At 30.5% G+C, this 144,179-nt stretch overlaps 9 protein-coding genes and 1 long non-coding RNA gene across 21 annotated transcripts; 4 read left to right on the top strand and 6 right to left on the bottom strand.

Moving 5' to 3' along the window:
* Positions 1-7,125: 7,125 nt before the first annotated feature.
* On the bottom strand, positions 7,126-12,321 carry LOC145950078 (uncharacterized). Its single transcript, XM_083061006.1, has one exon. The coding sequence runs from the start codon at positions 12,319-12,321 to the stop codon at positions 7,126-7,128; it is 5,196 nt and encodes a 1,731-aa protein (XP_082917132.1).
* Positions 12,322-14,081: 1,760 nt separating this feature from the next.
* LOC109793070 (uncharacterized) lies at positions 14,082-15,204 on the bottom strand. The gene is made up of 3 exons (XM_020352540.3): positions 15,044-15,204; positions 14,627-14,953; positions 14,082-14,538 (listed from the first exon to the last, which is right to left on the bottom strand). Exons 1-3 carry the CDS (start codon positions 15,117-15,119, stop codon positions 14,354-14,356), a joined length of 588 nt encoding a protein of 195 aa, XP_020208129.1. The 5' UTR covers positions 15,120-15,204; the 3' UTR covers positions 14,082-14,353.
* A 15,775-nt stretch (positions 15,205-30,979) lies between these two features.
* LOC109805408 (uncharacterized) lies at positions 30,980-38,478 on the top strand. Of its 3 annotated transcripts, none has more exons than XM_020367477.3 (14): positions 30,980-31,221; positions 31,300-31,447; positions 31,802-31,917; positions 31,999-32,080; positions 32,660-32,808; positions 33,423-33,576; positions 33,731-33,789; positions 34,659-34,770; positions 35,661-35,801; positions 35,958-35,995; positions 36,088-36,180; positions 37,419-37,502; positions 37,596-37,751; positions 38,172-38,478. In XM_020367477.3, exons 1-14 carry the CDS (start codon positions 31,153-31,155, stop codon positions 38,310-38,312), a joined length of 1,542 nt encoding a protein of 513 aa, XP_020223066.1. In that variant the 5' UTR covers positions 30,980-31,152; the 3' UTR covers positions 38,313-38,478. The 3 variants fall into 3 exon arrangements, with proteins under 3 accessions (XP_020223066.1, XP_082916205.1, XP_020223057.1); XM_083060079.1 differs by having other exon boundaries at positions 33,728-33,789; positions 35,691-35,801; XM_020367468.3 differs by having other exon boundaries at positions 30,982-31,221; positions 33,728-33,789.
* A 4,630-nt stretch (positions 38,479-43,108) lies between these two features.
* Positions 43,109-45,485, top strand: LOC109793596 (cytokinin hydroxylase). The gene is made up of 4 exons (XM_020353072.3): positions 43,109-43,432; positions 43,703-43,932; positions 44,095-44,703; positions 44,835-45,485. The coding sequence occupies exons 1-4, from the start codon at positions 43,156-43,158 to the stop codon at positions 45,258-45,260; spliced, it is 1,542 nt and encodes a 513-aa protein (XP_020208661.1). The 5' UTR covers positions 43,109-43,155; the 3' UTR covers positions 45,261-45,485.
* A 19,258-nt stretch (positions 45,486-64,743) lies between these two features.
* LOC109795215 (cytokinin hydroxylase) lies at positions 64,744-68,218 on the top strand. The gene is made up of 4 exons (XM_020354654.3): positions 64,744-65,122; positions 65,409-65,638; positions 66,056-66,670; positions 67,525-68,218. Exons 1-4 carry the CDS (start codon positions 64,846-64,848, stop codon positions 67,948-67,950), a joined length of 1,548 nt encoding a protein of 515 aa, XP_020210243.1. The 5' UTR covers positions 64,744-64,845; the 3' UTR covers positions 67,951-68,218.
* Positions 68,219-80,009: 11,791 nt separating this feature from the next.
* Positions 80,010-101,113, bottom strand: LOC109819233 (tripeptidyl-peptidase 2). Of its 8 annotated transcripts, XM_020384879.3 has the most exons (34): positions 100,647-101,107; positions 99,620-99,698; positions 99,458-99,531; positions 98,733-98,842; positions 98,555-98,635; positions 97,853-97,939; positions 95,980-96,122; positions 94,421-94,571; positions 94,220-94,342; positions 93,966-94,049; positions 93,679-93,866; positions 93,386-93,560; positions 93,170-93,291; positions 92,987-93,066; positions 92,586-92,644; positions 91,371-91,525; positions 90,473-90,651; positions 90,109-90,221; positions 89,869-90,039; positions 88,336-88,464; positions 88,142-88,242; positions 87,943-88,060; positions 86,985-87,064; positions 86,614-86,686; positions 86,008-86,093; positions 85,882-85,933; positions 85,660-85,794; positions 85,406-85,477; positions 83,924-84,016; positions 83,700-83,795; positions 82,984-83,082; positions 82,523-82,615; positions 81,304-81,522; positions 80,010-80,316 (listed from the first exon to the last, which is right to left on the bottom strand). In XM_020384879.3, exons 1-34 carry the CDS (start codon positions 100,996-100,998, stop codon positions 80,158-80,160), a joined length of 4,131 nt encoding a protein of 1,376 aa, XP_020240468.1. In that variant the 5' UTR covers positions 100,999-101,107; the 3' UTR covers positions 80,010-80,157. The 8 variants fall into 8 exon arrangements, 6 of the variants coding, with proteins under 6 accessions (XP_020240468.1, XP_020240475.1, XP_020240483.1 ...); XM_020384886.3 differs by lacking the exon at positions 89,869-90,039; XM_020384894.3 differs by lacking the exons at positions 80,010-80,316; positions 81,304-81,522; positions 82,523-82,615 and having other exon boundaries at positions 83,920-84,016; positions 100,647-101,111.
* On the bottom strand, positions 97,059-97,845 carry LOC145949610 (uncharacterized). The gene is made up of 2 exons (XR_014427985.1): positions 97,411-97,845; positions 97,059-97,292 (listed from the first exon to the last, which is right to left on the bottom strand). It is a non-coding gene; the product is annotated as an uncharacterized LOC145949610 (long non-coding RNA).
* A 3,654-nt stretch (positions 101,114-104,767) lies between the features above and the next one.
* On the bottom strand, positions 104,768-117,129 carry LOC109819254 (pectin acetylesterase 9). 2 transcript variants are annotated; one of them, XM_029270575.2, is made up of 13 exons: positions 116,740-117,129; positions 116,523-116,605; positions 113,564-113,693; positions 108,774-108,853; positions 107,828-107,914; positions 107,562-107,686; positions 107,391-107,451; positions 106,297-106,353; positions 106,141-106,218; positions 105,934-106,039; positions 105,584-105,732; positions 105,132-105,242; positions 104,768-105,031 (listed from the first exon to the last, which is right to left on the bottom strand). In XM_029270575.2, the coding sequence occupies exons 1-12, from the start codon at positions 116,864-116,866 to the stop codon at positions 105,138-105,140; spliced, it is 1,188 nt and encodes a 395-aa protein (XP_029126408.1). In that variant the 5' UTR covers positions 116,867-117,129; the 3' UTR covers positions 104,768-105,031; positions 105,132-105,137. The 2 variants fall into 2 exon arrangements, with proteins under 2 accessions (XP_029126408.1, XP_020240514.1); XM_020384925.3 differs by having other exon boundaries at positions 104,768-105,036; positions 116,740-117,114.
* A 3,562-nt stretch (positions 117,130-120,691) lies between these two features.
* On the bottom strand, positions 120,692-132,709 carry LOC109795014 (pectin acetylesterase 9). Its single transcript, XM_020354420.3, has 13 exons — positions 132,485-132,709; positions 132,318-132,400; positions 124,034-124,163; positions 123,766-123,845; positions 122,754-122,840; positions 122,510-122,634; positions 122,345-122,405; positions 122,185-122,241; positions 122,028-122,105; positions 121,829-121,934; positions 121,502-121,650; positions 121,050-121,160; positions 120,692-120,963 (listed from the first exon to the last, which is right to left on the bottom strand). The coding sequence occupies exons 1-12, from the start codon at positions 132,696-132,698 to the stop codon at positions 121,056-121,058; spliced, it is 1,275 nt and encodes a 424-aa protein (XP_020210009.2). The 5' UTR covers positions 132,699-132,709; the 3' UTR covers positions 120,692-120,963; positions 121,050-121,055.
* A 4,794-nt stretch (positions 132,710-137,503) lies between these two features.
* Positions 137,504-140,941, top strand: SPPL1 (SIGNAL PEPTIDE PEPTIDASE-LIKE 1). 2 transcript variants are annotated; one of them, XM_020353553.3, is made up of 4 exons: positions 137,504-137,650; positions 138,086-139,011; positions 139,714-139,914; positions 140,714-140,941. In XM_020353553.3, exons 2-4 carry the CDS (start codon positions 138,214-138,216, stop codon positions 140,828-140,830), a joined length of 1,116 nt encoding a protein of 371 aa, XP_020209142.1. In that variant the 5' UTR covers positions 137,504-137,650; positions 138,086-138,213; the 3' UTR covers positions 140,831-140,941. The 2 variants fall into 2 exon arrangements, with proteins under 2 accessions (XP_020209142.1, XP_082916203.1); XM_083060077.1 differs by lacking the exons at positions 139,714-139,914; positions 140,714-140,941 and adding an exon at positions 139,313-139,467.
* Positions 140,942-144,179: the final 3,238 nt, after the last annotated feature.

Here is a 144,179-nt window from a genome sequence, read left to right as displayed (position 1 = left end):
TGAAGGAAATAATTTCTACTCGAACGAAAGTTTCAAAACCCCAATTTGTATTTGAATGTTTTGAAAACATAATTGAATAAAATTTAATTTATTCAAATAAATAATAAAAAATTCCGTGTGAGTAAGTAACATGTTATTCGATTGTGTGTAACATTTATTTGAATACTGATAGTTTTTAAGCTTGTATTGTTCATTTCCGTGATGATTTGCGAAAAAATAAGAGTATCATGCTTTTTAATTTTTTCGTTGACATATTTTGCATCATCCAAACAACTTTCGACTTATATATTTTTTTTTCCTAATTCACACCCCTCTTCTTTATTTTATTTTATTTTTGGTAATTTTACTGTACCGATCGAACACGGTGTAAAGATTGACGAATACCGGCAGACTCGAGAACGAGAACAAAATTGTTGGTATCAATGCTTTCTCGTCACCATTTACAAGAAAACTTTCGGTGCATGATCTTTTCTCTCCATTTTGCTTTGATATGCAAAATCATGGATAGAAAAATAAATAAAATCCATCTAATTGTTTCAATAAATATCTATAACAATATATAAAAAATAATACACTCTTTTTTATTCACTTTTATTAAGATATTTATACTCTTCATAAAAAATTAACTATTTTCTTTAAATATAATAACCACCAATTAAAATCATATAAAAGTTTAAATTAAATAGACACGATCTCATATAAAATTAAAATCAATCATAAACTTTTTGATGATTTATAATGTGTTTTTTTTAACTATGTGATGTGTCACATAATTTTTTTTTTCCTACTAGTTACCAATAATAACAATTAGAAGTGTAAGGGGATTGAGTTGGATTGGGTTTAGATAAATCTGTTATATGATCCAATCAAAATTTAACAGATTGGGTTGGATCGGATTTGTGTAATTTTTCTTAAAAACCTAATTCAACTTAACTCAATCATGAATGTATTAGGTTATGTTGGGTTAATATGGTCAACATAATTATATATGATCAAGTTAAAAATATAAAATCCATTATTCAATCCATACAATTAGGGGTGTCTAAATTGCTAAATTTAATTAAACTAAAAGAAAACTAAACTAAACTATAATAAATAGTTCACAAAACTAAATTGAACTAAAATAAATATTGATTAAACTAAACTAAACTAAACTATTATCTAGTTTAGTGCACTATAGTTTTAGGAGTTTGAACTAAACTATAATATCAACTAAATTAAATTATTATTAACTATAAACTAATTACATTGAACTACATTAAAAAAAAATTAAAATAAATATTTTTAAATTGGGCTACCAAATCATTGATATTAATTATGAATTAAATTGAAAATAGTTTGAAATGTAAAACAATAAAATTGATAAAAGTTCACATGATAGATTTTTCATTCATATTTTTTGAAAATCAATCAAATCTTATTAATTTTTAATCAATTTACTGATATTATTAATTATTAAATAAAAAAATTTGGGTGGGGAGGAGTTGGGATAGTTAGAAGCATGAGGACCTAGGTTCAATCCTCACTACAACCATCTTTGTAATCTTTCCTATCTTTACCAATAAATAAAAGAGTTTAAAAATAATATCTAAATATTACATGTGACTATCTTTTTAAGTTAATACGTTCTTTACAAAATAGTATGAGTTTTAAAAAATATTATAAAAATGTATAGCGTTATTTTTATAATGTTGTAAACTCAATTGTTAAACTCAATTAATTAATATTATAATTTTTTTTATTAAAATAATATTTTTTAGCATCAAAAATAAAATTACTTGGATAACAAAGAGAGAAGTTTGTACATACATATATGTTCCGGTCACGGGATGCGCTAGGGTTTTTCCTAGATCAAGCCGCAAAGCCAGAGCATTCGAAAAGTGTAATCTGCCCTCTCAACTCTAGGGTTTAGGGTTTTATGGTACGTCGTTCATGGGCCGCCTGGGTCCCGAGGATCAAGGGATTTTCTTAACCGTCCTATTGGGGGAATATTTTCTCGTATAAGATGGGATTTTTTCCCTGATATCGAAACAACCTTATGGAAGAGGAAAGTCGGATTTTGGCCGAGTATCCCCTGCCGAGCCAACAGGTCGAATTCTAACCGAGTGAGTTCAGCTAAGTCGGCCCACGACCGATTAGCTCTTTAGCGAGAAGTTAGATCGGTAATATGCCGATCCCCCTCTGGACGGAGGGAATGGTGCCGGGCATGCCAGTAATCAGGTTTGGACCGAGTATCCCTGCCCTTAGGCGAAGGATTTGAATTAAAGGGAGGTAATGGGTAGCGATCGCCATACCGCTAACACAAGGTCTAGTCGGTTATTCACCGAGACGTCACACTTGCCTTCCAGCCTCAAGCATGTAAGGCGAAGAGGCTCAATGTCTGGCCATTTAGTCGGTTATTTACCGAGACGTCACACTTGCCTTCCAGCCTCAAGCATGTAAGGCGAAGAGGCTCAATGTCTGGCCATTTGGTCGGTTATTTACCGAGATGGCTCCTTAGCCGGCAAGGTAAAGATGTTATCGGTATTATTCCGATAGAATCGCAAGCATTGCGACTTTCTAGAAGTTGATGGGACGCGTCTGTTCTACTGCTAACGAAGAGACATGCATTTATTACAAAGGCTGCGCCCCAGATCATTAATGCTTTTGAATTTATGATGGTGCCACGTGGCATCCCTCGTGGCTTATGATTGTAAAAGTGGGTCCCCTTCGTAAAGAGGAGTCACAACGTCTCACGCGCGTTGTGACCTTTGGGTACTTCCTCTCACACGCGGCCTTTCACCTCTATAAATAGAGGGGGGGCAAACCCTTTTTTGAGGTTGCTTGCCCTTCTTTTCTTCGCGCGTTTTTCTCTCCGGTGGTGGTTCTTCTTCTCCGTTCTGGATTTACGGCGGTTGACGGTGGTTTTATCCCTGTTTTAGTGGGTGAAGTGGTGTGAGCCTTAGGTACGCGTATTTATCCATTATTCTTAGTGATTTTTCTTGCAAACCTTTTGCCTTAGGTTAATCTAAGTTCATATTTGTTATGGCTGTTGTGGGATATGGGGAGTTGTACAAATGGGTTAAAGATGATGCCTTAAAAAGTGAGTCTTTGATAAATTCGTGGGAAGCTATGGATAGTTTTTGCCGGGACCATGTAGTTTGTAGTGACGGGGAGGAGGTAGTTGTGTGTGAACCTTGCGTTGATAGGGAGCCGGTGTGTCTTAGGTCGTCCTCAACAGAGAAATTCACCTTTTGCTATTCTACCCTCATTTCTAAGATTAGGGTGAGATGGCCCCTTACCGAGTGTGAAAAGGGAGTACTTCAGTCCTTAGGTGTCGCTCCGACCCAATTGCACCCCAATAGCTGGGCCTTTGTGCGAGGTTTCGAAATCTTGTGTTCTGGTCTCGGAATAATCCCGACCTCAGACAAGTTTTTCTATTTCTTTGAAAGTAGGGTTAGTAAACGTACTAGCTGGGTATCCGTTAGTGGGGTTTCGGGTCGTGGTTTGTTGTCCTTATTTCAGTCGTCTTATAAGGATTTCAAAAAATCATATTTCCGAGTACGTAGCTTACCGGGTCACGAAGATGTGTTAGAGGGATTTCCTTTGTATTGGAACCAAAAAACGATAGCATTCGGTGGTCTAGATCCCGAGAAGCTATCCGAGAGCGATCGGGTCGACGTTAAGAAAATTGAAGATTTGAAAACATTTTTCAATACGGGGAAACTCCTAGACCTAGAGAGTAGGCCTCAGGAATTGAAAATTCACATAGGTATACTTGTTATTTTAAGGTTGAATATTCCTTTCTTTGCTTGACATTTTATTCGTATTATGATTTGTTTGTTGATTGGTTATTGCAGCAAAAATGGCTAGTATGAGCAATCGGGAGATGATGAAACTGTGGAAACAGCAACAAGCTTCCAAGGCTGCAGGGAAGGGTGAGTCGGTAACCGAGAAGGTGATGGAAACCGACAGCCCAGTAGGGAAATCGAGAACTGCTGGCGAGAACCCGCAAAAACGTCGCCGCGAAACCGATAAGCCCGTATCGGTAGTTAACTTAGAAACAATTGTGGCCACGGAGACGGATAAGGGCGACACGGAAGTTCAGTCTACTGAGAGGACCGTGAGTGCCTGTCTTGGCGAGAATTGGGAGCCGGTCGACCATGGTGCCGGTCGTAGCCCCTTGCCTTCGTTCTGGGATGAGAAATTCAACCACAGCGCGCACCTGCGCAACACCGACTGGTTGGAGGGTGACCGAGGCGATTTGGAGAAGATGAGCGCCTTTACCATCGCCAAGGGAGTCGAGTCACTCACAAATCGTCTCTCTGCTCTTTCGTTGATCAACGAGGACAAAATTCGCGGCTTAGCGAGGGAGACTAAGTTGCAGGGTAAAAAGATCACCTCCTTGGAGGATGATTTGAACAAGAGCAAAGCCGAGTGCAAGTGGGTGTCTACTGAACGAGACAGGTTATTGGAAGGTCGCCGTGCTTTTGAAGATGAGAAGCAGGCTTGGATCGCCGAGAAGGTAGCACTGGAGAACGAGTTATCCGAGATGCGCCTTGCCCGAGACAAATCAGTCGAAGCCGCGACTGTCTTTGAGAACGACTTATCATTGGCGAAGCTGGAGGTCGAAAGGCTCGAAAATGACCTTGAAGCCTCTAAGGTGGATTCTACGAAGAAATTTGTTCAAGGCTTCGACGCAGCGACTTCCCAAATAAAGTTTTTGTATGCCGATCTCGACATTGGGGGCATGGGCTACTTCAAAGAGGTCATTGATGGGCAACTCGTGGATCCTCCCGAAGACGATTAAGTCTATGTCGCAACTTCCTTGCTTACTTTTCTTTTTTGCACTTATCTTTTTGAACTTGTTTAAATTTGTGTTTGCGTGACTATTCTGACTTTGGAATTCTAAGAATTTGCTTCGTTTCCTATATAATGTTTACGTTTTCCAGGTTAAAAATAGAATTCTCAGTCTAATCGCCAAAAAACCAATTTAGGAAAATGCTGAGATTTGTTCTAAGCTAAAGTGGGTATCAATGAACTTAATCGTCCAAAAACCGAGTAAAAATTTCCTAATTTTCCGTCTATCTGTCAACAAACCGACTAGGGAAAATAGAATCTCCCATCTAATCGCCAAAAGACCGACTCGGAAAAATAGAAGTATTTTTCTAAGTTAAAAAATGAATCTCCCATCTAATCGCCAAAAGACCGACTCGGAAAAATAGAAATATTTTTCTAAGTTAAAAAATGAATCTCCCATCTAATCGCCAAAAAACCGACTAGGAAAAATAGAAGTATTTTTCTAAGTTAAAAAATGAATCTCCCATCTAATCGCCAAAAGACCGACTAGGAAAATACAAATATTTTTCTAAGTTAAAAAATGAATCTCCCATCTAATCGCCAAAAGACCGACTAGGAAATATAGAAGTATTTTTCTAAGTTAAAAAATGAATCTCCCATCTAATCGCCAAAAGCCCGATTCGGAAAAATAGAAATATTTTTCTAAGTTAAAAAATGAATCTCCCATCTAATCGCCAAAAGACCGACTCGGAAAAATAGAAATATTTTTCTAAGTTAAAAAATGAATCTCCCATCTAATCGCCAAAAAACCGACTAGGAAAAATAGAAGTATTTTTCTAAGTTAAAAAATGAATCTCCCATCTAATCGCCAAAAGACCGACTAGGAAAATAGAAGTATTTTTCTAAGTTAAAAAATGAATCTCCCATCTAATCGCCAAAAGACCGACTAGGAAAATACAAATATTTTTCTAAGTTAAAAAATGAATCTCCCATCTAATCGCCAAAAGACCGACTAGGAAATATAGAAGTATTTTTCTAAGTTAAAAAATGAATCTCCCATCTAATCGCCAAAAGCCCGATTCGGAAAAATAGAAATATTTTTCTAAGTTAAAAAATGAATCTCCCATCTAATCGCCAAAAGACCGACTCGGAAAAATAGAAATATTTTTCTAAGTTAAAAAATGAATCTCCCATCTAATCGCCAAAAAACCGACTAGGAAAAATAGAAGTATTTTTCTAAGTTAAAAAATGAATCTCCCATCTAATCGCCAAAAGACCGACTAGGAAAAAGGCCAGTATTTGTTTTAATTTATCAACAAACTCAATCGTCTGAATACCGAGTAGGAAATCCTCAAAAACCATTTTGAGTTTGAATCATTTAAAAACCGAGTAAGAATTGAGTTATCCGCAAGCCGCGAGTTCTTCGAAAATGTCGCCTCCTAGAATCAGTGGCATGGCGTTCAAAAGGTAAAAAGTAAGAATTGGTGTTCAAAATGTCGACTTTTTGCTGATTGAAATAATATGAGTACTTTCTGTTAAAACAAAATGGGTGGAAGAGTCGTCTAATTGCCGACCGAAGGAGACAACTTGAAAGCTAGTCGCACCAGCGCTCGCGCCAGTCGGATTTTTACCGATCAGTGACGAGTCTTTGCTTTTTTATACTCGCGCCAGTCGGATTTTTACCGATCAGTGACGAGTCTTTGCTTTTTTATACTCGCGCCAGTCGGATTTGTACCGATCAGTGACGAGTCTTTGCTTTTTTATACTCGCGCCAGTCGGATTTGTACCGATCGGTGACGAGTCTTTGCTTTTTTATACTCGCGCCAGTCGGATTCGTACCGATCAGTGACGAGTCTTTGTTTTTTTATACTCGCGCCAGTCGGATTTTTACCGATCAGTGACGAGTCTTTGCTTTTTTATACTCGCGCCAGTCGGATTTGTACCGATCGGTGACGAGTCTTTGCTTTTTTATACTCGCGCCAGTCGGATTTGTACCGATCAGTGACGAGTCTTTGCTTTTTTATACTCGCGCCAGTCGGATTTGTACCGATCGGTGACGAGTCTTTGCTTTTTTATACTCGCGCCAGTCGGATTTGTACCGATCAGTGACGAGTCTTTGCTTTTTTATACTCGCGCCAGTCGGATTTTTACCGATTAGTGACGAGTCTTTGCTTCATCAAAATAACAAAGGTTAAGGAGCCATTAATAGCGAAAAAATGACATGACATGTATTATTGAAATTGAAAGAGTGATGCCTCGTTAAAAACCTTCTCAGCAAAAAACCCCTCAAATTTTTACGGGGACAAAATACTGAGTTAGGAAAAGAGTGCACCTAATACAAAAAGATCAGCTATAATAAAAACGCAAACTCGCCGCGTTCCATGTTCTCGGTATTATTCCTCCGTCCAAGGTCCTCAGCCTATACGCGCCTTTGCCGACCACATCGTCCACTTTGTAAGGACCCACCCACTTTGCTGACAGCTTGTTCTTCATTTGCATTGGTTGGGCACGCCTCAACACTAGGTCGCCTACGATGAAGTCTCTCGGATTCACCTTTGTGTTGTACTTGAAGGCTGCTCTTCTTTGGGCCGCTATTTGGTTTATTCTTGCTTTTTCTCTAACCTCTTGGATTAAATCCAAATCAACTCGCCTGCCCTGGTCAGACTCCTCCGCCGAAAAGGCCGTAGTGCGGACTGATGGTTCTACGATCTCAATTGGGATCATGGCGTCGGTTCCGTATACCAGATTGAAAGGAGTATCTTGAGTCGTCGAGTGGACGGTGGTGTGGTATGACCATAGTACTCGGGGAAGTTCCTCAACCCATGACGCGCCTGACTCTTGTACACGTTTCTTCAGACCCGAGAGGATTACCTTATTGGCCGACTCTGCCTGGCCATTGGATTGTGGATGTTCGACCGACGTGAACGCCATTCGGATACCGACCTCTTTGCAGAAATCACGAACCCTTGTGCTTGCAAACTGGGTTCCATTATCGGAAACAAGCATTTGAGGGACTCCGTACCTACACACCACATTCTTCCAGAGGAAAGCTCTTACTTTTTCTGCCGAGATGGTCGCCACTGGTTCCGCCTCGATCCATTTACTGAAGTAGTCGACCGCCACTATCAAGAATTTCAGTTGTCTTATTGCAATCGGAAATGGCCCGAGGATATCAATCCCCCACTTGTGGAAGGGCCATGGGGACAGAATTGAATGCAGTCGTTCAGCTGGGGAATGGAGCAAAGGGGCGTGTCTTTGGCATCCGTCGCACTTCTGGACCCAGTTGACGCAGTCGTTTTTTAGGGATGGCCAGAAGTATCCTGCTCGGGCGACTTTATACACTAGAGCTCGGCCTCCGATATGGCTTCCGCACATTCCACTGTGAATCTCATCCATCACTCTCTTTGCTTGTGGCATGGTGAGACACCTTAGGAGGGGAGAGCTGTAACCTCTTCGGTAAAGTCTCTCACTAATAACCACAAACCTGGCCGACTCTCTTTGTATCAGCGATGCTTGCCTTTTATCTTCTGGCAATTCCCCCCGAGTCAGGTACGCAATGTAAGGTGCCATCCACGAGTTGAGTTCCTCCTGGATGCAAAGAACACTCCCCTGTGGCTCATTTATACTCGGCTGAGCTAAAGTTTCTTGGATGACCGATCGAGTGGCTCCCGGCTTCTTCGTGCTAGCTAACTTGGATAGGAGGTCTGCTCTCAAATTTTGCTCTCGCGGCACGTGGCTAAGTGTGAATGCTCGGAAACTTTCTGATAAGAGTTTTACCCTCTCCAAGTACTTGGCCAGTTGAGGATCCTTGGCTTGGAAGGTTCCCGCCACTTGTCCGGTGATCAATTGGGAATCACTTCTGGCTGACAAACTCGTCGCACCCATCTCCTTGGCTAAACTCATTCCTGCCAATAACGCCTCGTACTCGGCTTGGTTGTTGCTTGCCCTGAACTCAAACCGTAGTGACTGTTCTAGTAGGATTCCACCCGGGCCCTCCAAGACGATTCCAGCTCCGCTTCCTCCTATATTTGACGCACCGTCAACTGATAAAATCCATTGGGTTTCACCGACCGTGTCTTCCTTGGCTGGAGAGGTCAACTCCATCAGGAAGTCGGCCAACACCTGGGCTTTGATTGCTCCTCTTGGCTCATACTTGATGGAGAATTCAGAGAGCTCGACTGACCATTTCATCATTCTACCGGCCAGGTCGGGTTTTTGCAAGACTTGTCGAATCGGATGATCAGTACGAATTATCACCTCGTAACTCTGGAAGTAATGCCTCAATTTCCTCGCAGTGACCAGTATAGCGAGGGCTAGTTTTTCGATTCTTTGATATCTTGTCTCTGCTCCCTGCAAAACCCTGCTTACAAAGTAAATAGGAACTTGGGAAGCTTCACGCTCTTGAACCAGAACTGAACTGACCGCACGGTCGGACGCCGAGATGTATACCAACAAAGGCATGTCTAGTCGTGGTTTTGTTAAAATCGGCGGGGATGCTAACGACTTCTTGAGCTCGGAGAAGGCTTCTTCACACTCGGTTGTCCAAACGAACCGGTCATTCTTCCTCAGACATTGAAAAAGAGGCAGGGCTTTGTCAGCCGCTCTTGATATAAATCGGGAAAGAGAGGCCATCCTCCCCGTTAATTGTTGTACCTCCTTTACTGTAGAAGGGCTTCTCATGTCGATGATCGCCGAGCACTTATCCGGGTTCGCTTCAATGCCGCGGTGAGTTAACAGGAACCCGAGGAACTTTCCCGCCTGGACGCCGAAAGAGCACTTCTCCGGGTTCAGTTTCAGCTGGAACTGGCCGATGGTATCGAACAATTCCTGCAAGTCGCCAAAGTGCCGACTGACGCTTTCCGACTTCACCACCATGTCGTCTACATAAGCTTCCACATTCCGACCAAGCTGATTCACAAGGATTTTGTCCATCAGTCGCTGATAAGTCGCCCCTGCGTTCTTCAGACCGAACGGCATGACTCTGTAGCAGAAATTGGCCTGATCCGCTATGAAGGCGGTCTTGTCCTCATCTGCGGGATGCATTCGGATCTGATTGTACCCCGAGTATGCATCCATGAAGCTTAGTAACTCGTATCCCGACGCACCATCCACCAAGCAGTCTATATTCGGCAGCGGGTACGAATCTTTTGGGCAAGCCTTATTAAGGTCGGTGAAGTCCGTACACATTCGCCATTTCCCACTGCTCTTGCGCACCATGACTACGTTTGCCAACCAGGTCGGGTATTGGATTTCCCGAATGTGTCCTGCCATCAGTAGTTTCTGCGTCTCTTCCGCGATAGCCCTTCGCTTCTCCTCGCCGACTTTCCTTCTCTTCTGAATTACTGCCTTTGCACTAGGGTCTATGGCCAACTTGTGACACAAAAAGTTTGGATCAATTCCAGGCATGTCGCTGGAATGCCATGCGAATGCCAAGACATTATCCTTCAAGACCCTCACTAATTTCTCCTCATCTTCTGGAGTCAAAGAGGTGCCTATCTTTACGTTTCTCCCTTCCATTACCTCCACTTCCTTGACGTCTTCTGCTGGGGCTGGTCGGTGGTCAAACTGACCCATTCTGGGATCTAGCTCGACGGAATGGACCCCCCTCTGTACCTGCTTAGTGTACAGTCGTCTTCGTGTCTTCAAACTGTCCCCATAGCATTTTCGAGCGACCTCCTGGTCCACCCTGAGGACCCCCACAGTACCATTTGGCAACGGGTACTTTAGCTTCAGATGGGGGGTAGACACGACCGCTCCCAGCTTGTTCAAAGTCGGCCTGCCGATCAGTATACTATACGACGACTGAGCATCAACAACCAAGTACCGAACAACCACCGTCTTCATCTGAGCTCCTTGGCCGAAGGTCGTCTCCAAATCGGCGTATCCCCTTGCGATGACTTGGTCCCCTGCAAAACCCACTAGAGTCCCTGCATAAGGAATTAGTCGGTCGTTAGGAATTTTCATTCCCTCAAAAGTTTCCCAGAATAAAATATCCGCGGAACTTCCCTGGTCAATCAACACGCGCTTCACATTGTACCCCATGACGATCGCCGACACGACGATGGGGTCATCTTCATGAGGCGCTACTCCTTCGTAATCCGAATCCGAGAATGAAATCTCAGGCTGAGACGGTCGCCTGAATTCCGAAATTGTCAGTACCGACCGAGTGTACCTCTTTCGGGCAGCAGAAGTAGACCCCCCCCCGGCGAAACCTCCTGCTATGGTGTTGAAATCCCCATGAATGGGCTGCTGATGAGCTTCCGAGACCTTTGCAGTGGAGTCTCTGGGAGGAGATCTCTCTCTACGTCTATCCCTCCTTGCGTCGTCCTGTGTGCGTTTAGACCGTCTGTCGGACGACCCTTCTTCTTGTTTTCTCGCTACAAACTCCCTCAATCGTCCCTCCTTGATCAGGCGTTCGATTTGTCTCCCTAAGACGAAGCAGTTTTCTGTGGAATGCCCGTGAGCCCTATGGAACTCACACCAATCGGTTTTCGAGGGCCCCAGCTGACGCTCCGTCGCCTCTGGAAACTCAAAAAACGATGCATTGTTGACATCGTGAAGTATTTGTCGCCTAGGAACAGTAAGTGGAGTGAACTTTTCTTCCTCATTGTTGCGCCTCCATTCGCCCCTTGCCCGACTACCCTGTTCGGTCTGCCTGTAATTACTTTCCTTCCTGCTGTATTGGTCATGTCGTTTACTCCAGTCTGAGCGCGGTCGAAGATGCTTGTTTCCCTCCTTATTGCTGCTCCCTGCTTCTCGGTTCTCGGCCGCCCTTTTAATGATCTGATTCTCCTCCGTTTTGATGTGGCTCAGAGCGAAAGCCCTCACCTCCGACATCGTTTGACAGTTCGCTCTTTCGAGCGCGATGTCGAAAGCTCCCGATCTCAAACCTTTCTGAAATGCAATGACCGCCATCTTCTCGTCCAACGATGCCACCCTCATCGCGGTCTCGTTGAACCTTCGCAGGAAATCCTTCAGTGACTCCTCGCGTTGCTGCCTTAGGTCGAACAAGTCCGACGTGATCGGTGGCTTCTTCTTGTTAGCGGCGAATTGCGCCATGAAGAGCCGACTAAACACGTCAAAGTCGGTGATTGACCTGTCCGGGAGTCCGCTGAACCAGTCCAGCGCTGCCTTCTTGAGCGTGCCCATGAATAACTTGCACCGCGCTTCCATGCTTCCTCCACAGATCAGCATTTGAGCTCGGAAGTCCATCAAATGCTGATCGGGGTCCTGGGTCCCGTCAAAGGGCTCCACTTGGGGTGTGCGAAGATCCCTGGGAATGATCTCGGCCTCTATGGCTTCCGAAAAAGGTCGAAAATCCCTAGGGACTTCCATCATGACATCCTCCTCTACCGTCCTGACACCAGCTTCCAACCTGGCCTCCATCCCATCCGCTCGTCTCCTGAGCTCCTCATTCTCACGTTGAATAGCCTCCTCTCTCTCCCTGGAGCGCGCGTTCTCTTCTCTTAAGCCGTTGATCATGGCCATCATCTCCTCCATTGTAGGAGGTTGTGCATTGTTGTGGTTGCCGCCTCTTACCATGGTAGTCCGTTGGTTCTTCTCTGTGATTCGGGGCGTAGGAGCAGTTTTACCGTAGCCCCACGGTGGGCGCCAAAATGTTCCGGTCACGGGATGCGCTAGGGTTTTTCCTAGATCAAGCCGCAAAGCCAGAGCATTCGAAAAGTGTAATCTGCCCTCTCAACTCTAGGGTTTAGGGTTTTATGGTACGTCGTTCATGGGCCGCCTGGGTCCCGAGGATCAAGGGATTTTCTTAACCGTCCTATTGGGGGAATATTTTCTCGTATAAGATGGGATTTTTTCCCTGATATCGAAACAACCTTATGGAAGAGGAAAGTCGGATTTTGGCCGAGTATCCCCTGCCGAGCCAACAGGTCGAATTCTAACCGAGTGAGTTCAGCTAAGTCGGCCCACGACCGATTAGCTCTTTAGCGAGAAGTTAGATCGGTAATATGCCGATCCCCCTCTGGACGGAGGGAATGGTGCCGGGCATGCCAGTAATCAGGTTTGGACCGAGTATCCCTGCCCTTAGGCGAAGGATTTGAATTAAAGGGAGGTAATGGGTAGCGATCGCCATACCGCTAACACAAGGTCTAGTCGGTTATTCACCGAGACGTCACACTTGCCTTCCAGCCTCAAGCATGTAAGGCGAAGAGGCTCAATGTCTGGCCATTTAGTCGGTTATTTACCGAGACGTCACAATATATAATACATTTTTTTTAATTTTTATAATAATTATGTTAAAAATATTGAAAGAGTAATAATTACGAGAGGTATATAAATTTTTATTCAATTAATAAATGAAAATTAATTTTTTATTTTATTTCTGTAAATGAATAAAAAAATGTAGTTGTGCATAATAACACTAAACTACTAGTATACTGACTCAAAAGTGGACAATAAGCAAAATTGAAAAGTTACGAGAAAGGTATTAATAATAAGAATTCAGTTTTATTAATAGTTTGTTTTAACAAACTACTATTTAGAAAATAATTTTAAATTTATAAAACTGAACATAAAATTCATTTTAGTTCAATTTTTATAAAAATAATTTAGTTTTTTATATTTTAATTCAATTTAATTATTTATTAGTTTAGTTCTAATTAATTATTTAGAACATTTTCTAATTATAAGTTTTTTTTAATAGTTAAAGTGCACTAAACTACTTTTTATAATAGTTTAGTTTTTAAAACTAAAGTTTAGTTTAATTTTTATAAAAATTAATTTAGTTTTTTTATAGTTTAGTTTAGTTTTTACAATAGTTTAGTTTAATATGGTTTTTTGAACATCCCTACATACAATACTAAAATTTGATCGAGTGGGTTGAATTTGATGTGAATTCATTAAGTTGATTTGACAACATGATAACTAATAACAACATGATACCTAAAAACTTCTCACACAATAAACACTTCATACGCTCCCGTAAATTATCCATAACAGTTTACACCCCTAATAACAACATGATAAGTAAAAAGAAAAGATTGCTAACATTTTCTAGAATAAATTTTCTATCTTCCCATTTTCATAGTTGGAGGGAGTGCTTAACGAAAAACGAGAGTTGACTTGGAATTAGCATTTGTTGGCCGTTGAAGTCTTCCCACGAATTAGCGCCACTGCCGCAACACAAGGATAGAAGTTCACATCTATTTTCTTTATTCACCCTTTCCCTCTTTTTCTTCAATTACGATTAAGCTTATATATTATTTATTTACTGAATTTACAGTGAGAAGTGGTTAGTGGCTATTGTTCTAAATTTGATATATATATATATAAAAGCATAATTAACAAGCAAATTTTTATGTATAGTTTAATTATTATAATATAGTGAAAGGAAGTTATACCTTATTAATGTGGAGACCACATATTGTACAAGAAACTATATAGCGCGATCTTACATTAATCGGAAAACTCCAACATATATATATTTAGGTGCAACTCCATTATTATTTCAAATATAACATAGTAAGGCACTCTCGATTCCTATAATATATTTTAAGTTGTGTAACACGCTACTCTGATGAATTTCCTTTGTGTGTTCCAAAAAAGCTAGAGTCTAGTTTGGTGGGAGTGAGGGAGGCTCAATTGTGAACGCCACAGGGATGCTTGGACTTGGAGGAGTAGCTGTGAACTGCACAGAGTTGACAGGTCCAGGTGCCACAATTCCAGAGCTTCTCAGTTCAGCCATTCCTCTACGAGCATTCACACCTTGCACTTCACACAGGTTGGGAAGAAACACTCCTACACACACACACAAAAAAAAGAGAAAAAGGTTTAAGGTTAGACATTATAAATATTGGAGATCCCACATGGAATAATATGTGTGTACCTTCGCCAGCTGCGAGATTGAAGTAGAGGTCAACAACGTTTGGGCAGCACTGGTAGCAGTGAGGGGAGCAGAGTTTTTGCGTGAAGCGAGATTCGAGGAGAGAGTCTGAGGAGATTCCGAGGGATTTTCTGTCCAAACCGCAAGCCTTGATGCATTGGTCAGTTTCGATGTGGTCCTTGAGTTTATCAGCTTCAATCTCTGATGTTCTGCATGTGTACGCCTCTTCGCCACTCCTTTTGACGCGCTTCTCCAGCACACATCGTTTGCCACCCGATGACACGGCGAATGAGCACGTGTCATGGCTCAGTTGCTCACACTCTATTCCTCCTGCATGCACCCCGGCCCCATTCAAATATTAATTCATTCAAACTAGCCAATACAAATATCTTAAGGTTTTGGATATGTAGTGCTACTTACCAAGAGTGCCTTGCAGAGCGAGAAAAAATGCAAGGCCAAAGATCATCCAAATTCTCATGCTCAAGTTAGAGGCCATGGCTTGGAGTAGCAGCTAGAACAAGTGTGGCCAAAACTAACTATCTCGGAATTTGATAATGTGGTTGGAGGAATGTTACCAGACTTGGTACCTAGTGCATTTATAGAGGATTTTTCTACGGACCAATTAATGGAATTTGACAAAAAGAACGGAGAATGTGGAATTTTCAACGGGGATGATGAAAAGAAGACTAGTTTAAAAGTTACCGGACTAACCACTTACGGACTAATGCACGTTTTCTCCATTCAAATCAAATATGCTTTACATCATTTTTTCTCCTCTTCTCTTTAATTACTTTAATAATTATAATTAGATAGAGACATTTATATGAATTTAATTAAAACCTAATAATATTTAAATTTCCTAGCATGTAACAAAACATTACAAAAATCACAACAAAGTTTTAACCTAACTAATACATTTTGCATATTAATTCAATTTTTATTATTAGGTCAATCTTCAATTTTTATAATTAGGTCAATTTTAATGGTTTATGTATTAATATTTTTTTATAAATATTTTTATTTTTTTATTGGGTTTGTGATAATTTTTAATAATTATTTTAATTAATTGAATTAATAAAAAATTACAGTGATAACTCATTAAAAATCAAACTCGTCATATATCAATTTATTACTAAGATTAAAATAATATACATAAAATTTTAGATTTGAATCTTAATTATTATTATTATTATAATTTTTATAAATATAAATAAAACTCACACATACACACACATATATATGTATATATACTTTTTCTTTTCTACAAATCAGAGGTATCACGTGCATATAAACATAATCATATACTCGAGTTAACAAAATTACTGTGAATAACAAATTTTAATCGAAACTATTAATTAAATTAAAATAATTTTTCACTAATTAATTTACGTATTCGATGGCGTATATATTAATATTTAAATGACAATGCTTTTGTTTTCAGTTGCTAATTAATTATTTTGCATGTTATTATTTGGATTAGAGAAAGGGAGAAAACAAACACAATAGGAGACCAATTGTCTTAAAAGTTAAAAACAAGTTTCATATGAAGGGATTCCTAATAATGTAAAGTTGAAAACTCATTAAACTTGGTGCTCACGACTAGTGATTGGGATTGAGCAAGAATAGCTCCTCATCCAAAAAGTGCGATAACACGTCTTAATCTTATAAAAAGAAAATTAGTCCTGAATTTCTTGCGATACACATGCGATGGAATGAACGAAGTAAGTTTGAATAAGAGTCAACTAATAGCGCCATTAGTGGCGGACCTTCCACCACCCCTCCACTTGTCACATCACCGCTATATTAACTAACTTTGTTTTTCTTTCTTCCCTTATCAATGCCATCGTCATCACACGGACAATTATTCACACGTGGTAATGTCTTTTTTGCTAATTTTCGTTGATTTTGTAATTTAAAAAGTTATGAAAGAGAATAATTAAAGATTTAAATTTCTTACCGATGTCTGCGGGAGAAATTTTGTGTTATGGCATAGTCTACGGAACTGATTGTGTCTTGACCATGGCAAAAGAATTGGTGTGCATGAATCCCACAATTAGGGAGATGATCTTGGACCCTTTTGCCTCTTGTTTCATACCCACCAAACCTTTTTGGAAACTTGAGCGTGCGAGTGTTTCAAATTTTATTTGAGTAATGCTACCTTAGCAAAAAAATTTGTATAATAATTTGTTTGTTAAATTATATTTTTGTCTCTATTTGTTTTTTTTATTTTTAAATAAATTAATTTGGTTTTTAATTTTTTTTATAAATATATTCAATATAATTCTTTCATTCAAATTAGCACTCTCATTATTAATAAAATCAAACGTAATGACAATATTGAATATCATTTAAAAATTAAATAATCAAAATAAATTATTTAAAAATAGTGAGATTAAATTGAATTTTTTTAACAAAATTTTACTTAAATGACTTAATTCTTTTGACACTTGTTTAATTAGTTTTGAAAGAATTTTTTGTTTTATAAAATTCAAAATAATTGTGTAAATTAATTAGTTAATTTATAAAAAGTTGAATATCATGGGTTATCCTCTTATGCTCTGTAGTATTATGGTGAAAAAACCTTTGATGGGAATAAGAGGCAATTATAATCAACCGTAACACTTCGTAAAATCGTGATAAACATCTCTTTATTAATGGTGATTTAGAGGATCACTATTTATGGATGATTCATTCCATAATTCTTGGACTATTTTGTATTAATAAGGAGGAAGAAGAGATTGATGCTCATGCATGTAGAATTAAGAGCATGCATTACATTAATTTTTTTTTTAGTAATTAAATTAAATTGTATGAGTCATTGATTATTGAGGATGAATGAATATGCGGTAGTAATTAACACCATGGTTAGCATTATGAAATAACATACTCGACGATTGAATCGATAAAAAAAATAAACAGTCGAAAAATAAATTTTCCTATGGTTGGATTTGACCTCGCACGGCATAAGAAAACAAAATAGAGAAATGACATCTGAAATTGTACAAATTAAAGGACAGGAAAAAAGAAGAAGAAAGATAAGGTGGATTTTCACGTATACTGCACACACAGTCCTTTGCCAATGACGATGCACTTTCTAATTTTTTTTTTACCACCTACATGGTTGAAATATGGAAAATAATAAAAGCATAAGAAAAATAGGGAGGGGGGGGGGGGGGCGCAAAAGAATGCGACGGAAGAAATTAAATAAAAAGAGATGAAAAACAAATATTTGTCATTACTCTTATTCTAAACCTTTCTTATAATTCTAGTAATGTGTCATTGGTATTTTGTCAACAATAATGCTTGATTCACATTCTCTATGTGGAAGAGATTCATCATTCAAGAGACAAACAAAAGAAAGAAAAAAAAAATTGTAATGAACAATATGCATGTGATAGATAATGTGATTTTAGATGTGAGAAAAGAAAAAAAAAACTTGAAAAAAAGATATAATTTCAAGTTACTCAATTAGGATTTTGTTCGGCATACTAATTGCAGAAATGAATTAGAAACTACTAAGAATTTAAAAGTAAAACACTGAAAATTAATAAGTTAAACGATTGCATTAAAAGTGTTTAAATAATATAGTTAATTATTAATAATAAAAAAAGACTTATTTATTTGATTCTTTTAATTTAAATGATTTTAAAAAATTACTTGATTTTTTCCTTTTATCTCTCCTATTTTTATTTTTTTTTATAGATTACTTCTCACATTTGATGAAAGATTAATCTTGTTTGATAGGCCTGATATTGAGTGGGTTGGATGAGGTTGATTTGCAAAACTAATATTTTATTTATATTTGTTAATATTATTTATTATGCGATAAACTTTTTTCTTCTTAATATTTTTTTTCTTCTAGCTTTGTCCTTGATGCAAGTTATTTTTTTTAGAGTTAATCATCCATATATTGTTAGTGTAAATTTATTTACACTAACAATCAATTATATCTTTTAAATTATTTTATTTTATTTTTATTTTATTAAATGAGCAACTGACATGATTCTATTAAAAAATATGATTGGTTATCAGTGTTAAAAAACTTAATTTATACTGACAGTGTATAGGTGATTAATTTTTTTATTTATAATAAATTTGGTATAATGGATTTGAGTGAAATAGGAGAATATGTGGTAGGATCCAAACTTTTTTTAATACTTTAATATTAGAGGATTAGAAGTGATCAAAGTTATTTTTTTTTTACTTGTTTGCCCTTCTATAAATTTTTTTTTCACTTTTCATAATATATAAAAGGCATTGTGTATTCAAAAACATCATAAAAAAAATAGTTAGTATTTTAAATTATGGAATATTGAATTAATGGAATAAGTATTAAGTGGCAACAGTACACGTGCGTGGTAAGGTATGTTTGAAAGGTACAGGTACAAAGTGGAGACATTGTACATAATGAAGCATGAAGAGACCCGTGCGAACAAAAATTTGATTAACCGACATGTTTGATTGATGGGTCTGTTTTTGTCAGCTGGGGCATTCGTGTTTAAGGTTGATGTGATGACAATGATCTCATGCAACTCTTATCTCATACACTTACTGTAATTCCTTTCCTTACTCACTTATCAAAATCTATCATGAGTAAGGTAGTGTTTGTTTCTGCATATTTATTATTCAGACGAATGAAAGGCGAGAAAATTACACGTTTGTTTTTACTGATTTACGAAAAAAGAAAGGTGAAGAAAAGTGAGAGAAGGGGCGTTGGCGTCTTCGCATTTTTGCGAAGAAAAGAGATGAAAGTCACGTAAGATTTGAGAAAACTCGATAATACTCATATCCCATGCATGCAGAAACTGTGTCATTGTAGATAAACTTCAGTTTTTTTTATACATGAGAGAAGGTAGAAATGAAACATAATCGATTATGCATGTCATATAATCAATTATGGGCTGACATAATCAATTATGCTGAAGCATAATCGATTATGACAACCCATAATCGATTATGGAACATACATAATCGATTATAGTAGCACATAATCGATTATGGGCCAACATAATCGATTATGCATGTCACATAATCGATTATGTGTCATACATAATCAATTATGTAGTATATTTTCGCTTTCAGGCGAAAACAAGAGTAATTTAGTAGCCTATAATGAGTCGTTCCTAAACTGGAACGGGCCGTTCCAAACTAGTAAATTGGTTTAAAAACCCTAGTTGAGAATGTGTCGTTCCAAATTGGCATAAAATGCAATCCCAAATTTGTAATTTAAAAAGTTTCTTAATTTTTTAATTGGTAAAAATTAATTTGTACAATTAACAAATGTATCTTCATTTCATTCTAATTTATGTCAATGATTTATCAATTTTTTAATTTATTAATTAATTTTCAAAAATTTTATTATACATTTTTTTATATTAAGAAAATTTTATTATTTAAATATTGACATCAAAAAGTAGAAATATAAAAAAAATAAAGTAATACATGTTTATAAAATTAAAATAATAACACTTTCATAAACATTAATAAAATAATGTTAGAAAATATAATTATTATAATATATTTTATTATTATTATTTATTATTATAAATATTATTATTATTATTATTTATTATAATAATTATTATTATTTATTATAATTCTTATTATTTTTCTAATATTTATTATTATTATTATCATTATTTATTATTTTTTTAAATAAATTATACCTATTAATATAATTTTATTGTAATTATTATTATTTACAATAAATAATATTATACTCATTTTTAATCCAAGGGTAAAAATGTAAATTACATATTCATCTATTAAAATTTAATCTATCATTAAATTTAAAGCAAATATTTAAATTAAATTATTTTTAAATTAAGATTTTATATTTATTTTTAGCTAAAATTTTTATATTTTCTTTTAATTATAATAATTATAAACTTTTTTTAACATAAGGACAAAATAGTAATCTTACAAAATCATCAATTAAAAATTTATTTTTATCTATCACATCAATCAATTCACTCACAAACTTTCACAAACTTTCTCTACACTTTCCCTTAATCCAAAAAACTTCACTTTTCACTCACTTTCCCTTCAAATCCCTCCTTTTCTACTCTCCCTTTTCCATCCTCAAATCCAAACAAAGCCTAAGAGATTTCCACAATTACTAATGGTTTAATTGTGCTATTTGAGAAGTAAAAAAAATGAACTATACTCTCTATTTGATTAAATTTGACAAGGTGGTCGTATTATATACGTGTCTAAATAAAACATAAATCACATAATAGAAAATATAAAAAAAAAAGAAACATAAAATATACTAGTATTACACGAGTTATTCGATTCATACTCCTTGTTCGTGCCTTAGAACATGCTTGTGTACCCGTTGAATTAGTTTTATGACTTATTAGAAAGAGAATCAAGGAAATTTTCATTTTTTTTAAATAATTGTTTTTAACTAAATATTCTAAAAAATAGGTTCTTAAATCGTAAAATGTCAATAGTGAACACTGTACATCTTTCACAATACTATTTCTAAGAAACTATTTTAGGAAAAATATTTTTAAAAACAAATAATATAATTCTTGAAACAAACACGACTCTAAATACATGAAAAAGAAGATTAAACCAAGAAAATAATGTGATTACATTTTTTTGTTTATAAAAATTTTAAGGGATAAAATTGTAATGTTAAAGAAAGGGACGGAGATCTAAGAAATTTGGTTTCACATTTCACTTGCAACTTTCCACGCCTCAAATGTGATTTTTAGAAACCGATAATTTGAAACATGATTCATTTGCTATCAATTAGTTTTTTTAACACGCTAGAATATGAATTGCTCTTTATTGTCCATCCCATTTTTTGAAGTGAGATTTACATCCTTCTCCCTCTCGAAATATATATCCTGTTTGGTAGGAAAAAATAGAATGAAAAATAAGTAAGACTGAAAAAAAAAAAGTTAGAAAGAAAGGATTTTTTGAGTTGCTTAATTTAGAAGAAATAATGTTGTGAAGTTATTTGGTTAAGATTAAAAGAGAGAAGAAAGGAGAGTGAATAAATGTATTTCACTTTAACCGCTAAACATAATTCATTGAACAACGACTTGTTTCAATGTGATGTATGAGCATTAAAATAATTTAATACATTATTTATAAATTTTAACCAATTAAAATATAGATCAAAATGTTCCACTTAATTATTTTATTGATCCAATCAATTAAAATCACAAATTCATAGTTCCTGATAGGGATGACAATGGGGCCCATGAGGGCGGGTGATAGTAAACCCGCTCCCGCCCCGCTAAATAAAAACTGGTCCCATACCCACTCCATATCCGAGCGGGTATCCATGAATTTCTTGAATACTCACGGATATCCACGGATATCCTTGGATATTTATAAAATTTTTAAGAAATTAAAAAAATTAATTACAAATAATTTTAAGTTTATATTTTAATGTTATTGAAATATATTAAAAATAAAAATTCAATGTTAATTTTGATATTTTATTTAACGTTAATTTTGTTGAAATAATAATAAAAATTAAAGATAATCAATAACATAAAATACATCAATCTCATAAGTAAGTTAAAATCTCATCATAAAGCTACAATAATTCAATCTCATAATTCCAAATGAAAGTAAACAAACAACTTAAAATACATAAATCTTTTTGGTCCAATCAAAGCTAGAAAATTAATCAAATTACATCCAACATAATTTTATAACATGCTTAACACATGTCGGTAACTTCATCAACCTCACTTTTGTAAGAAAATAAGATGAGAGAGTGTAGTTTTAGGGTTATGTAGTACAAGGATAATTAAGATATTTAAGAAATGATATTAAACGGGTACCCACGGGTATGAATATCATTATACCCGCCCCCGCCCCATTTATAAACGGTAAAAAATTATCCGTCCTCATTATCTGCGGGTACCCAATTAGCCTATTCATTTATTATCCATAGCGGATTTTATCCACAGATAACCGCGAGTGCGTGTATTTTTGCCATCCCTAATTCCCGAATTAAATTATTTAATCAATTATTTTGTAATTTTAATCGATTAACATGAAACATAATAAATACACATTCAAATGATTCGATCGATGAAATGAAAAGTAATAAATGATAAATACAGTTATGTACTTTAGTTATTTACTTAGGATTTTCAATCAATTGAAATGATAAATTAGTTAACAAGAATACATTCAATACACACTCCAAAACTTTAATCAATTAATTATCAATCTCAATTGATTGAAATCCTGAAATAGGGGGTATTTTTGTCAACATATATAAAAATGTAACTTACTTTGTAGTATTTTTTACGCATTGGTAATGAAAAAATACGTGGAATCCACTAATTCATCAATTATTTTCTCTCTCTAGCACTTCTACTAAACTACCATTATTTTAAAAATCATCGTCATTCCATTCCTCCCTTCTCTTTTCTTTACATTTCAATGCCTCCAAATAGAGTGATAAAGAAGGCATGGAAAATGAAAAGGTAAATAATCGATGTATTTATTCATTTATTATGAACCAGCCTAGAAAAGAAAGAGAAAACTAAGTGAACTTGATTTATGACATGTTTTATTTGACACCTCTATGTATAATGATAAATGATATGAGTCCAACGAACATCCTGTATCAACATATACAACAAATCAAGATCCATCTTATTGGAAAAAATCAAAGTCCCACATTGACTAGAGATTAGGCAATTAAATAGTATATAAGTGAAAAATAATCCTCACCTTACAAGTCAGTTTTATAGGGTTAAGTTAGACTTAAATCCATTATTCTAAGACACCTATCTTATCCGAAAATTAAAAAGTTACATTTACAAACTTTTCATTTTCTTTATTGAAATATATATTTTTCTATTGAAAGTGATTTTAGATCGACACGAAAATCTACACTATATTTTACTTATTTTTTAAGCCTACCCTATGGATGGTGCTGATTATGTGACCACCTACCTTATGGATGGTGCTAGCTGATTACGTGACTGTTAGCCACTCTTGCCTATTTACACTATAGTTGCACTCCCTTTATAGATATGAAATGGAGTTTTCTCTCTTAATTCCAAGTTATTGTTTAAATTTCTTAGTCTAGCTATTATGTTGTTCACTTTTCTGTTTTTCAGCCTTATAAATCGGTGCTTTCGTTAGTTTATCTTATGGCTCACAAACCTTCATTAAAAAAATATTGGGGTCACTGCAATCCATCACCTCCAAAACCACATTGAAAGCCAACAACAAATCCATGACAACCGCCACTCTAACTTAGAACAACAAATCGACCATCGCCATGAATCCCTCACAATCATTATGGTTGGAATGCTGGAACAATCATCGTTCTTTTCTGGACAATCTTCGACCATTCCCCCACCACCTACCTCTACCTCATATATGCCACCCAACTAAGTCACCATTCACCCCACTTTCCACTACATAATTTCACTGCATTTGCTTAAAAATTCCCCTTATCATTTAACGAATTTTATGAGGAGAGCATATTTTAAAAACATATATACATTAATCTTCAATTTTATAAAACTTGTTCACGCTAATCATTTTTGTACAAGTTAAATAATAGTAAAAATAATGAAAAAAAAATTAAAATAAATAATTTAGTGGCGTCAAAAGAGAATTTCATTAAATAAAAAGACGAAATCTATGACGACGGTTATAATTTTTGACCAACAATTGAAAAAAGTGAAAGAAAAATATTTGAAGAGAGTGTTGCAAATATTCTTCTTTTAACAAGAATGATAGTAGTAATTGAATCATAATCAATAGTATACACATAAATAATACGACACTTCTTTAATGTTGTTTGTTGGATCAGGATAGTTGACTTGATGTTTAATTTTAAAAAATAAAAATTGATTTACATTATATTAAAATAATATTTAATTAATGAAAGTCATTTTTCACATACATAAATCATTAACTTAATTTTTTATGTATCAAAATAAAAATGCACGTATATAAAATGAAACGAAGGGGCATTGAAAATTAAAAGCTATATATATAGCTACTACCTTTGAAGACAAGAGGATAAATTTGCAAATGATGGCGAAGGAGGAGAAGATTAATTACCTCGATGGAGTAGTTTCACTGAGGAGTGAGGAAGAGATGCATGCTTATGGATGGTGAGAAAATTTAAAGGCGATGGAAAATTCCGAAGGGATCGCATGATCCAAGTCGATATGAGTGAACTGGTTAAGAACCAGAACTGCATTTTCCATGCAGGAAGAGGAAGAATTAGATCAATGCGATCCCTTTGGAACTTTCCAGCAACAATAAGGTTGTTCATCAAAACCTGTTGGACCAGAACAAAGCTACTATATTAATTTGGACGATGTAGCCGGTTGTATATATGGTGCTCCACAACGTAAGTCTGGGTTTATGAGGGAAAATGAAAAAGTAAAATAAATTAAGGTGGGGCTTTCGTGCCTTCCATCGTGTAGTTTGTTTCAATTCTCACATGCACTTGGACTGACCCCAAATGTTGGTGCCAAAGTGAGTGCTTGCTTTCTGAAATTACCCAACTACCTTCCATAATTCTTTATATATATCACAAACATTCTCCTATACCTACTACTTTTCTAACTTATTTAAAGTTACATAATTACATTTTAATATATCAAACTAAGACTTTAATTCTCATTCACTATTTATATAAAATCTACACTAATAACCAATTAAAAATGATTTTAAGTACATCTTCCATAATACTCTCTCTAGATTTATGTATGAGAAAAAAATTATAATTATTTAAACTCAAATATAATTTTTTTTAATTAAATCAACTTTATTTAATGTTTTTAATTCAAAAATACTTCTAAAACTATATTCAATTAATATGATTAAAAATATTTTAATACATCTAACAAACATTTTTAGATGATACCATAAAAATTAAATATATTTAATTACTTTTCTTAATCTATATAAAATTAATTTTCTTTATTTTATATACATACATATACATATACATATATATATATATCCGGAAAGAATAACTTATCATAAAAATCAACCAACTTACTATGCATAATAGTATGTGATGAGATGATATATATTATAAAAACTTTTACACATGCAATGTATTTTATTAATTTCTAAAAGTAAGCATTGTTATTTATTTATGTATATTTTATATCTTTACCAATATTTATTTTTTAGTTTAATTTTAATATAATTTTGTTTCAAATATTTATATACGGTTAACTAATTAAAAAAAACTTATAAATAACTTTTTAAAGATAATTATTGCAGAAGTTAATTATTTTCAATTATATATGTTATTTCATTAAAAACCTTTATATTTTATATTTTAATTAAATTGTTTTTATTTTTCACCTATTAAACTAAGCATCATTTCATGAAAATGTTTCTTTTCCAGCAAATGTAATTATGACTTCCAAACTTCAATTTCAAGCGTTGATTTTTCCTTTTTTTTTAATTCTTATGCGAATCTTTATTATTAAAGAGATTAATCATGATATTAAAGAGATCAATAGTTAATTAAGGTTAAAGATTTGTTTAATTAATTAGCAGATGTTCAAAAGGCATATGTTTCTTATGGAACAAGTACCAGTGAAAAAAAGATTTTTGAGATTGATTATTTTTTGCTTTTAAGATCAATTAAAGAATCGATCTTAAAAGCTAAACTCGTAAGGAGGGCTAGACCAATAATGAAATGAATAAAACTATTATTTTAAGATTTTTCAAAAAAATATTTTACATTAATATTTATGTAATTATTTTTAGTTTATAATTTAAAAGTCACTTTCTTTCGTTCATTTTAAAAAGATATGTAAATATAATTATTTTTTTAATGTTCATTTCTAAAGTATTTTTTTATCAAAATTATTATTATTAATTTTAAAAAATTCATCACTTTAAGATTTGTTTTCAACTTAACAATGTGTTGAGTTTATCCTGCTTATGAGCAGCTAAATTATTTAATATTATGCTTTTGTCTAAAGATTTATTATAATTTCATTTAATTCATTATTGAGTAAGTTGTTTGAATTATAGTAAAATGTTAAATTTGTTTAATAAAACAAAAGAATCAATAATTTAGCCCCGTTGAATTGAATAACTGACATTTTAATCATTAATAAAAAAATTAATCAATGATATTACATGTATAACTTAGAATTGTTAAAAGTGATCTAATGAGTCGTGTTGAACTCTAAACAAAGTGACCTAAAAGAATTAGGTCGAATGTGTCAAGTTGAATCAATATTTAAACAAAATTTATTGAATTTATTTTATTTGATATTACTTTATTCTTTTAATATAATTAAAAAAATAAAATAAATGAGACTAATTTCAATAAATTTACCTAAAAAATAAGTAGTCCATAAAAAAATTCAAGACAAACTAATCCGTTTTACAAACATTAAACAACTGACTTATTTAACACTCTTAATATGTGCATAACAAATCATGCATATATTTAAATATTAATAATTGTTTTTTCATTAATAATTAAAATTATTTATTTAATTATTGTTTATATTAGACAAATCAAATTCTAAAAAAAGAAGAATTACTGAATAACTTAATAATGGATGGTTCAGGCAATATGTATAATATCTTAAATTTTAATTTTATTATTACTATCATAAAATAAAAAAATAAAAAAGAGTATATACTTAATTAATAGATGAAGAAAATAAAAAGAAAATATTGTTCATTTTAAAATATGTTAAATAAAAGAGAGAAGTAAATACCCTTTTCCCTCTTTCCATTGTCAATAATGGTAAATTAATGTGCTTGTCTTCTCATGTCCTCCATTCCGACTCATCTAATAATTTAATATTTTTCAACTCTTATGGTTGAACATCACAATATGTTTGGAGAATACATGCCTCTTTTCAGGTCCATGACCTTCTCTGAACTTTATGTGACTTAAAAGAAAAACTATTGACAAACAGATTAAGTATGCCGTATATATATACACGTTTATGCACAACCAGTGAGTCCATTTAATCAGCAGTGAATTGTGTTAATAATTACGGGACCGACAATATAATGCAAGATTATTTGGCTTTTAAGGCTGGTGAAGGTTGCAATCAAACAGCTAATGTTGTTGGGGAGAACCAAGGCATAGTTTTTCTTTGATAATGACACATATTGCTCCTAGCATTAAAATATATTTTCCCTTCATTTTATATGTTTTTGCTTTTCAGTTTTTGTGTATTTTATGTTTCATCCAAAACCAAACAGAATATTTAATTAATACTATACATCCATTGTCTTCATCTCTCTGGTTTTCTTTCTATCAGTAAAAAAATTATATAGCTAGTAATAGGGATTTAACCTAAATGTTTATATATCTACCTATTCCAACTATGAAGCTGATCCTAAGAGTATTTTATTTTTCTGGTTTTTGAGGGTTGGAAGTTGTCCAATTTTGTTTATTCATTTGCAAGGATATAACTACAGATCAATATCATCACAATAAAAAAGCAAATGTAAAAAGATTTAAGACCCATCTGGTGTAAAAGACTAAATTAAGGTTTTATTGAATAAGTGTTTATTGTGTACAAGTTATTTTTACAATTGAAGGAAAATATAGGGTTAAATTTGACTATCTTTATATAAGTTGTAATTAAGGTTTAGAGTTTATGATTATTTTGACTACCTTTGTTTAGGGTTTAGGGTTAAATTAAGGTTCTTTAGAATGCTGTGTCCATAATTTCAATAACAAATACACTTAATTATCAAGAAACTAAAAAGTTTCTGCTGATCAAAGCCTAATCACTTAATTTGAAACCCTTAAGCACCGCTTTGTAGGTAACGTAACAGAGGTGCAGGTCTTAAAAGAGTGGATACAAGAGTTACAAAGTGGCATTGGAAGATTCATATCCATTGCTGATCTCACCATACTATCTTGGCATCTTTACCCAAGGGTAAAGGTTAATAATCAAACAAAAATATCACTTCAGTTCTGGTTTATTTAACAATTCCATTTCCTCCACTGCATGGAAACATTGAATCAACCCTGTACTTATAAGTTATTACCTAAAAAGAAAGAACTGCACCATATTCCATATAGCAGCCTGCTTTTGAAAGTATATATGGTCAAGATCAGGAATTCCTAGAGATCATGAGCATAAAGAAATAGGTTCATACTACTACTGAAGGAAACATGATTGTCCCTATCCTAATAAATTAAAGGATTTTTAGACTCCTTGCACTTGTTTCCTTTTGAAAATAGGCATCTTTGACTTTAAATTCATCCTAATTGACCCTCAAATTGCAGGAATTGTTTTAATAAATCCTTCTGCACCGGGGGTTTAAATGAGTAATGGTGAAATGATCATGACTGTTGATAGTTTAAACTTTCTAATTTAATATTTTTCATTTTTACATAACTTTTCTTCTTTCCTAAATCAGAAGTGGTGAATTGAAACAGTGATTTTAAAAAAATAAGTAAAGATGATTTTAAAGAAATATAAACAACTAACATTTAACCCAATAAATTATCATGATCATTTCATTATTAGTAAGTCTTTCTCTTTATTAGAGCAATACCTATAATTTAAAAAATTGAATAAGACAAATTACAAGTTTGAGTGTCTATTTAAACAAAAAAAAAAAAGTTTAGGATGAGAGTGTCCTCTTTTCCTTAAATTATAATAAGCAATCCTGAGGTCTATTTTCTACCCAGACAGGTCCAGCACCAACTCAACCCAGACTTTTTGCCATGACCCACTTAACCTACCCTTGGCGCAATTCCGGAGATTTCCCTTAACCTACTCTTTCCCTACAAAAGTTGCCTGTCTGCTACACATTAGACACTACTAATAGCCTACCAACAATGTCTTTCAATTGTTCGAGATTTCATATCGATCATCAATATAATCTATATCTTATGAATCGGTTTAATAATGTTGAGCTAGACATTAATCTCTTTTTCTAAAACATATTATTTGGTGTCTTTGAAACTAAGGAGATAGAAAGAAATTATCAATCAACAATTTGGAAATTCTCAGGAGTGTCCTCAAACAAGGATTTGGGAGACTTTGGGCATCCACGTTTTTGAAGAATTAAAATTTAGGCAAATAGTTATTAGGAACCCAGTAACAAGCATAGCCTTTAGCAGACTTGGGTTATGCAAGAAATGTGCATGAATCTGTCACATCTTACTTTTGTACACGATAGCAAACTAAAATAAACCCAAATCCTTTGACCAACCAAACCTTGATTAATCTTAATTCCTAGCGATCCTCTACCTTCTGGATGGACGACATCAACATTGATGGGATAGGAAAGAAGAGTGTTCAAAGAATGGAACATTGCTGCAGCTTTCTACCAAATCTAGCAAAAGCATCATGCATGGCATAGAACAAGGCTTTACAATAAGGCCTTAATAATAGTAAGAAAGATATATTGAGCTGCAAAAGCATCATGCATGGCATAGAACAAGGCTTTACAATAAGGCCTTAATAATAGTAAGAAAGATATATTGAGCTGGTTATTGAAACTGTCTCACAAGTCACAAACTCTTTATGACAATTATATACATCTAGACCCCTCAACAAGCTCCAAGCCAGCAGGTACCAATGGTTCAAGGAGGGTCTTCTTACTTGGAGTCTTGGATATAAGTTGGCTTATTTTTTTGGCTATCAAGATGAAGTGGAACATCCATCATAAACTTAACCTTGAATTTTTTCTTGGTTTTGTTTTTCTTTCTCCCTTAACTTTAGGCTAAGGGAAGGGTGGGGTCTTGCAGGTCCATATGACTTCTAAATAACATTATAGAATAAACACTAATTAATATTATTTTTTTATATAGAGATATCCTAAGGAAAATAAAAACTAAAACATATTCACAGATTACATGTCAAAGTAAAAATTTAGAGAATTATCCTATATCAATAAATAATGAGTTAGAGCATCTCTAGTGGGGGTTGCTTATAAGCAATCCCTGTGCCACATCATTGTCACGTCAGCTTTGGTCCATTTTATGGGTTGTTTAAATTTTAGTCCATTTAAATTTTATGTGTAATCTATGGCACAGAGGTTGCTTATAAACAACCTCCACTGCAGATGCTCTTAGTAAACAAACCTCTAGTTTTGCAAATGAATTTTCTTCCATCGTGTTTATAATGTATATTTTTTTGAGGACTCGTGTTTAGCATATTTAAAAACAATGAAAAAATTAAATTAAATTATATTTGAGGAGAATAATAATGATTTGAATTGATTTGTAAATCAAACTGCAAAATGCAAGTATACAAACGATATTTAAAAAAAAAGAAGAAATAATTTAATTTAAATTAAAAAGTAAAAAAATAAAAAGCAAAAATTAAGCATGCAGAGCAGATTCGAACCATGGTCCCCCGGAATAAAGCACAGAAACTTAACTACAGAGCTATAGAAAGCACATAAAATACATGTATCTCTTTATGCTAATTATGATGATGATGATAGAATAGAGACTAGTAGCGAACTCAAAATCCCTAAGCCCCATTCTTCCCGCGTCTTTCTCCTTCACATTACTCTCTTCTCTTGGCTTCTTCGCCGTTTTCTCTCTGAAGAAAATGGCTACACAGTACGGCATCAAATTCGCCGTTCACCTCATCACCAATCACTTCGGCACTCTCGTCGCTGTAACTCTCGCTTTCTCTTTCTCTCTCTCTCATTTAACGGATTTAATTGGCACTGATTCTGAATTTTTGGTTGTGCAGAAAGTATGCGAAAACCTATTTAAGCATGGACCCCTCGCTTTGGACCAGTTGATTCACTACACGGAGCTTACCAAGGAACAAGTCAAAAACTCCTTACTTGTCTTAGTTCAGCACAATTGTGCCCAAGCATTTGTTCCTGCACCTGAAGGTATTATTATTATTATTATTATTTTGTGTTATCCCTTTCTTGTATTCTTTTTATTTTATTATTACTATCTAGTATCTACTTCCAATAAGTATGTTGGAGTTATGGCCCATCGCCGCTCGTTTCTTCTTCGGATTTGGTTAGGTTTCGGTTGAATTGGTAGTGGGCGGGTCGCTTAGTCTTGCTTGCCTAGCCCTGGTTGAGTAAAAAAATAAAAAAGAACTTCCTAGCTGTGGTGGTTTTGATGCCATGTATTAGTTTGATAGATTAATTTGGTGTTTGCAATGAAATACTTATACTGCTCCATTGGTGAGTAAATTCACCTGATGATGATGTTCTGAATAATTATAAATGCAGATGATGTAGGCAGATTGAGAGTTAGAACTGAGTACATGGCATTGTTTGATAACATAATCCACCGATTGAGATTTCCCAAATTCTTGGAGATTGTGTCGCGGAAGCTTGATGAAGAGGTCTGCTTGATCACTATGTTTCTTTCAAGTTTTTCACTTTACGGCTTAAGATGTTGAAATTATTTTCCACTTGTTTTGCAGTGTGTGGAGCTTCTCGACGGATTGCTTCGTGATGGTAGGCTTACCCTGAAACAAATGGTTGATAGAGCAAGTCAAGGAAAAGGCAAGTGTTTTATGATGCCATGTGATATGTTGACTACTGTTTTGCTTATATTAATTGATTTTATTCTAAAAAAAGGATGTTTTACACAAATTGTCAAATAATATTTTTAGGAGCTGTGTGACCTATCAACCAAATCATATGTGGTTTAATCATATTTCCTCTTTGTGAATCAGGTGAGGAAACTGTAGATGACTTTTAAAACTATAAAAAAACAAAGAGTATGTTTGGAGTGGGTCAATGTACATGTGATAGTTGTGTGGCTTGTTTTGGGTTGGGTTATAGGAATGGTACACCATATGCAACTTAGCTAAATTTGTGGTGTACATAAGGAGAGGACTCAGTTAGTTTGCAATTGGAGGTAATGATACAGTCAACGAATTATGTGAATCTTTGTAATTTATGTTATAGGGAGATATATTGCCGGACCTATAATTTAACAGTATATGCAATTTAAGAAATCATATACTTGGATCTCAATAATATGTTGAAAGTACTGTATTTAAAACATAGTTGAGCTTACCTATATCACAAAATCATGAATTCCTTCAAATTAGTCTATTTAAATTATTGTACTTTCAGAAAATGCTGTGGCTACAAATACTGTACGAGAGATACTCTGTAAACTTTTGGCGGCACGATTTGTTGAACGCTGCCCTGCTCCTGAGCCTGTTGTTTCTACCTCATTTAAAGAAAGTACTACTAAGAAGCGGGGTGCTAAGTCTGCCAAGGTAATTAATTGTTCACTTGGGTCAATTTCTTTTGGTTGTTTATCTTTGACTAATGATTTTGGGTAATAACCTTTTGATGTCTATTTGGTGCAAAGCACAAGCTTTTTAATGTGGTTTCACTAATATGAAGCTTTGTTCCTCTGATTATCTCTTTTTTTCCTTCTTCCATTTTTGGTTTTGTTTTGTTCTTTTGTTTCGAAGGATTCCTTATCCTCCTTTTCTTTTGTAATTTTTCACTTATTATATTTCTCCGTCATTATTATTGCTATTATTATTTAAATTGAGCTTATCTCAGCCTTTTGCTTATTTTTTCTTGACTTAAGAACAAAGCTTTGTTGATGCTTATTATCCAAATTTGAGATCAATTTGATGGTAAAGTCAGGTTAAGATAATGTCATCTGTGAGATCCATTTTCTAGTTAATTATTGAATTTTGTATACACAAATGACCATTCATTTATCACTTCCTATTTAGGATGCTTACAATTAAGTTACTCAAATTGATGAGCATTCAATGTCGTCATTTTTATTAAAATTACAACAACAAAGTATTCACTCTTGTAACCTAGATATGAATTTAATCAACACTTTCTTTTGATAATATGTGCCATATAGATATTTGAAGCACCAGAAACATTAGAACAACGTGTTATAGAAGCAGCAGTGCCTGGGGATGGAATCAGATTTTCACTGACTCCAGATACAGGAAGTAATGTTGACGGAGAAACAAATTCAGATGATGCCCAAATGAGTGTTGAAGAAAATGTTGGTAAGATAATTGTCATCTCATGTGATCAGATCACGCAAGTATTATTTTTTGAAGTTTTAGATCAGATCAATGGTCAACTTAGAAGTTTTCATGTAACAAAATCTTTCATGTTGGTATAATTTTTTGAAGTTGAATACAAAATTTGGTGCAGAAGAGGATCAAATTCTTTGGCGTGCAAATTTTGAGGAGTTTATACGTCATCTGAGGCATAAGGTTGATTTTGCAATAAATTTCCTATCTGAACATTGTGCTATTACTACCCAGTCTACTTTTCTTTTTCCTTTGAATTTTTACCTCTTTTTTTTAGTTCAAATTCCTGTTGATTTACCTAATTGAGAAAGGGAATTGAACTTCAGAGTTGTAAAAGCATACTGCATGGCAAATGATAGTTAAATGTTTTGAATAAAAATACAAATATTTTACGCACAGAGAAGCTATATTCTAGGGTTATGTAAATGATGAAAGTTAAATTTGGAATTCTTGTCTTTCAAAGGGAAGCAATTCTATCAAATGAATACTAGTTATAATAAATGTCAATTTGGATACACATGGCGTGAAATCACACAGGTTACTTATTGATTGAAACCCTACATTAACATTGGGTGGTTCAATTTTAAATTGACAACGTTTTTGGAGCTATGTTCAGTTGCCATCTTTGACTAAGGCTAGCATTGATCTGGTTCACATGTTACCCTTTATACTGTACTAACTTATGAATTTAAAAATGTTTTAAGGAATCAGCTAGAGTAAGAAACTCAAGGTTTGGTGGGGGGCTATATTTACATCACTGGATAGGATCATTGTGTAGTGCTTCCTATAAAGCAGCTTGGCATTTACTTGCTTTCCCTTGTTGATGTTACTACATTTTTTCTTGCTTGTGTGATAAATGTGGAAACTAGGATTGTACTATTGTTTCTGTGCTCTGGGGTTTTCTTTTTAATCAAATTAGTAAAAGATTGTAAAATTTTCATGGATGTCCCACTTATAAGCTAATGTGATTATAGTATTGAGATGACCTTTTCCGTCTTTTGTCTGGATATTTTTATTGAAAGCTTACATTTAATATTCTATGCATATTCTAGGTATTGATTGAGAATGTAAGAACTCAGCATGATGATGGAACTGCTACTGTCTTAAATGCAGTATTGGAGGCAACAAGAACTGGAGAGAGAAAAGTGAAAATGGATAATTCAGGTTAATCAGATTCCTTACTTTATGAATTTGGAACACTTGGAGATTTTAGAATATGAAATATTATTTATATTTAAGATGACATACACGAGTTAGATTTATACACCCACGACCTTAACAAAAAAGGAAAGAACTAGAGTTGAATTTCAGATATCTGGGAGTGACTACTAAAGTAAAAATTACAAATTAAACGGCCTATATCTAGGGATACATCAGTTTAAATATTTCATAAAATTACTAAAGCAGTTTTTCGACACTCGCCCTCAAGTGGTGACTAGGAATTTTCCCTTCCTGACTCGAATAAAATATTTTAAAATTCTGTAATGCTAGACCCTTTGGTAAGTATATCATATCTGCAAGCTGACTTGGTTAGTGTTTAGACACATGTATAAATTAATTCTCTCTCCATTTTTTCTTTGATAAAGTGTTTGTCAACCTCAATGTGCTTTGTTTGATCGTCTTTTATTCTGAGCTCATGCTGATTGCAGACTTGTGATAAAGTCTCATTGTTCCATTCCACTTGATCTTCAAGGATGAATGTGGATTGTTAGACAGAGAGAGACGTGTAGACATATAGATAGATAGACAGAGACATAGATAGATAGATAGATAGATAGATAGATAGATAGATAGATAGATAGAGAGAGAGAGAGAGAGAGATAGAGAGAGAGAGATAGGACCTTTTAAAGGGGTTTCCCTACTAGCTATGTTGGGCTGTGCCGATTTTTCCATTGATTCTCTCTCTAGTTCTCTGTTTTGTTCTTTTTCTAAGGATTCCGTATGCTCTTCTCTTTTGTAATTTTTTCTGTTGTATGAATTTCTCCTTTCATCACGGCACCACTTTTCTCTTGGTTCTCTCTAGATACTTTATACTATATTATCCTATGTTTCAGTTCCCTTGTCTCTGGATGCAATTATTACAGAGGTGATGAAGACTGATACTGGTCGAACTATGACCATAGATCGTATAAGAGCTTCTCTTGGCCAGTTGGGTTGTTCACAGAGGATGATTGTAGATGATTCATATAGTATTGGTAAAACTGATATCTATTTTCCTCATGGTATTTCTTGTGATATAAAACGTCCACCATTTTATTTTGTTATTTGTAAATGTTAAAGAAATCTTTCATAGTTATAGTTTGTGATTTCTTTAATAGTTTGTAATTCAGAACTCTTTTTTTCCTTTCCAGATTTGAAGAAAATTATTGAAAGGGCTCGAAATGAAGAGGTTATAATATCTTTATGTTCTTTACAAATTACATACATTATATATGTACACTGTTCATGTAGAACTGTCTCCTTTTGTGTTCTATGTTGCAGGTTGATTCAATTGTTTTGAAAAGATATGGAAGGGATGCCTACAGAATGTTCAGGCTACTGTCAAAGGATGGTGAATTTCGTGACACAGATCAGGTGATTTGTTCTTGTTAATTAAGTAGTCAAAAAATATTTTTGCTAATAAACAAAATGGATTCTATCATTCTTCCTTCATTGATAATTTGATATTGGCATTTTGAGATTCTAGTCCAATTTAACTTGATGCTTGAGGGTTATTGTTCACTCCAGTAACCCCCATGTGGGTTTTGAAGTATGAACTATCTGAGTAATGAGTAATTACATTTAGTGTATTGTTCGATAAAAGTGAAAGTATAGGCAATGAAAATTTGCTAATGTATTTTCATTTTTGAAAATTTAAGCTATGAATGTCATTTGTACCAAGATTTTTATTTCTATTACTAAAAATATGAAGTAAAATCGAGTCCTCAATGTTCCTTAAATGGTTCTATTGGCATTCAATAAAATGCATTAGTAGCATACTGAAATTGCGTTAATATGCTTTTCAATCCAGTTTTCTTTAATAAAAAAACAAACAATTTTATAAACATTAATTATAAATGTCTTATATTTAGGATAAATTTGCTTTTTGGAGACATCAGGGATATTAAGCTCATGTATGTCCTGTTAATATAGTATATATAGAGTGAGTTACTGCTAGAAACAGTCAGTGACCTTTGATCTTCATCTGTTTCACGCTGAAATATATTTGTAGTTGGGTGTTAACAAGAAACACCCAAATTCTAAATCATTTTGACAGCAGAAGTTTTTTTTTTTTTTTTTTTCTTTTCTTTTTCGGCACTGAATTGAGTTATCAAACTAGTTGTCAGTCTTGATGAAGCATAATTCTGTATTATGATAAAGTTTAGCTTCCGTCTAATTATACTGTTATTTCTTTGTTTGCCTGTTCAAATGTTTATTGTTGTTCACGTTAACACTAGAGTCTAAAGGTGCAAACATTTGGGTAGGAGAGGGAAAAGGTATATGGTGGAGGATTCTAATGTATGTGTACGTCATTTTGTAAAGCGTAACTTTACAAATTATCTGGTACGTGCTAAAAAAGATGTTCAAACAACGAATTATTTCATATGCAAAAGCTGTTGGATTAGGATGTCTAATAACTTCATCTACGTTGACAGTCCTCCTTGATCCTTCACATGTGCCAAAATCCAATAAAGGAGATTGCTAAATTGATATTATATGTCAATGATTACATATTCCTCCGTTTTTCAGGAAATAAGAAGAATAAAGGAATTCAATGGACTCAAATTCTATATTAATGTTATGACCTTGTAGTGCTTCTCTTTCGTTTATAGATAGCAGCGTCTACTCTGGTTGAGAAAAAGGAAGCTCCAAAGTTGCTATACAAGTTATGGGATGACAACTACTTATATATGGAGGTGATCAATCTTTTCAATATTTACACTCTTTAGAAGCCATTAGATATTTGTGTCTCAATATTTAATTTTTCCACGACTTAATCGTCCTTGCAGAAAATACCTGTGTCGGGAGCCAAGATACCAAATACTTTTATTTTGATGTGGAAAGTTAATAAACCTCTACTTTGGGAATATGTACTGGACGAAATGTACCATGCTGCCTTAAATTTGAACCTAAGAATGGCTTTTGAACAGGAAAAGGATGAAGAGGTTAGTAACTTCAAAATTGTTTATAAATTTATCTCCGTTGAATAAAAATATTCTTACAAGATTAACTTATAATATCTTAAGCATGTGTTAGTTGTTGTGCAAACCTCAATGTGGCAAGGGCGAGAAGGAAGGATATATCTTTCATTTTTTTTTAATATAGCTGATATTTATATTGATTTGCATCTTCATTGTATTTTTGTTGGTCTTTAATGTCTTGCAAAAAATATTGTAAAAGCATAATCATAGCTAAACCAATATAATGTTATATTCAAGTAACGATTGTGATTCTATTATCTGGAGAAAAAAAAAAAATACAGTAAGACCGGTTGAACATAAGACCGCCTATTTTAAAGTATATGCATACATTAGAGTTTGCAACACGTAATGTTCGTACTAAAATGTTATTGCTACTTGTTTCAGCTTTTAAATGTTCCTAAAGACAAGCTTAAGGAGCCAGGACCACTGCAGAAGAAATACAAAAGGCTGCAAAATGTGTGGTTACTACTAGGATCATCATTGATGAAACTCGATGATGCTCTGATGCTTTTCCATGACTTTTGAATATAAATTTTGGGACAGTTATGATTTTTTCATTATAGTAATGACAAATTTGATAAGGAATTCGATCTAGTAGGAGTATAAATTTGAACTGAGCATAACATGATTTGATGTGCTATTTGTAGGTTCTTTTTACTAAATTAGTGTAATTTGTTTTAAAAATTAACAAGCTAATGTAGTTTTTACATTTTAGAAAAATAATCAATACGGTGTGAGTCATACTTTTTAAATATGAATTCTTTTGATGTTATACACATTTTTTTTCTTCTGGCGATCTATGATATAGTTTCTGGCTATTTGGGTCACACTTAAATTACTGTTAACAAATAGCCAGAAATGTACTCGCTAAAAAGTTAAAGGAAATCACACGCATGAATTGGTATTCCCCCCCCCCCCCCCCCCTTCAAAGTAACACTAGTTTGATAAATTTAGAACCAGATTATATTAATTTGGTAAAGAGAAAACATACAAATTTCAACAAGATCTTTGCAGCGAAATTCCATGAATATGGACGCTTCAAATATAATCAGTATATATCGATCGCGGGAATAAGATTATAGCTTGAAGTTTTAATCTTAATTTTACTATAATTGAAATTAGTTCAAAACCATAATTTTATATAAGCTGTGAAAAGAAATATAAAATAGGATAAAATTTTTATATATAAGTTTAATTTCATTGTTTATTAATAAGATTTATAATTTCAAAATAATAAAATTATCAATTTCAAATTTATTTTATATTCTATATTTAAGTATTTTAATCATTATATACAATATTAATGATTTATAATTTTAAAATATTAATGAATTTAATAAGTTAGAAACATGGGATAGTTAGAAATATAGGAATTTAAGTTCAATTCTCATTAAGACTATTTTTGTAATCTTTTCTATTTTTACCAAAAAAAATAAGTCATGCTTTACAATAAATTTTAACAATCCAACCATTAATTTAAATTTTTTAATGTTTATATAAAATTTGCAAAGTTTTAAAAAATTTGAAAACTATTTGACATTTCGTCTAATTATTTTAAATCAACGTATAAAATACTTTTATGATTATTTGTCAATTTCAATTAATAAAATGGAATATCAAATAATTTTTAATTTTTTAAAATTTACCAAATTTGATCTATACATTAAGAACTTTTAATTTAATGGTTAAATTGTTGAAATTTGATGTAAAACATAAATTATTAAGTAGAATAAGTTTAAGTAAATTTACTTTTGGAGTAAATGGATCGTTGTGTGTATGGAAGGATCCATTTACTCTAAATATAATTCTTAGTAGACTTACTACGTTTAATAACTTATTTTATACATCAAATTACAATGATATCAATTTCAAAACATGCATTTCAATGCAAAAGGAAAAAAACAAAAACTTGTGGGTGTAACTTGTTTTTCAATCCTAGTTGAGTCAATTATTTCCAAACACACTTCTAACGTTATATTAATTTTTTTTAATGTATAGATCAAATTTATATATTTTTTTAAATTTGAAAACCTTATAATACTTTATTAATGTATAAAATATTTTTATGATTATATTTTGATTTGAATTAATGAAAAAGAATATTAAATAATTTTCAAATGTTTTAAAATTTTGTAGACTTAATCTATGTATTAAAAAATTTTAATTTAATGGTTGAATTGTTGAAATCTGATGTAAAATAAAAGTTATTAAATAGAATAAGTCTACCAAGACTTATCTTTAGAATAAGTGGATTACTCTTCAGTCACACATATGTATGTGTGTATATGTATATGTATATGTATATGCATATGTGTGAAGAGAGATCCACTTATTCCATGATTAAGTCTTAAATTTACTTTAGTCAATAACCTATGTTCTACATCAAATTATAACGATTTAATCGGTAAATCAATAGTTCTTAATATAAAGATTAAGTTTACAAAATTTTAAATAAATTAAAAATCATATGATACTTCGTTATATAGATTCAAATCAATGTATAAAATATTTTTAATATATATTATTTGTCAATTTAAATTAATGAGTAAATCTTGATAAACTTATTTAATGAGTAAGTCTTGGCAAAGTTACTTCACTCAATAACTCACATTCTGCATCAAATTCTAGTGATTTAATCATTAAATCAAATAGTATTCAAATTTCTTAAAAAATTATAAACTTGATTATGTAGTAAAAAGTTTTAATCTAATAGTTGGATTGTTAAAATTTGATGTAAAATATGAATTATTGAGTGAAATAAGAGTTTGTTTGGATATAAACTTAAAAGTGTTTTTAAGAGCTTCTCTTTTAAAAATAATTCTTTATTTTCAGTATTTTAAAAATTTGAAAACTATTTAATACTTTGTTTTATTAATTTAAATTGAAAGATAATCATAAAAATATTTTACACGTTAATTTGAATTAATCAAATAAAGTATCAAATAATTTTTATTTTTTGCAGACTTGATTTATAAATTAATTCTTTTTTATTAATTTGATGTAAAATATGAATTATTAAATGAAGTAAATTTAAGTAAACTTACTTTTTAAATAAATGAATCCTTTCTCGTGTATATATATATAATCTTATTGAATTTATTTTTTTCACCCTTTTCCAAGCAAACTAACACGAGTTTCTCTTTCTCGTCTTCTCAACTTGCCTAACATGTTTTTAAATTCATCAATCTCTTTGAATGTATCCTTTTGCACTTTCCATTCACCCCTCTCTTTCTGTTTCATCTACTAACAAAATTGTGTATATACATAAAAAATAGATACTATGATATATAATGGATTTAAAGACGTATAAAAGAGATAAAATTAAATGATTGAAATATTTTATAGATTGTAATTAAATTATAATTATATTTATTTTTAATTTAATTTAATTTAATTTATTAAAATATAATGATGACATTTATATGATCATTCTTAATAACTATTAGTTTATAGATATGTATTCCTTAAACATTTAGAAATATCAACGAAAAATATGAATGTTAACTTTATGGGCCTGTATATGATTGAGTGGGTCCATGACTAGAATCAACCAGTTAAAACGTTTAAATTCTCATATTCTTTATACATCTGTATGTAAACTCGAATGCGAGTAGTGTTTGCATCTTATACTCTTTCTTCGTTTACTCAACAGTTATGGTTGTAATTGTATACTTGAAGAAACACAATCATGCGCTAAGGCCACGAGGCTTATAGTTATATATAACTATTTTCATGCAAGTATTATTACCTTTGCCTAAATCATAAAATATCCTGTCAACAAAAGCTAACTTTGAAACTTAATTAGCTATACGGAGAAGAGGGAATACTTTCCTTCACATAGATTTCAACTCTTAAGGGATATAAAAGCTTTGAAGAATAAAGTTGGTAAGGAGTAACGGTTATGATAAAGTAATAAAAAAGATGATTTGATAATATATGAGCACTTGTATAGTAAATTGCATATATGTGATAATTTACTATCATAGATTTTCATAATGGACTGTAATTTTGCACTTTGTTTTTACTAAGATTCACATTTACTATAGTATTAAATTAATCCCAATTAAAAATTTGAAGACATTGAAGAAGAATTGGGTGTAGGGTAGAAATTAAGGTAAGGTGTGAGAGTGGGGCAGATTAAAATTAATACAGTTTTAGGCTTTCGAGAATGAGGTAAATCAAATTATGGCAGGATTGGAGAGAGAGGGTGCATGTTTGGGATAATATAAGGGAGACAAGATCAAAGATTCTTGAGAATTTTAGGAGGTTGGAAGTAAGTAAATGGCTACAAAAATGTGGAGTGAAGTGGGAGACAAAAAATACAAATTATTTCCATAAAGTTAGTGCTGCCACTGCCTCGGAAAGATTGTGGGTTGTATTTTTGTGGCCAGTAAGTTAGTGGATTGCTTTAAGGAAAGGAGAGGTGGTGCTTTGTGTTCTAAAATTGGATTTGTTGAGATCCTACAATGTGCATTCACCATACTTAATAGCCCCTTACAAATCATTTAATTGATATTTATTTGTTCACTTTCATAAATTTATATAAAAAAAATTATAGGCAATTATAAATAAAATAAAGTGTGATATCTTTAGTAGTTCGTATCTGAATAATAAATTTATTTTGGGTGCTTAATGCACATTTTACGGATCTCTCAATGCCATTTGTTTTAAGATTTTTTTAATTTTAATAAAATAACTTAAATTCTTAATTCACTTTTGTATAAATTTTAAAATAGATTTATTGTCTACCTTTTTTTTAGTACAAGAACCTGCAGTAAACCAAGTCAGTGAACTACTCCACTAGATAAAAAACATACGAATCAGTTTTCACTTTTTTTTTTTTTTTAATTTTAAAAAAGTGCAATTTTTTTCTACTTAATCGATGGTGTAGAAATACATGGTACGTAAGTACAGAACTAAATATCATAAGAAGCTCTGGTCGGAGATGACGTGTTCTTAACCGCGGATTCACAATATGCAGCACGTTGTAGTACGTTTAGTTCCATTTAAAGGCAAACAAACACGTTGACGGTGGACCCTTGCATATCGCGTTGACTGAACAAACATTTTCCTCTCGCCCACAATTCGCCACTTCCAAACAAAATTAAGTTCTATGCAAAATTACGAATTCCAAACCAAAATCAAAAACCGACCATAACATTTGAAACACAAACAAAAGGAAAGTTGGACCCAAATGGGAAAATATTCAAACAACGCCAAGGGTCAACCTGGGATTAAAAAGTTTCATTTCACAGTCAAAAGGCTCACACTTTCCCATTCCATATATACCTTCTTGTTATAAATACCCAACATATATGCACTCCATAATTGCACAACCAAATTATAAGACACACAAGAGAGAGATCCAATGGGGTTTTTACTACTATCAGGGCTTCTTGTTGCCTTCTTGTCACTACTTTGCCTCTTCTTGCTCTTGATACTAACATTTTCTTGGTGGCTTTTCCCTAACCAAACACTTAAGAAGCTTAAGAAATGTGGGTTGGGAGGGCCAACCCCAAGTTTTCCCCTCGGAAACATCAAAGAAATGAAAAAAGACATTCAATCTTCGGTTGTTTCCTCAAACCTACCACATGATATACACTCTTACGTTTTCCCCTACTTTTCTAGCTGGCAAAAATCACACGGTAAGCCTCCTATATATGTCATGTATCCATGCATTTCTTTTCTTTTCCCACACATATCATCTTTAGAATACAATCATGCATATTTAACATGTTGTCAAGTACTATATATAAATCCTTCTCTTGTTAAGAATTTGAACCTTGTTTGTCACGCTGTGAGAGACTAACCCCATATGATGATAAACTCAACTTTTGTCAGTATATATATCCATACATATTAAAAGAAAAACATAATAACATGCACTAATTATTGGTATTTGCTTGTTTGTGTAGGTAAGGTGTTCGTGTACTGGTTGGGGACAGAGCCATTTCTGTACGTTTCAGAGCCAGAGTTTTTGAAGAAAATGTCAACAGTGGTGATGGCACAGAAATGGGGAAAACCAAGTGTGTTTAGAAATGACAGAGACCCCATGTTTGGGAGTGGTTTGGTCATGGTTGAGGGCAATGATTGGGTTCGTCACAGGCACATTGTTGCCCCAGCATTCAATCCCATTAACTTGAAGGTTTCTCTCTCTTTCTCTCTAAAAAGTTGCATTTGTACATCATAAACCTCATCAACCATGAAATGTATTCATATCCCTTCATTCATTTTGATGCATGTTTTAGCGATAAGCCGATAAGCATACTCTCTAATCAGTTTTTCATTACCTTTTGCAATGTGATAGGCCATGGCAAACATGATGGTTGAATCCACGAACCAAATGATAGATAGATGGTCTACCCAAATAAACATGGGCAACCCCGAAATCGACGTGGAGAAAGAGATTATAGCAACCGCTGGTGAGATCATAGCAAGAACAAGTTTTGGCATGAAAGACAACAATGCAAGAGACGCCATCAATAAATTACGTGCCTTGCAAATGACTCTCTTCAAGACCAATCGCTACGTAGGGGTTCCCTTTGGCAAGTATTTTAACGTCAAGAAAACCTTAGAGGCCAAGAAACTCGGAAAGCAAATCGATGAACTCTTGTTGTCCATCATAGAGGCTCGCAGGAATTCATCCACGAAGAATTCTCAACAAGATTTGTTAGGTTTATTGCTTCAAAATAATGAAGTTGATGGCCGGTTTGGAAAGACATTAACATCAAGAGAAGTGGTTGATGAATGCAAGACCTTCTTCTTCGGTGGCCATGAAACCACAGCACTTGCTATCACGTGGACTTTGTTGCTTCTAGCCATGCACGAAGATTGGCAAAATCAGTTGAGAGATGAGATAAGACAAGTGGTGGGTAGTGAGAAACTTGATATCACCTTGCTTTCTGGTTTAAAGAAGGTACGTTGTTGTATATTATCTCTGACCATGCATCCACTTTTTTTTTATATTTTTTTTTAATTATAGCATTTAATAATAACATAATTCCCACTAGCAGATCTGACATGTTAAAATTCCTATCACACATGCAGATGAAATGGGTTATGAATGAAGTTCTAAGACTATACCCACCAGCACCCAATGTGCAAAGGCAAGCAAGGGAAGACATAAAAGTTGATGATATAACAGTGCCTAATGGAACCAACATGTGGATAGACGTGGTAGCGATGCACCATGACCCTGAATTATGGGGAAAGGATGCGAACGAGTTCAGACCAGAAAGGTTCATGGATGATGTGAATGGTGGATGCAAGCACAAGATGGGGTACTTGCCTTTTGGGTTTGGAGGGAGAATGTGTGTTGGTAGGAATTTGACCTTTATGGAGTACAAGATTGTATTAACCCTTCTTCTCTCTAGGTTTACTTTTAAGCTATCACCAGGTTACAATCATTCACCATCTATTATGCTTTCCCTAAGGCCAAGTTATGGACTTCCACTCATAGTTCAGCCCCTTTAGAATAAACTAAATTTTTCGAACAACATGTGTAGACTCTCATAGAATTCAGACCCTTCATGGTTACAACTCAGTTGTAGATAGTAAAAGTCCAGTATTATGATCGTATAACTCAATTTTACTCAGTCGTAGATAGTATATATATAAAAGTTTAGTAGTAAAAGTCCAGTATTATGTCACAGCAGGAAAATACTGTTAGAAACCTGATCGAATTACTATCGACCAAAAGTTACGTGTTTTTTGTAAAAACAGTTAAAATTAAGGACGCATTGATCTACATTAATTAATCTAGGCGTCACTATTGAGAAAATTGTGACAATATAAGTTATCAATGGCTAATTGTTATTTATAAAAGTATAGGCAACCCAATGGCAGCATGCAGCAGTCTTTTTATGCAGACTCAAATAATTTAAGCAAATTACTTTAAATATTAAGAAAATATACTAGTATATAACTCTTACCTCTTGCTAGCAAAAATGATGATTAATTCGATGACCATCTTTAGTCATATGAATCTTTGACTTGATCCTGTTGATCATTTTTGTGAGTAAAAAAAGCATTATCAAGATGGTGATGGTCTTATATATATATATAGTAATGAGGTGGTGTTGGTGGACTAGATTCAACAGCGATCGTGGGTCTAGCTCTAATACTTATAGCTATAATTGGGATAAATAGGGATGGATCCCTTAAACGTATGATATATATATATATATATATATATATATATATATATATAGTTAATCAATGTAAAAAAAATTTATACTAGCAATTAATTATATTTTTTAATTGTGTCATATCACTGTAAACACATTTATTTTTAATAGTGACATGACACAATTAAAAGATATAATTGGTTTTCAGTGTAAAAAAACTTTATACTGACAATATATAAGTGATTAATTATATATATATATATATAAAGAGTTAATCACCTATACATTGTCAGTGTAAAGTTTTTTTATACTGACAATCAATTATATTCTTTAATTATGTCATATCGATGTAAACACATTTACTTTTGACAGTGACATGACACAATTAAACACCTTCGCCTTCCCCTTCACTTTATCATAATCACAATGGGGATCTTGTTCTCTTAATAATGCCATGATACACGTACACACATAATGTCAAAATATTATTATAATAAGTGTTTTAATGCCAAATATTGTTACTATTTATTGTATTGTATTTTCGGGTTCCATAAGGTGGTGGATCTGTTATGATGTAAATTTTTTTCCTTATTTATTTATTTATTTATTATGTTTGACACGCATTTAAGACACCAGTCATTAAAAAAGTTCAAAATCTTTTAAAAAAGTCCAATAATCCTGGTCTATTTGTGTTAACGCATTGTGTTTTTTTTTAAAAGTAATGTATGTTGAATTATTAATAAATATATGTAATAAATTTAAGTAAATCGATGAATTAATGTAATAGTTATACATTAAATGCTTACTCAGTGTGAAAACGATTTATTCAGTGTGAATTTTTTTGTATTTTATATTCTTCATAAAAACTTGCATTGAAGATGAGATACATGATCCATAACCTCACTTAAAATTTTTAAAGAAGTTAATAGTTGATTCTACATTGCATAAGGTTGTATCCTACTCCAATCTAAACATTTAATTACCCAAAAAACCAAATATATGAAATTGTATTGGAAATAATTTTAAATATTATATATTTTTCTAATTAATTTTTGATAAATATTCTAATAAAAATTTCGCATGTATTAAATTAATATTGAATAAAACACTTATATTAAATTATAAAAGAGTTAGTTATTTTATAAAATTACATAAAGATTGATTGTACATAAAAATAGTAAATAAATTCAATGAAAATCATCTGTTATATTTTCTTTTATTAAGAAATTAAATTTATGTTGTAAAATATCGAATAATTTTTAAATTTTAGAAAAATCGTAAACTTTTTTTTTTTGAGGTGAAAAAAAAAAATCGTAAACTTGATCGATTCAATACATTTTTTTTAATTGACGGTTTCATCGGTGAAATTTTATATTTATCGTAAGTTATTGAAGAATTACTTTGTCAAAATGAATATTAACTGACCTATAAAGGATTTAATCCTGTAGGTGCCTCTGGGAGTTTCACATGGGAATCAAAAGTCCTGATTATATTAGTTAAAAGAAAAGAATATTAAGGAAAAAAAATAATAATTTCAAATGTGAAGAGATACAAATAAAAAATATTTTATAAAATTAAAATCAAAATTAACTCATTTAATAAAAATGATAAACAATGTTATTAAATTAATCTTTTTATAGAAATCAACATCAAAAGTTATTTACCACTTTCATCCTTATTATAATACTTAATTTTTAAATTGGTTTGATTTTTTTTTTATAAGACTTAAACTCGTTATGTATCAAACACTTTTTTTACTTAAACAAGTGAAATTCATTTAATTTATATTTTTTAAAATATAAATAATTTCATTTTTTTAAATATAAAATCTTTGATAACATACATTAAATGTTTCATTAATTTAGAGATAGTTTTGAAAAGAAATAGAAATTTAAGATATTTTTTGATCTTAACCACAAAACAAACTTTTTTTAATATAGGTAAATTTGTTATTTAAATTCTATAATAAGAACCAGATAGTATTTTATAGGATTAAAAATATATATTTGTTTTTTTCTTAATCTTATCCTTTTTTTTCCCTCTTTTTTATTTTGTTTTAAACTTATTTTATAAAAAGAAAAGGTAGTAAAACCTTGAGATCGAAAATTTAAAAACTGAAGCCCATTGCAACAACTTTGGCGGCCGGGTGGAGAAGAAGAAATAAATGGTAAGGTGCTTTTGTCTTGTTTTGGGTTTGGACTTTGGAGAAGATTCATGATATGCTGTCTCGTGAAAGTAGAAATGGGGTTCCTATTTACACCCACGATTTGCTATTTAAACTCCTTTGCTATTGAAAATATTCTTCATGATGGAAACTTCATACAACACAAAAACCATAAGTTTATGATGGTGCCTTGAGAAGCTTCTTAATTAATTATAAGGGAATGGAAAATCTTTTTATGATGCTTGAGAATGGATGGGAAAAAATCCATGCCCACAAATAACTAGGTAAAGTTGTCGTAGATGGAAAATTTATGGTTAAATTGATATATCTTATTAGAGCATCTATAATTCAATTAGATTTCTTATACACATTACTTATTTTATTTTTCTTAGTACAATAATTTCAAATACAAAATATTTATAATAGTGGTAATTCTTCAAAGTTGTTTATAATGAGTCTCACAAAGTTGATCTATTATTTTTTAGTATCGATATGCATTCCAAAACATTTTTTAGTATAAATATATGTTTTAAATTTTTTTAGTTTTATTTTACTTTTCACTTTTGTATAAATTTTATATTTTACAAATATTTATAGATAATGTAAAGTTTGTAAATACCCACCAAGTGAATATATATACTATATGGAGTAGGTGTTAAGGGGTTACTATTGGTCCTATTATCATTCCTATGCATGATTATGTTAGTACTTTAAAGACTTAAATGATTAGAGTTGTTGATGTGAAAGATTTTTGTTGAGGATTAGAGGTGTTAATGTTAGTCAATTCATTCCTACTTAATTCATTGTTTGGTTGAATCAGTAAAAAAAATGGGTCCATTTTTTTTTTGTTTTAAAATGAGTTTATTCACTTAATATATGAGTGAAAGTAGGTTGAATGATTGACTTACTTAATCCAATTATTTTTAAAATCAATTAATTAAACTATTTTTTTAAAAAAATTATTAAGGACGTTGGAGTTGATAAATGATTTATAATATTGGATTTATCAATAGTAATTTTCTATTTTTCTTCTGACTTTTCTCCAATTTTGTAATTTATTTTAAATTTAAGTGTGTCAAACCATTTGATACACTAATCTTTAATCAATAATGAATATAGTTGAATTATTTTTTGGTTCATTATAATAGTATGCTAAGTTAAGTTGATTTTTTTTCTCAATTTGTGTGACACATTAATTTGAGTAAGTTAGATTGAGTCAGATTGACAGCTACGGGAGATCATCAAACCACAATTTTTATGACCTACAACTACTTATATATGCAATTATTTTGTTAATGGTGAGAATTGGCTTAACATTTTTCTTATGCTTAATACTTTTACAACCATAGAGACCAAGACTAGGCCACACAACTAATAAAGGTTGTGTCCTCTAAAAAAAAAATTCTTATGCACCATTGCAATGAGGACACACTATAAGGAAAGTGCCATGTAATTAAGGATATTTTACTTTTACATACATAATGTTTGTATGTAAAACAAAAAATTATTTCTTCCTACAAATATTTAGTATAGGTAAAAATTAAATATTGGTACTTACAATATTGTAAGTAAAACTTATAAAGTCGTTGCTATATAATTCATAATAGACAAATAATTTGTTTGTGGATAAATTTTAAAAAAGATATTTACCCATAAATTTATTACTTTTAGTGACAATTTATGTCCATCACTACAAATCAATTTTCTAATAGTGACAGATTAAATCTTGACACTTGAAATTCTCTCTTAGGAAAGAACAAGTTCATCACCTAGTAGTTTAAAATTTTGAGAATTTAAAAGTAAAACATGAGTTTTAATTCCTTTTAGATACAAGCATGCCATTACCTGTATACACCACTTTTGTGGAGATGAGAACTAAAATAGAGATTTCAAAGCCTATATGCAAGTTTTCAACAGGTGATGATAAGATATCAAATTAAAATCTATTACTATACAATTAAATCATCAATTACTCAAATCCACATGCTCATATCGATTTTTTCATACAACACCAAAACATAGTTTCATTAGGGTTCCCACAGAATCCTATAGGTAATACACGATTCACAAGATTAATTTATTTAGTGAAATTAAGCATACTTACATATCAACGTCAATTAGAGCAATGAAAAAATCATAAGGAGAGCAAAAACACAAGTCATAATTCATGATTTCTCCCTCTTATGATGCATACTATAGAGAAGAAATTGAGGTCAATCTCACTACTCAACATACATCTCATGCCTAAAGTGAGATTCATTCACCCTTACCTTAGTGAATGTTAGACAAAAGATGTCGATTTTCGGGGTAATCTCCAACAAACTCTAGTTCTATAAGTTTTTTAGAGTACGAAACATAAAAGAAAATAGTGAGAACGTAAAATGTAAACTGACCCTCCATTCTTAAAATCTTTCTTTTAAAAACTTAACTTTCTTCTCTTTTAATTAAAACAAATATAAAATAAAATAATACATAATACATAAAAACAAAATACATAGTCTTATAACTTACTTCATACTTTTTCAATAATATATATATATATATATATATATATCAAAATATCATAAATACACATATTTCTCCGATAAATATTATATAAAATAATTTCAAATATTTATTATTTAACTAAAACATTCATAATTATTAAAATTCTTTAAAATATTTATAAAATTCATTTGATTAATTAGAACATTCTTTTAATTAATGATTTTAGAAGGTTGAAGTGTTACATATTGAGCCACAAAATTGTCTCTTCAACAAGGAAATTGGCCTACCATCGGTAAGTATTCAATTTTATTATAGCCATAAAAAAAATACTTTCAATATGGTGATAATTTAAATATATGATTTTTTAGGTCTCATAACAATTATGGTATTTTGATCATGAAAAACGCGAGCTATTTCTATATTACTCTACAAATTAAATCCATTTGATTAAGATGGCCCACTTAGCAAAGAAAAGATTTTGTTTAAAGGGTTTCTTTCATAACAAACAATTATTTTAATCAACACGACCAACAGTGATCGATTACAAATATTAACCACTAGACATTAGAGCAAGTTTCATTTGCTTTATTTTTATTTTATTTTACTAATAAAATCATAATATCATGTAATTAATGTTAATTTTATTTTAAAAATTATACCAAAAATTATAAGAACGCTAAAATGTTGCTTTAAAGACTTGTTTTTATATGAATAAATAAAAAAGGTAATATTTTTATAAGTATTAAAATAATATATTTTAATAATTAATTTTAAATATTTTTTTTGGAGTTCTCATTTCAAAACAGTCTGATGAGAGATTTAATATATTATATTATTATTATTATAAAAAAATGAAAATTTCTTAAATGAGTGGCGTCTTTAATAATTTGCACTCCATTCTTTTTGTTCTCGTTATAAAATTCATATTGAGATTGGGCATGAGATTTAACTAATAAATCTAATGGTCTAACTAAAAAAAATTATTATAGTGAAATATATTTTATAATGACACACATTTCTTAATAATAATTATTTTTATTTATAATTATACCCTCATAATCGTTAAAAGGAATAAACAAGTTATATTGACACACAATATATATTGTTTAATTTCATATTTAAAATCAACATTAAAATTATGTAAAAATATATGTCAAATAGATTTATATCTACATATATTATATCTATCGATACTTTTTGTATATTATTATACGTAATTTTTTTATACAATGTGTAGATTAATTAAATTTTAAAAAAATTAATTTGAATTAGTTTATATGTCCATTTTTAAAAGGATGATAGCTTAATATTTTTTTCTTCTATCATGGGTATATCTTCAATATACTATATTTAATATTTTTATATAAAAAGAGACTTAATTAATAAACAAAATATTATTGAGAGTCAAGTGATACAAAAGTATAGCATGATTGGATTGTGTATATGGGTCGGTGCGAATGATTACACATGTTAGTAAAAAAAAAAAAAAACGCATGTTTGATTTCTTTTAATATTGAATTTGAATCTATGTGAATGTTTTTTATTTGAACAAAAATTGTCTCTCACTAAAGTTAAATACGCTGTAATTAAAAATAAAATCTTACATTCACATGCCAAAGATATTATCAGCTAAACTAGTCTTTCTTTTATAAACACATTAAAACGCAAATGATTTCGTTTTTGAAATATACTTACATAACATTAAAAAAAAAAAAACTGAGTAAAATTTAACTCTAGTTAATTGTTTTTATGCGGCTAGTATTCTACAAAAGGTTGTGAAATATAATATTTAAAGTATATGATGGTATACATCGAATAAAATCTAAAAATATAATTAAAGATAATAGCGGGGAAATAATTAGAATAAAAATAAGGTAGCATCGGTGAGGCAATAAAAAATGAGGGTTTGATTTTGTCTAAAAGATATATAACGTGTGAAGATTGAAGAAGCACGTTTGTAATGTTTTGTAATAGAATAGGCATTGGCCGACCGCATTATGAGTTTCTCATTTTTGTACGTATAACCTATTTATAGCTAATTATCAAACCTTCTTCTCCCTCATTTGCAATACTACTCACATATATAAACACTAATATTTCTATTTTCTTTTTAATCTCTGTGAATTAAGATTCTATTAATTATTACTTTATTCATTGCTGGATGATGAGAGTAAATGATGAGTTCAATTACAAAGTCTTTTGACATGTGATGAAGATGACAGAGACTATTTCAAAGTCTTGATTCGACATGTGATGAAAAACTAGATAGATAAAAAGTGTAAATTATAATGCGAACGTGAAATAAGAGTATACTGTGAACCAATTGATAGATAGTTATCTCCGTTTAATAAGTAATTTTAAATAGTTATATTAAATATTGATAAGAGGAAAATTTGTCGTCTATTATGGTCATATATATTAACGTGAAGAAGATGTCTCTAATTAAGAAAATATGTGGTATATATAACAACTTATGCATATTGATTAATAAACTAAATTAAACTTTCTTAATAATTAATAATTAATTAAATTTGAAACTATTTTATTTAAATTTGTCAAATGGGTTAATTTGACCAACTTCTTAAACTACAACTCGACTCAACTTAAATTTTACGTATGTTATTTTTTTTATCTGATCTAATTTTGTTCACTCGTCATATATATGTTTAGATTGAATCAATTAACCATTTTAATTTTATCTATTTACTTATGAAAATAATTAACATTTGAAAATTTCATTTACCATAACAGTGAAATTTTATTTTAGTTTTTATATATTAGCTATTCATGCAAGACATGGTATATAGTAATATAATTAATGTTGTTTTCTTTATAACTGATTTTAAAAATTTTATTATACCCTTTATTTATTTAACACTTATACATATTTATCCTGAATAATATGTGTATGCATGAGTAGTTTTTTTTGTTGAAAAATAGGAGGCTAATTTTATTAATATACAAGAGCAAATACAAAATATTGGTGCCGAGTACCTCTAGTGATTTTATACTAATACAACACACTCACTTTCTTACACACTCTTCACAATACTATTTTTATTTTGGTGACACACACACACTCAATATATATTTCTCACTTCTCACAAATACATTACTCTCACTCACTACTTATTGGGTTTCTTTTTCACTACTCACATAAGCATGATCTCCCTCCTATATATAGTCTCCCTATGGAAGCTTGCTAGAAGCTCTAGATATTTCTTCACAATTAATGTCTCTAGATATTTCTAACCTTGCTAGATGCTCTAGATATTTCTTTAATTAATATCTCTAGATATTTCTAAAGCTTACTAGAAGCTCTAGATATTTTTTCACAATTAATGACTCTAGATATTTCTAAAGCTTTCTAGAAGCTCTAGATATTTTTTTTTAGTTGTTTCCATATGAAGGAATAATCTAGAATAATAATTGATATTTTAACACTCCCCCTCAATTATTATTTTCTCTTATTGCGGACCTAGTTGTCATGCCAAGCTGTTTTATGAAATTTTCAAATTTCCCAGCACTAAGTCCTTTTGTGAATATATCTGCAACTTGGCCTTCGATATTGATATACTTCATCTCAATGTCTCCTTGCAATACCTTTTCTCGAATACAATGATAGTGTACCTCCACATGCTTGGTCCTAGCATGAAACACTGGATTTTCTGCCAATCGTATTGCCGACTGATTGTCACAATGTAGTGTAACTGGATAGTCAATATGTTGATGTAAGTCTTGTAATAGCTGCATAAGCCACGAACATTCTTGAGCTGCCATAGCTAATGCTCTATACTCTGCTTCCGTGCTAGAAAGAGATACCGTTGATTGTCTCTTACTGCACCAAGATATAGCTCCAGATCCCATAGTAAACATGTATCCAGTCGTTGAACGTCGAGTGTCATGGTCACCAGCATAGTCAGCATCGCAATATCCTGTAACTTCACATGGTGCTCCTTTCTTGTAGAAGATTCCATAGTCAATGGTATTCTTGACATACTTTAATATTCGTCGTGCAGCTTCCAATTGTGGCTTCTTTGGGTTCTGCATGAATCGACTTACTACTCCTACCGCATAAGCTATGTCAGGTCGTGTCAATGTCAAGTAGATCAAACTTCCTACTACTTGCCTGTACATTGTATCATCCTTCAAATCTTGTCCTTCTGCTGAGCAAAGCTTATCATTAACTTCTGTTGGTGTGGAGGTTGGCTTGCAATCGAGCATACCATATCTCTTCAACAATTCTTGGGCATATTTTTGTTGACATAGAAATATTCCGTCTTTTGTCCTTTCAACTTCAAGTCCCAAAAAATGCTTTAATTCCCCAAGCTCTTTCATCTGGAAGCGTACTGTTAGATTACTCTTTATTTGATGAACCTCTTTTTCATCATCTCCAGTGATAATGAGATCATCCACGTACACTAGCACTATGGCCAGCTTACCCTTTTGTTCTTTCACGAATAAACTTGAATCTGCTGGTGCGATGACGTATCCATTCTGCACCAAGAATTCAGCAATCTTCCCATACCATGCTCTAGGGGCTTGCTTTAAACCATATAAAGCTTTCTTTAGTTTGCACACATAAGTTGGATGACCTGTGCTCTCAAATCCCCTTGGTTGCTCCATGTATATCTCTCGGTCTAGTTCTCCATGCAGAAACGCATTTTTGACATCCATTTGCCAAAGCTTCCATGATTTGCTTGCTGCTAGTGCTAACAATACACGTACTGTAGTTATCTTGACAACTGGGCTGAACGTCTCATCATAGTCTAGTCCATACTTTTGTGAAAAACCTCGAGCCACCAGTCGAGCCTTGTATCTCTCTATCGTCCCATCTGGACGGGTCTTCACCTTGTATACCCATTTACATGAAATGGGTTGCACACTGGATGGTCTTGGCACTAACTCCCATGTTTCATTTTGTTTCAACGCCTTGATCTCTTCTTCCATTGCATATCTCCACTCTTTATGTTGAGATGTCTCCTCATAGTTGTTTGGTTCCTTAATTTCATTGTCTTCTACTAATGTTGCATTCGCATATTTTGGATTTGGCTTTTGAGTCCTTGTTGATCTCCTTTGCTGAGGTTGAGGAACCTCCTCCTCTAATTCTTCCATCTGACTAGGTCTCTCGTCCTCTGTAAACCTAGTGTAAATACCTGTCTTCCAAGGGCTTTTCTCTTTCTCTGGAGATCTTGCTCTAGTTTGTCCAGGCAAATATTCGATGTCATCTACTATTTCTTTATCTTCGCGTTGCACCTCCTTTTGCTTTTGCACTTGTTCTTCAATTTCCTTTGTATCTGGTAGCGATACTGCTTGTGAAGACCACCACGATGATGCTTCATCAAACACCACATTCCTGGATATGTAGCACCTTCCGGTCGTTGGATTGCAACACCTCCATCCCTTTCGTTGGCTGTCATATCCAACGAATATACACCGGATTGCTTTCTTCTCGAACTTGCTGCGTTCGTGGCATGGCACAAAAACGTAGCACACACATCCAAACACTCGGAAGTAACTTACCGAAGGTTTTGTGTTCCACAACTTCTCATATGGTGAAACGAAGCCTAGTTTTGCCTGGGGTAATCTGTTGATGACGTAAGCAGCGGTCTTCATGCACTCCGCCCAAAATCTTGGTGGTACATTTTTACTGTGTAACATGCTCCTGCATGTCTCTGCTAGGTGCCTATTCTTTCTCTCCGCGATTCCGTTTTGTTGTGGGGTGTTCGGGCATGTCAACTGCCTCCTTATGCCACATTTTTGTAAGTACTGGTTGAACTCCTTTGATGTATATTCTCCCCCATTGTCCGTACGCAAGCACCGTATCATTCGTCCAACCTCTTTCTCAATCTTTTCTTTGAACTCTATAAACTTCTTTAGTGCTTCAGATTTTTCCTTCATAAAGTCTACCCACACGTACCTGGAATAGTCATCGATAAATGTGATCATATATTTATTCCTGCTGATCGATAGCTGCTTCACCGGTCCAAACACATCAGAGTGCACCAGTTCCAATGGTGCCTTAGCTTTGTATTTTGACTCTTCATATGGAAGCTCGTGAGCTTTCCCATATTGACATCCAGCGCAAACGACATTATCTCGCATCTCCAAGTTTGGTAAGCCTTTTAGCATGGACTGTTTCATCATTGCTTTTAATCGATTATAGCTCACGTGTCCAAGTCTCGCGCGCCATAGATCTGCTGTCTCATTCTTCCTTGCCTTGTTCACATATGCCTCTTGTGCTGACATTACATAGACAGACTCTAATCGCCTTCCTTTCATAATTGCAGGACATATAGGCTTGAACCTTCGATATACTCCTACATCTTTTGGCCCAAACACCACATAATTGCCTGAAGCTGTCAATTGTGAAACTGATAATAAATTCTTCTTTATCCCAGGTACATGGTAGACATTGTCGACCTCTACTTGATGTGGACTAAAGCGGGGGACTATAGCGGCCTTTCCGATGTGAGAGATTGGCATCTTAGAGTTGTTTGCGGTTATAACAACTCTTTCTCCCTTATATTCTGACATACTTAGAAACTTTCCTTTGTCTCCAGTCATATGATTCGAGTAACCAGAATCAACAATCCAATCATTATCATAATTGATTGCTTCACTTACCGTGACTAATGCTGATTCTTCTACTGACTCATCCATGCATGATGCCGCAACCTCTACACCTTCATCCCTCCGAGATTCCTCTACTGCATACGATGCTAGGACATCCCATTCTTCTTCGTTCTCGTCCTGCTTAAGTGTGACTGTGTTGCCTTCTTCTTTCCTGGCCCAGCAATCTCGTGCATAGTGGCCCTTTTTACCACAGTTGTAACATCGTCCGTCCTTGCGCCGATATCTCTTTTGTTCTTCGTAGTCTCTGAATCGGGATTGCGTAGCTCCCCTTTGCTCTGGACCCTTCTTATGATGGCCTTTCTGCCAACCTTGTCTTCTTTGTGGGCCTTTACTTTCGCTATCTGAATTTGCAGTTGCCTTAGCCTCCTTTCGGCCTCCCTTTTTACTAAAAAAAGCCTTGTCTTCCTCATTAATTGATACTTTAGACATTTGATTGTCTAAAGCTTCTTGATTTGCCAAAATACTTTCTAACTCTGTCAAGGTGGGTTCTGTGGCCCAACCTCTAATGGCGGTAATAATCCCATTATATTTTGGATTTAATCCAAAAATTATTATTCTCCTCATCATCGTCTCAGAAATTGCATTCTGAGGATCTAATTTTGCAATCTCGTTGCAAATTGATTTAACCTTAGTAAAATACTGACTTACCGCCATGTCACCTTGTCTCAGTGACATCAACTCGTTTTCTAGCAGCTGCAACTTAGCATCATTCTTCTTTGTGAAGAGTGTTTCTAATGTATCCCATGCCTCCTTCGGTGTCGTTAGGTCCTTGATCCGCTGCAAGAACTCATCCTCCACGGAGATCGACAACACGTACAAAGCTTTTCCACATCGAACCTTCCATTTCTTTAGATTTTCTTCATCAGTTGGTGGAGTCGTCTCCGCACCACGAACAATGCTCCATAGATCTTGCCCGAGCAAATAATATTTCATCCGAACGCTCCACGTGTCATAATTGCTGTTGTTGAGCCTCTCTAGTGAGCTAGTTGAGGATGCGAGATCTGCCATGATGATTGGTTAGCGCCCAACACTCAACCAATTTACTGTACAGTCCCAGACTGTATTCCTGCAGAATCTCTTTCACACAATCCTTAATCACAGTTTTCACCAACGTACTAGCTCGAGCAAACTGGTTTCTGGTCCCGACCGAACCAGCTCTGATGCCAAATGTTGAAAAATAGGAGGCTAATTTTATTAATATACAAGAGCAAATACAAAATATTGGTGCCCAGCACCTCTAGTGATTTTATACTAATACAACACACTCACTTTCTTACACACTCTTCACAATACTATTTTTATTTTGGTGACACACACACACACTCAATATATATTTCTCACTTCTCACAAATACATTACTCTCACTCACTACTTATTGAGTTTCTTTTTCACTACTCACATAAGCATGATCTCCCTCCTATATATAGTCTCCCAATGGAAGCTTGCTAGAAGCTCTAGATATTTCTTCACAATTAATGTCTCTAGATATTTCTAACCTTGCTAGATGCTCTAGATATTTCTTTAATTAATATCTCTAGATATTTCTAAAGCTTACTAGAAGCTCTAGATATTTTTTCACAATTAATGACTCTAGATATTTCTAAAACTTTCTAGAAGCTCTAGATATTTTTTTTTTAGTTGTTTCCATATGAAGGAATAATCTAGAATAATAATTGATATTTTAACATTTTTCTATCTGAATGCATGAGTAGTTTTATTACTTGACAGAAACTAAATAACATATGTAGGATATAATTTATTGAAAAAATATAATTAGTGTGATCTTAAATTTCTAAATATAAAAATTTGTTTTTCTTATTAAACATATAACAAGAAATATATCAGGGAATATACTTTTTTATTTATATTATACCCTTTATTTATTTGACACTTACTCATATTTGTCCTCAATAATAAATGCATGCATGAGTAATTTTTTTTTTCTTTCTGAATGAGTAGTTTTATTACTCGACAGAAACTAAGTAATATATAGGATATACTTGAAAAATTATAATTAGTGTGCTCTTAAATTTCTAAATATAAAATTACTTTCTCTTATTATTAGTGAAATATCTTGATAATTAAAAAAATATATATTTAATTAATGGAATATATAAAATATATTCCATTAATTACCAAGATATTCACACTAATATTTATTAAATATATAACAAGAAATATATTAGGGAATTTACTTTCTTATTTATATTGGTTTTTCTCTCCATCGTTAATGTATCAATAAATATAAAGTTTTATTAGAAATTATGAATAAAACACTTTGATAACATTATGAGTTGTTTAGATGGCTAAAAATAAGAAAAATAAATAATATTATACTTATTTAAATATACTAGAAGATAAAAATAAATTACATAGAAATTAAACAATTATAAAAAAAATAAGGAACTTATTCTTCTCTTATTGCACTCCACTATATTTTCTTCCTTCTTATTTTTATCCAATCAAATAAAGTGTACACATTATATTTTAAATAATTTTTTACTTAGCATGTCCATCGCACAACTATATTTATTATATATAACTAAAATTTATAATAAATTATATATAAAAATAAATATTTTGTTTGAATATATAAATTATATTTAAAATTTGAATAAAAATATATTATAAATTATATAGATTATATTTTAAATTAATGATAATAGTTTATATTATAATACAAAATAATTTTTATTTATTAATAATTTATTTAAAAATATTAATATTTAATTTATAAATAATTATGATAAATAAAACTTGAATTAGATAAAATGTTAAAAGAATCTTTATAAATCTTCTCATAAAAAACGTCTCTAAAAATATTTTTACTCAAAATAATTATTTATATTTAATATATAAGTATTGATTGACTTTATTCCTTTAATATTACGCTAAAGTTAATAATTATCATCTTATCATAGTGTTTATATAAAGATGTGAACAAAGTACTCGTGAATTTTTTTTTAATAAAAAGTATTAAATAATTATTATTTTAATAATATTTATTAGATTAAAAATATAAAACTTTTATTCCATTGTTCATAATATTTTTCAATTTAAAATTAATCGTTAAATTAAAAGTATTAGTCCTGTAATTTTCAATTAATTAATTATGCAAGGGGGATCAATTAATTAGATTAACCAAAACCATGATTGTAAGGGTGCGAGTTGCTCCTCTTCTCTCTAACTAAAAGTAGAATTTGAAGTCTAATTAAGATCTGGACCAAGAAAACAATGAACGGAGGGGGGGGATAATTATAAAAGGGATTCCAATATTATTTAACTCAGTAATGCTCCTATTAATTAATTAAATAAGAGTTTTCTATTCCTGAAAATATTAATTACTTGCTCTTGTTTCATAGGCTCGTCTCTTGTGCTCTTTGTCAGTTTGTCCTTGTAATTAACGAAACGCAATTTACACGCGGTTTAAGTGAAATAGTTCAAATCCCTTATTTTTTTATTTTTATTTTCAGCTCATATATTAAATGTGAATCACATTTTATTTTAGTAGAGATTTTTTTTTATAAAAAAAATGGTATAGATATGAGATATCTACTACCGGAAGGAAGTGGTAACAAATCTCTGTTTGAGATCATCATCACACACGGAGGATAGGTATTCTCCTATTAATGTAGTTTATTTTATATTTAATGTTAGAATTTAAATTTTAGATAATTTGATTAAAAGATATAAATCGTTACGTATCACTTGTGTCGACTAATATTGTTACTTTAACTCTCTAGGTTCATACATTAACTCACTATAGGTTGTGAATAAGGGTGACAATAAACCAAACTAACTTGAAATTAGTTCGAAACCTGATTTGATAATTAACTCATTTAACTTAGTTTATATATAAATCAAATGAGCTGAACTTGAGTTACGTGTAGTTTAACTCATTTGATTCATGAATCAGCTCGACATATAAATATATAATTTATATAATTAATTTTTTATTTAATTTCAACTTATTAAAATTGGAAAGAACTTTTAAAACTTAATTATATGCATAATAATAATAAAAGAAGTGAACACTCTAAAAATTCATGATTAAGAATTGTTTTTCTATTATTTTATGCAAAGTGGAGTAATTTTAATTTTTACCGACTTTAGTTGTAATTATATTTCTTTAGAGTCATACCTTGTAATCTTGCAAATCTAATAAAATAAGTTATATATGTTTTGTCTTTTAAAAATGAATTAAACAAACATATATAAAATTTATTATTAAATTAAAAATTTTGAAATGTATAAGATTTTTAGAAGATGAGCCTTAATTCATATAATTCGATCTAACGAGCTAAATTGAGCAACTAATGATCTTAAAACGAGTCGAGTTTGAGCTAAAAAAAAGATTCATGTCAAAGTTGAGTCGAATTGTAAGTTGAACCAAATGTTATTAAGCCGAGCCAAACTAGCTAGCTAAATTAAACTCAATTCAACTTGACTCATTTTCAGTCTTTGTTGTGAGATGAACTCATTATCTTCTATTATACATAATCTTGGTTGATATATAGTATATGTGTATAAATTTTGCTTAAGGCACCAAGTTCATTATCAAACCAACAATTTGTTGATATTTTGAGTGATATTTAAAAAGATGTTAATATATTTATTGAATTAAATAATAAAAAATATATTTTTGAATTAACTTAATTTTTATCAAAAAAGATATTTTTACTTATAATTAGATTTGTTGACTTCGTCTTTTATTCTAAGTCTCATTATTTTTTTAATTAATTTTACTTATCCTCTTGACCAATTATAACCTAGTCTTAGGTGGTCTGAGAAATTATTTTTCTTATGATATATATTATATTAAAGGAGGTTTATAGAGTGTTCTTTCTACATATTTTTTTCTTTACCACTTTATTTATTTTTAAGTTTTTAGGGTATTTTTATTAGAAATTTGTCATTCTATTACTTCAATCACCATTAAAAATGATTTATTATATTTTGGAAGACTCACCACACAGATGATTCTTTGAGGATAATATTATCATGTATTTCATACTAATAATGTTTGTGATTATACAAGTTCAAGAGTATTGATGATGAATCGTGATTCGTGTTAGATGGTAAAGATGAAAAACTTTTACAATAAATATTGGAGGGTTATATATTAAAGATATATTTAGAAAAAATAAAGGAATTTTTTTTAATGGTTTGCTCATTCGAAAGTGTGGCATGGAGAGGCAGTTAACTAATAACGTGCTGGAGTTACCAATAGTGATCTTAGAAGATCACTACAAACATATATATATATATATATATAAAAGAAAGGGTGGGTTCCATATCCTTAATTAACCATCTTATAATTAGTTTTTAATGTTTTACTTAAAAAATTTATCAACTTCTTTCCATCTTTTTTAACCTGATGATCATATATTTCATTTGATTCATTTTTTTTATCAGTGGTCTTTAGTCTCTATCTTCGTTCTTAATATTTATAATACCACTTTATGTTAGTTTTGTCATGTTCTCTTTTATATATGTTTTTTTTTTAACTTTTTCTCAAGTGCTATATATATATATATATGAAAAATATGTTAATTATAGAGTCACTTTATTTAATAACACATATTTTATATCAAACTTCAATAATTTAACTATTAATTTAAAAATGATTAACATTTAGACCAAATTTATAAATTTAAAAATTATTTAATACTTCATTTCATTAATTCAAATTAACATATAAAGTATTTTATATGATTATTTATCAACTTAAATTAATGAAATAAAATATCAAATTATTTTTAATTTTTTTAAAAAAATTTTGTAGACTTAATTTATATATTAAGAACTTTAAATTCAACAGTTAAATTATTGATTATTTTTTTTATAAAACATGAGTTATTAAATAAAGCAAGTTTAGATAAACTTATTATTAGAGTAAATAGATCACTCCCCATATATATATGCATATATATATATATATATATATATATATATATATATATTTATTTATTTTAGAGTAAATAAATCACTCCCCATATATATATGCGTATATATATATATATATATATATATATTTATTTTAGAGTAAATTTACTTCATTTAATAACTTATATTTTACATTAAATTTTAATTATTTAATTATTAAGTTGAAAATTTTTAATACATAAAACAAATTTATAAATTTTTAAAAAATTTAAATACTATTTAACTTTCATTATCTATATGTTGATTTGTTATCTGATGAAAGCATAATAACCCTTTCCACTATTAGTATATACTCCGTATCCTATATTTATCCACTTTTTTATTATTATTATTTTTATTTATCTACAATTAAATTCTTATTAACAATCTATAAGATCCTCTAACCCAAATATGCATAACCGGCCTCTTGGCAGCACATTAACTGCATATAGGATTGCAGCATTACTCAAGAATTAAAAGAAGAAATTGACAAACAACCTTTTACAGTTTTACATTGTAGACAACCACTTGATAAAACCTGGATTGTTTTCAAGGATATATATAACTAAATTCTTTAATTTTTTATATGAAATATCATCTGTAATTTTTATATCTTCATATAATTAAGAAGTATATAACAATACAAGCTGACATATATCCTGTAAAAATTATATTTACACTCTTAAGTGAAATCACTTACCGTATGTTTAGTTTCACCTGTTAGATACTTAGATGTAATATTTCACCCTTTAAATGTGATTTTAAGAAGCTAAAATTATTGTTTTCATAACCCAAATATGATATCTTCATTCGTAACATGTTTTTAAAATACGATATTATCCAACCCATTTCTCAGAATAAAAAAAATTAGAACTTATCTTTGCTCAACTAGGATCATACTTATTAATCAATTTATCTATATTTTAAAAATTAGTATTATAATCTGTACTAAACAGGTCCCAAATTCTCGTACCGAAAACTTGTTGGTTATTGGCTTTGCATCAATAGTAGCATTGCAAGGACCCGAATGTTACATAGATAGGCCAGTTAAGGTAAAATAATTTGGTAGGTTAATAAGTGCTTAGCCTGTCGAACATTTCTCTCTACAATCAAGCTTAAACAAAAAATAACATTTGACCGTTATATGATAATAAAAATCTTAGATGTAATTAAATGATCATATTAACGATAATAATATAAAATAACATTTTTATAATTTTAAGGATTGGTATCTACTAACTTTAAAGGACTAATTAATTATTTTACATATATCTGTTGTTGTATATTATATATATATATATACGGTCAAACTTAGTGGCAAGTATTTTTTTTTCCCTGGCCCTTTTCTTTTTCATCCTAGTAATTCGCTACTAAAGGTCTTTGGTCCAGTCGTCCAGCTCCAGCCGAAAATGTTAATGCGACCAATAAATTTGACACGAAAACAAAAGTTGGACCGAAATAGAAAAAAAAAAAAATTCAAAATGCGTCAAAAGGTTCAACAGGTCACAATATTGTATTGATATCCTACTCGTTTACATAGTCAAAACCACGGATTGTACTACTCATATCCCTTCTATAAATAGCGATATAGCACTTTGCTTCCAACAACACAACCAAATCGTATATTGAACCCTGTGATATATAGAGATACACAGTAAGGAGAGACATAGCTAGAGAAAGCTTATTAGAGATACATATACATATTAAGAGAGAGAGAGAGATGGATTTTCTAGGGCTAGTTGGGGTTCTTGTTGCTTTCTTGGTAGCACTTTGCCTCTTCTTGCTCTTGATACTAACATTTTCTTGGTGGGTTTTCCCTAACCAAACACTTAACAAGCTTAAGAAATGTGGGTTGGGAGGGCCAACCCCAAGTTTTCCCCTCGGAAACATTAAAGAAATGAAAAAAAACATTCAATCATCGGTTGTATCCTCAAACCTACCACATGATATACACTCTTACGTTTTCCCCTACTTTTCTAGCTGGCAAAAATCGCATGGTAAGCCTCCTATGTCATGTATCCATGCATTTCTTTTCTTTTCCCACACCTATCATCTTTAGAATACAATCATGTTTAACATGTTGCCAAGTACTATGCATAAATACATATAAATCCTTCTCTTGTTATTTGTCACGCTGCGAGAGACTAACCCCATATGATGATAAACTCAACTTTTCTTAGTATATATATCGATGCATATTAAAAGAAAAACATAATAACTCAATTGATCATGTTAATATGTTAATTAAATTAAGATGCATTAATTTGGTATTTGTTTGTGTAGGTAAGGTGTTCGTGTACTGGTTGGGGACAGAGCCATTTCTGTACGTTTCAGAGCCAGAGTTTTTGAAGAAAATATCAACAGTGGTGATGGCAAAGAAATGGGGAAAACCAAGTGTGTTCAGAAATGACAGAGACCCTATGTTTGGGAGTGGTTTGGTCATGGTTGAGGGCAACGATTGGGTTCGTCACAGGCACATTGTTGCCCCAGCATTCAATCCCATTAACTTGAAGGTTTTTTTTCTTTCTCTCTCTCTCAAAATTTGCATTTGTACCTCATCAACCATGAAAATGGAATGGCTTCGAAATATCCTCGTGGAGCATGATGTCGTAATTTGAAAAGTGCTCATGCAATTGTATAAATATTTGCTGTGGACTATTTCCTATCGTTTTACACTTTTGCTGCACAGTTAATTAATATGTTTTTCACGCGTTAGGTAAATAAAAGGAATTCAAATCCGTTTAAACGTTTAACTTTCTACTATGAACAAAACATAAAATATAACCTTTAGGAAACTACAAGGAAATTAATGTCTCAGTCTCACCAAACAAATTCAATATTCTGTTGTCCTTTTGTTGACGTCAAACGTTTTTGTGTCTGCTTTGGCCATAATCGAATATTCTGATTAGTTGTTGCAATATTATATACAGGACATGGCAAACATGATGGTTGATTCCACGAATCAAATGATAGAAAGATGGGTTAGACAAATAAACTCGGGAAACCCCGAATTTGACATGGAAAGAGAGATCATAGCAACAGCTGGAGAGATCATAGCAAGAACAAGTTTTGGCATGAAAGATGACAACGCAAGAGATGTTTTCGACAAATTACGAGCTTTGCAAATGACTCTCTTTCAGACTAATCGATATGTAGGAGTTCCCTTTGGCAAGTGTTTCAACGTCAAGAAAACGTTAGAGGCCAAGAAACTTGGGAAAGAAATCGATGAGCTCTTGTTGTCCATCATAGAATCTCGGAAGAATTCATCCACCAAGAATTCTCAACGAGATTTGTTAGGTTTGTTGCTTCAGGAAAACAATCAGGTTGATGGCAGGCTAGGGAAGACATTAACATCGCGAGAAGTTGTTGATGAATGCAAGACCTTCTTCTTTGGTGGCCATGAAACCACAGCACTTGCCATCACATGGACTTTGTTGCTTCTCGCCATGCATGAAGACTGGCAAAACCAACTGAGAGATGAGATAAGAGAAGTGGTGGGGGAGACAGAAGAACTTGATATTTCCATGCTTGCTGGTTTAAAGAAGGTACGTACGTTGTTTACGTTTATAATACTATACTAGTGTAATTAATGTTAATTATAACCTCTAATGAAGTTCACTTACAGAAAAAAAGATATATATAAAAAAATACATTTATTATTTCACTTAAATTCAATAATTTTTTATTTAATTAATAAAAATATGTTGCAGGAAGATTTAAATTTATACTTTTTTCCATTAATTTCCCTGTGATTGAGTTGAATCAAAATACGACCGACCCTAATTATTTTATTTTATACTAACGATTAATTTCTTAATGTATCATGTGGCTTTAAATTTATAAACATTGTGCCGTACCTTTTCTGTAAAAGAAAAAATTGTATTTTTGCATTATAATATTGAGAAAGATATATATGGAGAGATAAAAAATATTATATAATTGAAAATATTGACGTCAAAGGCAGTGGCATGGCATGGCAGCTGAAACATGTATTTTTGTTTTTTTGGTGTGTGTTTGTTGTATAAATATATATATATATTGGTTTCATTTAGTTGGATACGCGGATAGAAAAACTGCTATTTATGGCAGGCATCATATGTGATCGAGGGCATAATGAGATACCCACAAAATTACGACTGAGAGAACAAAGTGTCACTTTCTTTCTAACTTTATTTTAGTTTATAGTAATAAAGCGTCACCCTTTCCAACCCTGACGTCTTGCACTTGATTGCAACATTGACTTTGGATATATATATATGTAGGGGCCTCTTCCTTGCTTTTCATTACAACCAATTAATTCAAATCAGCACATGCTCATTAATAATATCCACAGGAACTTTAATGTACACGTTTTTGGATTTTACTAGGATTAATTGAAATGACTTTTTTGTACACGCAGATGAAATGGGTTATGAATGAAGTTCTAAGACTATACCCACCAGCACCCAATGTGCAAAGGCAAGCAAGGGAAGACATAAAAGTTGATGATATAACAGTGCCTAATGGAACCAACATGTGGATAGACGTGGTAGCGATGCACCATGACCCTGAATTATGGGGAAAGGATGCGAACGAGTTCAGACCAGAAAGGTTCATGGATGATGTGAATGGTGGATGCAAGCACAAGATGGGGTACTTGCCTTTTGGGTTTGGAGGGAGAATGTGTGTTGGTAGGAATTTGACCTTTATGGAGTACAAGATTGTATTAACCCTTCTTCTCTCTAGGTTTACTTTTAAGCTATCACCAGGTTACAATCATTCACCATCTATTATGCTTTCCCTAAGGCCAAGTTATGGACTTCCACTCATAGTTCAGCCCCTTTAGAATGCTTAACTCAATTTCACAAAGTATATATAGTGGACTTTCTATTAGTGAAGCTCCATCAGAAAATACAACCTAGATAATCGTAGGATAATAGCTTACAATATCTTTAATAATAAGATATGATATCTTCAAATATTAATCGCATATGCGCATGTGTTTTGCCTATGGGATGGTTATTAAATTTGTACAAATGAGAACCCAGTCATGGGGATGAAATTGAGCAGATATTTTATAATAAATAATTGAATAGTATATTTGAATCATACAAGAGTATTCATTTATGATTGTCATTGTTTTCGTCGTTATTTCTTTCATCATTGATGAATAATAATGATAATAATAGTTGTAAAAATAACAGTAACAATAATCTCATAAGTTTTTAACATAAGAATGAAAATATTGAATATTAATTTTTAAATTAAAATGAACGATTTAAATTAAAAAATTATAAATAAAACTCGCATATTGTCACTATGATAGTTATCTTTACCATATTATTTTTATTATTATTGTTGTTACAACTGTTATTCCATATTACTATTGTTATATCACTATCAACGTCTTTGTCATCGTCATTAAAATTACTATCATCGTCGTTATTATCATTATCATCAATAATGACAATAGTAGTAGTAACGATGATAATGGTAATATTTATAATAATAATAGTGATAATTACAATAACTATGATAACAATAATGATTAAGATAATTATGATAATAATATATGTGATAGTTTTTTTTTTATCTTTTTAAACCTTCTAAGTTGTCTGTTTTGATAGTTATTATTATTATTAAAAAAAATTCATATATGATACGTTTCCATATATAGGACATATCTAGTGGGAAGAGGCTAAATTATATAAGAGTGATGAGAGGTATGATTTTGATTCCTCAAATCAAAATATAAGGTCGAAACTACGTGTCTTCCGAATTCCCTCGTTCCCTCCAAATTCTAAATCCACAATGTGAATGACTTTTTCATGCTCTGTTGGGTCTAACGTCTGAATGTGCAAACAGAATAAACATTACAATAAAATAAATTTTTAGTAGCATTTAATATATTTTTTAGTGACAATAAAAATTATTGCTGGCATTTTCACATTAACAGTTATATACAGCATTGTTAAAACATTTAGCAACAATTATTCTGTATGCTAGTAATGATTCTTATAATGGTCGAAAAAATGTATAAATTTTTTAGATATTTTTTAATAGCATTTAATATTTTTTGTTATTGTAACTAAAAATTTAAGAAATGATTAATAATTCTATTTAATTGTATCTCTAATTAATGAGGGTTGTCCTCTATTTATATTTTTATAATTCTTTTTATTTTTTAATTAATTATTTTATTTATAGTTGATATGAGATTTTTATTTTTTTATTTATTTTTTTAATTGTCTTATCTTATCTCTTAAGAAATGTGGAACTTGTAAGGTGAGAATTGTTCTCTACTTATATATTTTTTAATTATTTTATCTATAAACGAATGGGACTTGTGTTTTTTCTTTATTTTTTTAATTGTCTTATATCCTAAGAGATGTGAAACTTATAAGGTGAGAATTGTTTTTTACTTACACTCTTTAATTATTTTATCTATTTTAGATGTGAGACTTAAGTTTTTTCAATAATAATTATCACTAATAATAAATTTTAGTAGCTATTATATATTAGTCTTTAATATTTTTATTAAATAATAAAATAAAGATAATTAATTTATTATTATTAAATAATTATCAATAATAATAAATTTTGTTGGATTGCAGTATCGTCTCCAGAGCATCTCATTCTCATTCCTATTTTCTTCCATTTGTTCGCAGACACTTTCGTTCCTTCTCGATTATCAAATTGTTATCTCTCTTTGTTCATGGGTTCATGGTCTTAGAAATAAGTTAGTGGAAGGATTTTCTAAGTACGATTAGAAAAATAAATATTATTAATTAGTTAAATCTTATATTAAATGATTAAGGGGGGTGTATTGGTTTAGGATTTCGTAGGATTTTAAAAGACTTTTTTTGAGTAAAAAAGTCCATTGGTATTCAATCAGGATTTTATGTCACTTAAAAACAATCCAGTGGTATTCAATCTGGATTTTTAGGATTTTTTAAAGAGTCCATTAAAATCCACTGGTATTCATTTGAGATTTTTTACAACTTAAAAACAATCTATTGGTATTCAAAAATTTAAGGATTTTAAAGGATTGTTGTGTGAGAGGGATTTTGAAAGACTTTCTAGTGTTATCTATAAATACCAGATTCATAAAACAATCCCATCCAAACCCATCGGATTTTGAAGGATTGTTTGAAATGATTTTTCAAGTGTTTTAAGAATTTTCAAGTGAGTTTTTCATCTTTTTTTTCTATGCTCCTGTCTTCTCCATTTTTTCTCTACTAATAATACTACACTATTGTTCATTGCTCATATATAATACGATTCTCATACCATTCTCCTATTTTGTGAAACTCTAATATGTAAATGATAGTGTCATTGACTTGTTTTATTTTTCTGTTCGTTCTCTTTAATTGACTTACTTTATTTTATTCTATGTAGTTGAATTTGTTCCTTTATATAACACAAAAAAATACTTGAAATTTTAACTTTTAAGTGGTAATTTTTTTATGACACACGTTAAGAAAAGAAAAAGGTGAAAGATGAAATTGATATCATAATCTCAACAATATATATATATATATATATATATATATATATATAAAATATATATATATATATATATATATATAAAAGATGAATTTGTTAGGGTTTTTGTGAGTAGAATGAGATAAAAATGGATCTTAGTAGGGGGAAGAACCCTCTTAGCATAAAAATTGCGAATTCTCTCTTTCCCTTGAATTTGTTACTCTTATCCCTCCTCCTTTTATGACTCAACAATTATTTTATTTTTTTTACTATGAATTTTTCTTTTTTATTTTTATATTATGAAATTAAGATTTTTTATATTTTAAAAAAAGAAAATTAACATAAGACATTGCAATATCTAATTTTTTAGGGTTTAGGATTTATGCCTTCATTAACTTATTTTTTAAAAAAGAAAATATTGTTAAAATATTTGTTAGAATAATTTATATTTATAAATATCGTTAAAAATTATCATATATATATATATATATATATATATATATATTCTCTATATCTAAATACTTCTGTTTATATAAAAAAAATTATATATCTAAATATTTTTTCAGTATCGAATATACTAATTTTTTTATATAAAAAATTATCTTATGTTTCTATATTTTCGTTTTTACATTTTTTTTTATAATAACTGAGGTATTTGATCCATTTGGATAGCAAAAATATATTCGATCTTGTATGATGGTGTGCTTCTAAAAATAATAATATAATTTTATTGATTTTGTCTATTATCCGTAATTATTTATATAACTATTTTTTAACATATATTGTTTTAGTAATTCAAATGGGAGATTCACAAGGAAATAATAAAGAAAAATGAAAAGAGAAAGAAAACTATGAAGCTTGGATTAAGGATGATTCCGATAAATTGTTACAATTGATAGTGGATGCTATAAAAAGAGGATAGAATATTATAGAGAATTATTATTATTATTTATCTAGACATTATTTTTTTTATTTATTATTTTTATCTTTGACTCTTTTTAAATTTGAATGTATAATTTTTTTTAAATCTTATCAAATGTCAAAACTCCACAAAATCCCACAGAATCCATTAAAATCTTAATTTAAAAGTCTTGCAGAATCCATTAAAATCCTGATTTTAAGTCTTGTAGAATCTTGCAAAATCTTAAAAGTCATGAAAATCCTGCAAAGTCTTTTAAAATCCGCAGGATTTTTTATAACTAAAAAAGTCCTTTAAAATCCTAATCCAATACACCCCCTAAGACTAAACTACATGACGTGAGATTTTTTTAAAAAAATTGATGATAGATTTTTTAAGTGGTGAAATTTAATTAAATTTTAAATATTTATATAATTTAAATTTACTTCTCTCACTATCGTATAAAAAAATGAACATACTTGTATACTATCATTGCAATGATATTGATTATTATAAAAAAATTATAAAAATAGTTTAATCATTAAGTTAATAGGTTTAATTATTGACATTTGACAACCGGCAATTCATTTGGTATTATAATTAATTAATAATGGGACCTTCGAGTAGGATCTACTCCGACAGAATGATAAACTCACCTCATCTCTAATCATAAAGCCAAATGCCGATATATTTTCTTTCTTTGGAGTTAAAAAGTAGAGGCTACTCCCCTGGATTGTTTGGAATGAAGAACCTTTTATTAATTTTATTCATCATAATTACCTTTTTTATAACTAAGAAATTAATATAACTTTAGTGAAGGAAAAGATACTTTTTTTACTGGCGTTCATTTGTAATGGGTATACTTATATCCAGATTCGACATCAGTACATTGGTTAAGTAAAATATGAATATGTACAATCATTCCGTGCAGGTGCTGATAAGGGGTAAATTAGTATCTACAGTATACCACAAATTTTGTGACTAGTTTACCTATTTCTCGATCTAAATCCATTAATTTGATGGATAAAAACTTTACACATTCTAGGTAATTCTTATGATAATTTGAGTCTAATTGTTACTCACTCTAGATTTATATACAAATAAAAATGTTTAGAATTTTTTAAGTAAAATATGAATAAATTTTATTAAAGTCACCTTTATTTATTATTCTTAATTCAAAAATATTCTTATATTAATAAATGGTGGTATTATGTACCATAAATATGATTAAAAATATTTTTTTTTATAATGTGATGTTTATTTTATGTGAAATTATAAAAATTAAATATATTTAATGATTTTTTAATTTGTGTGAAATTAGTTTTAGTTGCTTATATATAAGTTTAAAAGGAGTATTTTTACTGATAATATAGATTTTTTTTTTAATCATTCTCCTTTCACTTCCTTTGAACAACTTTGATTATTGTGCTAGAAAATTTACCAAAAGAAATAAGGATTTTCAGCTGAGAAGTTATTCTTCGATATGGACGTTTCGCATAAGCAATTTCTCACCGCATTATTATGTGCTTCACACTTCTTATTTTCTTGTTTCATGAAACTGCATGCATGGTTAATTAATTAGATGCCCATCCTAACCTTGCCGACACAATTTCAACAGTTTGAATGTAGACTCTTTCCACTCACTTTTTGAATTAGCTCAGTGGAGGTTTAAAAATGATTTTATATTTAATTATAACGTATTTATTTATATGAAGTTTTTTGAATTTGAAGTATGGATATCTCATTTATATTGTTCTATATTATGAATAATTGGAATGAAACATCAAAAGGTTGAATCGTGTTATGATGCCAATAATCAACTAAAGATTAATATATTAGAGAGAACCTATAAATACTTATATATATATATATTTAAAAAAAAGTGAACATCAAGGAGTACTTTTTATAGAAAAAAAAAGTATGCCCCGCCGAAAAATGAGTATAATATGAAATGAAAAGGAATTGTAAAAAATTTAAAACAAGATTCACGCATGCATATATTCTGATTTATAAGGACACATGGAGTCTTCCTATTTCCGTGTTGAAAGCTCTATCACCTATATGTTGTGCTGGTCAATCCCATATTCTTAAGTGGGATTCGATCTAATCCACACAAAATGGAATAAAAATTCAAATAAATCAAATTCAATGTATTAAGGATATAGCTCCGTGCTGTATGTGGGCGTGTTGTGTTGTCTTTGTCAAAGTGTATGTATATAGGACCATGAAAAATGGATAAAGAACCATATAGGCCAGAATGAGAATGGCAAAGCAAAGGAACACCACTTTTTTATAAGCTAACATTGTATACTATTTAATAATTGTGTAATTGTACCTTTGTGAAGCTATTTCATACATTTGGATAAGTTAACATTGTATACTATTTAATTTATGTCATCGTACCTTGGATACTCAAACTCAAATGTCCTTTTCAACGGGTGAATAAAAACGACGTGCACTAACTTGTTTTTTCTTCTATAAAAAGAAAGGAAAGTACTTAGAAATATGTAAATTTTAGTGTTCTAAAACTATCAATTATTGGAAACTAAAAGGATTTTTAAAATCTATGGTTCTCACATAATAAAGGAATAATGCATAATTTTTTCATAGCAAAAATATCTTTAAACTTTACGGTACTTTGATCTTCTTGAAAAAAGAAAAAAATCAAGATTTTTCACTTCTTTTGATCTTTTCTTCTACTCTTTCTATCTTTTGTGATAGTCAAAATTTAAAAGAATATTTTTTTATCAAGGAGGGAACCTTGTTTTACGTTAGTAGATATTTATAATTCCTTAAAATTGTTATTCCTATTAAATAATAATTATTCTCATAAATTGCTCCATTTACAATTTAGTCTTTAATTATTTATTTATTAATCTTTTTATATGTCATGCCTCTAATATGAGACACAAGTATTTATTTAGTCCAAAAAAAGTCCCTCAACTTCTCTATTAAAAGGCACATTTTTGAGAGAAAAAAATTATTAAAATTCATGTGCATATCACATATGTAAGATCTTTTAAGGGATTTCACTATAGATCAAAAAACAACGAAAGAATATCTAATGCAATCTAAAAAAACATAGGAATTGCAAGTGTAATTTCCTCTAAAAAGAAATTAACATAGATAATATATATGATATGATAAAAGAAAAAGGGTAAAAAAAATGAGTAGAGTAATGTTATACCAATCAGTAAGTTATAAATAATTATATGCGTGTTTAGATGGGTGATGAATTAAATTTATCATAATTTTTAAAAGTAATAAATAGTTACTTTTTTTTATAGAGTAAATACTCGAATTTGATTTCTAATTTGGAAGATGGTGTCATATTAATTCCTGAAATTAACAATTGTTAAATATATCCTTGAAAGTACAAATTCACAATCATATTAATTCAAAATTCAAAAATATGTGTGATTAAAGTGATAATATTAATATAAGTAGTTAAATTAGGAATTAAAAAGATAATAAGTAGTTAAATTTTAGGACTTATTTAACAATTTTTTAGTTTTAGAAACTAATATGACAACATTTTATAAATTAAAGACAAAAGTAAATGTTATATACATACATACATATATATATATATATACTAAATTCAAAACAAGATAAATGCAAGCAACACTCTCATACATTATTTTAAACACTCTATCAAATTAATTAAAAATTTATTAGAAAACACAATTTAATGAGTTTCAAATCTTATTTAATAACTTTCTCCTAATTTTATAATTTTCAATAAATTATATATATATATATATATATATATATATATATATATATATATATATATATATATATATATATATATATATATATATATATATAAAAGGACATGAGTATGTTAAAAACTAGTGTCTTGCTGATACTTCTCTAAACAATTATAGAATGCTTTTCGTTTTGGTACGTACGCCGCAATGAGAATTGTCTTTTTATTTGATGTCATCGTAGCTTTTGGGGCAGCGAAGAAACTTGGTTGGTAAATTGATCATAAGTCTATTGTGGGGACTGAGACGTACTGCTTTTTTAGGAAATAGTATTGTAGAAACTACCTCATTTTTCATAGCAGTATTAATTTTCTCAATATTTTAAGGCCATGTTTAACAATGTTTTTAAGATGCTGATTAAAAAAATCAATAAACATAAAATTTTCTCAATATTTTAAGCCCGTGTTTAACCATGTTTATAGAATGCTGATAAAAAAATCAATAAATATAATCTTTTCCTAGAACACACTTTTTTCATGAAAACATACTTTGTAACACAAAATAGATATATGTTTCCGTTTTATGAGTGAGGCGGGATACAGTACACAACGAAAATGTTTTTGTTATGTATCGGGTTCAGATAGAAACCATCTGCAAGTTCTGTCCAACTTGTCACAAACAAATCTAGGTAGATAAATGGACTGCATTCCATAATTTGGACACTGCTATCCTGCTAGCTAAAGACAACATCTTTTATTTCTAGGTGCTTATTTTGGAGGTAGCTTGGTTTAGAACATCTCTCTACTTAGTCCCAAGTATTGAATAAACTATTAATTTAGTCCTTCAAATATCACCATCACTCATAAATAATCCTTAAACCAATGAAATTATATATATAGCCTCTAAAGTATTAATATCCATAAATTTCATCACTAGATTGATATATTTTACTGACATTGAGGGACTAATCTGAAGAATTTTTAATATTGGAAGGGCTATAAAACATGATTTTTAATATTTTAGGGAGTAATAGTAGTCTAAAGACTATTTAAGATAACGAGGGTGATACACTAGGGATCAAATGGATGGTTTATTCCCCAAATTATCTGTTCTGCCATAACTGAAAGCACCATTGTCCATTGATTTGGGACCAAGAATAATTTCATTTTTCTCTACTAACATTTCAGTCAGAGCAGGATCAAAAGTGCTGAATACATCTCGATATCACCTCAACCTGCATCAAATTTGCTTCCGTTAAGATAATAATGTCATCCCCAAAAGCAAGATAGGATGAAAAAGGTTCTCCACTAGAAAGAGTGATCGACTTCCACAAGCCATGATCCACACTTTGTTCAATTAACTGGGAGAGTTTTTCAACATGGCACCAAAAGATAAGGTGAACGATGATCACCCTATTGGATCCCTGTTGAAAGCTTAAAGTCTTCCACAGCCTCACCATTCCAAAGAACGCTTATAGGACACTTGGACTTGAAATACAACACCACTTTAAGTCAATAAATGACTGCGAAAGCCCAATGTCTTCTGTTACGAAAAGGTTAACCCATTCGTACAAGGCCCAGGAAATTCCTATATCAAACGCCCCTTCTTCAGAAGCTGACACCTGGCAGCTTGGTGAAGTCGGAACTCCCCCAATATCAGGAGTAACTTCCCTCTCCGGGTTCGAACTCGAGACACCGGGTTCGTAAACAAGGCTCTGATACCATTGTTACGAAAAGGTTAACCCATTCGTACAAGGCCCAGGAAATTCCTATATCATCTTCCAAGGTGTTTTTCACAAAACTCCACCTCGATTTATTATTGGCCTTTTCCTCAGCTTAACCACCGTCCATTCCTTCTTCCCTTTTTTCCCCTCTTCTCATGGAATGGATCACCTCCAATGTAATGAGATCAGATTTACTTTGACATTTGGAAAAAAAAAAAAAAAAAAAACTATTGTTACAGGATTCACAAGCTCTTCCATCATTCCTTTCAAGTCTAAGTTAAAACCTTCGTCAAGATTTTAAGTTACATTGCAAATACTAATGGGGGCAAAATTGCCTCAAGTAGGTGCCATTTTCCACCTTTAGAACAAGACTAATAAAGGTCCTATTCAAATTTCCCACTGCATGAGGATTATGGTAAGTGTGATTGATCAGGTTACATATAGATGGGCACACAATGTGCCAACAGTTTTTGTAGAACACAAGTTGAAGGAAATTTCTTGATGCACCGGCCTTTTTTATAAATATCCCAAATTACCCTTACTTTGAGAGTCTTTTCCAAAACACCCAATGCAGAAGTTATATTCTAGAACACTCAATCTAGAACCATGTAATTCCATAACACTGTTTTGGATTTTTGTCTTGCCAGAATGCACAATCCGAAACATTTCATTACCGAAAAATGCTTTTCCATAACATCTAATATAGAACAGCATTTTTCCAAAACACCCATTCTAGATCAATATCGTTCCAGATTAGTTATTTTGAATAAACAATGATCTGGATTGAGTACATATCTAACAGCACGAAATACCTATTCTAGAGAGATAAAAACACATCCAGAATGTGTTTCGAAGACTATAAGTGATAAGTGTGAAAAGAATAAGTGAGCAGAGAAGAGAGAGGGAAGGATAGCTTAAGAATTTTTAAAATATGATGGCTGTATGGGGCAATTGGAAGGGTGCAGGGAGAAATTGCCCAAGTTGAAAACCATGTTCTCATAGTCTTGTAGCTGCACATTTTGAAAAGAGCTTGATTTATCTCCGAATTAGATATATCCTACGTAAAACTTCTCTTTGTTGTCTCATCCAGACAGGGAAAGTGGCTAACTAAAGAGAAGGTTAGAGCATCCCTCATATCCAGATATAGGTTCTTGAAGAAAAAGAGAAATCTCCTCCTCTGAAAGGTCTAGATCATCACTCCAGTCGCCTTGCTCATTTTGAATTGCATGGATAACATTATACCTGCTTCTTATCATTGAATTGCATGCATGGATAACATTATACCTGCTTCTTAACAAACTGCTTGAAGATGTTCCCAATCATTTATATTCCAAGCTTTCACGTTTGCTAACCATTAACTTATGCAATCTACCAACATCATGTCCACCAACGTTAGCAATGATCTTGTACACCACATTTCAGAGGTTCGTTGGTCTCAATTCCTTAAAGTATTCAGGTTGATTGACGTGAGAAAATAAGATAACAAGAGTCTCCCAACAGTCTAATATCTAAATGAACACAAATGAATGCTTCATTAACTAACCTCCCCATGTCGGTATCAACAATATCCCAATACTTTAATAATAAAAAGGTTGAAACCATCTGAAAAGGAGCTTTATAGGATATCATTCCCATGATAGCAGTTCTGACTTCCTCTTTAGTAACTGGTGCAGTAAGAACACCAGCACCTGCAGAGCCGAGTTGGGAATATTTCTCAATAATTTTGCCTTACATGTGTAAATGGTGCAACTGCAAATAGCTTTTCTACAAAACAATCAAGCTTCTCTTTTGAGAATTTTTGCATCTCAACACCAAACACCATGATTCAAGTGAAGAAGATAAAATAATTTAATTTCTTCTACTTCTCACAATAAGTTGAGTATGAAAGTACCTGTTATTGAGATCTCTAAATTTCACTCAGCTCCCTGAACTTTTGAAACCACAAGAATTCTTAGTGTTCAAGAATCTATAGATACTCCTTACGTAGGTCAGCTTCCAATCTAAAAGTGGCAGTATTAGGAGTCTAGGACACACCTCTAGTTAGGACTTTCAAACTTTGTGGGAGTTAAGGAACGATGGAAGAAAATAAAAAAGAAATAAAAAAAGAAAAATAAGTAAATAAAAATGCAATAGAAGAGTCTCATTCCAAACTAAAAAATTCAAACGGGATGGAGCACCTCTCAATCTAGCCTCCACCCTACTTTTCCTACAAAAATATTTCCAAAAGTTGTTACATTAAATTTACAGGACCTCATCACCTACCTTACCAAGGTTTGCAACCACTCCTTGCCCATGTGTTGTCCAAGCTTCCTTAACCACTATGTCATACTCCTCAAGTCTCATCCAAAGAAGCAAGAAAAACGAAAAGGATAATTTTTTTTGTAACAACATTGCTACACAAAAGCATATCGGGATAGTGGTCTGAATGAAGTCATAAAGTCACAACATAAGACATTCTGAAAGTGGTCACACCAAGTGCAATCTACCAACAGCCTGTCCAGCCTTTCAGCCAATAACTTACTTTCAATTGTTTAAAGCTATAGTACGAGTTGTGTTTTCAAATGACATATTTTTAGTAAATACTTTTACTTTTATTTCCTTAATGAGTATTGCTTGATATTTTCCTCTCAAAATAAATACTACAAAGTCCAATGTTTAATTTTCCAAGTAATATCGAGTTTTTCAAATTCAAGTTTTGTAAATAAAAAAAAGAATTGAAAACTTAACCCCCAATTCCCCTTAAAAACATAGATTAGTCTGAATGTGATTTTTGAATCCAGTGGTCTCCAACCTAAAAATACATGCTAAGAAATAAAAATTAATAAATAAACTGAAAACCAACTTAATTCTGTAATTACTAATGCCAAAGAGGATGGCCATTGCCCATTACTTGATGTGTGCTCCACACCCAAGGCCTAGAACTAACAGGCACTTGAATGCAAGGTTACCCATATCCAGTGGAATGACAAGATGTCTAAAATGATCATACTTTTTTTTTCTTATTCTATTTTTTACATAGGAAGTGTAAGCACCTGGATATTGAGGGGGATAAGGTAGCTTGGCAAAGAATCAAAACTCCAGCATCAATGTCATACCCAAGTCTTAAAACTTGGGCTGATGCAACTGCCAATTGAGCAGGGAGCTCGTTGGAGTAAAATGGTTAATTTAATGTTGCATGTATTGCTATCATAGTTATAAATAACCAAGGAAAAAGACAGCTCCTTGCATTGGAAGACCCTAGAAAGGGGGCAAGCTTGGGGGAAATCGTACAATCATCCATTCTCTCTCATATGTAGCCAAATGAGTCCATCCAATTTCCTCAAGCAAAGAGAGCCTTAGTTCAAAGAATTTCTTCTTGACACCCTCAGCATCATCTTGAATAATGTCAGTCAGTACCTGAATCCGAGGGAGCAAAGGCTCACATAAGATTAGTAGAATTTATCGGATTCTCCTAACCAATACCCAAAGGACATTAGTTATGGAGCATTAAATAATCCTTTTAAATGCTTCTAATTACTTAAAGAAGAGTTAAAATGTAATTTAATTCCTATATAATAAATACTTTATTTGCCAATAAGATTTCTGTTTTTTATTTTCTTGACCAATATTAAAGAAAAGACACTTTCCCAGAAGTCTATGATCATCAAAATAAAAAGACACTCTAGGTAAAGTCAGAGAAAAATAGATATTACTGGTACGCATTAAGCAACAATTATAGCCACTAGTTTTTCCGTTCATGATTATGTTCAACCATGTACAGGTTTTACGCTACTGTAAATCTTTTTACCTGGATATTGCTATCCAAGGAAGCTAGTGTAATTATAGTTTGAAAAACAAGTAAAACAGTGCACGAGAGTAACTTTTACAGAGTCATACTGTATCAGGTAGTTCAAGGATTTTGTGAAATTCAGAAGAAAAGTGAAGCATTTGAAAAGTGGTTTGTAATGTACTTAAATAGTAAGTATTTCTAATGTACATTTCAAAATTTAGAAGCACTTGTAGCACATGGCTTCTGTGTTCCATTATTTTAATTTCTTATTTCTGATATTCAAATGGGAATTAACAGTAACTAGATTTTTTTCATTGATTTAGAACTTGAAGCCTATTGTGGTTTTTTTGTAAAAAAAAAATAATTTTTGAAAGAGATGTGTAGTCAAGAGGAGCTTATTAAACTTTTATTCATTCGCTCTATATATAGAGTTAAATTGCAGCACAATTTAAGTAGTAACATTATCCTAATCTTATACTGATAACATCCTAAATGTAAATAGTGTCTATAGAATCCTATACGACGGGGAGGAAAGGAACTAAATTTTTAGATTAGAAATTAATAAGAGGGTCATCATGGCAGTAACTAATAAGATTTTAGCAAAAGGAAAATACCTTCAATGCTGTCCCAAGCCTTTGATTACGCCTCTCATTTGTCACCAAGAGGATTCCATATTTTGTGCACTTGACATCAACCCATTTCTTCAGTTCATTGAAGTTCTCTTCGAACAAGTCTGGATGAACGCCACCATCATCCTTGGATTGCTCATCAGTTTTCTCCACATCTTGTTTTGCACCGTCTGATGTAGCCAAAGCCAAGGACTTATCCACGTCCTTTAACAATAAAAAAGTTAAGAAAGCCAACTTTACTGGATTAATTATATAATAATTAAATGCCACTACTATTATAATGGAAATCTTTGACTTATTCTAACAAAGTGACACTATAACAACCAAACTTACTCTTCCAAATTCTACTAAACACAAGCAAGCAAAATCATGAAAATTGCAGCTTTACATGTTCTAACATAAGTCTAAACTCAAACGAAGAGTAGCATTTATTATGCCACATATCTATGGTTTGAGCTCAAGAGGAAAAATATTGCTCCCTGTGTACAAGGAGATTTCCTAATTTTGGAGTAACTAACAAGTACAAAAGATCAAACATTGATTTAATCAGAATTGATAATGGATCAGGCTCAACTCAATCCTAAAAGTTAACTCAGAGTACTTTGACAATATACCTTAGCAATATGGGATCTTATGATATCACACAATGGCCATGTTAGAGTTGACTCCATATTGACTAGGTATGATCAAATGCTATGTAAGAGTTGGGAATGGACTAGGCCTAACTGAACCTCAAAAGCTAGCTCAAATGGGTGGAATTGCCTAAGTCATTATAAGGATTAATTTGTCTATTTACCTAGCCAATGAGGGATCTGTATCTTAACAGATTTAAACAGCAACTAGGTTAAACAAGTTTTTAAGGTAACCTAACATGGAAAATAGGCTGCACACATTTTTTAATGGACAAAACATAGATTGAGTTCCTTATATCTTTGTCATCAAGTTCTCCAATCAAATAATGACATACGGATGTTCTTTCTAAGATTAAACAACTTGCATTAAAATAGGTGCTGCAGATTTTTAATAGAACATTCATGTGTCATTATTTGATTGCAGAAGTAGATGGTAAGGATATAAAGATTTATGTTTTGGCCTTTTCAATATCGTCTACATGGTATTTCCTGCTGTTTTGCATGTATGGATTATAACTGATTAACTGTTGATGATGTACAATTATTGCTTTAAAGAAAATAAGAGCTCTAACCTTTAAAGACTCTATTTCTGCCAGTGCAAGCCCCTTTTGGTAAAGTGCCTCTGCCAACTGATCACGTGTTGATTCCATCTTTTTCTTGATTTTCTACAATGGGATTAAAATATCATTGATTGCCAACAAAGTGCAAATCTATCATTTAAGCAATAATTATGTAGTTCCAAATTCATTTTGTATAGTGGAATAAACTTCCATAAAAATTTAGCTGACAACAATTGATTTAACATTTGATACACTATCAGGAATCGGGGTACAAATATGTTTGTTTACACTATCATGTCATTATTTTCAGACAAACTATTACACAACCAGCTTCTATAATAATAAAAATTTAAGTAATAAAATCACATTTAATCATGTAAGATTCCAAAATGTTCTAAACAAATAACACTTACATGCCATTTCACTGACAGGGATAACTAAAAAAGCATAGGATAGGGAGCATGACTACGCACCTCTGCTTCCTCATCTTCTGGATCATTTTTTAGTGCAAAATATTTTACTAACTCTTCTCTATCAATACTTTCAATAACCTCATTTGCTGCATTAATTACCTGCAAAGTGTATTCATAATTGCCACAGAGTCAAGCTTTCTATTTCATTCACACAATACTAAATTGAACAATGTTTTTGTGAACACTAAATTTCATCAATACAACCATTGTATTGATATTTGATGATTCTCAGTTTTCACTAGACCAGTCACCAGACTGGTAAGTTTCAGAGAATTTAAAAACTAGTTGGGTTTTTTATTTTTCATGCACAATAATCATGACAATATCACAATTCAATGGTTCATTTTATTTTAACATATAAAGGTATAACATTCTTTCAGAAGATAAATGTCAACAGTTGGATTAGATATACTAATGACCATCAATTGGAAAATTTTAAATTCTAAAAAAAATGATATTTGACGGTGTAGATATGCAGGACTAAGAATCCTAATCCGTTGAGAGAAATGTAAGTGTTATGACAGAAACATCAGTAGATGATTTTTATAGGACAAAATATCCGTGAAATCCAAACGTGAACCAAAAGTTAACATCTTGTTGATCATGCTCCCAAAGTTTAATATTCATTACATATTAGTTAACACTACTCTAATATAACAAGCGATGATGCATAAAATATAAGAAATTGCAAGACTTTTAACTCCAACAATAAGTACCTCCTCATCATGATTGAATTTGTCTTTGATGCAACTCCTAGAAACTAAACCTTCCAAAATCTTTGCAAGCAATGGAGTGTACTTTGGATATTCTGACTGCAAGGAAACATATATTTTGCAATCATTTAATTTTAACATGTAGTAATATAGAATTTAAAGAGTAAAGAAACAAATAATTGTCGTCAACCACCAAAATTCAAATTCAAATAAAATTACATACTGACTTTGAGCGAGGCAGATAACTCCTTCCATTCCAGGCACTCTTCATCCCTTTCTTGTTTTAGACTCCCAAGCACTTTTATTTTTGCATCTCGTACCTGACGGACATGTCAAGGCCAACTTAAAAGTACCATTAGGACAGAAGATATACAATCTGAAATCTCTAATATCTGCTTTTAGGCAAATCAGAACTGTAAAAGAATGATTTCTGGATTTGGAGAAATAAAAAAATAAAAAAGATTATGACCCTCCCCCAACACAAGATATTCTTACAATAACTTGTTACATATATTTTTAAACTGTTACGGACATAAACAATCTTCTACTCATAGATGTCAAAGTCAAGGTTTATGATGTAAATAGGAGTATTTTAGGGGATCCAAAAAAGATTATAATGTATTTTTTTCCTTATTTTCGTATTTTCCTTATTTAGGGACAGTTGCTTCCCTATAATAGGGAGACTAGAGAATACAATTAGTGTGACACATAATAAAATCAGTCCTCCCTTTCAACTGTTTATCTATCTCTCTTTGATTAAATTATTGATAAAATATTTTAAAAAAATTAGTTTTATTAGGGAGAAATGAAGGAAAATACTCACATAAGATGTCTAACAAAGCATTTAAGAAAACAAGAAATCACACAAAAGAAAAAGAGAACTCCAATTTATAAGTCTACTTAAACTTATTTCATTCAATAACTCATGTTATACATAAAATTTTAACAATTTAACCGTTAAATTAAAAGTTTTTAATGCATAGATTAAATCTACAATTTTAAAACAAATTGTATACTATTTGATACTTATTCTATTAATTTAAATCGACAGATAATCATAAAAATATTTTATACGTTGATTTAAATTAATGAAACAAATTATCAAGCGACTTTCATTTTTTTTTAAATTTTGCAGACTTGACCTATGCATTAGAATTTTTAATTCAATGGTTAAATCGTTGAAATTTGATGTAGAACATGAGTTATTGAGTGGAACAAGTCTAGATAAACTTATTCCTTGAGTAAGTGAGTCCCTCCTCATAATTTTATATTCAAGATAATAATGGAAGATTCAACCAAGATGAGTTTTCAATAATAGAATCAACAAATACAAAATATTCTAGAATGTAGAGTTAAATACATGAAGATTAAAAAACTACAATTTAAAATTTAAATATAATTATATTTTTTATATCATTTTAGTATAAGGTAAATGATACAATTACATTTTATTATAAAGTCTATACAAAATTTCGACTCAAAGAATAATCCATTTTAAAAATGTTTAAAAAAATTAAGAATTTGAATTAGATAACAATACACACACTTAAGCTTTGGTTTTTTTTTTTTTAACATAAAAACGCACATAAGCAATAATACATGCAAAAGAGCACATTTCGGTGATACCAAAAGAAAAATTCACAAGTGAAATACATGATAGGATAAAAAAAAAACAAGATCTTCCGCTAAATATGACTAGACTTGCATACCTCTTGTTCTAGGCGTTCAGAAACTGTCTTCTTGGTAGATAAGGAAGAATTCTTCCCCTTGTCCTCATCAATCTTTCAACAGAAGGTAATAGAACAATATGATTAGACTTTAATTTATAGCATATACTTTATAACAGTTGATACTTCAGCACAGCTTGGTGCTTGTCAAAACAACACATATTAGTGTATAGTATACAATGATAGAGCACACACAAAGACCTTAAGGAGAGTAACAGCATAAGGTAGAGAATAACCTTGTTTGGGGGAAGAATATAAGAAAGCCGATATGACACAGGATGCTTTTCTGGATTTTTATGATCCCCTTGACCAGCAAATGATAATCTACCATATGATATTGATCCCACCAATACAGATCCTTGTAGAGAGTTCTGTCGAAATAATACTACAGCCGTTATTACATTTTAACAATATCCCAATGGAGTTACCCAAAAGGTTAAGCAAGGAGAACAACATACTTTAGGAAGTTTGTCTTTTGGTGGAGGACCAAGATAAAATCCTTCTTTTATACTATCAATAAGCAAACATCAGTACCAGAGCACAAGATGACATTTAAACCTTACAACTATAACCTGATTACATACCCTGGAACTAAAGTTGAGGACTTAAAGGAACCATTTCCCATCAGTGGATCATCTGGTTGAGAGAAAAAGCATAACCGAATGATCTCCTAAAAATAGAGATAAACATAAATGGTAATTAAATAAATATATAAAAGGAATGGAATTTAATGATGTATTTAAATTTTATATCCTCTACAAGAATACCAAGTGTAAGTTAATTGTGAGATCCCAATTTCAAGACCTCTAAGGAAAAAAAAAAAGATACTTCAAATTTAGGAAGAAATAATCAAATTAGAAGCTTCCTTCTAATTCTCCCTATTTTATTTAATGTAACAATACTTATGCATGTTTGGATTAGCTTATTATGAAAAAATAATCCGTTTTGTTTTTTGTCAACTTCCTGGGGGGAGCTATTGGAAAAAAGTTTTTTATTCCCCAGAATTTAGCTATCATTATGGCATCAAAACCTTTAGCATCCAATGCCAATATCATACAAAATGATTGAATAAAATTTTCAATTGATGAAATCCATTGAAAAAACTTACAATCACATAATGACAAATGAGACTTTAGTTAAAGCAAAAGATACAAGGGATGCATAAAGTCTTTCAAAATATGACATACTACCTTTTCTTCTAAATTTCGCTCAATGAATAACACCAGCTGCTTCATCCTTTCCAAAAGCTGCAAGTTGTCATGCCTGGAACAATAAACTATCATGAGTATACGACCATGTTTGATGCATCTTTAAGTATCAAACTTTTAAAACCTAGTAATATTACATTTGTAATAAATACTACAGCTATCTTAAGAAGGATTTAACAACTAAACCAAGCATTCAAGTCCTTGAAAGTTAAAACAGCAATACTAGAATTTTCAAAGTTTATTTCGAATATCTAAAAGCAGAATAACAATCAACAACTAAACAGAAAGCACCTCAAAGAACAAGCAAGCATATGTGCTCATCCACGAAAATATATGCTAAGAAAGAGTTGTACCTCAAATATAGCTGTAGATTGTACTCTCCCTTGGGAAGTTTTGTAGTGTTTGGATAGGCATCTCCAGTTGAATATACTTGCTATAATCAAAGTTTACAATTTAGAAATATGAAGAAAAAAAAATTACTACTGCTGGAACATATTTGACATGTTATAAATGACTTGGGATACTCAACATATGTTACTTGTGTATCGAATTTCCATGTAATCTTGTTTCCATTTTTATTTCCTGTAATTATGATAGCAAGCTTATTATTTTCCTGTAAATACTAGCTTAGGACTAGAATATATATGTAATTTCCTGGTACACTGTTGATCAAAAAATAATATGTAGTTTCTTAGTCCTCTTTATAGAGCTCCCCATCTTGGGGGCTCTACTTCCATAATCTACTATATGGTAGTGAATGTGGGCTTTATAGGGACATAAGGGAAAGTGGGAATAGCAAAAATGAGTGTTAAGATGGCTGTGTGACCATACAAGAAAGGAAAGGACACAAAATGATTATATATGAGAAAAGATTGGTGTAGCACTGATTGAAGAAAAGATGACAAAAAATCAGTCAAGGTGATACGTAAAGGAAGGTCAAAAGAGGCACCAGTCAGAAGAGTCCGCAGATTGCATTTTAATCCTTTGGAAGGGGGAAGATAGAAACTGTTGTAAATATTATAGATATTTAAGAGGTAAAAAATATCTCTAAATATCTTTTAGATATTTGTTTTCCTATTTCATTATTATCGTTATTTCCCTTTTTAAAGCATAGTCATTTACCCTATAAAAAGGGAGATGAGTGAATGAACAAGAATTTTTTTTCTAATATACAATTTTTCAGTCCTCTTTTCAAGTCTTACTATTCACATGCCTCAGGAAAAAGAATCAAAAACGATAAACTATTCCCAAATCCCAATCCCCTCAAACTTTCATCTTTAGAAACAAAATGGAAATTAAATATCAGAATACCTTATTTGAATCGGAAATGATATAAAATTGAGACTCAAATTTAGTATCATATATCCGGTCATTTAGAAATGGTATTTGAGGTTTTATTTCAGCTCCATCTTCCAATTTGATCTTGTATCTGAAATCAGAATACTGAGAACATGCCATCTAAAAGTTGCAAAGATAGATTACGCAGATAATGGAATTTATAACTACTCACGTTAACATCAATGCTAGTATCTGCTTTCCAGAGGGGAGTTTGTCACGGTCACTTGAGAGTGCACTAATCTTGGCATCTATTGGTCGATATGGAATCCTTATCTGCATGTTTAACATAAATTAGGAGAACAAGTTAATCGCACATCACAAGCATAAAGGAATAGCACAAAAAGAAGTTAAATTTTACAAGAAAACCTTATTTAGAATTGCTACAGGTGCAAGTTTCTCAGATGCTAGTAATGCTTCAACATCAATTTTGACCGGTGCTTCACTCCCATCAAGTAAAATTTCCTCTTGCTTGACTTTTATACCATGAAACACAACCTGAAATTTAATATAAATTAGCAAGATTGTATCTTCAATGAAAATTAAATGGAACTTCCCCACTTACTCAATTCTTTAATCAGAAATTATAAGAAAAATTACAATCACAAAAAAAAATTTAGACATTTTCTCCTCAAAGGGTTCAATAATATGCAAAGCCTAGTTACAAATAGTGCTGAGCCTTGAAGGAGTGTTTATTCTTTAATAAAATATGACTGCATAGTGTATACAGTTGAAGATCCCACAACGGCTAGAGATAAGACCAAAATAGTGTTTATAATAGTAGAACAATCATCACCTTACAAACATAAACACATGCACTTCCACATTCAAACACCAATACACAAAAAATTTCTTCAAATATGAATTTAGAAAGTTCATGTGTATGTATGCTTTATAAGGGCATGTTATATTTTTCCCACTAATTAATGGAAATCAACTTGAACTGAAAAGGCCGAACAAAATGGGGAACATATGCAAACTCCAAGCATCAATGGATTCAAAATGATGGAAAATTATGCTGTTTGAGAATTAATTGAAGTAATGGGTCATCAATACTTTTTATAGAACCATTCATATCAAAGAATTCACTATAGTGGCTACACAGTCGTTTGCAGTAGCCATTTATTTTAGACAAGTTTTGGCTTCTAAGTCCCCTTTGGGCAGTGAGAGGGAGTCATTTAATATTAATTTTGGCATTTATTATTAGTCTTTGGCCCTGATATTTTCTTTAATTATTAATCGTGATAGGAACACAACTGACCATCTTGTATTTTAATTAAATGATGCCAATCAAACCCCTGACAGTTTGATGCCATCTGCTACTAAGAGAGATTCCTTTAACCTAATTTATGTGGATTACAAATAGTAGGTTACTAACAGATTTTAGTGGAATGCTTATTTCTTTAAGGGCAAACCCTTGTCTCTAGACTCGCTTTGGTACATGGTTGTTTTGTTACATCTCTTCAGTTGCTCAGCACACTGATACTTCAAGAATCTCCTTGTTATATGCAAATGGATTAGAGATTTCTCTTGCAATAACTTTTTTGGAAGCTTTATCTTTCATCTTCTCGTTTATGATGGAAATTTTACTTTCTTTGCACTTCATTCCTCCTAGTAATTTTTATTTATCCAATAACCAAAAAAGGCTGATGTCCCCTCCACATTTAGTGCCAAACAGTGCAACAAGCTCTTGGCAGCTATTATCATATAAATTAGACAGAATAGTAAAGGAATTCAGATATATCCTCAAGATCACCTACTGATGAATGAGAAACAATCATTATGCATCTCGGCCAATTTAAAAAAGAAATAGGAGAATTAGTTTTATTGAAAGAGAGCAAAAATTACCCAAATATCTGTAATGGGAAAATAAGTTCATTGCACAAACATGAATCCTGTTACCTCAAGCTCCACACTGGTTGTCTCATGACTACCAATGCCACTTGACCAAAACTGGGCTATGACTAGTTCCAATGTCTGACCACCTACTACCCCAAAGGTGAAGCTTTTGGCAGTAGGGGAAGAAAAGGTTATCACATTCCTCCGTGTAAAAGGTCTTTGCAATGGACATATCTAGACATAGTGAGCATGTCAAGAGAGGCCCATACTTAATCTACAAAAGTTTCAAGCTGCAGATTGTACCTGAACAGTGTGCACAAAAAATCTTCGAGCTGTATCAAAACTTGAAGCATTCATGGTTGCTTCAACCCAAGATGCACCATGTGGCACTTCTATATATTTCCTTTCTACATGGCCTAGTGAAGCAGAAAATTAAGACATCAAGTATTGGTTTTAGGACTGAAGAATATAAACTAGACCAAAATTGCAAAAGCCTTGTGATAAATGATTTAAACGGGCTTAGATTTCTGGAAACATTAAGAGAAATCCCCATGCAAATAGCTTAAACAGCATTGTTGAATTGCATTGTATGTAGATCCCAAATTCCAACCTAAGAATCTCACAGAAGAAAGTAGCATAGAGAATAACTTGATTGACTAAAGCACACCTGGCTGGAATAACATCTTTGAAAATGAAACTTGAGGGTGTCTGTTAGTTACAGCCATGGGCTTGGTTATAGTAATTGGAATTCTGAAAAGAGGACCACGCCATGGCGCTTTGCAGTCAATACCATAAACCTCATAATAATGCAGACCATCATTTAAATTGGTAGGATCCACAAATATGCTGAAAGTAAAAGATAACTTGTAAGTCATTAATAAAACAAAAGCAGAAACTATTAAAGAAACAAAACAAAACAAGATAATTATCTATTATTTATTATGTTATAAAAAAAAATTCTGAAAGAAAAACAAAAAAATAAATAAGAAGCTCATTTCCACCCCCATTTCATGTCAATTGGGGGGGAAAAAATTTTATGAATCCCACAAAAAGTTCCCTCCACATTTCTCCTCTGTGAGAAATAATGAAAATTTGGTAATTTTATCGTATCTTCCTCCTAAACCCTAAACCCTAAACCCTAAACCCTAAAAATAATGGGACTAAACTATAAATACATGATTCGAGCATCATGTACAGTTGTACGGTAATGTGTAAGAATGCCTAGTTTCTAACTCTTGTTAGTTAGCCATAGATCACCAAGGTGTATGTTTGTTATTGGGCCTTGTAATCAGGGAAGCTACAAATAACTGAACCCTTTCCTTTGTAACTAACTTTTTCAGAAATACAAAATTCAGTTGCTCATTCTCTCTCAGATATCTATCATAAATAAATATATTTTTGTTCCTATATCAGAAATGATCAATAAATATAACATTATGACCCTATTGAAAAACTATACATGATAAAGCCTGAGGATTTATTAAAACCCCGTAGTTATCTAAATTTGAGGGTATCACAACATACACTGAGAATTGAAGGATAGTGATAAAGGACGGGTGACTAACTTAAAGGTGCAGCCATTATGAGTGAGCAGTAGATACTCAGGGGCTTTCACAACTGACTTATCTGAAGAGTGTAACTCGATGCACTCCTCAAAAACAGCCAGTTCTTCAAGCTTGTTGGCATCTTCATGAAATTTTGGATCAACTTGCACAATCCACTGTCAACAAGTACAACAAATTAAAAACAAATTACCAGTTCAAGAGCACAAAGGAATTATACTATAAATTAGTGTACTGTTAATTGATAACAAAGATTCAAATATACATACAAAAACAACAAAAGTCTTATCCCACTAGGTGAAGAGATTTTAGTTGATAAACTATAAGCAAGAAATCTTGAGTCATCAATTTTGTAATATTCCTCAACAAATTTTCTAACAAAGACTACTTTTTCCTCTATAAAGCAAGGTAAATCAATGTTGTTTGTCAAATCAACAAAATCTTATCATTCTGTCCAAGCATGAAAATTAGATATTGTATTATATTATTCTTGGAAAGCCAACTTAATTTTGGTCCCCCCTTGCCTGCCTTAATGGTGGCTTCTTTGGGATGTCTTAATTGCAGATTGGAAGGGGTGTGTTTAGTCCTACATTGACTACAAGTGTGGCTTAAATAGAGATTATAAAGCTTGGGCATCCCTACCTTACTTACAAGTCATTTTTGTGGGGTTGAGTAAGACCCTGTTGTAAATGTCATAGATATTTAGAATATCTTTAGATATTGGTTTCCCTATTTCCTTATTATTTTGATTCCCTATTTCTTTATTATTGTTATTTCCTTATTTAAGCATAGTCATTTTCTTTATAAATAGGGATATTAGAGAATGTACAAAATACACAATATATAGTGTTTTTTTCAACTAACCCTAAGCCAAATTTTAAGATTGGTTTCAGAGTCTATCCTAGATTCATTATTGAGCCCACCTATTATATTATTCACACATCAAACTCAATAATATTGGGCTTGAGAAGGTTACATTGGAAAAAACTCAATTCCCTCATTGATTAGAGATAGTGCCTGAATAGTGTATATAAATGGGGGCACAACCCTCATTCTATGAGCTTTAAGAGTTGAGTTAAACCCAAATCCAAATTCAGAGGGATGTAACTATCAGTCATCAGTTATTCGTTTTCCCACAATCCTATCTTTAATCCATTTTACAAAAGGTTCAAAATATGCTCCAGTCATTAATGCACACCAAATGTAAGAAAGTCTCACCTCAGTAGGTTGTCGGCAAGCATGAGCCTCCCTCAAGTAGATGCCCCGTGACGAAGGATCTGCCATCAACAATCATATTAAAGGGGTATAATATTGACATTTAAAATACATGCTGTTACTTTAGCATAAGATTTTACAAGTCTATGACATATATGAACAATCTTCCTCCGAATTACATGGTAAACAATTTAACTTTTTCAGTCTAATAATTGTTAAGCACTAACTCTGTAACTTGTCAGTTTTAACACATTACTAAAACATGATTAATATAGCACTTGTGCAAAGGTAAAAGACATCTTGTCCTAAACACATAACAGAATGTCAGCAATCTCTTTTCCTAGTTCCTCTGTCTTTTTTTCAGAAAAAGGGAAGGCAATATGTCCAGGAGAATGTAAACTCACCTGTTTTTCCAGATTTCTTGATGTTTATTTGATACCGAACACTTGGAATATTTTGAGACTGCTGTATATATTCATAACACCTGTCATCAAGAATTTGATTTAATTCAATGAAAAACCTTCATATAAACATCCTTTACTTTAAACTTCCATAAGAAAATGCAAAGATTTGTAAAAATTTCGAACTTGTCAACTTGCATAAGCCCTTGCCCAGTGGATAATTTATCCTCAGGTGAATCACCTATGGGAATACACGTATTCTCAAGGGCCTTCCTCACATTATATGGACTCACAGGAATTCCCTCAGCCTGCAAGTAGAACATACATATCAGAAAGTTATGGATGTGTGCAAAGTAAAACCAACTAAATCATACAGTCTAAATAAGAACCACATGCAAGAACCTTCATTGCACTTAAGAGCAATGCAATTCCACCACAGGCTGATGGAGATGCCATTGATGTCCCGTTCATGAGCATACGCCGTTGAAGAGTCCATGTAGGAACAGGAGCAACAGCACAACCAGGAGCACTTACACTGACACCTAGATCTCCATCAGCTGTTGGTCCACGGCTAGACCTGTAAATCATTTCCATAAATCATGCAAGGATAATGATGCAAACACAGAAGAACCAAGTTAAAGCTAAAAGGATATAGGAAGTCATCCAATTAGAAATTCGTACGGAACAAAATATACCAAGTGTATTCAAGACCCTCAGAAGGAGGTTCAACAACACAATGAGCACCAGCTGCCATAGCAGGAGAAACATAAGCTCCAACACCTATAATATTTGAAGATGTACCACCAGGAGCACCAACAGTGCTCAATGCTGGCCCACTATTACCAGCACTGCTCACAAATATCAGACGATGCTTGCCTACTGCCTAGATATAAATCATCCACAGCATCCATAGCTTAGAGAACAGTAAATAACAAATAAAAGATATAACTGGCCAAGTTAAATTGGAAGTCTTAGAAGATACTTCATTCACGAGGTCAACGAACCGTCCATAGTCTGGCAGTGATGTAGGCTCGCCATAACTCATGTTGATGAGATCACATTTATGCTGCAAAAGATACAAGACAAGGCCATCACTACAACGTGTTATTCATGTCAAACATCAGAAAACTCTAAATCAAAATTAGTTATGTCAAACACAAGTTAAAGACAAATTCTATATCAATTGTTAAAATCTGCAGGAATGTCATGCAATGAAGAATAAAATATTTGAACCACCTCCACAGCAGCTATCAGTGCCCGAGTCAACCCAGTTCCAGTTTCCATTGAACCTAAGCGAGAGTCCCCAATTTTACAAGATATTAATTGTGCTCCAGGTGCAACTCCATTCAACAAAGGTTCCTACCAACAATACTGTATATTATAATGTAATAATGCTTTTCATAGAATTGCACTATATGGATAAAACTATATTTGTACCTCTGGGTGGAATGCAGTAGCTATACCAGCAACATGGGTGCCATGAGGGGAGCTATCTGTTACCATACTTAAGACATTTCCATCATTATAGACATTCACAACATATGTACAAGCATCTAATTTGCTGAAGATACCATACTTCTTCTCAGTCCTGAAAAATATGCTGTAATAGTTATTATTCAAATCATTATAAAATTTAATGCCCATCAGGCTGACTAGAAATAAAATGTTAATTGTTCCAATAACTAAACCACATTAATTTGTACAGTGCCAATTGACTACTTAATTCAGAAACATCTATCAACAACTACAAAAAAGAAGGGGGAAACCACTGCACTTTTCCTTCTTAATTGTCAGGTAACTAATTTTCTTTAATTTTTCCCAGTATTATTTGTGATGTAGAGATGGGAAATGTTGAGGTGCTTTATAACAGAACCTATTGAAGAGAATATGATAAACAGAGAGCTGCTGTTTCTAGAATGTCAACAAAAACAGTTCCAAATTGAAGAGGGATGACAGCAACCTACTCCTAACAAACACTATCCTATTGGTTAAAATTTGTTCAAAACTACAAAATCATGAAAGAGATTCAATAAATAAGATGTGGGACTCACAATTTTATGACTTCCAATATATTAAGAAAAATTCAAGTCCTACATCGACTAGAGATAAGGTAAACAAAGAGTTTATAAGTGGGGGGAACCTTCATCTTACTAGTTAATTTTGTAGGATTGAGTTAGGCATAAACTTGTTATTCTAAGATGGTAGCAAAGCTATCATAGATCCATCCTAAAAAGGTCATCCACCATTGATACATACACCAAGTCCAATATTATTGAATATGGAAGAGTATACTGAAAAAAAATCCAAGCCCCACATCGATTAGAGATATGGCAAACAAAAAGTTTATAAGTGAGAGACAACCCTCACCTTACAAGTCAGTCATGTAGGGTTGAGTTAAACCCAAACTTACTATACTAAGACAATAAATTTCAACTAATAAAAGAAAGTGCATTCAAAAGAGTGTGCAAATGAGAGTGTTCCTAGCACCCCAAAAAGTTTTCAAATGTTTCAGAAGAAAAAAATAACAAGAACTCCATGCATCGCAAGCAAGTCACTAAACATTAATTGAGCTTGAGAAGATAATTTAGTCCAATAAAAACTATAACTCAATGAACAACCATTTAGCATTTTCCTTTTGAAACATTTTGTACATCATTATGCAGCATACACACCCTTTACAATCCTGCTAAGCATTTCTTGAAGTGCAAGTAATGCAAGAAAACAAAATTCATGAATAATTGAATAGGACAACACACTTTTTTTCAATGGAAAGAAAAAGAGTAGAAAGTGAGAGGGGAAAAAAGGCATATCATGACAAACTAAGGGAACTTTGATTAATTTGTAATGTGTAAGTGCATATGAAATGGGGACACGAGCATTAAATTCATTTTCATAAATGAGTATCTACCAACTTCATGATAGTTTATGTACTGCATGAAAGCAATCAACTGAGATTAAAATTTTAGGAGAAAATAACATCAGCAACCAAATGGTACCTATAATTAGTTAAGGGTACAAAGTTAGCAAGCTTCCCAAAATCCGGATCATCCTCAAGACTCTGTGTGTCAAGAGCAACCCTCCAAACCTCTCCATCATACCAGACAACAGCATCTATGGCAGGCCCTTTATCATCATAACTCTAAAACATAAAACAGCATTGCCTTTTTAGTAACAAAACTCAATTCACGAAATACTGAGTGAGATCAAGAGGTAAGTAAACAAGAACAACAGGAGTATAGAAATCTTTATAGAAAGGGTGTTCATGAGAATCATGACCTGTCCTATGCCACCAGCCTAGCCCGGCCCGAAGGGACTTATGACAGGTTTGAGTAATACTTATGGTCCCAACCTGGTATAATATTATATATTCTTTTAAAAGTATGTGTTTTTAAAACAACTATGTATTAATAATACAACTCTTTGACTTAATAAATAATGTTTTGACTAACATATCATAATGTTAATATTGATATCATTTATAATAAAATATATATCATAAAATATACCTTAATAGTAGGTATATACTTTTTTAGTTTTACAATTTAACTATACATAATAAAATTAATACATTGTGCCAATATGTCAGGTTGACCCAGTCCCAAATATTGTCAAGTCTTGATCAGATCAAGTTTATAAAATTAACTCAAGCAAAATTTCTTGTTGAGTAGGGGCATAGGTAAACCCATTTCACGAACACCCCTACTTTTTAGTGAGAGATAGATGAAACACAGCCATGATGACAATTTCCATCCTTGCTTTATTTGAAGCAGTACCCCTACCCTTTCTTTTTTACTATAGCTGAATAAAAAAACCAAACATTGTGTTAGGGTAAAGAATAAAGAGAATTAGAGTCATTATTAGTTAGAAGGATATCATGGGCCAAGCCCATCATATCTATAAATAGGAGGTTACTTGGTAGATGGGAGGCATTCAAATCTTTTCATTTGTAGATTGAGGTTTAGCTCTTCGTGAAAGGTGTAATCCTTCGTAAAGGGGAAACCCTTGGAGGAGTTACTTCTATTTTGTGTTCTTTTCCAATCAAGAAATAAAATATTTTTTTTCTTTCTGTTTAAAATTTTTGGTTCCTAACACATTGCCATCCCAATTAAGTGAGAAATGCCATTGCTACAATCACTGCCAAACCTAATACATGACAATATGACATCAATCACATCATAGACTCTAACGTCACTATGACACTATTCCTCGGATATTCTTCAATCACCAGTTCTGAGAGGTAGACTAACAATTATATGAAAAAGTGACGAAGTAAGCATAGCAAGAGCACAAGATAATCTCCTAAGCAACCCTAAAATCACCAAAACAAAGAAACGAAAAAGAGAATATTAGTTCGGTCAGATTTAGCATGCATGTTCATAAAATGCCAAGGTCAAATGCAATTATGTCCATACTACAATTAAGCTTACAATTATGCTGTAAGTTAGCTTCTAATTAGTTAGCTCCCTTTATTACTTTATTGAGTTGGTCGTAATCACCCTACCAAAAGATCAGTGTGCACTGCATGATAGAAAATTTCATCTAAACTTCTTTGCAACTCCTCAATTCCTCTCCATACCCATTATAGATGCTCCCGTGAAAAAAGTCATAGACAAACACCCAAAGTGAAGGAAAGAAAACTGGATCACATCAAAAGTTAAGGGTACAGTAATACATCATTCACCACCAAAATGTTATCATCTTACCCACAGTATGATTTTTAAACATCCAAAATATGTTCAGCAATGCAGAAATTCTGAATGTCATATAACAAAATGGATATTGGAATAAGGTACATGTTTCATGTTTCAAGAAGTGGAAAAGGAAGCAATGCACAGAACAACAAAAGTTCATAACAAGTTAAGCATCCACCTCATATTGCTTCCTCAGAAGATCAAGTCTATTCTGGAGATCTTCACGAACCTTTTTCAGTTTAGCATCCTCCACCTTGATGTGTTCCTAGAAAAGAAAATGCATCAAATTTTGAGTTACATGGAATAGAAAATATAATGGAATGCAAACAAGCATACTATATCTAGGGAATCTGTTAAATTAGAAGAAATATAATCTGATGACTTAAAAAATCAAAAAAAACATATTTCATCTTTGTACATGAGTAGCCAAATAGAAATAATCATGCTTCTTACTATGCTAATATAAATTCATAGCCTCCATTTAACCTTTTATTTTTCACTTTTATTCTCTTCAACTGTTAAGGGTATGAAGCAATTTTTCTGTTTATCTGCAGAGAGAAGAAACTAGAAAATTTGTAACATGATGAAACATAACAGAAAATGTATAGCTATCACCAAAACGAAGGAAACTTCCCTTTCACTTTCCAAGAACAGTATTCAAGTTAAGCACGCAAATAAAAAGGAGAAACAAGAAACAAAATACTAAGAAAACAAGAAATCCATATTAAAAAAACAGCACAACACATGCAGCAGCTTGCTTCTACAATATTTAATGCCTGGTACCGACTAAATAAAACATTCAACTTTTATTAGTAGATCATACATGTGAATTGAAGTAATGGCAATACATAAGAAGAATCAAGTAAATTTTACGGTTAACCTTATCAAAATCAGTAAGCTGTTTTACTGCCTTTGCAATTTCCTCCTGGTTTTTCTCATCCCACTTTCTCTTTCTTTCTTTCTGCCAGTGAAAAATTTAGGAGGAGAAATGAGACCTATTAGCCATAGGTATTCAGTCCAAAGAGCAACTATAATGTTTAAAAGAAGTTTAATGCTACCTTCAAACGAGAAGTCAAATTTTTTGTAAAGAGCTCATAAACCAATTTATAACCCACATGCCAATCACCAGAGGGATTTTTCCATGAAGTATTGATAACCAAAGATGCCCCTGTACAAATTTTTCATAAATGTTTAAGCACAGACAAGAGCTTAATGTGAATCAAATTCTTTGACTAGGAAGAAGGAAGAAAGAAAAGTAACAGAAAACAAGAATGAATAATGATTATAGATATGAGCATACTAAGTGCACACTTAAAAATAAAAATAAAAAAATAGAGAGAGGGAGGTTGGAAGGAAAAAGGAGGAAATGCTTCATTCTTAACAATATGGTAAATAACGTGAACAATAAATAAGGATTATAGGCACACATTACTGACAGCAGAACAGTTGAAGTAGGCTTAAGCTCATAGCTTCTCACTTCATTATCAAGTATTCACAGCAGATATATTTATAGTATTGATTTGATTTCGATCAAATACTTTAATTTTATTTTACTCATTCTTTTCACATTAAAAATGAGGAGTGTGAAAAGTCCACAATTGTCAATTCACTAATCCAATCAAGAATTTAAGACTGATAATAAGCAGCTTGCAGTCATCACAGGCAATGCATGTAAAGATCTGAAGTTTTGTTGTTCCAATATCTATGAAGTTACTTTTAAGTTGCAAATAGTTCAACATATTGAAGTTTTTCTTTTTACCACAATTTATTCCATAGCACTAACCTGAAGCCCCCAAAATACAACCATCAGCATCAGCCTTCACCACCTTTGAGGTATCAATATCCCCACTCCCAGTGCTGGCAGGAAAGAAAAAAGTGCCATTATTTATGGTAAATCATTAATACATAGCAAGTAAAATTCCAACATCAATTAGCTTCTACTTACCAATCAAGAATGTCAAGAATTTTAGGTTTCCCATCTGAGGTAACCTGTAATCCAGCAGCAGCTGGGTCCACCCCAGAATCTGAAAGCATGCAGCTCTTGTGATTAAACTAATTTATCATATGAACCAGTACAGCAGTACCAATTAGCAGTGGAACTTTTTGAAAGAAACAAATTAGATCAGCACTATGCCAGTGACAGAACTACGTGGTGAAAATTCCATCCATGAAAAAAATATAGTCAATAAAAAGGAAGGTCAGTTTTATGGAAGACTCTAATGAACAGCAATCTTACAAGAAATTTCAAAAAGGAAACTGATCTCTTTTATTTTTTGTGAGTGTTTTTGCTTATAATTAAAGTTTTTCGTGATCCTTTCCAAAAAAAAAATATATATCACACTTATACAATGACATCCAATAATTAAAAGTTCACGTTGTCAAACATTTTCGCTTATATCAATATACCTTCAACACAACCATCTTTTGGGAACACAGCATCAATCATATCACAAAACCTAACCCATCCAAACCTAATGAAAGATCACCACTTGGATTCAGACTCCAACCAAGTCCCCAAATTTGATCACTAAACATGCAAGATGCAACGAAAACAGGCATAGTTTAATAATCAAACCAACAACACATTCCAAGTTGCCAACGCCCAACAAGTATATTCACATCCATGAAGCTAAAGACACTAACTTTTCCAGTCTCCTTTAACCTGAAAATAATGGACAACACTCACATTTCCTTATCTCCCTACAAAACCATTAATTCAAACACAACCACCAAAATTTCTTCATCTATTTGCCCCGTCCAGCCAGAACTCAAATTGAAACATCTTAGGACATGGGTTTGAGCCTAACTGAATCCAACAAAAGCAATTCTTAAGTGAGAATTACTCTCCACTTATTTATTCTTTGTTAGCCTTATCTCTAGTGAATGTGTAACTTGAGTTTTTCTCAATAGAACACCAACACCAACCCATGTTGAATATCTAGTAAAAAAGAGGAGCTTTATGAAATGGGTACCGAAGATAGCGATGACAACACCGCGTCCATCGTAGTGTGGGTGAGAATGGAGGAAACGGTCGGCGCCAATCTCCGTCTTGGGCATGAGAGAAGCCAGGAACGTTGACTCGTTCAGCTTGGGGTTGCGGAAAGTGACACCGTTGTTGTTGGTGGTGTTGTCGATTTCATCGTAGTTGTCGCCACAGCGAGAAGTGCAATGCATTGCCTTGGGAACAATCCAATTGGTTCTTCTGAAGGAGGAAGTGGGAGTGTGTTTGCTTCTCTTGTTGTTGAGCTTTGTCTTTGTTGTGGGGTGAAGAGAGCGAGAGGGTAGCGTGGAGAGTCTGAGTAAGAGCGTGTGGTGGTTATGCATAACGTGGTGAATGGTGTTTTGGTAATTTCGAGAGAAAAGGTGGTGGTGGGTGAATGGTGTTCGTGTTCGTATTGAGTTGAGGAGTTCAAGGACTCATCATAGATACGATAGGTAGATGTGATTTGAGTGGTGCCATATAATGTTTGGGTAAACAATAATCTTTTTTTGTCTTTGAATTCGGAACATGTTTGTTTGATTACTTAATGAAATTAAGAAATCATAAAATAAATTTTCAAAAACATAAATATAAATTAACTTTATATATTAAATACAAAATTTTATTTTACATATAGTATTTTTAGAAACTTTTTTTTTAATGAATGAATTTTTATAAATTTTCTTAACTTCTTATTTAATCTAATTTTTATTTATCATAATTATTTATAAATTAAATATTCATATTTTAAATAAATTATAAATAAATAAAAATAATTTTTTTTACTATAATATAAATTATTTATCATAAATCTTAAATATAATTTATATGTTTAAAAATATCTATTTATATATAATGTATTATAGAATTTAATTATATATATATAATAAACATACATGTATAATGCGCAAGTTAAATTATTAGTTATATTGATCTAAAATTCAATTAAATGTGTAATTAAATTGTTAATATTAATATATATTTATAGATGAAAATAACATTAAGTGGTTAAATTTAAAAAATTTAATATTTTAAATATTTATTTGATAATTATTTAGTTTCAGAAATTAATAAAATTTTACTTTCTAAATTCAGTTTCCAAAATGGATTTTTCCCGGATATTGTTTTCCTTGAGAAATTGCAGTCTTGTGCCTAGTGTAAGAATGTAAGAAATAACTCCCCTTGTAGCCGTACTTTGTTTTGCTGAACTGAGATTTTGTATATTTGTTAGAAGAAGCTTATTCAGTAGTGATGAAGAAGCAGAACATTCCAAACCTCACGTACCAGTGCTACTACACTCTAGTACCCTCCATTCCACAACTCCTTACCACAGTATAACTTCGTTACAGAGTATTATTACAACAAGAAACACAAGATTTACATCAGAGATGAACGTACCAAGACGAAATATTAATTTTAATAAAGAAAAAAAAATTAAGCAACGAGATCGATCTTGTTATTGTGATTATACTTCTCGAGTATTTTAGATTTATTACAGTTACATTTAGTTTGAGATCCAACAAATGGATCATTATTTTTTGTTTTTAAGAGAAGAGGGGGCTAATGTACTAATTTAAAATTACCAATAAGGAATGTATTTTGCATCTTGTTCATTGGTGAGAACTTTTCAAATCAGTGTATCGTCATGGGTGATGGCTGGAAAAAATGATGCAAAACAGACAATTACTTTTAATTTTGAAATTTGAATTATAATAAATATGGCAGAAAGGACATAAGAATGCAAAGAAATGCAAATGCAGTGACATCACCCACAAACGGCATCAAACTTTTCTTGGGATCACAGAATGTCACGCATCGTTATGAAGATCAACCTTTCCTTCGAATATAGCATCTGCCACGCACCTTTCCAAAACCCCAAAAAGCTGTGAACCCCTTATCCGAATGAAGAAGCCATGATGCAGCAACCGTGTACGAAGCTGTTTCTTGATTTTCTTTCTTCTTTTTTATCCATCTTTCTTGTTCTTGTCGTAAAAGAGTGAACGTGTCTTGAAAAAGATATGCAAGAAATTTATACTTTTTAAAATTCCGAAATCAAGAAGTAATGCTATGTTACTAAAAGATTAGTTAAAAGAAATCGAAAACGGTATCGATTCACACGACAAAATGGAATCCTCTATCGCCCTCAAAATAATGGTGTGAAATGAGCAGAAGAATCGGGTGAGAAGCACCATGAAGAAATTCGCAGAAGCATCGTTAGGGGAAAAACAGAAAAACAAAATCAGAACATAGACAGTGGTCACACCTCACACGAAAGAGTTGTATTTATACTCTTGGTTTGACTCTCCGACCAAACACTTTCCTCGTTTACGTATTTCTCTTTGAGAAATATAACGTTAATTTTTTATTTTCTACTAATTTTAATTGTTATTATAATCATTATTCAGGATATATTTTTGTAATTATTATAATTCCGTATTAATTGTTAATAACTAAATAACTTAAATTATAATAATTATTTAATAATAAAATTGAAATTATACACATTATTAAAGTTATAATTTAATTCAATATTTTTTATTTTTAGGATTCATGTTTTTTATATTTTTTTTAAGAAAAAGAAAAACATTTTTTTTATTTTTACATTGTAGCCCTTTTCTCTGGAATTCTTTCAAACAAATATCTAAACTATAAAAAAATGTAATTATGTCTTTAAATTTTCTAATTTTTATAATTAGGTCTTAGGATTAGTAATTTGTATAGGAACTATTAATTTTGATAGAATATTTTTATTCACTCCTGGCCCGACAAATCTATTTACAAAAAAATAGAAAAGATTAAAGAGCTAATTATTAATTTTTTAGAGATTTATTTAAGTGAATTCAAAAAGTTTAAGGACGTATAAATATATTATCTCTAAATACAAACTTAATATTAAAAGACATGTTGCGTAATTTGCCCACCCTATATATCTCCTTCCAAAGTTTCTCTTTGTTTAGTCATCTTATACAATAACACACACTTAATATATATATATATATATATAAATAAGAGAGAGAGAGAGAGAGAATTAGAATTTGATTAGAAGGAATATATGGCATTTAAAGACAGTATTTTTAATAAAATTGTCAAAATGGAGCTCTTGACTCGGATCAATCTAATAAATCAAAGTTTGAAAAGCAAGTTGAATCAATTTTCATATAATTCACTATTTTTTCCTATCTGGTTTGATAGATTTGGCCAAATAAACGCATTTTTATATTTCTCTTTTTACATAAATTTATAATTTCCTAAATTGGATAGGGTAATTAACTCTTTAGTCAACCTTTTTACAATCTAATTTGGCCCATTAAATCAAAATAAAAATTAGTCTTTTGTTAACCGTCAAAATAAAAATTCTAGCCTCACTTATCCACCAAACTAATTTTGACAACTCTAATTTTTTTGAAAGAGTTATAATTTTACTATTTTTGTTTTGTTTTACTAATCTATATGTAATTATTTAAAATATATATTTTTTATTTCAAAAAAAATTAAAAAAAAATTATTATACAAATTTTTTCATATTAAATTATTTGACTTTTTTTTTAACTAAATTCTAAATCTTTTTCAATTTTTGTAATTAAGTCTTTAAGTGTAAGCTAACCATTTATGACATATCATTAACCCCCAGGACCCAAAGACATGAGATTACAAAAGTTTGAAAAGATTAAGGATTCAATTACAAATCTTTTACTTTAAAAACTTATTTAAAAATAAGAATAATAATAATAATAATAATAATAATAATAAAACTAACAAATGTATTAAGCCAAAGTAAGCGAGGACAAATTTTTCATTTCTAAATTTTTTTATTTAATAAGTTTTTAAATTAAATGATGAATTGGTATAAATTTAATGTCCTAATATACAATTTGATTACTTTTATAAACTTCATATAACTCTCACAATTTAATAAGTAAAGAAAAATATATCTTCCTTCATACAAATTTAATTTCACTCCTTTTCTTACGATTTACATGTAGATATTCATTGTTATTGAGTTATGATATGCTAGTACGAGGATAAAAACAACAAAGGGAGAGGGTAGATAGATGGGACTGATAACATGTATCAAGGTTCAAGATATGACACACATACACATAAGACAAAAGATAGGGAAATTCAATTAATTTTATTAAGTAAAAAAAAATATTGTAATGAATGAAAAATAATTGAAATCATTAAAACCACATTTCTCTATTGATTTCTTTATCACCTTTTCTTCCTATCAAAGAATCTTGTATCTACCTAGCTTTCACTGTGTACTTGTATGGCTTTCTACGTAAAATCCTTCTTAATCCCTTTTCAGAGAACTATAAGAGCTTTTCTATGAGAAATAGAGAAGCTTGAGGAAAAATGTTGAGTTTAATCTTCTAACTGTCCTGCAACATTTCAAATTGAGTCAGACAAACAATGGAGCTAAAAGGTCACCAAGATACCTAAGAGAACTAGTTCATAATTTTATAAAAGGCATTACCTGAACTTATGGAATAAGATTATGACAAGTTGCATCACACGGATATGCACAGTCTATTTTCTTGGTTCTGTCTCTACTAAAATACCAATCGCCAACCGCTTCTGCAATAGTCTGTAAAAGATAACGTAGTTTAACACATCGTTGACTACAATTTCACAGTTCCGAAAGTACAAAGATCACTTCCTTTTTAAGTGTATGCTACAAATTTAGGTCAGAGGATGAAACGTCAAACAACAAAATGACAATATTGCCACATACTTCAAAGATCTTATATATGTAAATTCCTTTTCATATAGTATGCCCATGGAGTACAATCGATCATTAGGATTCAGTTACTTTGTTGCACAATTCGCCTGATAAAGTAGTTAAAACTTAAAACTTCACACAATGTGAAGTATAAACAGGTTTATCATCATTGTCACTGACTCACTGTCAATGAGTAAGATCGGTACCTTCTCGTTTATTGTTGGAGAATCAGCCCCAAACCATGTTTCTTGCAGTTCACTTTGGCAATGAGCAAAACATGAATTTATGAACATCCCCCCTATTCTTGAATTCATATAGAACGGTCTCAAAGCCGCAAGCATGTGGAGCCTAAAACCTGAATAAAGCGCATTACCAAAATCAGTTTTATTTACATCAAGAAGGATCAGTTTTCAACACGTGTGGAGTAAAATCGTAAACTACTTAAAGGATATTTCTTGCACAAAATACTAACATGTTTATAAACACTAAAACCTTTAAAGATAGAATGGGTGAAAGATATTCAATAAACTGCTGAGAAAAAACTTAAAATGGCAACCTTGCAATGTATTGATTTGTGCAGGTGTGCATTCCGCAGGGTTTAGCTTGCAACGGTTCCAGTGACCATGCATATCAGCAGAGGGTGGCACCAATATATGATGGAACTGTTGACATTATAAGTTTTATTCATCTCATAATTCGATAATTATGTGACTTAAGATAATATGCAATATAGGAAGCTAAATGTGCAATAAAAAAACATTACTTGGTATACATCATAGGCAGAGTTTAAGATAAAATATGGTGTTGATATGTATCTCAATGCATATTGTGGAAAGAAGCACTGCATGAAAACATGACCAACGTCAAAATCTTGTATAATTTTTCCTAAGCCAGTGGTGCAAGTTCATGGGAATCATACCAAGTCTGGAAAGTACAGTGCTCTGGTACAGTTTCTATTCAGGTTCTGTTCTATCCCCTGTTGCACAAGACTTTGTCATGTAAAACCGCATTCAATGCTACACACTCTTTTCTCTTTGTTATGAAATTTTAAAATTGAATATTGAACATAGAAAATAAAAACATGTGGACTCCTTTTTTCTATTTTATAAGATACTGTTGTGAACAATTACAAGCAATGAATAAGAAATATCTAATCATTATTTTCTAATGTTAATAATATCTTGAGCACTAAGATTTTATTTTCATCAAGACTTCTTTACCTAACCAGTTACTTTGCTTTGCTATTTGCTGCCTATAAAATATGGGATATAAACCTGTCCCTCTCCCTAAACTCAATTAGAATTTAATAGAAGTAATCAAGCTGTGTTATGAAAAGTATGTAATACGTTGGACTCTATGGAAGTGATATCAACTACGAAAGGGAGCCATTCATCAAGGTGTATTATTAGTAGAAATCTTAATAGTGGTTCCTTAACTAAAGCTTCAAGTTCAAAAATATGAAAATGAAGGGACGAGGAGAATGAAGTTTGACTAAAAGTTATAAATCGTAAAAGTGAAGAAATATAGCAACTACACAACTTCGTTTAACATTTTAGGTGGGTTCCCTATCTCGTTCATGTGTTATATCATGATTTTATAGTTTATCTTTCCCCTAGGTGGCATTCACATCTTCACAAAAGGTTAATTCCGAGTTTCATGGAGCTCTTTCTTCATTTGTTTCGAGTTATTTTTGGTGACACTGTATCTTTGACATCAAATACAGTTCACACAGTTGAGTTGACAAACTTCATGAAAATATGTTGCATTTGTGTTGAAATCATGGCATTAATGTTGATTTCTCAAGAGTGCAACTTGCTTTTACTTTTAATAATTCATATGTTGCGTACCGTCTAATAATCATCTATATCAAATGAAAATCTGATATCTAAATGCACATACCCGCCAGTCATTTATGATTTCAATTCTCTTTTCGAAAGCACACTATATCCATTTTTAGCCTTTGCTATTTTTAAAAGACAAGTACGTATGCATGACGCATTTATTGGAAGTTACCTGCAATTGAACTAGACTTTTGACGAAATACCTCATAGTGTGGTTTAAACTAATGTCTCTTCTGCAAAAGGGAAGATAAAAAGAAACGTTAATACTTGGATTTTGAAGAAATAAAGCTGGATATTGTCAATTTATGATTATGTTGAAAAGATCAAGATAGACTAAACATACTCGTCAAGAAAAAACCCGGCATCACTCAAGCATTTAACACTAGCATTCTTTGGCAAATACTTGGCAAAGTCGTCACAATGGTGAAAGGTTGCTAAACCTCCAGCTGAGCAACCTGAAAGTAAAGCCTACACACGAAATAGCATGTATTATAAATTTTGTTTACATCATATAATATAATTTGTTGACCTGAACTTGTGTTTAATTTTAACTTGAGAGAATAAATGAAAACAAACTCCATATATAGTCCATGGAGGCGAATCCAATACCTTTCGTGCCTTTCCCAAACCTTGTGGTAGAAGGTCGCGAATAATGGCTTCCCAAATCTTCTGACCTTTGAAATAAAGTGTTGTTGTCTATTGTTCATCTCACAAACAGGAAGAGTTACTTTATGTATCAAACTTGGTTTCGACACATGACAATGTTGATGAAACACTAAAAGCCCGTAAAGTAAATTAACCAATACCCTCATTTTACTGTAATTTTTCTTTGAATTTTTTTTTTTCAACAAAAGCTACTTTTGTTAGAACTTTTGATTGTATAAGAATATATTGATAAAAAAACTCAATCCTCACGTGATAAATTTTAATTAAGCTAATTTAAAAAATATATATATTATAAAATAAATAAATTTTAATTTTAATCTCTAGAAATTTTTCTTTAACTTTTATCCTTTCAAAAATTAAAATCATTGTTCTTAGTTATAAATTAACGTTTATTTTAAGATAAATAAATAATATTTAATTTAAAAATCTAGAAGAAAAAAAATTAACAGCGTAACGTTTTCACATGGCACCATAAACAAGAACCTAACAAACAATGATTTTATATTGTTTAAAAATTAAAAATAAAATAAAATAAAAATTTATAAAGACTAAAATCAAAATTAATTATTTTATATAGATTAAAAAGATACTAAAGCTTAAAAATAATTACTTATAGTGTTAAATATAATATCAATTATTTAAAATTCAAGTAATGAAACTTAGTTCTTGTTTTTCCTTTTAAAAATCGGTATTCGTTCTGATTTTACCTGAAGCCTTGAACCACCCTCCTGATTTTACTGTAATTTTGGGTTAGAGGAATGATTTAGCCTATTTATGATGAACGTATACAAGACAACCAGAATGTCTTAATTTCATAGCCAACGATTTATCATGCATCCTTCTATCTTTTTTAATTCCTTTGTTTGGGGAGAGGCGTTGTAAAAATTACCCTGTTACTGAACACAGCGTCTCCGGTAAATGAAGCTCCATCACAATATCTCAGCTTCACACGGTTCCAATTGTAAAAATCTGATACAATTCACGGACAAACACAAGAACTTAATGAGAAAAAAGAAAGAAAAAAAAAATATATATATATATATAGATATATACCGCGACATTCAAAAAGACAAAGTCTAAGGGAGAAAAATAAGATTAAAAAATATACTTCCTTCTATACATTATATTCGCCAAAAAAAAGTTACTAGTATTCTAATTGCTTAAACTTTACTGTCACGACAAAGATTTCAAAAGTAAATTATTTAAATAAATTAAAAAAAATTATATACGACTAAAATGCAACTACCATCCATCCAATATACAACAAATAAATACTTTAATTTATCAACATAAAAAAAAATAGCTAAACATTTTTAATTGATAGTATCATAATTTAAAGTTGATTTAAAAAAATACTCAAAATTAAATAATTTAAGTTGTAGTACTTATATTTAATGATTTTGGTTAAATTCAAGGACTAATTTTTTTAACCAATAGTGTTACTCATATTTTGTTAATAATTAATAAATACATACACCTTATTGGCAATGAATGAATGTTTCATTAATATACTTCATAATAAAATTAAAGATATAAAAATAATTAATAATAGTAATATTTGAAAATAAATTCATATTTTTTATAATTATAAAAGAAATATTCTCATTTAGTAATATTTGAAAATCCTCTTTTATTAGATAAATCTTATTAAAAATTATAAAATATTAATAAGTCTCATATTTTATTTAATAAATTTTTCATGATTTGTAATTTTTAATAATTTTTAATCAATAAAAATATATGAGATAAATCTATGAACTTTTTCGATATGAATCAACTGTAATTCCGATAATTAACGACTAAAACTTTTTTTTTTCACTTTTCTTAGTTTTAATGTCCACATTGTTATTATTATTGTAATTTTTTATTGATAAAACATAATTAATATTTATTTTTTATTTGTTCTGTTTACAGTAAAAAAAAATTATTTTTCATTCTGCATACTTTTCATAAATTAACAAGAGAGGATAACGGATCTGAGCACCTGATTTCTTAGTTCACATGATGCTCATATCATGCCAAATAATTTAGATTAGCATTTTAGAAACATGATATGTCCACTGTCCACCGACAGCTGAATTGAAGGAGAAAACGATGTAGGGACGAAGAAAATGAAATCAGAAATAAATAAATAAATATATGTGGGATTTTAACTTAAAATAATTTATATTTAAAAAAAACATTTCAATAAATTATAATATTAGTTTTTAAAAATATTTTAAACTAAATTTATTGATATACTTTTTTATAAAAATAAATGAATATAGGTCAAAAAAAATTCATGGGACTCCTACTGAACACTTCCAACTCCCAAGTGAAAAAAGGAAGAACAATAATAACCAGGAGACAAGAATCCGTGAAAGGGAATCAGGAGGAACATGACGCTGCTGTGGAGCTACATTGTGTACAACTGGATTGCCTATTTTTCAATGAATCGCTAGATTTTAAACTCGAAAGACAGCTGTGTTTTTAAGGACCACTGCGACACCAAACTTGTATTTGATAGTGAACAAAGAAATACTTAGTTAAAATAAATGGAAATAAAATGAAAATTTAGTTATTTAATTAAAAAGAAATAAGTAAATAATGTATATATATAAAATAAAATAAGTAAGATTTATCATTTTTTAATTTTTTATTTCTTTATTTTTTATCAAACAAATCTCTAAAGTTATTTTTATTATCTTATTTCTACTCATTCCTTTTTTATTTCTACCCGAATTCAAACCAACCCAAAAGTAGAGTGAGAGAGCTAATTGGTGTCGCCTAAATACCACATATGATGTTACTAATGTAGAAAAAAATGCCCTCTACCCGAGTCTGAGGTAGTGAGTATGAAATTGAATAATTTACGCTCGTTTGGTAAAAAGGAAAAAAAAAGTCACAAATAAAGTGATAATAAAAGTATTTGATTTAAGAGAAATAAAAAAATTAAAAAGAGATAATTAAATATAAATTAAAATCAATTTTAAATTAAATAATTGATTAAATTATGTAAAACAAATGAAAGCAAAATGAAAATTGCATCTACTTGATTAAATACATTGTATGATTAAGTATTTGAGGTGCCTCTAACATAGATGGGAGATAAGTCACTGCTATCGATGATGGATGCTCTAGGAACGAAAAAAAAAAATACATTGTATAATCGATTAAATGGTGCACTATTTCTTTACCATTTCTTCACGTTCAGAAAATTATTATATTTGGGCTCCACTTCTTTTTATTTCTCGTTTCCTCTATTTTTTCGCTATTAAAATTTTCTACTTATTTCTTACATCTCTCCCTTGTTCCTCACTCATTTCTTACATCTACCGGTACTTGATTTTTTTAAATTTTTTTATGATTCTAGTACTTAAATATTTTAAATGCCATCTGCTGACGCCGTGATAAGTAATTAGAATAATTTAAAGACCTAATTGATTAAAATGATAATTACTGTATGATAATTAAAGACCAATTATTAACCTCTCAAAAAAATTACCAATTATTAATATTTTTTGTTTATTAGTAAAAAATAATGGATTTTTTTATAGGTAATAAAAAAAAGGATGGAAGGGAATTAAAAGGTATGTAGCATATATAGGAGTATGTGTAAGAATATCATATCTGATGTAATAAGATATGCACAAAATAAGTAAATATGATATACAAAAATACAAGAAACACTAGTTTAACCTTTTAAAATAAACTATCAACTATTTATGTAATAGTCACTAAAATTTAAAGATAGATATGCATATACATTCTCATTTAATAAACAAGAGAACAAAAGGGTGAGAACTCTTCTCACAAAAATATATTGTCACAAAAAAACAAGTGAATAAATTTTATTTGATGATGTGATAACATTTAATCGTTTATCATTATATTGATTCCAATTTTAAAACGAATTGTGCGTGTGTTTCCTCCAGAACAATTATGTATTCAGTATAGTTGTTAAATAATTGAAATAAAATTTCAAAAGATACAAATACTATACTTTACGAGAAAACGTAGATATGATCGATAACAGTCTATCTTTAATTATATATTAATTTAAAATGTTTTTAAAATGACTTGATCTCCTAGTGCATTTTCCTCTAATTATTTTTTAGAATGACATGTATTATTATTATTATTATTATTATTTATTTTTAATTATTTATGTGTATTTTATAATCTTAAATATTTTTATCTTTTAACAGACATTTTCAATATTGTACATAAGATTTACGTATATTATCCTTTATTTTTAAAATTTTATAAATTTTCGACATGTTTTAAAATTCTAATTGACTTTAAAAGTATTTCTACATTGCATAAAAATATTCATTAATTATTATTAAAAAATTGATATATTAGAATTACAATAACAACACCAAAATTTAAATTTAAAATGCTTATGTGCATATTATCCTAATTTGTATCACTAGACCAACTCTATTTGCTTTCATAATTATCAAAATATAACATGAATAATGTAATCAATTAATGTTAAAAATCATACTATGAATAAATTTTCTATTTTATTGAGTCTATTCAAGAAAGTTTTTCAAAAATAAAAAGTCAAATCAAATAATTTTTAAAATTAAGATAATATTTCTCACATTTATTTTTGTAAATTATGAAATGGGTAAAACAAAGACAGATTGAAAATAAAAAATAATAATAATAAATAATGTGGAAAAAAAAAGCCAAAATATTTAAAATTAAAAGAGTGTTTTTTTCATGTCACCTTCTATTCAGGAATATGAAAAGTAAGAATATTTAGAATATTAAAAATTATGTAATAAGATTCTCATGTTTCTTTTATTTTCAACAAAAAAAAATTATATTATCAAATGAAACACAGAATTTTTATTCCCATAATAGGTGGGTGGGAAAGTGATACTCCCCCGAAAATTAAAGAAATTGTTATGTAGCAAACTTATAACTTTCCTTTTTAATTATTTTTTATTTAAATAAGTTTTAAATTTTAAAGAATATACTTAGAAATATTAGAATATATGCGAACATATTTTCAAAATATACCAAAAAATAAAATCTTAACCTTGAAACAAACGTGCCTAACTGTTTAAATAGTAGTAGTACCCCACACTACCTACACTACGTGCGTGCCGTGTTCATTAGTCACCTAAGGGCACGTAATTGTTCTGCTCTAATTCATATAAATGCAGTAGTTACCATGCGCCTAATGCGTCCACCAGCTCTTGGTATTGTGTGGAGAGCATCATTCGATTCAATCCTCCACTGTCCATTCCTCCTACATACATTTCCCCTTTTTGGGGCCCTGGTGGAGCACCTTTCGTTGCAACTCACGGAACCTCCCCTAGCTGGTGGAGCAGAACCCAACTAGATGTGTAACGCAAAGTGCTTCAACAAGTTATGAACTAAGCTATACTTAAAAATTAAAAGTTACTAACCACTCTGTCCTTTCGAGGATGTATATGTTTCCTTATGTAGATTTCATGAGAAATTTACCCATACATACCATCAAACCAATGAAACAAACATCCACACTATGAAAATATTTTTCAAAAAAAGTATATTCATATAAGAAACATTTTTCAAGAACTTTTTTTTTTATTGAATACTATAGCCATTTGTATATTATATTATTACGAAGGGACCTTTAAATTCAAGTTATAATAATTCTCATGCGAAAGAAGAAAAATAAAAACAAGTTGATTAAATTACCTGGATTAAGGGTAGCATTATTGCTTAAGATACCAGAGAAAACCTCCCACTTGGTCATATAACGTGTAGAACCCCTCCTAGTTTTGGCTCTCTCCAAACATGATGTCAAGTCGTTGCACCATCCACCTCCCTGGCATGTTCCATAAATTGATGGTGATCATTAATGATTTATGAATGTAGAACCATGGGGATTTCTTCAATTGGTATTTAGACTCCTCCAAGCTAACTGAACCAACTAGCTGCTATGTTATCCAATTTGTCATTTCATCCAATCATTTCAGATTTCCCCTTGCTTTGCTTGGATTCAAAGTTTTTGTATGAAACTTTATTCTCCGACAGTACACTACATGGGTCATCCTGTCTATCTTTAACTCCACGCTTCCAAAGACAGACATTGCTTATGGACTGTGGAATGCCTATTGCCTTTGGTCACGCTTCATTAATTACAACACTCCTAATAATATATGAATTGGAATAGGTCTACATCGAAAAATTTGAAGCATAAAATTAAAATTAATACATTTAATTTTAATTTTATACTTCAATTATATATATATATATATATATATATATATACACACATTAATTTCAATTTTATACTTCTTCAATTTTTCAGTTTCATCCCATTCCTATTCCATAAATTATTGGGACGTGATCTCGTGAAATTTGAATCTAAATAAATAAACAAAACTATCAAAATTTCATATAAGGTAATAAAATTCTGTTTGAAACGAAGAATTTTTAAATTTGAGAGAATTTAAAATTATTTATATTTAAATTATTTATATTTAATTTTCATGATTCATTAAATTATGTGTTCAAATAAATCAATTTAAGTTTTTCAATTTTTAAATTATTTGTTTAGATAAATACTTTAATTTTTACCATACACAAAATTGATTTTTAAATATATATTATATAAATTTTCAATTTTAATATTCACTTTATAAAAATGGTTATTGATCAATTTTTAAATATTTAATAATTTAAATAACTTTAATAATATGTAATTTTTTAAAATAATTTAAATATTTCAATAATTTTAAAATTGGTAGTTTTAAGTCAATATTAATAAAGATGAAAGATTTGTAGGAGAAAAAAGAAAGGAAAGAAAATAAAAATAAAGATGGAGAACAGATAGTGAGGGAATAGGGAAGGAAGAGAGACAAGAGAAAAGATAGAGAAATGAAAGAAAGAAGAGAGAAGAGATAGAAGGCAATAAATATTGTCCCGACTTAAACATTTTCTATATATTTAATGAATTTTAAGATGAAGGGACAAAGACTTCGTCACCAGTGTAAGGATGGCAATAATACGATGGAGCCACTACGAATTTTAATATTCTCATTTTTATTTTTATATTTTATATTCACCCTCGTTTTTATATTTGATGGATATAGAATCTGTGTTCATATTTTTATCTCTATCAAATATTAAATATACTCATATTCATATCATATTTGTCTATAAATTAATTACATATTTTTATGAAAAATATTTTTAAAAATTAATATAGAATAATAATTATAAAATTATATTAATTAAGTTTAATTTGACATAAATTTAAAATAAAATAAAAATTACATAAATATTAAATAATTTTAAATAAAAATTAAGTTTCTAAAAATTAAAAATAAATATGAGTATAAAACAGATAAATATATACACATCTCTATTATCGTACCCAATTTAATAAATTAAATATTTTTTATTAAAATTAAAATGAATTCAGATATTATCTACAATTATAAATACAAATTTATTTGTCATCTTTATTTATAACTAACTCATGTAAGATTATTTCTATTCAATAAACATATTATTAAAATAAATAATTGATATTGAATTATTTACCTTAAGAAGATAGCTATCAATTAAATGTGTCCACATTAATTCATATTTTAGTTTTATAACATGGTAATTAACTTTTTAAGTAAAAATTGTACTAGTTAAATTCTAGAAAATAATTGTTAATTATTTAATGAAAATATAAATATTATTAGAAGAAAAACACATATATTAACAGTGGTGGTGCTATGTGTATTTCAGGAGTACAAATACACTTCCTGACTTTAAGAATAACATAAGTATATGTTTTATATTAGTATTTTTTTTTTTCGACCCTCTAAATTTATAATATGAATTCAATGCTTAAATTTTTTCATTCTTATCATTTTGTTAAATTTTTATTGATTAGCTTGTGTTTTATATTTTAGTCCCTCTTTGACTCACTTTTCATTTCTAATAAATATTTTTTTCATGTAATAGTTATGATTTTATTTTTACATATATAATAATAGTTATTTTTAAATAAATTATCTCATTAACTAAAAATCTTAAGTCCGCCTCTGTATATTGATAGCATAAATCATTTGCCATTTTTATTACATATTAAATTAACGTAATATATATAACTTTTATCGATACAATAAAGAAACATTTGATTATATGTATTATTCATAATTTTTTTCAAACTTTTATGTAAATAATAAATAACTTTAATTTAACAATTAAATCAATAAAAATTATTTAAAATTATCAAATTTTGTAGAGATAAAGGGTGATAAAGAACGACCACGTCATCATAGATCATGTCGTCCGCACTGTGTAGTGAAACAGCAGATTCCAGTTCCCCAAACCCAAAGCATTGCGCGCGCAAAACTCTAGGCGGACGACAAAGAGTACTGTCGTGTGGCGTTTCGAAGCCAAACCAATCAGGCAATCATCGCGCTCCTCTCCCCCAAAACCAGAAAAGAAAACACTATCGCCACTTTTTCAAACGCTACCACAAGACAACACTCTGCACTCTATTTTTTAACACTCGCAAGATCCAAACATCTCATACATAACATGACCTATCATATATCATATATCATGTATAATTATATATTACTATATGCACATGGCCATGTTTTAATTTATTTTTCAATCTTATTTTGAAAGAGAAAGTTCATCATACCTCGAATTGTAGAAGCCAGTTGTCTTGGCCAGCTCCAAATCCTCTGTGCAAATGATACGCCGGTAAACTTCCGTCCAAACAAACTACAAATTTTAATAAATAATAATAATGATAATGATAATAATAATAATAATAATAATAATGATAATAATACAAAATAATTACTTAACTAATCATGAAACGAAGAAAAAAATAATAACAATAATAATGAACTTACGAGCACGGCTAGCACGAGCGTTCGGAACCAGCGTCATGTTCACGAGAAGCCTCTGTTCCTGCGAGCGAACGCGCCATGGCGCCACCGTAGTTAGAAACACGAATGCGAACGCCACGGCGAGGTTCATCTTTCAAATAGAAGAAAGGAATCGTGTTCTTTTCTCGGATTCTGATTCTCTTAGGAAAAGGTTAATTAAAAAAGCGAGATCTAGAATTAGCGCGCGCTAACTACTCCGTTGTTTTGCTCTTTTGTCTGGACTTGGTTTTCAGGCACGAGAGGAATACCGAAGAAAAACGCAATGGATTCGGATTGATAGAGTTTCGTAACAAAGCGGAGACTAATAGTTTGGATTTGGGAAGAACCGGGATTGGAAATCCACGTAAGTGAAATGGACGCCTCATTGATTGCTTAAACGGAATGGATAAAGATTAATCGGCGTCGCCATCAGTGTGACTATTATAATAAATATCGCACACGCGGAATAAAAGTGCTAGAAAAGGGAAAAGGAAACGGAGAAAGGATTGGGAAGTGGAGAGAATCTGTGTCTGTGAAATGTGAATGGAGTTCGGAGTTGCGGTTTTTAGAAGCTTACGGAACGGCGTCGTTGTGGTGACTGTTGTGGTAACAGAGGAGGGGAATGAGTTGGAGATTGAGACGAGGTGGACGTGAAGGGAATTAAGGTGCGCGTTGTCGTATTGGGGAATTTACTGAGTAAATAAATAATGGGAAATTAGTAGATGAGAAGGAAGGAAATGGACGGAAGCTTTTCAGGTTCCTAGTGTGTGTAATGGACCCACCACGTAACAGAATATGGACCAAGATGGCAACCAACCCATGTTGCTGCCGTGGGGTTTGGTTTTTGGTGTAATTGAATCTTCAAGCTATGGTTAGGGTTAACTTTTTGTTGCTTTCATTGAACTAGTACCTGCAAAATTAGTCTCGCTAGACGTCTTTATTGTGTTAGGATTATTGATGTTTCACTGATGTCATCATTTAACAAGAATTTGTACACAACTTTTTTATGTAACAAAAATATATAAAATAGTTTCCTAATACAGTAATATTTAGTGGATAAATACTGTTAAAAAAACACAATGATCACATGACTTGGGTGTTGGGAGTGGTTAGTGAATGCAAGTTTTGGAATGTGGCGTGAGTTGTGGATTTCGGGTAATTAACCACTTTTTAAGTGTAGACTTGTACAGCTGTGTGGTCTTTGAAGAGACGAGGCAAGAAAAAGAAAGGATGAGGTGTAGACTTTTGTAGTCTGGGAGCTAATCATGGTAGGTCCATTTTGTTGGCCAACTTGTGTGTAACTGACTCGGTGCATAACTGTTGGGTTGGGGTTGAGGGCTTGCTTAGATTAGGGCTGGGCAAAATTAACTTAACTTAACTAAAACTATTAATAACTGAATTATTTTAAATTAAAAAACTAAAACTATTTAAAATAAAACTGAACTAAACTATTTTTTAATTCAGTTTTAAAAAATTGAACTTATTTAAATTATAGTTTAGTTAACTAAAATTAACTACACGTTAAAAAATAAAACCACGCACGAGGAAGCTGAACCTTGTTACGCTTACGCACCCCTCTTTTTGCACCAGCACCACTCCACCAAAAGGACTCTTGTTACGCACGCACGCTATTGCCTATTAGGAACCTTGTTCAGCTATTGCTTTTTTTCTTCCTGTAATCAAACTAATTTATATAATCTTTTTTATTTGTTAGCGTGTTATAAGGTTGTAATTTGTTCTTGGACATGATGCAGTCTACTCCGGCAATCCTATTTACTTCTTCAGCGGCAATCCTATTTACTTCTTCAGTTGCTTGTTTTGTGCTTTGAATATAACTTAATTCATCAATCTGGAATTCCTTCGTTTTCAATAAGTGATGCAATGTGGGTTTCTTTATATGTCGCAGGTTTTCTTAGATAGAGTGGAACGATTTATCCAGTTTATTACTGTTCATGAAGATCAAATATTTCAGAAATGAGTTCGTATACAGCTGGTATTCTGCTTTCTAACTAATTGCATGAACTGATATTCCTTAGCTATATGTTTCTTTAATTTGTTTTTATAGGTTACTTCCTGGTATGTAATTCTTGTGATTATATTTACAGCTTGCAGAAAATAATGAAGAGATGAGAGCAAGGGTAAGAGGAGAAATCAGAGAATCTCCTTCTGGGGGAAGACATGTGTGTAAAAGTAGCAGATTTTGGTATAGTTCATAAACAGTTCATAAACTGGTGGCACGGTTTAGGCACAGTTTAGAAGCAGTTCATGAATAGTTCAGTTTAAAAATAGTGCAGTTCAAAAATAGATTAAGGTGTAGAGCAGTTCAGTTTAGTTTATATTATAGTTCAGTATAGTTCAGTACAATACAGTTTAATAGAATAAAAAACAGTTCAGTTCAGTTCGTCTGAACTAATATTTAGTTTAGTTCAGTTCATGAGAACTATTTTTAAGTTTAGTATAGTTTTTATAAGTTCAGTTCAGTTCAGTTCATTTTGCCCACCCCTATACATGAGTAATATTTGGATCACAAACAATAAGAACGGAGTATCAACAAATTGCTGTTCCAACTGTAATTTACACTTGTTCAAATTTTATAGATAAAAAAATAATAAGTTGACACACACAAATATGTCACCAAACCTGATTGCAATCCACTATCCACTTGTGCGGGATTAAAATTTAAAATGGGTTGACATCGCTTAGATGTGGTTCACAAGTAATGGTGAGTTGACAAAAAAATATGTTTGTGTTTTGATTTTTGCTTTTAACAAAATGTGTGTGAATTATGTCTTAATTTTTATTTTTTATTAAAAGTAAAAGTGAAACTAAACACACCCTAAGTATTTTTCTTTGTTTAATAGTTTGAAATTTTGTTAAAGTAATTACAAAAGAGTATGAGTGTGTCATGTTTGGTTATTAGTATAAGGTAAAATTTATTTTGCTTCAAATTCTCAATTTAACTAGAAGTGACAAAACAAATACACTAAATTTTTAAAGCAAACTTATTTTCTAGGTAAATGCATCCAAACATAAATCATTTTTCTTGATATCTATTATTTTAAACTAAAAAAAAAAATTATTGAATTATTTGAAGATCCCTATTCTAACAAAACTTTAATTTTCAAAGTTATAGCGTTACTTAATCATTATCTAAAGTTCTGGAGCAAGATGTTCGTATAACCTAGATCCAACCAACTCCATCTATATAAATGAATTATGAAATGATGTAACAAACATGAATGCATTAAAGGAGCACATGCCATATAAATATTATATACTTAAACAATATTTAATTTATCCTCTATCTATATAAACATTATTTTAATCATTTTACCATCTAAAGCTTCAATGTTAAAAACGTAAAAAAAATAAAAATAAATAAATAAAAAGTTAACCTTTTTAATCAAGTTATTTTCTTCGAGGCAAATTTTTTTTAGCAAAATCTGAAATTAAATGAGCATCCATCTCTTCATCAATTTAATTATCTATTTTTATCTATCTCTACCAATATTAAAGTTGCCTAATTTTGATAAATTTAATTTCTTCGTGACACTTGAAATGTTTTCTTTAATATATATTCATCAAAAAAAATATTCATTTTCCTTTTAATAACACCTTTTTTTACCAAGCAAATATAAATATGTAGAGAATTATATATGAATTCAATTAAATTATACTAATAACGTAGGAATCTTTTTATATTAAAATATAACAGTATTTTGTACAATAAGATTGGTGATTTATATAATGATTATTTTAAAAATTACATTTAAGGATATTTTTAATTTATTATACAAAAATTGAATTATATATATATATATGAAGAGCATATCAAATGATAATTCCTTTTATTGTGAAAAATGTGAACTACAAATATAGACCTATTACATCGTATTTCTACTATTATTTTATTTATATTCAATGTCATTTCAAGTTCACATATGAAATTTTTTAAGGCATACAAACATAGTTGATCGATGACCTTTTAGAGATAAGAAAAGAAAAAAAAAAATTGAAATCGTTCAAAACACGTTTTTTTCTTACCTTTTCTCTTGTTCCTATCAAATAATTTTATGTCTGTCTAGCATTCATTGTGTATGGTTTTCAACGAAAAATCCCTCTTAATTCTTTTTAAGAGAACTATAAGAGCTTTTCTACGAGAAACAAAGAAGGTTAAGGAAAAACGTTCAGTTTAATCTTCCAAGTGACCTGCAACATTTCAAATTGGGTCAGTCAATAGGTTTTAAAAGTCAATATTCAAAAGAACTTGTTCCTAAATTTATAAAAGGCATTACCTGAACTTATGGTATAAGATTATGGCAAGTTGAATCACATGGATATGCACAATCTATTTCCTTGCTAGTGTTTCTACTAAAATACCAATCACCAACTGCTTCTGCAATAGTCTGTAAAAGATAGAGTAGTTTAACAAATTCGCTGACTAAAATTCATTATGCTGAAAGTTCGAAGATCACTTCCTTTCCAACTAGACCATAAATTTTGGTCAAAGGATCAAACAACAAAATACTAAGATATTGACACACGGTTCAAATATCTTATATAGTTATCCTTTATAATTCAAATTCCTTTTCCTATTGAACAATGTACATGTTAGGTATAATTTGGCCATTAGAAGTCAACTACTTTGTTGCACAATATAAATGTTGGCCTAACAAATTAGTTAAAAATCCATATACTATAAACAGGTGTATCATCATATCTCGTTATCAATGAGTAAGATTGGTACCTTCTTGTTTATTCTTGGAGAATCAGCGGCAAACCATGTTTCTTGCAGTTCACTTTGGCAATGAGCAAAACATGAATTTATGAACATCCCTCCTGTTCTTGAATTCGTATTGAACGGTTTCAAAGCAGCAAGCATGTCAAGCCTAAAACCTGAATAAAGGGAATTAAGAAAATTAAATCAGTTATGTGAAGAGTTTCGAAAACGTGAGGTAAATTATATATTTCTTTAACAAAATATAACATGTTTATAAACACTAAAAAAACTTCTTAAGAGATAGAATTGGTGCGCAGAGAGTTGAGTTGATGGCAGAAAAGTTGAAAGAGAAACCTTGCAATGTATTAATTTGGTCTGGTGTGCACGCTGCAGGGTTCAGCTTGCATCTGTTCCAGTATCCGCGTAAGTCAGCAGAGGGTGGCACTAATATATTATGGAACTGTTGACATTATAAATTTTGTTCATAATTATATGAATTGATATAATGTGCAATATAGGATATTAGGATCAAAATATGTCAAAAAAGTATTACTTGGAATACATCATAGGCAGAGTTCAAGATAAAATATGGTGTTGATATGTAACTCAACGCATATTGTGGAAAGAAGCACTGCATGGAAACATGACAAACGTCAAAATCTTACACAATTTTTTCTCAGCTAATGACGTAAGTTCATGAGAAACCATACCAACTCTGGAGACTTGAGTGCCATGGTACAATTTTTATTCTGGTTCTGCTCTGCTCCCTGTTGCACAAGACGTTAATGTTAAGCACTAAGTATTCATTAACTTGCGTTATTTTTAAAATATATGTACATATATATGACGCCATTAATTATGGAAAGTTACCTGCAATTGAACTACATTTTTGAAGAACAACCTAAAAGTGTAGTTCAAACTAATGTCTCTTCTGCAAAAGGGAAGATAAAAAGAAACATTTAATATTTAGATTTTGAAGAAATGAAGCTTGAGATTATGATTATGTTGAAATGAATCAAGATATACAAAACATACTCGTCAAGAAAAAAACCAGCATCACTCAAGCACTTAACAGTTGCATTTGTTGGCAAATACTTGGCAAAGTCATCACAATGGTGAAAAGTTGCTAAACCTCCTGCTGAGCAACCTGAAAGCAAAGCCTACACACGAGAGATAATTTGTGTTATAAATTTTGTTTACATCATATAATATATAATTTCGGAAATTAAAGAACAAATGAAAGCATGCAAACTCTATAGTTCATAGAAACGAATTATACCTTTTGTGCCTTTCCCAAACCTTGTGGTAGAAGATCGCGAATGATGGCATCCCAAATCTTTTGCCCTTTGAAATAAAGTGTTGTGTTCTGATGTTCAACTCACAAACACAGTTAATTTTGTGCACCAAACTTGGTATAGACACATGAAAAATGTTGATGAAAAACTAAAGTTAATTAACCGAATACACAACTCATTTTACTGTTATTTTAGAAGAAATGATTACCTAAGCTGATTTCACTCTTCATATTTGAAGAAATAAAGAATAAATATACAAGAATTTCGTAAGAATTTTTTTTTTAATAATATTAATGGCAATTTTCTACCTAATATTTCCGGTTATAGGAACACTTTTGATTGGTAGTAGAACACTAGAACGAGTGAAAGAAAAATTAGGGGTGGGAGGAATTGTACCTATTTGATTTTAGATTTTTTAAATGATTATAAATATATCTCGTTATTTTATTTTATTTAATATTGTGTAAAAATGTATTCACGGTTTATTATACAGGAACATGAAAATAGTAGAAAAAACATTTTATAATTACTTACAAAAGTAGAAAACATTTTTTAAAGTCGAGTATAACAACATTTTTCCTTTAAGGAAAAAATAAATCGCATTTGATGCCATAAAAATATTTTTTTTCTCCTTAGGGTAAAAATGAGGGGAATTATTAAATCAAAAAATTACTCATATACTCTATAGTATAACATTTAAAAAGAATAAACAATAATGTAATATAAGTATAGTTTTCTCTTTTTTATTTGCCTTAGTCTAACAACAAATGTTTTTTCTTTACATAAGTAGTAACATATATTATTATTATTATTTCTCAATTTATTTCTATATTCAAATTAACCAAGTTAAATTTAATCTAGCTAACAATTAAACAGAATAAATAAGATTTAACATGGAGATTTTGGACATAGAAGAGGAATAGAAAAATATGCCCATTGCCCTCCATAATTTTTTAATTCCTCAGTTGGGCTTGGGAGAGGCATAATTAAAATTACCTTGTCAGTGAACACAGCGTCTCCGGTAAATGAAGCTCCATCACAATATCTCAGCTTAACACGGTTCCAGTTGTAAAATCCTGATACAGTAAATTCACGGACAAACGCAAAAATTTATGATAATAATAATAATAATATGAAATTTATTAAAATTATAAGTTTTAGTAGATTTTGCTTCTAAACTATAAAAGGGACCTTTAAATTCAAGTTATAATAAATGCCATACGAAAGAAGAAAAATAAAAGAAAGCAAAAGTTGATTAAGTTACCTGGATTAAGGGTGGCACTGTTGCTTAAAATACCATTGAAATCCTCGAACTTGCTCATATAACTAGTAGAGCCCCTCCTAGTTTTGGCTCTCTCCAAGCATGACTTCAGGTCATTGCACCATCCACCTCCCTGCCATGTACCATAAAACGGGTGATCATCATTTTGTCGTTGTTTTTTTTTTTTTTTTTGAAAATCTAATGGTATTAAAGTATTTTTTAATTTAGTTACTTATTTAAGTTTCTTAAAATTAAGAAATGATGCTACATGTAATTTACTGTTGGAGTGAATGACATGACGACTTATCTAAGTATTGTTGTTTATATAAGTATTAGTGTTTAGGATGATCGTAACAATAAATGTATATATATATATATATATATATATATATATATATATATATATATATATATATATATGAATATAATCGTTATTAAATTTCATTATCTTTTTTTCTAATGTCAAATAATAAATGATTATTTAAAAATAACTTTTTTTTAAATGTCTCTTTACTTAAATATTTGTTTTGTAGTTTCTAAGTTTCCATATTATTTATCATATTTGAAAGAAAAATAACTTCTAAAATAATTGTTGTGTGTAAAATTCGAGACTTCTTTCTCTCTTTTCTTCATTCTACTCCTTTCTCCCCTTAAAATCTTTCATTTTTCTTTTAGATTCTCAAAGGTGATGAGCATTAGGCAGACAAGGAAGTTTCAAAGTTTCGAAATCAGATTTTTGTTTTCATTTATCTTCTTCTCCTTCTTTCTTGGACAATCTGAATTCCGCGTTCTTCCTTCCTGAGGTAAGGGGAGCTAGAAATTTATCATTGATTGTTGCTTGTAGCATGAAAGTGGTGTTGTTTGATGGGTTGACTGAATGGGGATTAACTTGTGTAGCATTTGAGTTGAAAGTGAGGTGTTGAGTGGAAGGGAGAAAATGTGATGGTTTGGATCAGATTCTTGTTGCATGTGGGGTATGTGATGTTTTCTGAGTTGCATGTTGATAGTAGGATTGTTTTCTTGCAATTGCATGTGTCGGGACTCCTTGGAATGTAGGTTTTTGATGGATTTTGGGTGAAAAACATGTGGGAAGCCATGGAAGGACAAAAAGCTTTGCACTTCGCACTAAAGCACTGAACTGACTTTACAGATGTGAGAGAAAACATAGAGGCCGAGACCTGGAGCTGCAGCTCCGATTTGGCATTGTAGCCCTAGGAGGGATTGATTTGGCAGACACTTGGAGCTGCAGGTCCAAGTTGGGCGTTGCAACCTAGGAGAAAACAAAGCTGGCAGAGAGTTTGAGCTAAAACATTGAATTGAGCACTGCAGTGACAAGGGTAGATGACCGAATTTGGTCTTAGGATCTTCATAAAAGTTGTAGTCTTGGATCTGAGATTTCTAATGGCGCTGGAATCACCCAAAAAGAAGATCTAGAACTCCACTTATGACCTTTTTAGTGAGTAAAGGATAACTCCAATGGCATGATGGATAAGTTGTAAATATGTATTATGAGTTGTATTATGTGATGAAAATATTGTGTGCTGATATAAATGATAAAATGTTAAAAAATGATTACTGTTGTGGTATGATGAGAAAACATAGTTGTGAATTGAGAGTTGCATGTTAAACCCTAATTGTGTAGATGTGTAGAGATGGTATCTAAGTTTTTTAGATGACTATGATGTTTGAGTTGTGAGTTGAATGAAATGATGAGATGATAGTTGTGTTGTTGTGTTGTGATGATGAGTTGTTGATCATTAGGACTAGGTAAGATGTTTTCGAAGTTGTTCATTCCATTGTGTGGATTGAGATAGTTGTGATGCTCTGAGAGCCCAATTTATGAAAAACCTTCCTTGGAAAGTTGTCCCTTGGAGTGGATGATGTGTTATTCTCCTCTAAGACTTAGTTGGTCCCGTGTGTAGGAAGGTCGAGGCACACATGTATAAAGCAACCACGGTGTAGGGGTCATCAGGTCGAGCTATATCGATTACAAGTGACCAATTCGAGTAAAGTACGAAGTTGAAAACTTAGTTCCTAACCAAGTATCGGAGGGTTGTAGTATTTGGAGGATAGTCAGTAGGATAATCCCATAAGTGGCTTAGTTAAGCTAATTAGTGTCGTGGTAGGCCTAAACCTAACTGTCCTATCCTGACATAGTATTATACTTCCTTGTTTAAGTGACAAAGTCTGAGAAACTATTATCATGTTGTGGATTTTTATCCAAAATTATTATTTACCTAGCAAGCCCAAAAAGATTTTGTGTTATCGGTTCGGTAGAACCTAACCACTTAGACTGCTCACTTGTGTTGTAGGAGATTTTCGAGTTGAAATGCGTAACTACGCATATGTGTTAATGAGTTGATATTGTGATGATATGAGTTGTATGTGTTGACGTGTTGTGAAAGTAGGGTTGAGATGTGTGTTGTGTGTTGTATGTTAAACTAGTTGATGATGATAGTGATGTTAAGTTGTTATTGTTGTAAGTTGTTTTCCTATATATGTGCTGTTTATTTTCACTAGCTTACCCTTGCATGTTTCCATATGATTTGAACTGCGATGATCATACAATGTATTGGAGCAAAGCAATGATAGACTGGTGTTAGCTGATGGAGGTCACTTGGTGGTAAGAGTTGGAGAGTTATATTTTGTTAATTATCCCTAGTGGTAGAATTTATTTTGTAGACCGTTGTAACATGTTAAGCCACCTTTGGTGCACAGTGATGTATGTGTATATACATATATATATATATATATATATATATATATATATATATATGTATGTATATATATATTTATGTGTATATATATATATATATATTCACGTTATATTATTTATATACATTTCTAGCTGTTTAGTTATTTTGTTCCGCAATGTATCGACCATAGCAGATCATTACATTGTGTTAATTTTTATTGTAATATTAATTATCTATTTTTTGTTTATATCTTTCTTAAAAAAATTTAAAAGATGGTTATTATATTGCATCATTTCCAAAACAAATAATTATATGATAATTTTTTAAAATTAATACTACCTTTGTTCTTATATATTAAAATCATTCACTTAATTCATCAAGATTAAAAAAAATAGTTAATGTAGTTGATAAACATACATTTGTCATATATATATATATATATATATATATATATATATATATATATATATATATATATATATATATATATATATATATATTCTTCTAAAACTATCATTATACTACTTATCTTTATTAATTAATATTTATATATATTTTTAACTAATTAGAGTATATATTTTATATTATTTTTCCATCTTAAGTAATATTTATTTTTTTCTAATCAATTAATAGTGCGGGATTTCTTAAAGAAATTATAATTAATGCATTTTACTAAATTAAGATGACACATTTTAATTAAGATATTTTAATTTAAAAATAATTAATACAATGAATAATATGAATCGTGTCTTATATGAAGGAACAAATAATTGTTTAAAGTTAAATATTATAAATAAAAACAGAAATAGTATTATCTTTCGCCTATTTTGTTAATTTTTCTTAATTTACATGTAAAACAATCTAAAATAATATTGGATAACAAAAATCCAAAAATAAGATCAAACTACATTCCTATACTTATTGAGTTATTACAAAGCAAATAATAATAATAATAATAATAATAATATACATTGTAAGAATAATGAAAATCATATTATGAAAAAAATATTATATTTTTTATTAGCGTATAACAACTTTAAATAGTTATTAAAAAACATAATTAGTACAAGAAAAAAATTAAAGTCTTATTTTGGTGCTAATTTTAAAGACTTTAATTTATGAGTTTATTAACTATTTTTTTAATTTATTTTTCATGAAAGTGAATGTATTTATTAAATAATCAGTACTATAAGTCATACTCATTGGTTTAAAAGATTAATTCTTAACTTTTAAGTAATGTCATTAAATATAACTATCGTCTATACTATTTAATTTTATGAGTATTTTCTTAATAAAATTTTGAAATATGACATTATTAATTACAATTAACTAAATTAAATACTTTCAGTGGTCTTAATAAATTAAATACTTGTTTCTTATATATAAAAATAAATGTGGTATTACATCGAAAAGTGAAAATATAAATCATTTTTTCAAATGCTAAAAGCACATTTAATTTGAATTATATGAAATAATAAATATATAAAAATAATAAAATTACAAGTAAGCCTTGTTATTAATATTTTATTTAAAACACAATAATTTTCTAAAAGATGTTATAAGGGAATAAAAAAAATAAAAACATGTGTGATTTTACAACATTTTTCAAATACGAAAATTACTTTCAATTTGGGTTAGATGGAGTAATAAATATTAAAAATAATAATAATAATTTTACAAAACAAGTCATATTATTATTATTAATGTTGTATTTGAATCATGAAAACAATGTAACATTTTTGTAAAAGATGTTATAATGACATAAAAAAAATAATTAATATTATATTAATAAATTAAAATGATACTATAGTTGTTCATATATATATATATGAAACAAATATCTAATTTATCAAGACTAATGAAAGTAGTTAAATTAGTTAGTTATAATTAATAATGTCATAACTTAAAATTTTATTTCAAAAATATCCATAAGAAAAAATAGTGTAAATGGTAGTTATATTTAATGACACTACTTAAAAGTCAATGAACATTTTTTTAACCAATGAGTATGGCTTTTAGTGTTAGTTGTTCAATAAATGTAATTACTTTCATGAGTTGCTCATTAAAAAATTTATAATAAAATAAGAGTATTAAACAAAATTATCAATTAATACATTTAAAGTAGATATATGTTTCAAATCAAAATAAATATCTTATCTATTTATTATATATAAGGAATAGAGATAGGATTAATTTTTTTTCTAATTTATTCCTTTAAATTATTCAACCACTACAATTAAAAGTAATGCATTTTATGAGAGATATAATTATTTTAATAAAATTATATTAAAAAATAATATATTTATAATTGCTCTTAATCTGTGTGTATATATATAAAACAACAATTATTACGAGACAAAGGCTATTTTTTTTGTATATGTGTATAAAAAAATTAAAACATATATTATAAGACAAAGGAGACATAGTTTATTAAATAAATGAAAATATAATTACTACACCTTTTGTTTCACTATAACTATATTTAAAGATTTTAATGCATAAATTAAAACAATAATAAATGTACTATTTTTTATTTTGTATAATTTTACTAAAATATTATTGTCTCTTAATAAATACATTTTTTTAATTGTGGTGGTTGAAAAAATTATGAAGGAGCAAGTTAAGAAACAAATAATTAATATTACATTAAAAAAGAGACAACATTATTCACTTCAAGACATTTTACAAACACAAATTATAATCATTGTGAAATGGAAGGAGTAAAAGACAGTTGTATGAAGTATCTTTATTTTTGGTTTTCTTTTTTTGGAATTATTTTAAAAGTGTGTGAAGACTTCTTCTTCTTCTTCTTTTTTATTTTTATTTTTATTTTTATACTTTATCATATAAAAGATAAGCATTATATATATATATATATATATATATATATATATAACTTTAGTAGTCGGTAATTTTTATCAATTTTTGTTTTTAGTTTTTAAATAATTTTTATTTGATTTTACTCTCTAAAACTTTTTCCTATAAATAAAAAATTTGCTATCAAGGACCAAATTATTAATGGGAGAAAAATTTCAATGACTTAAAGTGAAAATTAACAAAAAAAAATAATTATTCAAGAATAAAAAATAAAAAAATCTATAAAAAAAAATTAAGGACTAAAAATATATATAATTCAAAAGATAAATATGCTAATTAATTATTCTGTCTATTATTCTATTTATACTTTTAGTTTTTTAAATATGATATTATTATTTTTTAAAATTATATATGTAATAAATAAATTAACATTTATATATTAAATATAAACATCTATTTTGTACAAAAGTGTTTTTTTTTTATTTTTATACTTTTAATTTTTTAACTTCTTACATAAATTGATTTTTTTTATCATAATTATTTATGAATTAAATTTTTATATTTAAAAATTAATTATCAATAAATAAAATAATATTATGCTATAATTTAAATTTTATCATAAATCTAAAATATAATTTATATTAAAATATTTATATATAATTTTTTTAAATATAAATTTTATATTAAATATAATATTTATTTATATATAATTTATTAAAAATTTTAATTATATTTAATAAATATTTACTTTATACATTGTAAAAGTTAAAATATTAGAATATAATGACTTATGAATAAATACGTGAATTCAAATACACATTAATATGTATTCCTCCAATATATAATAATAATATACATTAATAGTTACTTTCTATTAAATGTGTCACCAATATGTATCGAAAAAATGTCACGCAAATAATTTTTCAAAAATGTTGTAAATTTTCATTCTGTTCCAATAATTTTAGGTACATTTTCGGAATAATAATATTTCCTGATAAGTATCATGTAAAAAGAAAAAATAAGTCTTAAAATAAGTATAAAAAAAATTAGTATAGCATGAATATTATTTTTTATTTATACTCCTAATAATATTTTTTAAAAAGTTGTTGTATTACATCATTTAAAATAAAAATATTAATAACAAGGTTAATTTTATAAAATTATTATTCTTTTACATTTATTTATTAGTTTTATATTATCCGTATAATAAAATTTAAGATGACACTTATTATTAAATCATAATAAATGTCATCCTATGTTTTTCTACACACAAAAAAACTAATAAATAAATTTAAAAATAATAAGTTTACAAAATTGACCTTATTATTATTATTTTTTTGTGGAAATGATGTAACACAATAACAATTTTTTTAAAAATATTACTAAGAATATAAATAAAAAATGTATAATTAATGTTACATTAGAATGTAAAATCACATTTGTTTTGAGATTTATTGTTTTTACATGACACATGGAAAGATAGGAATGCAAATTATTTAACAAATTTAGTTCTACTTACTAACTAGATTAGCTTAATGGGGAATTAGTTAAAATAGTCTCATATTTAATTAAAGATGAAGAGAATATATATATTTTTTTAGAATTTATTTGACTTTTAAGATTTTTTTAAGTATTATTAAGAAATGCAAGTAGTGTCTTAAGTTTTATAATAATTATTACATAATTAATTTTTACTATATCATTTATCTTTATTAATAACTATATTATTTTTCAATTTTCATTAGGTATGACTACTTATGATATTCATTTGGTCCTATTCCAATTTTAATAAGAAAAACCTGTTTTGACTAAATATAAGTATGAATTGTGCTCTAATTTGAATATCAGGTCTTTGTATGCGTAAATATAAAAATTAAAGTTAAGATTTCACTTTTATAATCAATAAAAGTATAAATTAATCATTTCAACAGTTAATAATTGAAATTATATCAATAATTAAGTAACAGACTTAAAATTGTATGTTTAACTAAAATATAATTTATTTATTGAATTTTCTATTGTAAGTTATTTCTTATTTTTTATTATTTTATATATTATTTATATTATAATATAATTATTAACTTAAAATTTAATTTATTTAAAATGTATAACTAAGCAAAGTTATAAAAAAAATGTAATGAATTTTTCATGGGTTTATTTAAATATGATAAAATTCGATAAAGACAAAAATAACTTTTAAAAATATAAAATATGTCTCTTTAAAATTCAAATCTAAACTCTTTTCATTTTACTGAGACAAGGATGACGAAAACAAAATTACTCTCAACCTACTCCATTACCATCCCTAGTATTCATCAATACTTATTTTATATTTTTTTCATTCCATAATAAATTGTTGATGATCTGAAAATCACTTTTAATTATTCATTGATATTATTTTTTGATAAATTAAAACATATTTAATCAAAAGTTATTAACTAACCAACACCAAAAAAAAGAAGTTATTAACCAATCATTTGAGATAATATATATTTAGAGAATTAAATTCTCTCAACAAATATTTTTCATACATATATATCTACAAAATAGATCAAATCTTCATCCACATATTTAAGAAATAAGAATATATATCAATTATGTAGATTGATATTGTAAAATGATAATTAAAATAAAATATTATTTTATTTAAAACGTCAAATAAAATATAATGAAATTTTTTTTGAATATATTTCCCATATATAACAAAAGATAATATGGCCATCTCTTAATTGTGTTTTGTAATTATTCCAAGAGAAATAGAAAGTTGAGTTTACCTCAAATTGTAGAAGCCAATTGTCTTTGCCATCTCCAAATCCTCTGTCCAAATGATACGCCGGTAAACTCCCGTCCAAACAAACTTCAAGCTCCAAAATTTAATAAATAATTACTACAATTTAATTAAATTAATTAATATAAAAAAAAACAAAAAAAAAAAACTTACGTGCATTGGTAGCACGAGCATTCCTAACCAGCGTCATTTTGATGAGATGTCTCTGTTGCGAGCGAACGTGACATGGCGCTAAAGTGGTTAGATACAAGAATACGAAAGCCACGACAAAGTTCATCTTCACAAAGAAACCAGAAGGAGTTGAATTGGAGATTGAAACCAGGTAGATGTTGAGATGGGTTAAATACTTGTGTTTTACACACCCCATATTTATGTGCATTCATGTTGTTAATAAAAATTTAGATTTTGTAAAAAAACTAAATCATAAATTTTAATTAAACATTTAATCATGAAGTCAAATTCATTGTTTTAATTAAGAATGTTTTTATTTAGATTGACTGAATTTAACTAATTATATTTAATTTAGTAAATTTGTTTTGGGATTTGGAAGAAAAAAAATTTAATGCAATTTAAATCAAATCCAAAGGTTTAAATTCATTTTTATACATATATAATAATGAATATGCAATTTTGGTTTCTCAAAGAAATTTTTATTGAAAATTTGTTTCTCATAATTTTTAAATTGTTTCTCTCATTAGCATGTCATTTAAAATTAAAAAAAAATATTGACATGTTTGTTAATGATTACATCTGAAGGGAAAATATTTCCTATTTTTAAAATATAATTATATATTTTATTTAATATTTAGTTTTTCTTTGATTTCCATTTTACATATTTTATTATTTTCTTTATCTAAAATATGGCAAGAAAATTATGTTATAAATATATAATGAAATGTTTCTAATTAGGAAGATATGTAACTAAAATTAATTATTTAATAAAAAATTAATGATATATTTCTATTAAATATTTTAACACTAATTTAAAAAAATCACGTTGTCTTTTTGAAATTTTGTAAATCTACAAAATTCTTTAAAATCATATATAAAAAAGTATGATATAAATTTATTAAAAATCTAATTACAAAATCTTCATCATAAATTTTTTAAGAAAGTCCTAAAAATTATTACATTTTTATAAAGTTATTTAAAATCTAAAAAAGTCATGATAAAATAATATTTTAAAATCATAATCCAATGTATTCTCAAAGTAACAATATATAAAAGATCAATGAGAAGATTAAATTAAATGAATGGAAAAAGGTACAATTATATGAAAATTTAAAATACTAAAGCCTAAAATGTGTGTGGATCATCAAATTGATTCAAGTAAATCAAGATGAGGGAGTGACTTAGTGCTGTTAGGTTTATTTAATTTTTGTGTTAAAATAGTGTTTGATAAGTAAAAAAAATATTTTATAAATATAAATTAATTCTTAATTATTAATTTTGAGATATTACATTAATCTTGTTCATAAAAAAAAAATATAGTTCTAAATAAAGAAAAATTATAGAAATAAATTTGAAAACCTAATTATTACGACAATTCATAGAAAGAAATCACTACCAACCAATATGGATATAATGATATTAATTATAAAGGTGCTATTAAGATTTTTTTTTAATTTTTTCTTATTACCCTTTCAATTTGGTGCATGAATATTTTGCATCTTCAACTTTACGAGTTTTTATTTTTGGTCAGCAAAAGAAAGTTGTATTAATAAAATTAAATACACAGGATGTGTTCATATCCATGTACAACCCTCGCCCTAAAAGTATAAACTATTTGTAAATTCTATTTTCATGTCTAAATAAATATAAATTAACTACTTGTTTACAAGACTTCTATCATAATATTGTTACAATATACATGCTTGCATATAACCAGACCATGAGCGTATGAAAATATGGTCTCTTTATCCATCTAAAAAGCATCCACTTCCAACTCATAAAGTTTATGTCCTGCAAATTTGAGCATACATCAACATTGACATTTCTAAAAATATGGTTGTTTTTTGCTTTCTTAATACACCAATCAAAGGCAAACCACAATGCAGTCCATGCCTTGGTATTCACGTTCTTCATAAAAAGAAACAACGTGCTGTGCAAAATGAATTTTTGGATTCTCCGGTAACACCATAGACAAGTTGATCCAACTATACCACTTATCCCATATAGGATGTATCTTATAATTATCTTTCTTGGATTGGTCATTTATAATTAGTATAACTCGACTTTATTATGTGATTATTTTATATATATATATATATATATATATATATATATATATATATATATATGTTTTTTATCAAATAATCGGTGTTCAACACCACTCACCTAATATCATTTGTGACACTCTCTATCTCGCATATCATAATACTTTAAATAAATAAAATTGAACCAAGAAGTTTATCATAATGAAAATTCATAGTGTTCAACATAAAAAGTATCACATTCTAACTTAAACAAAAGTTGATTGGAATTCAACTGGAGTTACAATGAAAATGAAAAATTCTCTTAAAACATTCCATAATACTATAAATAAATAAAATTGAATCAAGAAGTTTGTCATAATGAAAATCTATTGTGTTCAACATAAAAAGTATTACATTTAGACTTAAACAAAAGTCAATTGAAATCCAACTGAAATTATGATGAAAACAAATAATTTTCTTAAAACATAACAACACAAAAAAAAAATCATAATTAAGTATTTATATCATATCCTATCAGAGTATAAATCCAACTGTAAGGATTAGTTTTCACTAGTAACATCTTCAACCTCAGTATATAAACCACCTACAAAAACATACAATAGAGACAAACACAAAATAACCATGGCTTACGACGTAAAATATATAACTTAATCTTTTGAGACATCATGTGATCCAAATACCTTATCTAAAGATATATATATGTTATTAAGTTACTATTAATTTTTTTTAGAAAGATAAGACAATTATCTACAATTTTTATGTTGACCTCACAAGCTAATTGTGTCATTTACTATTTTAAAATTTAGAAAAATGCAACATTTCAATCTAAATATGATAATTTGACATTTATTCACTAATTTGATCATATTTTGAGTTCTAAACTTCTACTTTAGATGATTCCAACAACATTTGAAAGCTAATATCCAAGGATACAACTTTCATGAAATCCACAAAAGCAAATTATGCCATCTACCAACTTAAGTAAGTCATTATTTCGCTTAAGCCATATCAGCTTGCTCATAGCGAGTGTTGAACGAGATAAAGCTTGCTTGGAGCAAGTGCCATCCAAAGCTCTCTATCAGGACTCACTTGAGTGAGCCTGAGGTAGTTCAAAGCGAGATAATTCGCTTAGAGCGAGTATAAGGTTGCTTGGAGTGAGATATGACAGTCCCTAACACGAAATTGTACTATTCATGGGTTTTTAACATTTCCTACATCGTTCCCTAACACCTTGAACCCAAAGCCAATTGGTAAAAGCAATCCAAAGGTTATGTTACACTTTAAAGGGCACAAATTACACATAATTTCAAACTCTATTAATCTCCTCATACAATTACCAATATATTCTCTTAGGATTCTCACGAACAATGCAAAATCCACATTTATCTAATCAAATACTAAATTGAATATACATTCTTATCAATAACATCAAATAGAACATTAAAGAATCGTAGTAAGGACAAAGACATATAATTGGGAAAACCCCTTTCATACAAAAGAATGAGAAGCATAAAATACAACTATTTAGAAATCTCACTTTTTAAAATTCAACTTCCTTTTAACCTAATAGTTAGACATTTTAATCCCATTTACAAAACTCTTCCCTCACTTAATAAAATAAATAAATAAATTAATTATAAAAACCTTATAATATATCATATATATATATATATATTAAAATGAAAAAAAACACATATTTATCTATTAAATATGATATAAAATAATTTTAAATATATTTATTATTTAATTAAGAACATCTATAATTATTAAAAGTCTTTAAAATATATTATAAAATCTATTTAATTAATTAACACAATTATAAAAAATAATCTCAATAAATAAAAATAAAAAATAATTAAACAATTATATCAGTAATATATCAGGGGTATTACATCCAATGCATCAAGTTAAGAAGTTCTCTGCCATACTTAACATTACACAACTTGTGCCCAATGTGGACAAGGTAAAGGCTCCTAGGACCTAATGCCTGGTCTCATTCCATGCAGAAAGTCTCTACTTGACTCACGTCCAACATTACCATATTGGTCTTTGACGTGGTCTAGGTAGAGAGTTCTTACTTAGTCACGTTGGGCACCACTCACTAGGTGCTCGATGTCACCAAGTTAGAGATCTTCTAGTGCCCTCACGTCCAACACTATTCAAACCATGTCTGATGTCATTTCAACCTAAGATGAGTCTCTCTCTTTACATTTGGTCCTACTGATCATATGTTTAATGTGAATCGAGACATATGCTTATGATTGGAACTACGTTCAACACCATGAAGGTGTGTTTGGCACCACGTGAGTTTTGCACTTATATAGATCACAAATTTTGCTCAATCCACTTGAATCTTGACCAAAACTAGACATGCAACACAATATGTTGTTCCTACTCAAGCAATTCATTTTCAACAAGAAATTCAACATGCAATCAGAAATCACCACAAGTAATCAAATTCACCTTCATGAACCCAAAACCTAAAGTTCAACTACAAGGATCAAAATCATGCAATTTCACCATGTGATTGCACCGTTTAACATCTCAAACATTAAAAAAAAAATCAATTTACCAACAATCCAACAATTTAACAACTCAAAAATCTAATTTCCCTTACCTCAGAATTGAAGTGAATCAAGGGAGGAAAAGAAGAAAACTTTGAACAATCTACAACACAACTCCAAATGTGTTTAAGAGATTAAAAATTTAAACAAAATTATAAACTAAAAATCTATAATACTTAATAGATAAAAATTATATAATTATAATACTTAAAATTAAAATTATTTAATTAAAAATTTAGTGATCAAAATTACATAAATATTATAGTTGATAGACTAAAATTATCATACAAGTAGTATACTTGATCGTTGAGAAACAAAAATGTGTTTAAACCTATTATATAATTTTATTTGTTTAGTGAGTGTTTAGGAGTGTAGTACACTAAATGGAGGGTAACCCTGGTAAATAAATAACTGAAAATAAAGGGTTGAAAATGGAATTATGGATAGATCGACATTCACATCACTCGGGAGAAATGGGTGGTATCCTCGTTGAGCGCACAGAAAGCAAAGGGTCTCTCTAACCTCTGCAAAAGTCCAAGGTTAGTCCTTCTCCTAAACCCTAATTTTCCGATTCCCTTTATTCCTTCTTCCATAACACACTTCGCTTCAATCTCCGGGGTGGCTTTTGATCATCGGCTTTGTGCAAAACTTTTTTTTATCCGATTCAAAGATTTTGACTTTTGCGATGTGGGTGGGTGGTAGTGCGCGTTGTTTCTTCATTTCTTGGGCTAATCGATTGATCGCGAGAAAGAAAATAAGGGGATGATTGGATTTTGGGGTACAATAGAAGAAGGAAATTATCGAGCTTCGATTTAGGGTAAATAAGACAATAATGTGAACATGTTCTGATGGGTTTGTTAGCTTTAGATGGATGATATCATCCTACAGTGGGTAGACCTCCGAGAAAAGTTGAAGTTTTATTTATTTATTTTAATGAAAATGCTTACATGTGCTTATTCATTTGCTATATGCAGGTTGCACGGTTTTAACTGCATAGGTTTTTGTCTTCAAAATTAAAACTGTGCAACTTTGGTTGCAAAGTCATAGGTGTTAAGTTGTGTATGCATGAAAGTGGGCTTGAGATAGTTGTGTCTCTATTAAGATGGAATCCCTTTGGAAACTTTTGTATTTGCTGGAGCCTGCACCTGTGACACTTATCACTACAGCTGTGGCTGTGACATTTGGATCTGCATTTCGAGCTCTAAATTACGGGAAAGAAATGGAGCGTAATCGTGACTTGTCGGAAGCATCCATTACATTGGATAGGTCACAAGCATTGATGATCCCAGTGATGAGCTCTTTTAGCTTGCTTTTGATGTTCTACCTGTTCTCTTCTGTCTCGCAGCTTCTCACTGCATTCACTGCCGTTGCGTCTGCATCCTCTCTTTTCTTCTGCTTGTTTCCTTATGTTGCCCATTTGAAGGCACAGTTTGGGTTAGCTGATCCATTTGTTTCACGCTGTTGCTCGAAATCTTTTACACGAATCCAAGCATTGCTACTGCTAGCCTGCTCTTTCATAGTGGCTGCTTGGCTTGTTTCTGGTCATTGGATACTGAACAATTTGTTAGGCATATCTATATGCATTGCATTTGTAAGCCACGTGCGTCTTCCAAACATCAAGATTTGTGCAATGCTCCTTTTTTGTCTGTTCTTGTACGACATTTTTTGGGTTTTCTTCTCTGAGAGATTTTTTGGCGCAAATGTCATGGTATCAGTGGCAACACAGCAAGCATCAAATCCTGTGCACACTGTTGCTAATAGTTTAAGTCTTCCTGGGTTGCAACTGATAACTAAGAAATTAGAGTTGCCTGTAAAGATTGTTTTTCCAAGAAATTTGTTGGGTGGTGTTGTTCCCGGAGAGAATGCGACAGACTTCATGATGCTTGGTTTGGGAGACATGGTATGACATTCATACTCTATAAGTTCACTTACTATATGACAATATGACCTTAACTGTTTCTAAGCACTTTGTCGTTTTATTTGGCTACTGTCACATGAAGTAGTATGTTGTGTTGGATTTACTGTGTAAAATCATGGGAAATATGGAAGGCTGCATGTTACTTGATTTAAATTGTTTGTGTGAATGTGAAATGCTGTGCACTTCTTTCTTTTGTTTTCCTGCTGGATCATGCCTTGCTAAGTTTTATGTAGGTTATGTGGATTGATATTTTTTATGATTATAATTTTGAATTCCTTCACAGGGAAACTTATTGCTGTATTTTATGCAAGAGAATAAAAAAGAAAAGGAGATAGTCCTTGTTCAATTTCCTGCAGTTGCTTCCCCTCCCATTTTCTCCCTCTTCCCCTGCATCTGTATATATTGGATCGAATTTTGAAAGGGTTCTTGTGCTGCAAGGTGATTTGATTTGAATGAAAGTTATGTTGTCGGAGTTATGAAGTTATTACATTGGATAAATATGATCAATGCTCTCTGTGTGCTCTGGTGCAACATGTTGGATTCACTGAATCAATTACTGTGTTTATAATATCATTATATTTCATGTCAACCTAGACTAACGAAGATTTTAATAAGTTGTTAAAGCCTTGTTTCTTCAAAATTTGTGTGTTGGTTGTTTCATAATTTCTGCTCATCTCTTTGTAGGCTATCCCAGGCATGCTCCTGGCTTTAGTCCTCTGGTTTGATTATCGCAAGAGTAGGGATACAGTAAATCTCTTGGAGTTACATTCCTCAAAGGGGCACAAATACATATGGTATGCACTACCTGGGTATGCCATAGGCTTGGTAGCTGCTTTGGCTGCTGGTGTCTTGACTCACTCACCTCAACCTGCACTTCTATATCTGGTACTTCTGTTTATTCTCTTTCTTGTCACATATCACAATGCTGGCTTCATTGCTACCTTTACTCCTTCCAACCTTTATACAACATAATGGATGGAAGAACAATCTCCAGTCTCTTTTAATCTTGCATGATTTCTCAACTTTGTTATTTTTTTTTCCAGTCTATATGTCCAGTATATCGACTTGAAGAATTGCCATCTAGAAATTCAAAATTTCCAACTGAACATATGAGTTTGACTTGAGTTTATGATTTTATTGGGTTACGTTAAATAGATCCAAACTGGACATTGTTTTTCCGTCCATGATCCATGTGAAGTGCCATTGGCCTTTCCATGGATCATAAAAGCTGACTCCTATGTAAGTTTATGATATTGATGACCTTTGTGTAAAACCCTTGGTCCTCTTGTAAAAGTGGCTTGTGTTCCTACTATGCAATTACTTTGTCATCTGTTTTCTAGGGTTCAACTTTATCACCTGTTAAAACAACTTTCACTTTCTGTTGGTCCAATTTATAACTACATGCTATATTATATTCATGTTTATCTGAATATTTTTCTAATTTAATTTTCTTGCTGAATTTCAAACTGCGATAACCAATCCATTTTTTCTGATTCCGATGATTGTTAGTTGCACTCTTAAGTTTTAATATATAATTAATTTAATTTATAAATTACTCTTTCAAACTCTGGTACACCTGATTTCGTGATTAGGTGTTTAAGTATTTAATGTGGTATGCTGATTCGAAAAAAAAATACTGTTTGGTTTCACTTGTTACAATATTATTTTTTGTTGGTTTATGTAGGTGCCTTCTACTCTGGGACCTGTAATCGTGATCTCTTGGATGAAAAGGGAGCTATTTGAGTTGTGGGAAGGAAACACGCCAAATCTCAATGATAAGGATCGCGAAATAGAAGTTTAGTCTAGTGACTGGTGGTTTATAGCCAAACAGATAGTTGTAAATTCACTGAGAATCCTTAATCGTCAGACTCGTCAAGAAAATTTACGTTAAATCTTCATTTTTCTGTCTTAATTCTTAATGTTTTCTATTTATACATCATACATAAATTGATGGAAAGAGGTTTATAAGAAGTGCTTAGGGATAATATTAGCACCCTCAAAATATTTGATAAAATCTAACCGGAATGAAGTAAACAAAATGAACGTATCATTCCGTTATTAAGAGGGTTCTACTGTCCTGCGTGAAAAATTGATGGTCTATATACCTAGAATAATCCCATCCTAAGTATGCATCATTTTTCAATTTTTTTCATCACTCAACTTTTTTATTACCTTCACTGACTTGAGAATGGGAGATATACCTTGATCCTGGCAAGCCTGAGTACATCTAACTTTTATTTTCACTAAGACATGATTTGTCTTGATTTGATATAATAATAACATTATATGAGAAATGTTAGCAACATTTTTCGATACAGTTTTTTAACAAATTCGTTTTTATTAGTTATAATTTATTGAAAATTACAAGTTTAGTAATAATTAAATATGATGAAATTTATCATATTTTGTGTTTTTTTTAATAAATTGCAACTAATGAAAATGTTTAAAAGAGTGTTTTACAATGTTACTAATATTTATCATATTATACATGCAATTATTTTGGAATTGATCTCGGTAGTCTCAAGAGTGTCTTAAAAGGTACAATGATAAAAGATTAATCCCTTTTCTAAACAGAAAAAAGCACCAATGTAGCAGTCTCAATGAACTATGTTGGGCATGTTAGTTCCTTTTATCCACTAGGTCAACAACAATGAGAGAAGAAAGCTGGCATATCTGTTATGAAATAAATATCAATACTAAATTGATAGGATATCAATTGCATAACTTCAATTTTATGCCTCTGGAGCAGTTCCTGAAAATGTGTTGTTCTCTAGATTGAAGACAGTCAATCTTTATGCAATTTAGCAATGATAAAGGTATATTTTCTGAGAAGTTGTTGTCATGAAAATAATAAAATACTGCAAGATCAAATAAAGGACCTATTGAAGGAGGAATTTGGGTTCTTAGTTTATTACTATTCAATTTGAGATAAATAAGAATTTCCCATTCGTCTAGCAATCACGAAGTTCTCTAGATAAAATATTACATGACATGTCCAAAAAAATAGATCATTCTCTTAATCTGTATGCCATAAGGTGCTTGTATTGGTCTAACCATGTGGGCATCAAGGATTTGGATGTTAATAAGAAACATGAAAACATGACAATGTCATGTGATGGAAAAGAAACAAAACAATTATAATTGGACCTATGATTATTTTTTAGGGCCCATGAAAGAGATTCCGACTAAGAGATTTGGGATTATTTGTAGAAAATAATTGTGCTTTATGGCACCATTGTTTATATCAATTGTGGATTGGTTGGTCTGTCAATTTTTAGTTTGTGTTCCATCAAATTATTTTGGGAACACATGCGTGGGTTATTTTTCTTACATTTGGAAATGGCAAAATAGGAGGAACCAAGTTGCTTTGCTAATTAAAAGCAAGACTATCCTAACGACATGTGTTTTTACTTTTTACACAATAAAAACTTATTTTAAACAGTAATGATAAGGACAACGTATTCTGAAAAGAAAATCTCAGACATAAGAGTAATGCCATTATTCTCTTAATACTCATGATAAGTAGAGAAGAGTGTATATATTGTCAACTAATAACTGCTATAATTTTCTCATCCATTTTAGAAAGATTAGCCTTAGTGGTAATAATTGATTGATTATTGATAAAAAAAACATTATCCTTAATTACTTCGATCTCCATCTGTCTCTTATATTCTTTTCCATATATATATATATATATATATATATATATATAATCATAATTTTATGTACTATTTGGTTGAAAATGAAGAAGAGATATTTTATTAGAAACTGAGTGGAGGAGAGGTAAAGTGTGTTAGGTTTACAAGGAAAAAAAAACACAGAGAAAAGAGATATCTTACTATTATATCTGTAAAATAATAAAATAAAATCACGAACAACTTAGTTTAATTAGTATAAAATTCTCATCCCTCCGATTTATTTTAATTCTCTAGCAAGGGAGAGGAAATAAGCAGGGGTGCGAAGTCAGATATTTGGCTTGAGGGCCAAAAATAAAAAAATACAATAAAATTACATCTATATGTAAATATTGATAACACCGTAAATATTTTATTAATACTTATAAAAAAATTATATCACTTTCTATCACATTATATATATTAATTACATCTATATTTTTCTCTTTTTTTCCTCCTAAATATGAACTATCATGAAAATTATATCTACCAATTTTTAATATATTTTTAAAGATTTAATAGAGTCATAAAATCATTTTTTATAGTAATTTAAATATTCTCTTCTTCTTATTTAATCGACTAAATAAAAAACAAATTATTTCACATATAAGAAATAAATCTAATCAATTATTAAAACATATATAACCGATTGAATGTTTTAGTTGTCTTCATTTCTTTGGTATTTCTTCAACATGAAATTTTTAAAAGTGAGATTCACTTTTTTTTTTTAAATTTCTTTTCACATTAATTTACTCAATCAAACGACTCTAGTTTTAAATTTTTGCTTCATTTTCATTTTGTTTCTTCTAATTTTACCAAACACAACGTTAGATATGGTTGGAGAAAAATTGTTATAATTGGTTTAATACACCAATTTGTGACATACATCCCTTTTTCATTTGTCTCTTTCCGCACCTTACGTATGTTTTGAATGCCTCGTCCTATCCTATGTTTGTTGTAGGGTTTGTACGACGTTTTGTTAGCATTCTACAATGTTAAATGTCTAACAACTTGCTTATGTTACAAATTATATCTCTTGACCAAATGTCGAGAGGTAACATGAGTTTCGTAAACTAATCAGATGAATTAAGATTCAATTTTTTTTTTTAGCTGATTTGATCGATGTCTAGAAAAAATTGATAAAATCTGATAAATATTTGTATTTAGTACAAAATCTAATTATTAATAAAACTAATATCATCCCAATTTGTATATAAAACTAATATCAAACGTTATCAAGGATCGCAATGTATCAATACTTTTTATTAAACGTGTACTACATATCTATATATGCACGTCATTTATATATATATATAAAAAAAGATAGTATGACCTGCACCAATTATATTGCTTCGCTATCAAAGATTACCACCTCAATTTATTATAAACTTTTTTTTTTGGTACTTGAAGTATCTACCGTCAATAGCAGTCACTAATTTTCTCGCTACATTGGAGGCACCTCAAAAAGTGAGATAA

The sequence above is a fragment of the Cajanus cajan genome, chromosome 7, assembly GCF_000230855.2.
Source record: "Cajanus cajan strain Asha chromosome 7, NIPB_CcT2T_4, whole genome shotgun sequence".
In the NCBI taxonomy this organism is placed as follows: Eukaryota; Viridiplantae; Streptophyta; class Magnoliopsida; order Fabales; family Fabaceae; genus Cajanus; species Cajanus cajan.
The sequence above is the reverse complement of the archived record's forward strand: the minus strand, read 5'-3'. Positions and strand labels throughout refer to the sequence as shown.

Excerpts from the sequence above, each read along its gene's own strand:
- SPPL1 (XM_020353553.3), top strand. The coding sequence starts at position 138,214 with ATGGAATCCCTTTGGAAACTTTTGTATTTGCTGGAGCCTGCACCTGTG. Across the intron at positions 139,012-139,713 it reads TGCTTGGTTTGGGAGACATG|GCTATCCCAGGCATGCTCCT; the intron begins GTATGACATTCA and ends ATCTCTTTGTAG. Across the intron at positions 139,915-140,713 it reads AACCTGCACTTCTATATCTG|GTGCCTTCTACTCTGGGACC; the intron begins GTACTTCTGTTT and ends TGGTTTATGTAG.
- LOC109793596 (XM_020353072.3), top strand. The coding sequence starts at position 43,156 with ATGGGGTTTTTACTACTATCAGGGCTTCTTGTTGCCTTCTTGTCACTA. Across the intron at positions 43,433-43,702 it reads TAGCTGGCAAAAATCACACG|GTAAGGTGTTCGTGTACTGG; the intron begins GTAAGCCTCCTA and ends TTGTTTGTGTAG. Across the intron at positions 43,933-44,094 it reads TCAATCCCATTAACTTGAAG|GCCATGGCAAACATGATGGT; the intron begins GTTTCTCTCTCT and ends GCAATGTGATAG.
- LOC145950078 (XM_083061006.1), bottom strand. The coding sequence starts at position 12,321 with ATGGTAAGAGGCGGCAACCACAACAATGCACAACCTCCTACAATGGAG.
- LOC109793070 (XM_020352540.3), bottom strand. The coding sequence starts at position 15,119 with ATGGCCTCTAACTTGAGCATGAGAATTTGGATGATCTTTGGCCTTGCA. Across the intron at positions 14,954-15,043 it reads CGCTCTGCAAGGCACTCTTG|GAGGAATAGAGTGTGAGCAA; the intron begins GTAAGTAGCACT and ends GGGTGCATGCAG. Across the intron at positions 14,539-14,626 it reads CAATCTCGCAGCTGGCGAAG|GAGTGTTTCTTCCCAACCTG; the intron begins GTACACACATAT and ends GTGTGTGTGTAG.
- LOC109795014 (XM_020354420.3), bottom strand. The coding sequence starts at position 132,698 with ATGGGGTGTGTAAAACACAAGTATTTAACCCATCTCAACATCTACCTG. Across the intron at positions 122,406-122,509 it reads GCTGGTTTTTTTCTTGACGA|AAGAGACATTAGTTTGAACT; the intron begins GTATGTTTTGTA and ends TCCCTTTTGCAG. Across the intron at positions 121,161-121,501 it reads CTCCAAGAATAAACAAGAAG|ACTATTGCAGAAGCAGTTGG; the intron begins GTACCAATCTTA and ends TATCTTTTACAG.
- LOC109795215 (XM_020354654.3), top strand. The coding sequence starts at position 64,846 with ATGGATTTTCTAGGGCTAGTTGGGGTTCTTGTTGCTTTCTTGGTAGCA. Across the intron at positions 65,639-66,055 it reads TCAATCCCATTAACTTGAAG|GACATGGCAAACATGATGGT; the intron begins GTTTTTTTTCTT and ends TATTATATACAG. Across the intron at positions 66,671-67,524 it reads TGCTTGCTGGTTTAAAGAAG|ATGAAATGGGTTATGAATGA; the intron begins GTACGTACGTTG and ends TTGTACACGCAG.
- LOC109819254 (XM_029270575.2), bottom strand. The coding sequence starts at position 116,866 with ATGAACCTCGCCGTGGCGTTCGCATTCGTGTTTCTAACTACGGTGGCG. Across the intron at positions 107,687-107,827 it reads GTTTGGGAAAGGCACGAAAG|GCTTTACTTTCAGGTTGCTC; the intron begins GTATTGGATTCG and ends TTTCGTGTGTAG. Across the intron at positions 106,219-106,296 it reads CACTGTACTTTCCAGACTTG|TGCTTCTTTCCACAATATGC; the intron begins GTATGATTCCCA and ends GTTTTCATGCAG.
- LOC109819233 (XM_020384879.3), bottom strand. The coding sequence starts at position 100,998 with ATGCATAACCACCACACGCTCTTACTCAGACTCTCCACGCTACCCTCT. Across the intron at positions 92,645-92,986 it reads CAAGAAATCTGGAAAAACAG|ATCCTTCGTCACGGGGCATC; the intron begins GTGAGTTTACAT and ends TGTTGATGGCAG. Across the intron at positions 85,934-86,007 it reads TCCTCAACTTTAGTTCCAGG|TATAAAAGAAGGATTTTATC; the intron begins GTATGTAATCAG and ends GCTTATTGATAG.
- LOC109805408 (XM_020367468.3), top strand. The coding sequence starts at position 31,153 with ATGGCTACACAGTACGGCATCAAATTCGCCGTTCACCTCATCACCAAT. Across the intron at positions 31,918-31,998 it reads CGCGGAAGCTTGATGAAGAG|TGTGTGGAGCTTCTCGACGG; the intron begins GTCTGCTTGATC and ends CTTGTTTTGCAG. Across the intron at positions 34,771-35,660 it reads AGTGAAAATGGATAATTCAG|TTCCCTTGTCTCTGGATGCA; the intron begins GTTAATCAGATT and ends CCTATGTTTCAG.